We start from the raw sequence: 144,179 nt of genomic DNA, 5'->3' as shown, positions 1-144,179 counted from the left end.
AAGGTCTTCTTGCAAGTTAGTACGTTAAGCAGAAAATTAAGATTCTTCTGTTATGTACTCAAAGATAAATAGGGACAACGTGACAGCAGGTGCTTACATAAATAAGGCAAAGACCTCGATTTCACATTTCCAATTTATCTAAGTTGTGCAAAAATGGTCATTTTTTTATCATATTCTGGAAATTAGTAGAGATTTTAAAATATTGTCAGACATCAAAATATGCTGCTATATCCTTGAGGTGCCCGTTTTATATTCTTACCTTTCCTAGTATCTAAATTTAGTCTCCTCCAGCTCAGAAGGGTCAAAAACTGATGACATCTAATGCAACATTCAACTGTCAACAACTTGTTATAAAGGAGTGACACTAGTCTCAGAAGATTTTCTTTACTTTCAGGTACCTATCCTACCTGGCCATGACATTGATTCAGCATAATCTTTTATTAAAAAGTTCTTTTTAAAGTATTTCTTTCTACCCAAAAGTCTATTTTACATACAATAGTTCAAGAACTTGATGTTTCTTTTCCTTCATATTAGCTCCTTTCTAAAATACTTTAAATACCACCAATTCATAAACAATAATTTTACATGTCGCCAGCAATGTAGTAAAAATGTCTTGTAATTTTAAAAAAACCCCAAACTATCTGAAAGGCTTCAGAGCTATAGCTTATTTCCAGAGAATAAATTTGAATGAGGCAATCAATTTTAAATTGTTACTTCTGAGCAAAGCTAAAAAGAAAATTAAAATGTGTACAGTGTTTTCATTCACAGTCTGTTAGTAATAAAATGGGCTCGCATTTGGGCAACTTCATGCGAGCTACAAATAAAGAGTAGAAGGAACAGATTTAATTAATCAATAGGAAGTTATTACCATGACATTACCAAGCGGATGTTCAGTAGAAAATTAAATTTAGCTTATAAATGATGTCACAAACAGTAAACTGCAATTGCTCATCTTGTTTCCTGTCAAGCAAAATAGCCAAAACTCTGTGGGTGGTACTTAATGAATTTGTGAAAAATCCTTACACATAACCTTATCACCTCTGCCTGTTCCCAAATGTTTTCCCGTGAAACATTCACAGATCAGATAGAAACAAACATTGCATCCCAGCCTCTCTTTGCTTCATGATGTATGAGAACAGAATCTGAGAAAAATGCATCCATATATAAAACTGTCTGAGCAGTTTCATTTTTAGAAAAAAAAAAAAAAATCCTCCAGGAAAATATATGAAAAAAATTGTGTCTTTGTCACTCAGTTGAAAATCATTAATCTCCAGTCTTCTCGGAGCTTCAGATTCAGAAAATACAGACAACAGCTTCCAAAGGAATATCTTAATGATCTTATAATTAAGATGAGCTTATATGAAAAAGTGGCATTGGTAAGCTTCCTAATGAATCACAAAAATTGGCATGGTCTGCTTTTTAAAAATAATCCTTTAAATTTTTAAACACATGTTACATTTGCCTACTAATACTAAAACATTTCTGATACTGTGATTAAAACAACTACAAATAATTAGTCATAAGTAGGGCGTTAAGCTCAAACAGACCAAAGTGCAAAGGCATAACAGAATAGTCTCTCACCTTAACAGACCTTGATTTCCTGTGTTTTTTGGTTATTTGAAATTATGGGAAGTTTCTCAGGAGAAGTAACAGTAATACCATTATCACTGCTTTTTCCTCCATCTTGTGAGTCTACCCTTGAATGACAATGATTCACTATAGATAGGCTAAATGGAACTGTTCAGGAGATGGTTTTTTTCTCCATTTTTTTTTTCGAAGGCTCTAATTATTTGCAGACCATTTCTAATGCTTTAAGGTTTTTTTTTTCAGTCAATAAGTGATCTGCATAAAACAGTCCTGTAATGTGTTAGACTAATACTGAGTGTGTTAAATCACAACCTGTTTTATCAGTTTCTACTGCAGAAAACTTCCCTGAAACTTTCAGATTATGACAGCACTATTCCCTCTCCTCTTGCAGGCACATGAATCAGCACAGTAAAGATCTGCTGCTTGCTATCTGATAAGGTAGTTCTGACAGAATCTATTTTCCACCTTTAATCAACATTTTGCATTCAAGCAGTAAAATACAGATAAACTGTGCAGCGCATCTAAAACAAAGTTCTACCGAGCATTTCTAGCCTGAGCAGATCTCTTTCAGAATAACTCCTAACATTAAATTTAACACAATTCAAAGTCTTTAATGGCTTTCAACACATCTCAGTCTTCTCTAGCTCTTAAAAGGATGTCCAGCTAGAAGTAAAAATTGAAAGCACATCATGGAAATGCACCTCATTCAATCTGCCTCTCTGGCACATGGATCATCGCTGAAGATAATAATGCACACTTCAGTTTAGAAGCTGCCAACAAGTAGTGATATTGAGATACAAGCTCAGGGCTAACAAATCAAGCCAGACTATCATATTGCATTCTAGTACAGACAACATTTTCTCCATATTCATTCATATCAAAAGAACACAGAAAAATAACCAAAAATAAGCGTTGTTTTCTCCAAAGAATATAACAACTAATTATCTTTTCCCAATAAAACATCCATCAAAGTCCACAAACATTTGAGTGCATCCAGTTATAAACAATATTTTGAAACATTTTTCTAAACTCTTAGATCATCAATGGACTCCACTGGATTTAGATCAGTTTAACCTTTAAATACAGTACCTAAAAAAAGTAGCTATACTGCTTATAAAGGAAGAAAAAGCCATAGCCCTCTCAAATATATTCTAAGCAAACCACTACATATTAAGCATTTAGATAAAACTGAGGATTTCTCTTCACAAAAGAAACAATACTGCTGAAAAGTGAATAAATTAAAAAGTCATGAACATCCCACACAACCTAGAGAGAAGTTATTAGAGGTTCAGTTTCCAAAGGTGAGAATTTCCCTGCCAGTAAGTCAATTCTAAATAGAACAGTTCACCTAGACCATATTCAAACACTTAATTAATTATATCATTATATTAATTATAAAAATATTTGCATCACAGGCACTAGAAATAATAGTATGTACCCTATGGGATAAAAGCAAAGGAAGGTAATAAATCATCTCCAATACATCTTCAGCTTCAGGAAGAAGCTTTGTAAAGTTGAGGAGAGATAATACAAAATCATAGAAACATTCTCACTATTCACAATTACAAAATAAAGTAACCAATTTTAATTTAAGCAAATTACTTTAGATGTGTGCACATCCAAGAGAACATCTCGTAGCTATAATCAATGCTGAAGTCCCATATAAAGTCCTAATGAAATCATGTTACATCCTCCACTTCAACTTCTTATTCATACTAGGGCAGGGAAAAGCTGAAGGATGGCAGAAGAAATACTTGCACCAGAAACCGGAAACATAATGAAACAAATAGTAGAAATGAAATAATAACAGCAAATGAATAAACCTATATAGACAAGGCCTCCTTTCTAATATTATAAATAGAATATTCTGCTATATTTGATACTATAAACACTAACAAATAAAATCTGAAGTAACCTAGGCCTTTCCCAGCTTGTGGGCAAACCCTCTAGAACATATCGCAGAGGTTCACAGAGGGTATCAAATACACTGAAGGATGGAGGCAGAGTTACCTCAGAGTGTGAAAGAGTGCACAGCATCCTCACCAGGGATGCATCTACTCAGAGAAATAACAACCATTCTTCTGCCTGCTCATGACTTTCTTCTGCCCTCTTCCCCCTACTTCAGAAACTGACTGAAAGTCTCTGTTTTAGACCAGTAACTAGTTAAGTAAGTCTGACTTAACTTTACAAAGAAACAATAGCTGATAAGTGCATGATTTATTGTGAAGAGTCTTAAAATATATAGAAGGGCCAGCACTTCATCCACCTCATTCAAATGGCTGGCAAGGTCATCTAGTATATTCATTGGTGTTGTTCAAAATGAATTTATGATGAAAAGAGATCATTCAAACACAAAGGAATTTCTTGAAGGCATATTTACTCCTAGGAAAACCAAATCAAAACCATTATTCTTAAGTTTAATTTTTCAAAATAAGTAGTACTCTACAATATGTGATTGGTTTATCTAGAATAAGCGTTTCAACCTGTTGGGGAAAAACTAATCTTTATTAAGTTACACTATATGCAAAGAAGAACTTCTGTAAATGTGAACACATCCCTGTCTTAACTCTCCTCCCCCCCACCAATAAGAATGAACAAAAAGTTACTGAAAACAACATTGAGAAAAGACAGACTTTGTCAGGACAAGGAGAAAAATCGAAGGAAGTGAGTCCCTCATAAAGCAGAAAGCTGAAAAGGGCCGCAGTCCCTGTGCTTGTCTCCACTGCCTATGGGGCTGATGCTTCCCAAGGTGGGGAGGCCGCAGCCCAGGAGAAGCTGCCTATGCTGCAGGGCCTCTCCCCATGCACATACCACATTAACAGAGCCTACTGCTGTAGAAAGAGCATGTAAGATCTATTTCCGGTCCATATGTGAGTACATACTTATCTACTCATACACTTCTACATGGTATCTTCTTTCAAAGTTACAGGCAACCGCAACAGAAGCTCCTTTCTGTGGCACAGCTGCACCTGTACCAATGGTCAGTACCAGTGTCACTGCTACAGTATGAATTTTTTTTCAGTCCTTCATACCAAGATAACTTGTGTCAACAAAACTCTGTTGCATAGGCAAATGTAGCTTGCCTCCTTAGGGGATGCTAGGAGGTGCAGAGTGTCCCCACAAAGATTTCACCCAGAAATCTCTGCATTAGCTGAGATCAGGCAGCTTTGACTTCCCTTGAGAGCAGGGGAAACAACAGGAGGGTACAGCACTTGACCAAGAGGCCATTGACAGTACCACTGGGTTTTCAGTCCTACTTCTATGGAGCAAACAACTTCCTCCAATTCAAATTATTTACAAGAAAATATCAAGGAGTAAAATGCACTAGAAATTCAGTTAAAATACAACATAGTAGAGTCCAAAATGAAATCCAATAGGCCAGCACAACTGCTTCAAGACTTTGCCAAAGAGCCAGATGCTACTACTAGGGAGAAAAAAAAAAAAACCACAACAAAAACCCAACTAAAAAGCAAGCATCATATTTCACAGCTTGGAACTGAAATCCCCTGATTATGGCCAGGCAAAAACATGTTTTGCTATGTAATAGAGGAACACTGTTTCAGCAGTTGACTTCTGTTACAAAAAGTTGCACCTAGAATTGATGGCGAGGAAAGGATTGACAAAGACATCAAACACTTTAATGAGTGTCACAGAAAATTCCCTTAAGGGTAAAACAAAGCTTCAAAGTTTTCCTTGAAAAGTCAAATTTATGTGTTTTTGTTAGATTTCATTTAATACCTGGAGAAAGAAGCAAAAGTCAACACTGAGCTGTTTCAGTGCTCAGCATTAGTAATATGTTGAAGGTTTGGACAAGCTGTCCAATTCACCCAGGTGCTGCTGAGCTTAGTTGAGAAATGGGATTTTGAATAATTGCTTTAGCACCACTAGCATCACTTTATACTTAAGTCGTTTGAGTTTTACAATTTACTGTGATAGGAAGCAAATTAGAGAATTGCAGAAACTGAGAAATTTGAGAACGGCATACGAATACCCAAGAAATGTTCACTATGGAGTGGTCTGACATGCCTCTTATACTCTTGAAAAATCATTTATTTTAATTAGTATCCTATTACAAACTTCTGTCAAAAAACACACTTTGTTTGGCACCAATTAAAATGCTAAATGTGTTGGCACATAAGATTGGTAGGTAGGTAAATTCTGCTTGGCTGTATTAAAAAAGGAATTAAACGATGATAAAAATTACACTTAAAGCAGTAAGGTTGCCAATAATAGCTTTATTTTGAAATGCTTCATAATTTTCTCCCACTGTCGAGCTGTGACAGTTGGAAGTTTGAGGAAACCAAAATAAACACCTTACTTATTTAAGAATATGTGTTGGAGTTCTGCCAGTTCATTAAAATCAGAATTCAATTTAAAAACAAAAAAAACCACCAAACCACAAACTCTGTCATAAGCAGAGAGAGTGGGTTTCGTTGCTCAAGCAATTTGTTAGCTACCAGGCTCTACAGATTTATCTTCTCCCTATTTGACACTTGCTATTTGTATTTTAGTCAATTTCTTCCTACCTAAAGTGACAAAAATTAACAAATCCTTAGAGGTGACTAACTGTCAGTATGGGATAAGTGGCAACATCACTCAGACTGAATTTGGGTGGTTGGGGCAGGGGGAAGGGTTGAGATGGTGGCTGACTCAGTGAGTTAGAATTCCAAGAACATGTGTTGTTCTTAAATTTCACAGGAATATAGAACTAGAAGAGATCTTGATCACTGAGTCTGGTCCTCAGGTATGAGTCTATATCTATACCATCCTTATTGAGCAAGCTCTTATTTTGGAAGTGATAACATCTTCCATGGTGAATGTCTTTTATTACTATTTTAATTTAGAAAAGCATAAATACAGATAAAACTTAAGTTTACCTAGATTAAGTTCTAAACAAATGTAAAACCTTGATGCTTCTGCCTCAATAGATGCTCTTAATGTCACAATGATCACATCTACAATCCGGTTGACTTTTGTTAAAATAAATACAAATAGATGTCAGCTAAAATTCCAAGGCTTGTTCTCCACCTCTGCAAATGATGCTGAGAGAAAGCCTCCTTTTCCTTAGTTCTGTGTGTCTTATGGATTAACATCCTCACTTGTATTAGTTGTCGTGTGACAATGCCGGCTACTTTGCAGTCAGCTTCTCCTCCTTGACAACACAAAAGAAGAGAGTGAGGGGGAAAAAAAAAAAAAAAAAAAAAAAAAGAAATCTAGTACAAAGTCCTGCCTCTCTCAGCAGCAAAATGCTGAAGCCAACAACTCAAGGAAGCTGTGCCTCACGATTCTTATAGGATTTCCTCTGCTGCTGACCTCCAGGGAGGCAGCTGGGGGAACATAGCAGAAGGGAAGCAATCTGGTCTAGTGTCCAAAACAATTTACGACTTTGTGTTCCAGATCCAATCACTGTCAAACCTTATTAGTCTTTCTTGGTAGAAGAGAAAACTCCACTTAAGAGTTTCTATTCTTTGTAGAGATGCTTATGTGACCAGAAAATGTAATGCTCATATGAGGTACACAACTCACAGGACACAAGACCAATGCTTACTCCTCCACTCGGCAAGGCACAGCATCTTCTGTGCAGAAGAGGTTCAAAGAACAGCCTCACAGTGGGTTAAGCACATCTCTCCATGTAATATACACAAGGAGAAAATAATAATTTTTCAAATATTATTTTTAAAAAGCATAACATTATACAGAGCAGTAAAACAAATACAAATTCTCCTTAGAATATAAGGATATATAAAAGGTTATATATATAAAATACATACATTAAGGTGTATGTCCCTTCCAGTCCTTGAAATTCTGTGTATGTATATATATATGAATATATTCTATGTACACACGCATACATATATGTGTCTAAAACACCTTACCAACTCCTATTACCTTAGAACAGAGATAAACTACAGCTCTTTCCCCTGTAACATGCAAAGCTTTAAAACTGTGTGTGTGTGGATATTAGGAAAATACACGGAAAACACTAAAAAAAAGGTTTATTATTTGAACTTAAACATTAAATTCCACTGGTCATGGTGTATTATTTACTTTGCACATAAATCCAAGTTTAAGTTACTTTGTCAAACATCCATGCGATTCTTCTGTACTAGCACCTGTAGTACATTTGAGGTTTTTATTTTAATAGACAAATCATTCTCCAAATAGGAAAAAAAAATGACAACACAATTATATGCACTAAGTCATTATTTAACTTGCTCACCTTCCCATGCTATAGCACACAAAAAGTGTCTTGGAATTATATTTCTATTGTTGACACTCAGATCAAAACGATAACAGTCTTTATATAGGTACAATTGTATATAAGTATACAACTCAGTATATGCTTGTATGAGTTCTGTAAAGTTTTGACAAAGAAAATAACACCTACATGGTCAACTGTTTCTTTTTGGTGTAAAGGAACATCCTTTTAATGTGACCAATCACACTGACAACCAGAACAGGAGCATCAGTGTGTTTCATAAGTAGGGTTGAAAGCTACAGTGCATACACAAGGGTAGAACTTGCTCCTGTCACTGTGTCTCAATAAATTATCACATGTCTGTTCTGGAAATCTGGTCCTCTGATTAGACCAGAACATAGAGAAACTGGAAACTTTTGCACTATTCCTGCTTGATGTTTCTTTGGTATTGAGGTCTGATGTTTTACAGAGTAGCAGAACAAAAATTTAGTTAAGAATCACCATTGATTCAAACTAATGCCTGCATGCTTTGCAATGATGACTAAGTTGCAGGTTCTCCACAATTTTTCTGTTTTTAGAGAAAGCTCTCTTATTTGTACTAATACTATGATCTTTTAAAACTTCTGAAAGGAAGATTACTTTGGTATTTTATTATCACTAGCAGCAGCCTGGTGATTACAAGAATTTACAGAACTGTGCATCCATGCAAGATATAAGAGGATAAGGTATCATTTCCCATACTCTACTGAAAACACAGCACCACTGGCATTCCTCGTCACCTATGTCCCTCCATCTTAAGGAAAATAATTTCTAATAATAGTAATGGACAACATTAACTCATTTTTTTTTCTAGAGATCAATCAAGGTAAGCACGTACCACACATATAGGATACTCATGGTAGCTCAGACCTTGAACTGTGCTTGTGTTCCCTTGTGCTCACACATGACACATTCCTTGAATGTAAAGCACTGTATAGGTTAGAGTTGGATTAGGGATATAACTAAATTGAAATAAAACTATGTATAAAGATATAAATAATATTTGAATACTCAACTAAATCAGCATTAACAAAAAACTGCATTAAATAATGTCCACTGGGCTAAGATAAAAACATAAACTTAAGGATGCTAAAAGGCATATAAACCAGAACACTATACAGTTATGTCTCCCTTATTAACTTCATTAGATTAAGGCTGACTGTGTGCTTGCTACTGCATAGAAGTACTAAACAATATGTAAGCTACTGTACAGTATCAGTTATGACAGACAGTGGTCTAGTCAAGATGTGGAGACACCACATTCAGTGGGGGATGGAAGAAGGCATATCCCTACTATGCACTACACTTCATATTTAATGTTAACAATAAAAACGGAAGCAGTTGGCACTGTAATCCCAGATCAACAGCTGGCATTCCAGTCCTAAATGCCAAATTCCTGTTGGGGATTTAGAGCCTTCACAGATAAAATATACTGTTGCTTTTTACAACTGTAAAAGGCAGAATAGTACAAATGACCATAAATTAGAAGTGATGAAACACAGTTGATCAGGATAATTGAAAGCATCAGCAAAAACTCTAAAGTCATTAGGAGGAACAAAAAGGAGATTTTAGCCCACTTTCCTAAGGAAACAATGCTGAGTACCACTTCTGTCTGATGTTCCCCTGCTTCACTTTTAAATTTTGAGCTTGCTGCAGGTTTAAGAGTCTCTGATCAAGGAAGATATATCTGATATATATCTGATTTCATGTAGGTTTCCCCCAAGAACAGCTTGCTAGCTAAAGGAGAGAAATCAGTAAGTACTCCCACTGGGAGAAAGGCTCTGGCGTAACTTTACACATTATTGGAGACCAGAGAATGCATATGAGAGAAACTGAACTTCTAATTACCTCAAAAGAAGGGAAAAGCTTCACATAAAGCCTTACAGTCAGCTATAAAACACACATTTGTTGGAAGCCAGGCTACATAATTTCTGTCACTCAAGGATTATTTGTACCTTACAAATATCAGGAATAAAAGCAGTCCCAGCAATGGCACACTTGTTAGCTAAAGGTGTTAAAAGAGATGCAGAGTTTTTTTTTCTGAAGTGGCTAATGAAGTATTTCAGAAGATAACAAACGCTGTAATTGCATTTCTGGCAAAATATTTTCTATTCCAACCATAGCAAAAAAGACTGTTGAACAATTTACACTGTGTGTAAATATTTTAAAATCCTGGGTTGCATGGTTTGAACTCAATGGTTTTGAAATAATAAGTAAGGTAATGGTGTTGATTTTTAATGTATCTTGGAATAATGGAGAAATACCAAGGGAATGGGGAAGCTGACATTCCATCAGTAGTTAGAAAGGATAAACAGGATAACTGTGTGGTCAAAGGTCACAGTCAGCTTGAGAACTGTGTTAGGGAAAAACACTGAAAAGTTGATTTAGAATATATAGAGCAAAGATTCAAGGCATAACATCAGGCAAATTGATACTGTTTGAGAAAGAAGTGACCTGACAAATTGAAGATCTCTCTAGTGAAATATTTAGTTGAACTGTTCTTGATAAAATATTGGGGGTTTTTTTGCAAATCCATAATATGCACTCTAGAATTTTAATTAACAAATTTTAGGTTGCGATGCAGTATGAACTCAATTATCTAGGTAATGTTTCTTCAAAAATAATTACAACAGAAAGTTATTACAGAATTATGCTAGGTTTAGTGATTCTACTGACATCCATTCTTGTTTCAGTCCCATGCAAAATGTATCACTGATATGAAAGATCAAGCTTACAGATGACACAAAATGGCATAATGGAAACTACTAAAGTACTCCAGGTTACTTGTCAATCTGACTTCATTCAGCTGTCCAAACACAACTTTATGTGCACATGTAAAATCTCAGAGATGAAGACATTCTAGAGTAATATACTATAGAAAGCAGAGGTATTGAAAAGTATTACAATAACATAACTGAGCAAAATTATAAAACTCTGATGTGATAAGGTTATGGAGTGAAGAATTACAGTAATTTCTTACATGTAGTTATAACTAGTTGAAAATACTGAGCCAGAGGTAGTATTGTACTGTTACACTACACTGTCAAAAACTGGAAGCATGGATGCAGAATTCCTGTCCTAAGAGATGTGTAAGAAATGAGCAAACACTTATAAGAATGAATCATGGCTTGGAAGAGTAATCTTTCCAGTGAGGAACATTTGATAGTGGTTTATCTAAGAGTAGGTTAAGGATGGAGGAGCATTGCAATGCCTGTACTTCAGATATCTGAACAGTGATGCCATATATCTCCACTTATGGTGTCAGACACACAGCTACTATTTTTCTGGGGGTTTTTTTGTTGTTTTGTTGCTTTTTCCCCAAATACTGTTCACTGTGAAATGCATAAGGGCAATAGAATCAGTGGTTCTTTTCCAGAAGAACATGTAATTACTAAACATGGACTGCTTCTCACTTTCTGCTGCTGCCATATACCTTCAGCTTTTACTTCGCAGTACTTCCAATTCAAGCATGAAGGATGGAGTTGCCTCCATTCAGTCTCTGTCTCCGTTACCTGCTGGTTAGGCTACAGCCATGCAGACCAAATCCTTTTACGCTGAAAAAGCCCCCAAACCTGAAGCCAACACACCTACTGCCTGAACAAAAGGAAGCCATTACTACCAACTCCTTTGCTTGTATTTTTCGACATGCTTGTTCAGATGTTATGTATGAAACACACTTGAACACTGCAGCACAATCACATTGGATACATGGCTCCATCAACATCAGTCAGCTTCAGTTAGGTTACTGTCTGTTCTAATCTCTTACTTAATCTCCAAATAATTTTTCCTCATTTCCTTTGTGCTGGTATTAGTGTTTGGATAGCTGAGCAGATCAGGGAATTGACTTGGATGGGATTAATCAGACAAAACCAGTCACTCAGATAAAGTGACTCAAATCATCCTTTAGCATTGCTCTACCTAATTTTTTACCCCAAAGCTATTTTGGTGCAAGATACAAAAGATGCTTTCAGAGGTTTTCTGTATCAAACATCTATCTGATGAAGGAACATTTTTGCCCTTGGTGCTGAATTTTGTTTGAGAAGCCTCAGTCTCTCAAGTCTTGTTTCAACCAACCTATGTAATTTTTGGATCTGACTCACTGCTTCCATTATCTCACATGAAGCAAGTAACTACATCTCTTATAGCAAACTAGACAGTAATGCAGCAAGGTTTGCAAGGAGAGGTGTGTTGTATTAGAACAATTGATATATTTGGAAACCGCTCAAGCTTTTAAACAGAAAGCACTCTTAGGGTTTAGATATCACAATAAGTAGAATTTGTTAGCACTTCTGCAAACACTGTCTAGGAAAAATAAGAAAATATTTAAACAGTATTAAAGTGTCAGCTTTTGTAACAAACTTGCATTAACCATTTAAAATATTGGTTACATATCTACATATCTGTATTTCATTTTATATTCAAGGTTCTACCACTAAACTTACGACTGCAGTAGTATTTAAGAACAAAGGATAATTCAAAGGCAGTATTTTAGCTTTAGTATCTTGGTTTCTGACATGCTGGATCTGTAGCTCAGCTTTGCTGTCTAGTTTAAGATAAAGGAGGCTGTAAGGTTTTATTTTTGTTTGAGTCATGCACTACGAACTATTTAAAACATTCCCTTATTTCTCAGGCCCACAAAATAGGCAATCTCAGAATTATTAGTTCCTTGAATACTAAGAAGTTCAAAACTTAACATGTGCTTTTGCAAGACGAAAATTAAAACAGGTGTTTACAGAGCTACTGAATGCTAACTTCATTAACTTCCATTAAGCTAAATGACTCACAAATGGCATTTAGATCAGTTGTAAATCATCATCTAGGTCAGCAGGAAGCTCATTACAGACTGACAATCCAAGTGACAGAAACACTTTTCTACAAGTGCTATAGTAGTGATTTCCTGTGTGAAAGGTTTGCTGCTGTTCCTGCATTCCTCAGGGGACACTTCTTCTCAGAGGATGTTACTCTTCCCCAGGAAGAGGAAGGAACCAGTTGTTATTGAATGTGTGGGCTGATAGCTGTCGGGCATTTTCTGCATGCCACAGAATCAGCTGTGAGAACTGCAAATACCACTTAGATTCCCAGCCAAAGCAGGGGAAAACACTCTTGGGCAGACAAGGTCAGAGTGTACATGTACAGTATCTCAGGAAGTTGAAACAGAAATAATACCTGGAACTTCCACTCCTCTGGTTCCCAGAAATGTGGTGAGTTGCTAAAGGAACAATATACAGACATGGATCAGCTTGAAAAGCCTTCCTGAAGCATCCCACCATTACCACAAGAAAGACCTCACATGAAGTAAAAGACTACCAGTTCTAAAAGTCACCTACAGCAAGCCAGTTACAGTACAAAACAGCACCAATGGTCCAGCAACAGCATCTGTTAATGGGAAAGGCAACACAATTAAACTGCCTTGAAGAAACCAAATATTGACACTTAATCTTTTATATAGTGATAGATATTTTCTTGTCAAGTCCCTCTCCTGAGCTTCCTGTTCTACAGTAACTCAAGCTCCCTCCATGTGTGCTGTGACACCCTTACAGGGTAGGTTGCCAGTAATTAGTCCGTGCTTAGTGTAGTATCAGTGAACTCAGTGTTACATCCCACTGGCTTTTTTCTTAGTGGCAGTACTAATATATTTCCTTATTCTACTACTTACTTCCATGCTTGCTTAAAAAACATAAAACACCAACTATTTCATTCAAAAACTATTAGGGAAACAGGACAGAGACAGACAAATAAACAGTACCATTTCATAAGGTACATTTACAGGCTAAAAATAGTATAGGAAATATTATATTCTTGCATTCTCTAGTGCCCAAATTCAGAATTCTGTCTCCAATGAAAACTTTACTTTCAAGCTCCAGTTCACTCAAAGAATATAATGAAGCTCATTAAGGAACATCAAGACATGTATTATTACCTAATTATGTAGCGACATAACACATTTCCTGTTCTCTTCTTGTAAACCAGCAGTTACACGCTGTGTTAGAATAGCATCACTGCAAAAGGCAAGGGCCATTTGGATCATATTCTTTTATTACAAATGTTGAGTTCACCTTCATGTATCTGATGCTTAGGCATTATTTGATGTTAGTGTTGTCAAAGCATATTGCTTTTAAGATTAAGTACACAAATCTTTTTAAGTGTGCCTGCACCTTTGCAGAGGCTAAAAATGCAAGTTTAGAAATTCACTGTTCAATATGCCAAATGCTTCAGCCTTTTGGTACTTTTAACAGAAAATGAGACATTTTGTTCATGTACGCTATACTTTCTTTGGAAGGCTCCTAGCTAGGCAACAGAAAAGGCTTTCTCTACCGTATAACAACATGGTGGATACAGATGGATAGGTGTAGCCTTTGGAAGGGATGAGAGACTTTCCTTCCCTGAGAGCAGCTGCACATGTTTAGCTGCGGAACTCTGGGGAGAAGGCTGCTTATCCTCTTCATCCAGCCCTACGCAGTATGGCAGCATAGCATTCAAGGAGTGGAAAGCTTTGTCTGGAGTGTGCTGTAAGCCAAGATAACGTTAAAATTTGCTTGGCTAAGAGTAAGATTGGACAGAGAAGGATTCATTTGCAAACACAAGCACAGTTTATACATTCTTATTTTCATTTTGGTGCACTGAACACTTCAGAGTTCCTTTATTTACAGCATTCATTCTATACTTTTATAACACCTAGTGTCCACGACTCAGAGCCTGTTTGAGAGTCTTTGGTATGTTCATCTACAGAAAAGAGTTTTATCTCAAAAATTTGGAGTAGTAGAATCTCATAACATTATACTCAAATTTCACTCAATGGAGTGGCCTTTCTAATTTCTCTGTCTGGAAGCAAGGAAGGTAAGGTGACAGGAGAGGCTAGGAACTGCCAATTTTTATGAATGCCCATCTACAAGTAGGATCACTCCTCAGTGCAGAGCTCAGTCCAAATGGCAACTAAGTTTTGGACAAAAAACACAAGCAGGACATTTTTCTCAGATGACAATGATTTTTAGACTTCCTTTTAAAGAGATAATGCCAGAGTTTTCCTTTAGTAGAGAAAAATGCATGCATATCATGCAACAACAATCAGTTTAAGAGAAAGGCTAAATGTCCAAGGTACCAAGAAAGCTCTACATCTATGAACTATAGAAAGTTGTTGTGCTTTCAGATGTACTATAACTATGTGCACAGTGAAGTACCATAAGTTTTTCTCTCATGGGTTTTTGTTTTGTGTTTTGTTTTGGTTGTACTCTAAGTAAAGAAAATGGTGTAAAAAAACACCTACATCCTAAAATACATATTGGGGAAGCAATACTTCTTGCATCAAAACACCTACTAGAAATGCAGTACAGATAAACTTACAGTGTCTTGAGGAATAAAAGTTGCACATGCCCTTATTTGCTTTCAAATATTTTACAAGTTGAAAGGTTAAGGGATTTATTTGGTAACTTACTATTTTAAACCACTGTATGTTCCTTTTTCTCCAAACAGAAACAATCCTTATCTTTGCCCTTCCAATAATTAAATCAGTCTTAACTTTGTAGAAATCGTACTGTAAATGAACAATAAGCATGTCATCTTGTTTTCAGTGTTAACTAGCACTAGAAGGGAAACAACAGCAAACATGTCCCAGCCAGCACAGACATTCTGACTTCCAGATTACAGTACATTGCTTTGTTTCCTCCAAATCCTGTTTACATGAGCAAGGTCAGAGGAGGGAACATTTGAGAGCCTCTACAGTGATTTCCTGCTGCTGTCAGTAAAAACTACCGAAACATCATCAACTTTCCCTTGTTCCCAACAGCTTATCAGGCACTGGAGGTTACCAACCTATTGCCTAACAGACTTGAAAACACCCAACCTCCCACAACACTAAAAGTAAAATCAGAGGATAACACAGGAAGAAATAGTTCCAAAGGGAAACATTTCTAATTTTCATTTTTCAATAGTTCAGAAAACAAAGGCAATATTAAGCTGCATGACACATGGAGAAGAAAGAGCGGGAGCAAGGCAATAATGCTTTCAGGTTTTAATGTGATAGAAAAAAGAAACACCGCTCCCAGCCCCAAAACCTTGGCCCCAATTCAGTGAACATCTTCAGAGTGTAAAAGGCTATAACTCACCTTATTTTTAATAACTGCAACATATGAAGGCTCTTAACATTGGAAAAGACAGGGCATTACACAAATACCAGTTAGTTAGGCATATATAGCTTGATTTTATATTGGTTTCAGTAACACAAAGGAGAACTGATTAAATTAATCAAATTCAAAGCTATTTTCCTGTACAATAATACACAGACAAGAACTCTTAATGTTTTTGTAATTGTAAGTCTAAAAGAAAGTAGCTCCATACTGAATATTACACTGAATTTTTTCCACTGTCACAATGACTGCATTCCCCTCACAAAATTTACAATGAAAGTTGCATCAGTTTGAATCTTTGGTGAAAAACCTATTTTCATCTTGTTCAAAAAGAACTGCTCTTGCTGTTTTAAGTTAGAACAGAAGCTGAAAAGATGTTTAGAATTCAGAAAGTGTTTCTCTAGTGAAATCCCTACAAGAATATTCATACCTGCATATATTGACTTAATCTCTAAAGCAAGAAAATACAAGTAAATTCAAAAACCCACAAATACCTCACAGTTTAGTAGGCATTTTAAGTGTGGAAGTTGTCATAGATTGTTCGTTTTGATGAAGCAACAAATTAAAATTCCTTGAAAGGAGGAGGAAGAGTGGGAAAAAGAGATAATACCAAGTATTTCCTCATACAGATAGATCTCAAAATACAAATGAACTGCTAAGAAAATATCTTATATTTAAAATTCACAATAAAGAATCATAAGTGTTAAAATTCTAAACATTTGTTTTTCAAATCTTCTCCAGGCAGACTGTTGTCTAGAATAGATGACAGTGACATCTGTTTATAGTGTGAGGGAGCCCTGGCACAGGCTGCCCAGAGAGAGGCTGTGGAGTCTCCTTCTCTGGAGGTTTTCAAAACTTGCCTGGATGCATTCCTGTGTGACCTGATTTGGGTGAACCTGCTTTGGCAGGGGGATTGGACTAGATGATCTTTAGAGGTCCTTTCCAACCTCTACCATTCTGTGATTCTATGACACTTAGCTGCACCTTAATCACCTGAGGTTCTGTGTTCTGTTTTGGGCTTGTCAATATAAGACAGATATTGCCATCCTGAAGCAAGTCAAGCACAGGATGAGCAAGATGGTCAGTGGGTTGGAATACATGATATATACAGAAAGGCGGAGAACAAGGCTTGTTCAGCCTTAGGAAGGATACAGGGAGATCTTACTGCCATCTCAAATATCAAATGGGTGGATAGAGAGAAGACAGAGATAGACACTTCTTAGAGGGCCACTGTTAATAGTATTAGAAGCAATAAATACAGTGGAACATAGGAAATTCTACCTAAGTATTATTGAAAAAAAAAAAAAAAGATTTTGACCAGCCAATCACTAGAGTCAGCTGCCCAGAGAGGTGGTATCGCCATCATTACACATTAACAAATTAACTGCTCAAGGCCTTTAGGAACCTGATCCAAATTGGCCTTGCTTTAAAGGGGAGGTTAGATGACTGAAAAAAAAATCTCTCAAACTATACTGCTCTGTTATTTTTATTAATAATTTCTTACAGAAGAAAAGAAATCTCTTTGCTCTGCCACAAGTCATCTTAGGGGCAGTAATAACATATTTTCTATGACCAGTAGGACAGGATACAGTTCCAATTGCTGAAGAGAAGATGCTCAGTAGTGAGAGCACTTTCTGCTATTTCTTGGAGTAGCTTGATATCTACAGGAGCTTGCCTGCTTTTTGTTAAGAATTTCCACAGCCATTCAACAGAAAATTATGAGGTTTTGTGCAGACTACCAGTCAGCCTGAAGATCCTTCACAAAGCTATACAGATTTCATTACAGATCCTGTAAAAGCTTCAATGTTGTTACTTGCCTCAGAGAAGACAGCGCTCTGAGAAAGGCCACATCTCTCTTCTTCAGTAGAAAAATGTAAGTAAATATGTTGACTGGCTACTTCCAATGGTCCAGGGACTTGCCAAGGTGTTTTGTAAGCCACTGTCAGGGACCTGCCTTATTACATGTGTGATAAAGACGTTGAACAAGAACTCCTGAAGACGTGCAAGTGCAGAGTATATTTTCCTCTCTACACAAAAGAACAGCTTAAGCTAGAGGAAAAAAATTCAGAAAGAATAAGTAGGTATACACAGAGCATCTGTAAATTAACCTGGCAACCTGATTAAAGTTTTTTTGTCATTTGAACAGCATTCTTCCAGTAGAAATAAGATCAAAAAGCCATAAGCAGCTTAAAGATAGGTCTTCACCAGTCTTCAGGAAAAAACAGAAAGGTGTACAGTGATACTGTCTTTGATAACTAGTAGAAAAAGAGTAACTCAGAGGAGTATGACTCAGAAGAGGGACAGAGAAGGAAGATGAATTAGAGGTTGGTAGCCTCAAATTAGAGGAGCATTTAAAAAAAACAAAACAAAACAACAAAAAACCCCAACAAACTAGACACAAACAATGCACAAATACAGTATAATTCAACATAGGAAATCTGGCATTGATGGTGGGTCAGAAAGAAATACAGTATCTGTCCTTCCTCCTTTGATTTTTATTTGTGTTATTAAGAACATATGAAACTTCATGACAAGGCCTCTATACATTAGGGAAATTAACCTTTTAATCTGAAGCTGGCTTGGAGTCACCAAGATCCAGAACCCTTTGGAAACAAGACACAAAGAGACTGGATGGCTGGCTGGATTAAAAAGCAGATAATAATTCCACAAAGAACAGAAGCAGGTAATGTGGCAGATGAACACTGGACAGGATGGTGACACTAAAAGAGTAGTTGACATTAGAAGGTAGGGAAGACCAAATAGGTTGACGAAGTTGGGGAAAGTGTTACTTACTATAGGGAAGGATGGTAGTGGCAGAGGAAATATGCAATTGGTTTCTGGATTTCTGTCAATAGTAAATATGTTGGACAGAGTAGTTGTCCTCAAGGCTGTAGTCCAAGTAACAAAGACCTTAAAATATTGCTAGATGGAAAAAAACGATGCAGATGGTGAATGCCGAGGTACAGAAAGGCGAGAATCAAAGGTGAAACAAGAGATGAAGATAATGGAAAAAAATAGTGATTACTGACATAGTTAAAAGGCATGAATTTTGAAGTAACCTTTTTTTGTAATAAAGAAGACTTCATTACAAATGTAAAGCCAGCCAGCCAGTAACCAAAAGGATGTTATCAGTAGTGGGTCAACTTATTCCTGCCGTGAGTTCAGGGCATGTAGTTTTATAAATTACTATCATAAAAATATATAATGATTTCCAGATTTATGGATATGTAAAAGAGAATTACAGTATAACTATACATTGAATTTTGTGATCAGGAAGTAATGAACACTAAGTATTTTAAAGTGATTGGTAGCCAATAAATTATATCCACCACAATCCAGTATCTGTTAGGCCTACCAAAGAGATTACTGTAAGTCTGCAAATTACTTCTGACAGGAGTTTTATCTGAGAGAACCATATTTTCATTGTGAAAACAGAACATGACAACCACTAAACCTTAAAATATGAAATTATTATCCCTCAAAGACATTATATGATTATTTGTTTTGAATAAAAGGTTTATTTAGACATCCATCTCCGTATGATGACATCTTCAATAATGATCTTAATGAATTTTGTAAAATACCAGCACAACACACATCATAACAAAATATAACAGCAGAAACCACACCTTCTGTCTATTCATCCATATTAGTCCTTCAGCCACACAAATTCTTGTTATGGTAACTGAAATTGTTTAAGATAACATTTATGCCTTCATGGGAACAGATTCAGAGCTAAAAGAGAAATTCTCATTTTAACCTAATTCTAGAACAGTACGTCTTTTAGATTTCATACCAGGAGAGCATATTTTTCCTCCTACGAAACTACCGTTAAAACATTGCCTTCCTTTCCTCCCACATGCCATACCAATGTCATGCAAAAAGCTAACACTAGAAGGATCTCATCCTATGATTCTGTCTTAAAATGTGAGTTTTGTTCTCTTAGGGGACATCTAGATACCTTAAAAGGAGAAAAATTAACACACCACTTTTGGAATTTTATCAATAAGGTAACCATTTTTTAGGTTTCCCATTATTTGCAGATAGAGTTAGAAAAAGTGTTTGAGAATAAGCCACAAATTTTAACAGTAACGGTTAGATATAATTAGTATCAGCTTATAATTAGAATTTCTGCTTAGTATATGGGTAAAATTACTAGTGTAACATGAAGGCTTTGCTATGACACCATCTTCTGGTTAGCCTTGGGAACTGTGAAAGAAAGCTTAAGTTGAAAAGTTAGGATATTGAACTTTCAGCAGTTGACAACTGTTTTAAAATATATTTCATTCATACAGATGAAAGATATCAGTTTAATCTGTACCCTGTCTTCCCATTCCCCTTCAGAAGGAAACTTACCGGAATACTGAAAGATGAACTAATCTCTATGACAGGTGGGTCAAGTGTTTGTGTATTAGTCAAATCAAAGGTAGGGTTGACCTGTTGAAAATGAATAATCTTATTTCATCACCAGTAAAAGGAAAAAAACCAATTGAAATGAAAAGGATCACTTGCTACATTAAGGCAACACTATTCATTAAGGACTGGAAATAGGCTTTGAAAGTCATAAAAGTACTCTCCAACCGTGTAAAATGCAATCATATACTGCAGAAAGAGACCTCAGATACACATTTATTACAGAAATATAATTTATACCTCAAACATCCATCACTCAAAACTAATATTGGGGATTCCTACCACAGGAAGTACAAGTATTCAGAAGTTCATTTATATGACAAAAATCAAGCAAATTGAAGTTTGAAATGTACTAGGACAGCTAACTCAGGATCTATCCAAAGCTGAAGTCATGCAATTAATGGAATGGACAACGATGCTGCTGAATTATGGTACAGCAGAAGGTATTCAACCAACTTCCCAACTCTGTAATTGTCACTTGAAGGTACTTTTGCAAGTTTTTGCATGTGTACAACAGCAATAAGGGCTCCTCAAAGTCATCTTTGAGTTTTACTATCCAGTATCAGTTACTTGTGGATGCAGTTGTACATTGTCTTTCCTATTCTTCCTTCCCCTGGGAGAACCATCTCCAGCACAAGAGGTGCACTGCCCTGGACAACTCTGGACTTGAGAGGTGCTTTCTAGCAATGACATCCAATTAGTTTGTTACAGTTCAAAGGCAGCAGTAGCTCTAGACTTGTGGTGGTTTCCATATACAACTATGCAGCACTGTGTTTATGTTATGCTGCTCCCCCTGCTTAGGACTCATCTTTACTCACTCCCATTTTGCAGCCAGTTAAGTCCTACAATCAGCCAGTGCTAGGATCAGCATGGCTGCAGCCACTCTGGCTCAGCAATGTATAGGAAGCTGAGCATCAAGCTGATCCCTAAGCCTGAACTGCCCTTACTGATGGGGTTACATCATTAGCACTGATGATGAAAATAAGCACACTCTTAGCAGACCAGATCTCTCTGCATCCAGCTCACACTCAAGTTCAAGTCACCTATCACAACCAGACAGACAGACCGTTGATATGCTTGCTTCTTACATGACAGCTCTGATTGTCAAAACAACTTAACCCTTTGTGGAAAACAGGTAGGAGGTAACACTGACACCTGGGATAAGTTAACCAGCCAAACACAGCTCATGTTATTTGTAAAAACATAGTAAAAACTGATTTGTACTAGGATAATATCAGAGGCTAATTGATCAGATATGTCATCACAACATCTGTGATTTTGACATCTTAATATCATAGTTGGACTACTCTCTTATTGTTGGTTTTAGAAATTAACCTATAACTGCAATATTTTGCTAATGTTCTTTTCTGAAAGTGAAGCATTAACAAAACATAGGAGAATATAAAGTTTGTGAAAGTTGCTGCTTTTGTTTATCTTACAATTTCACTTAAGGATCAGAATATCCTCTCTACAAAAAACTTTTTGTGCACTTTCCCTATTACTGTTTAAGTAGGTGTATCACAGCCTAATACATTTGCCCTCTCAATGTGAAGTATAGAAGTACTTGTCTTCTTATTTTATGAAGTCACAATATTTACAGAAAGATTAGATGACTTTCAAATCATCAAGAAGCCCAATGGAGTGAACAGAAAAAGAACTTTTATCTTTTCAAGTTTATCAGTAATCCAACAGCAGCCTTCTCAGAGACAGTATTAATGGCAACCATCTTACTTGAAAGTGTAAAAAAATGCAGAAAAATCCCAAAACACACACTTAGTGACAAGGTTATATTTTAGTTATTGGAAGTTTATTAGATAGAAGAGTAGTTTGTCTTTTGAAGGTCAAATAGCCTACCATTTCACCTGAAGACTGTCAAAACTCTGTCTCAGTTGGATCTGCTCATTCAGTAACATGCATCATTTGGGCAGTGAAGAGGACAATGTACTGTCAGGACACTGCAGAATAGGGACAGCAGGTGCCTATCACCTATCAGTACTCTAATATAGAGGAGCTACTGTAGTAACATTGCTAATAGCTCTTGAAACATCTTCGAGATAATATCCCATTATATACATCAGAGATATTGTAGAATGAGTTTAATGCTTTTCTTGACATCGGATTGCTAAATATATGGTATGATGAAGTTCACAAAAGGTGCTCTTTACATGTAAGTGCCACATCCTACAGCTGAAATTAAAAGTCTCCTCTGCATATAGGTCTGCTAACTGCTTTGTAAGAGATAAAGGGAGGATGAAGTGCAGGAACTGTATAGGCTATATTAAAAGATATCTATATAAAAATATATTAAATTGTTAAGCAACAAGTTGGAAACAGCAAAGTGAAAAGAGTACAAAACCTTTAAAGGTTGTAGCTAAGTGCCTCTTGAAAATATTCATGTTTAATTTTGCACCAAAAATTAATGAAGCAATGGGATGAAGCCAAGTGTAAAAGTCTCAAATTAGTTGACATTTCAGACAAGATGATGTAGTTAGCTTTCAAATATATTCAAACATGTTTAGTTAAGTTTTCTAAATAAGGAAGAATAGCAAAAAGCAAGGTAGAGAGAACTGTCATGAATTAAAGGTTTCAAAAACACTCCCAAAGCTTTCCTTTAATTATCCAGTAAGTTTATATATATATATATGTATTTTCTTTATTTTTTTTCCAATACAGTGATACAATTATCACATTTTGATCCATAGTTGAAGAAAATACATTTGAAGGAAGGTTTCTACAGAACCTTTCATGTAATGAATTACAGATTTCTAAAGACTCAAGTGGAATAAAACCAAAATATCTACAGAAATTGAGAGGCAGGAAATGGGACCACTGCTCAGGACAAAGAACTAAAAGAATAAAAGAAGCAGGCTCAACTAAGTACGTGATTCACAGCCACATGCTTTAAGTAAATGATTATGCCCCTACAGTTATTCCTCTGTCAATTTTTTAAAGTATACTCAGTCTCAAAAAGAAAAGATCCACACAATCCTTCATTTTTATAATGCATTTGGTAAGACACTAGTGTTATATTAAAAAAAAAAAAAGAAAATTAAAAGAAACTGTGAATAATTCAAAACGTTTCCCAGGAAACTCCCATAGCTGAGAAATAGTCTCTCCAAAAATATTGAGAGAAACATAGCTTCCCCTGTGATGAAACAGTTTCACCCTGCCAGACCCGAGCCATCAGGCCAAACCAGACGTATCCTCTCATCTTTACTGACACCTAGTGCACACTTGCATTTCCTTCATCTGAGACAATATTTACAACTGAAATCACACTCAAAATTTTAAGATGAAACTAAATCAAAAGTAGCTTTTCAGGGTCAAGACATAATTCTACTCATCTTACTACATTCAAATCTCAATGCTAAAACCTCCCATCTGCTTTAAAGAGGTCTCTAATATATGAAAAAATAATTATGTACACAGGAAATTCAGAAATATAACTGTTACCAAGTAGAAAGCATTTCCTTTTAGCATATTTCACTAAAACTACATTACTGATTAAATGTAATATTTTCAAATGTCTCCAAAAGCTTGCTGTTTCAAAGGGAGACAATGACTGGGGTTTATTTCAGCTAAATTTATACATACTGCTAGACAGCTGTATTTGAGCTAGTCACCCAAGACTGCCTCTATGGTCAATGGAAAAAAAAAAGAGGCATAAGGCATTTACTTATATTTCCAAATTGTCTGAATAATTGGAATGATTATAAGCTTTAAATCTCTACTTACTTGAATATTCAAGAATCGCATTGACTAGTGCAGTTGGAGAACAGTTGTAAAGATTTAAGTCAAAGACATGAAATCCAACACTGTACTAGAACTCAGGTTACTGCTGGTCTGAAGAAGACATAAATATGGGATTTCTTATAAAATTTAATTATGTTTCAAAAACTACGCAGGGAAAGAGAAAAAAAATAGAGAAGGTATATTCAGTATTGCTGGCTCAGTGAAAAGTGAATAAGGAAAAGTTCTGAGAAAAGGTGAATGTACACTCAAGCTCCACATTTCAGTCACTATACTGAAGACAAAATACCAGATGGTGTTTGCAATTCTTAATGCCTTTGTGCAAACTGTTTTGTTCAAAACTGCATTTCTAAGTGGTGATGTGAGAGACACTTCAACTGTTTCTCTGAACACAGCTGAATAGATTCTGAGCAAAGTTAGCTCAATTTTGTGCATATTGTTTTCCCAGAATCAAGTTCTGGAATAGCGGGAACTTTGTCACACTGAAGCAAGCAAAGACAGAGAAGCAACAACTACCCAAAAGCAGTAAGAAACCTGGAGATACATGAAACCTTAGGAATTACAAGACAAAGTTGGACAGAATTACTTCCCCCAAGTTCTACCTGTGCATGTTGAACTTCTACTTGTTCTAGCACTTTGAATTTTATCCTAAAGCAGCTCAACATAACTTAATGTATGGTAACACATCTCAAGTGTCTAGATGACATTCCAGTGGCTTGTAGCAAACCTTAAAAGGTCATCTAAGCTTTCAAATAGCCTGTATTTGAACTGCCTCCTTTGCCTGCCTGTAACTCTTGCATATGTTATTAGGTCTCTTACAATACTGTTACTTCAGTTTAGTTAAGATCAATCGTCTGTCTGTTCCTCATGAAAAAGACAATAAACAGAAAGCAATCAGCTCTGCAATTTATCTGAGGTACAGATGAAATACTAGAAAAAACACATGTTGTTACAGTCACTGCACTGTAGTGGAACAGATCACCCAGAGAGATTGGGGAATCTCCATCCCTCTTCAAGGGCCCCTAACTAGACACAGCCACAGCTGACTTGATGTACTCTTGGCAATAAAACCAGATGACTTCCAAAAGTTCTCTCTGATATGTCTGTGATTCAATTCCTCCTTTCCCCAATATATTAGAAATATGATGAATCACAGAAAGATGAGGGTGGTGTTGCAGTGGGACTGTCTAGTGCTAAAATTCCCTCTTCCATTGCCTGTTGCTTAGAAAGAGATTGAGATGTTTTAAAAAAAGAAAAGTGTTTGTTTTAACTCAAGACAAGCAATTTTTTTTTTTCCCTCGAGTACAGCATAGCAATTGAGGCTAGAAAAGCTGCTTTTTCCAGTTACAGGGGGAAATACTTAAGAAGATGGAACACTTTTAAAATTCGTTAGTGACACTAAAGCATGTTATAGCTGTTAGCAATCTGATACTAGTCTTGTCCAAATAAATTATATCTGTGTCCAGATGGTGAGGTCCATTCTTCCTTCACACAACAAAAACCCCATATTTTTTGTTCAGATAGGAGGAGCAGTGAAAAAAAAAGTATGGAGCAACAAAATTTGGTTAACTCCACTTTAGCACTGATTAAACTGTTAATCTGAAAATAAGCTGCAGAAAAGATCCCAATAGTTATTATTACATTATTTAGCTTTCAAATATAGAGATACAGCAAATTACACTATTAGTTTTATTGAAACTACTACTAGTTTTTATTGAAACTTTCTGTCACAAAGAATACAATATACTTCACATTCAATAGAGAACAAGATATGCAACAGATAACGTGACATTAACAGAAAACTAATCACAGCAACCTTGTTCCTAAAATCCTGAAATCAGGTCAGAAAACATACCACAAGTGTCCAAAACTTTGCTATGACAAGTGACAAAGTTATGAAGTCCTTTCATTACTACAGAACAGCTAACCCAGAAGTCTATAAGCTGCTACAAATACTACAGCCATGAAGAAATGCAGATATTAGGTTAAGTGAAATCTGTTAAAGCTAACTGATGAATTATTTCTTGACATTCAATTATCAAATTGCCTTCAAGTGCCCTTTCAGTATTGGTAATGAAGTTCTTCTAGCCTTGGTTAACTTTAGCCTAAACTCATTAATGCTTTTCCAGAGCTTCTCAGTTACCTGGGTCCAGGGATGAAAAAAAGAAAAATCTGCAAGATTGCTTTAGAGAAAATGAATATCTTTGCCAGTCATTTGAGCAGCAGAAGTCTGGAAAAGCTGACCCGAAAAGAAAGCAGCTGAACCCAGCAGCTATAAGCGGCTGTGTTTCGTTTAGTGTACTCTATAAACAAGTATAATTCTGAAGCAAATTGTTGATGCAGCAAGAGTGGTTTAAATCTGCTGGCAAATGCTGTGATTACGTTTGTTCCAGCACTGATCACCTATACTGAAGGCTGCTACCAGTAAACTTAATTCATTAATCTCACATTGAGTATGACAGGCCTGCACAGAAGCTTGTTTGTGAAGCTTGTCGTACATGCAGTTGACCAAAATGCTAACCATCAGAAAGCTTCACATCCAACATGAAAATACTCAGTAATGAACTCTATCGGGATTCTGCTTCTCCAACAAAATATTTTCAATCTTTATACTACTCATATTGCATATATATTGCATATACATACAATATCCTCAAATCTCAATGTTTTAAGAGTGTGAGCAGGAGACAAATACCATAGCAGTAGTACCTCCATTTTATATGAACAAAGCCATAATGGTGAATTTCTGTAGTACTCTATTAGCATATGATAGCAACCAAAAAGTTCCTAGATTTAGATCAGATATAAGTCTTTGACACTAGATACACCTGGAGAATATCAAAGTATGGCTAACCACCAAACAGAAGCTAGCCAGAACTACGAAGGACAGTCACAAATAAATCCCTGGGCTTTTAGCATAAACAATGACCTTCTCTAAGGCATAGTATTGTTTACCTATTTAGCATAGCTTTCAAACAGTCTGACAAACACAGGACTTTCCAAGTACAGACACCGAATATTTGACATTTCACTTTGGTTCCCTAGTTCCCAGTACTTTCAAGGGTTGCTGGCAGAAAGTTTGACAGTGAAGTGGATGAAGAATGAAATTACCAGGAAACTACACTGACATAAAACATACTACTAGCTTAGAAAAGCACTCTAAACTTTTAGATAGATATCAAGATATTCTCACAATATCTCAAGGTCTTGGAAAGAGGGGTAACTTGTAATAATCAAGTACTTGATTTTAGTAATAATGCCACCTTATCCTGCTGATAATGATGTATTTTGAGTAGTACCCTAAAGCTCACTGAAGATTTAAGATATCTTCAACAACAGTTGCCATGTTAGTTAAGAAATTAGAGTACCATCTATGTTTTGTTTAAATCAGGTGCAGAATACAGACTTACACAAGAAATGCGAAAAGAATATAAATTAAACAGTGCCCAAGGACTGGAGAATGGCCAATGTCATTCCAGTCTTCAAAAAAAGACAAGAAGGGAGGACCTGGGAAATTACAAGTCAATAAGCCTCACATTCATGCTGGAAAAGTGATAGTTCTAGATGTCATCTGTAAGCATATGAAGAAAAAAAAAAAGGTTATCAAGAGTAGTCAACATGAGTTCACCAAAGGGAAATCATGTTTGATCAATCTGATGGACTTCTGTGATGGCATGACTGACTAGGTAGATGAGACGACAGCAGTATATGTCTACTTCAACAAGGCTTTTGGCACTGTCTCTCATAACATCCTCAGAGAAAAGCCTAAGAAATGTGGGTTAGATGAGTAAACAGTGAGGTGGATCAGGAACTGGCTGAATGACAGACCCCAGAGGGTAATGATTAATTATCATGAGTCTCATTGGAGGCCTGTGGCCAGTGAGGTTCCACAGGTGTCAGTTCTGGGTCTTGTTCAACACCTTCATCAATGACCTGGATGAGGGGACAGAGTGTACCCTCAGAAAGTTTGCTGATGACAAACTGGATGACAGAAGACTTGAGCAGCTTGAGAGCTGGGCAGAGAGGAACCTCATGAGGTTCAACAAGTGCAAGTGCAGAGTCCTGCACTTTGGAAGGAACAACCCCATGCACAAGTACAGGCTGGGGATTGACCCGCTCGAGAGTAGCTCTGTAGAGAGGGACCTGGGAGTTCTGGTTGATAATAAATTAACTATGAGCCAGTAATATGCCCTCATGGCCAAGGCAGTCAATGGCATCCTGGGGTGTATTAAGAAGTGTGGCCAGCAGACTGATGGTCCTCCTCTACCCTGCCCTGGTAAGGCTACATCTGGAGTGCTGTGTCAAGTTCCGGGCTCCACTTTTCAAGCTTTCACAAGCTTTTCACTTTTTCAAGAGACAGGGAACTTCTGGAGAGAGTCAAGCAGAGGACTACCAACATGATCAGGTGACAGGAATATCTCTTTTAGGAGGAAAGGCTGCATTTGCTTTCACAGGGGGGCTGGACTAGATGATCTCTAGAGGTCTTTTCCAACCTCTACCATTCTGTTATTCTGTGTATCCCCCATCTGACAGCATCAGCTAGCTTAGTAACCTTAGCATGGATTCCTAAGCTATAGTTGCTTTCAAAGTAATATACATAAAGTTCTCTGGTATACATAGAACTCATTTAGCCATAAATGCTAGACAGATTATGTTTACAAAAGCTTCTGGCTTCATATATTAAAGTACTTTCCTTACTCACCTCAACTGACTGAAGTTTTTCATCATGGAGATGAGGTGACTTCGGGTAAATATCAAGAAGATGAGGAGGATCATCAATATGTGTTCTTCTAATATGATGTTCAAGAATTTCTTTATAATCAAATGAATCAAAGTTGGTTTTCCATAGTAATACCTGTAAGAAGCCATCATATCAGCAAGTGCTTGAAGCCTATTCAGTGCCCAAAACATAACTATTCAGTGAAACCTGTTAACACCAATAGATCATCACATCAGAACAAGCCTCTTGTACTCTACAATGCAGGCACTTTGCCAGCATATCTTGTATTTCAACTCTAACAGATATGGTTCATTCTATTAAAAAAAATCTCCAAAAGATGTCTTAATAGTCATTAACAAAGAAAACCTCTGTCCCACTGAGCTGTACTGAGTTATTTTTCTGCCAAACCAGGAGGTCATACACTATCAAATTTCTGTCCTTTACAAAGGCTAGCAGGTCAAACGAGAAAGTTTGAGGGTATGACAGAAATTCCACAAAAGCACCTGTTTCCAGTGTTTTAGCAGCAGGAATCAGTTTCCTGAACCTTGTCCAATTACATTCAAGATAGAAAACACATTCAACAGCCACATCATGGCCAAATGCAGAAAGTAGTAGTATGTGGAGGTAAGATAGCAGAAGGTAGTCTATCCAGTCTTATGGAGAGACCAAAAAAAAAATCAAATCATAACAGATACTGTTGCTCTCATGTCAATTGTGTATACAAGTAATTTAGTTCAGTTTAACAGACGTTTACATGATTTGTGGCATCTTTGTTACTTTAAGTGCTACAAGAAAAAAAGAAAACAAAAAAGAAAGCTCGTAATATTTAGAAGATGTCAGTTTCCCAAAGTCCACTGTTGATTTTTATAGATGCTCTCTAAATTAGAGGAAATAAAACGGGACTGGTGGGACAGACTTAAAATTACTTGCCTGTCTAGTCAAAAGTAGTTTTGACAGTCATTAAAAGTATTTTTCAGAAGTTAATAAACTATACATAAGCATCACAAATCACAGATTCACAGGAATTCCAAGCAGATTAAATCACATTTTTAATATATTCCTAAGTAGCTGCATTGTTACCAGTTCATTTCAGGTCCAGCGTCTTCCATGACTGTTGGAGTGGAAGACCCTAAATATGTGCTGGGAGACAGAGTGCACCAGCAAAGATGGACCCAAACTAACTCAGATATTAGTAACTGTGAAAGTGGGATGTATGTATCTTGGTACAAATTGTATAAACCTGCATCAGAACCTGGCACTTGCACAACAGTTAGGTTAGATTAGTTAATTTACAACAGCTTACTAAGCTGTAAGAGAGAGATCTTGCTCTCTTCTCACAGAATCTCAAGGGCAGGAAGGGACCTTGAAAGATCATCTAGTCCAATTCCTCTGCCAGAGTAGGACCACCTAGAGTAGGTCACACAGGAACTCATCCTCAGTTGTGCAGTTCCAGTACCTCCATCATACAACTCAGTATAAAAAGTTAGTCATATTTTTTATGTGTCTTTTCCTCATTTTTTCAGACTAATTTTCTGATGGTTTAGCAAATTGAACTGACTCAGCAGTGAGGATAAACAAGTGTACAGGCAGGAGAAGTAGGACCTTTCATCAGTGGTAAGCATTTGAGCTGTTCTAGCTCTAAATATGTTTCATTTTCTGAAGTAGGCGGCCATGCAACTTGCAGCTTCATCACTACCGATAACAAAATTAGTAAAACTAGCATAGAAACATTCACATGTGATTTGACTATCTCAACTGCAATGGGAACAGTGCAACTATGCACAACCCTAGAAAAATAGTTATTCCATAAGGAAGTATTTCCCTTTACATCAAGGCAGTCATCAGACACAACGAGTTGTCTCTCCAATAAAGTAAGAACAACATAGGCTACTGTCTTCCAAAGCAATAGGTATAACTTTGCTCTTTTACTAAAGAGTGAAAGGTCTTCTGTCTTCCGCGTAAGCAGGTAAATGAAAGTCACATGCACATAAAAAGTGTGAAGAACATAAGCTTCAGAACTCTACATGTGCAGGTTTTTTTGATTACAGAAAGCGAACAGGGAAAAAGAAAAAAAGTATCTGGTCTTTGTTTTAAATACTTCACATGCTTCTAAACAAAGGTTTAAGCTGGCTCTGCAACAACCAGAAACAAACTTGAAACTAGAAGCAGAGATACTGGTTTTCCCTCTTTGATGAAGGAAAATATTTTATTTGTTGTTTGAAAAGGTAATAGCCTTGAAATAATATGTGTATAGAGCAAGCAATCTGTGGTAAACTTACAATGAATCGTCTGTTTCCAACTCATGCTGTGGACAGACAGTAACAGACAGTATCTTTGGACACTTCAAGGGACAGAAGATAGCATTTACGGCCAGGTTCTGCTCATCAGCTTGATGTTGTTGATCTGTCAGAACAACTTTCCTACATTTACAGTCAACCAACTTAATTCTATCAGTGATTTGAGAAGAAGTTCCACAACTATTCTCCTGGCAGACATGTAAGAAGACTGTGGACAAGTCAGTAAAAAGGATGTTTGTGGAGTATATATATGTATACATCAATAGAAAATGGGAACTCAGGTACAGTTAATGTTTACTATAGATTAAGAGATGTACATAAGCAGTTACCACACAATGGTTAGCACTGCATAGCTTAAAATACAAAAGTGAAAGTTATATCAAAAGTCATCTCCAACCAGAGCATTCACAAAGGAAAAACTTCAACAGATAAAAATAAGCCCTTCTGTAAGGTAAATAAAAGCAAGATTCATTCCTAGATCTACCATGAGAACTTTTTCTAAATTCAACATTCACCCAAGAAGCATTTCCTGATGAAAATGGATCTTGCTTCTCATGCATTTGGCATGAAACCACTGTACCAACCTGCTGAGAAACATGAGTCATCTTACAGATTTTTTTTTTCTGCACTAATACCTACTCATTCCATGATCCCACCTGTCACGAGCTCTACAGCATTAAGTCAAGAGTAGGAGAAAGGCGATGGCATGACTGTATTAAATATGCATGTAGTTCGAGGAGCCCCAGATTCAAAAGGAACTGTGCATTAACCCAGGCTTTCCCAGGGTATGACAACATTGATCTGGGAAGTTGAGTTAGGTATAGTATTCTAGGTCTTATCTATTACCATAGCTTCTCAGATTAACCTTCTATCATGTGATCTGGGTTTAATACATGCACTTCAAGTCAAATATAATATACCAATTGTTATAAAACTCAAAGAAAATGCTATTAGTAAATATTAATAAGATCCCCCCTCAGTCTTCTCTTCTCTAGACTAAACAGCCCCAGTTCCCGCCACCTTTCCTTGTATGAAAGCTGTTCCAGTCCCCTGACCACCTTGCTGGCCCTGTGCTGAACAATCCAGAAGTTCTCTGTCCCTCTTGAGCTAAGAAGCCCAGTACTAGACACAGTACTCCAGATGAGGCCTCACCAGGGCAGAGTAGAGGGGCAGTTTGATGGTGTTTTTGTAATACAACAATTTATCACAGCAGATAAAAATAAATTGCATGATTTGCTGTTTAATTGAAAATATTTTATGTTTTAAATGCTTGAACTACTCTTCCCTGTATGAGATCCAGTTCTGCTGTTTCACCAATGTAAATGCAAGGTTAGCCAAAGTTTTACTGGTAGTACAATTCAATTCTTATGGTTAAAAGAAGTGAAAACCTAAAGGAGCATTGTAAGCACTAATACTAGTTACAAAACAATTACTTTCTTGTCACTGAACTGCAACACTTAAATTTTTCCTATTTAAAAATAATTCCTTTATTTTAGTAAGTAAACCAGAAGTAGGTAGTATTGTAGTGGTCTTCTTGTAACATCCAATACAAAGTAGTTAAGCTCAAGTTTTTAAATAATGTATTTATCATTTTTCTCTTAAAATTTAACTTTAGGCTAAACAAAGTCTATATAACACACTACTAGACAGAATGCATGTCAGCATACTGTAATTAGCATGTTTCTGTGACATACACTGGATGGGAGTTAAATATTGTAACAAACATTAAAATATTTAAAGAGACAATACCACAAACCTGAGCATCTGCTCCACCTGAGGCAAATTTTTCACCACCTTTTGAAAAAGCCACAGAAAGCACAGGTCCCTAAAAGGAAAAAATTAGCATACAGTAAAACTGCACTGTTACTATAATCATGTTTTTTTAATAGATAGAGAAAACCACTTAAGCTGCTAATATAAATAGATTTTCATTTTAATAAAATAAGGAACAATTAACTGTAATGAAATTCTTCCAAGAGTTAATATTGCATATCTTTGTAAGATGTTGCATTACAAATACTACATTCAATGATAGGAATGTAGAGGTATTTTCCTTAGATTTTATGCTTTAACTCTGCAATGAAAAATATTAAATATATATTACATTACTCAAGATAATAATACCTTGAGTACTTCATTATCAGAAGTAAGGCATGTTTTGCACCAAGAGGAAAGAGATAAAGTTTCTTCCACTCATCAGAAAAGTTATTTTCCATAAGCTCCCTCCTTAGAAAGCACTATTTTTCAATAGAAAAAAAGACTAATGTGACAAAAGATAATTCACTCTTTTGTAAAAATTATTTCAGAAGACAATATTACTTAATATTAATCTATCAATATTGTATTAATACTTAAGATTGACAATATTGATAGATAAAATGGATGCATTTCCTAACGTATTTGTGACAAGATGTATTAATACAACACTTGACCATAAAGTTTAACTGCAAGTTGCAAGAAATGAGACACAATGGCATGAACATTACTTTCCCTTTGAAAAGACACTGAATAATCTATTAAAATCTCCATTTAAATGGGATAATTGTGTATACCTTGTGTCCATGAAGAGTGTAAATAAGTCTTCCTTCTAACAGGTCCAAAATCTTAAGGGTACTGTCAGTGGAAGCAGTGATGAGGTAATTACCAGAAGGATGGAATGATATACAATTAACACCTGCTCTGTGAACTGATTTACAGAAGACAATATTCAAAAACTGTAGATATCTGTTAACAGGAAACATACACTTCATTTCTTTGCTCTTTTCTACTTCTCAAAGAACAATCTACTTGATTTAAGAGAAAAAACAACAAAGTGCTGGGGCATAGATTACTCTCCAAGGTATTTGCTTAGCTCTATTCTAAAAATTAAGAGAAGAATTCCAAAGGAACAATCATAATTCGGACTGTAAATAATCGTTTTGTAGTCTAGCAACCCTAAAAATCCAAAATGTCAACATGATCTGTTTGTTCACTTTCCCCAGTAAGGAGTTAACTCCTATAATCTAAATAAACCACCTTTTGTTGCAAAGTGCTCTATTTTGAAGAAATTGAACCGAGTACATTGGTTTTACCTTTGTAGTGCTGCAGCAGCTTCTTCATTCGAATATCCCACAGTTTCACCACATGATTGGAACCTGCAGAAGCTATACATGTACCAGTTGGGTTGAAATCCACATAGTTTGCAAATCTAAATATAATTAATGAAAATAAATTAGTTACACACTTCCACAGAAATATTTACTTGTGTATATATATATATAAAACACAGTATTAACATGGAGCTGCCATAAGCTTGTGCAGAATCCATATATATGGAAACTCAAATAAGGTATTTCAAGTAACTGACATAAGAAAAACAAGGTGTGCATGATGAATTAGACTGTATAATCTGGCTTTAGTTAAAGAGATAGTAGAATCATCCTGACTCAAGCTTTCACATTTTCTGTTGGAGTTCAAAGTTACTAGAAGAAAGTGCTGCAAAGACCTTCAAAGCAGGAAATGAAATAATTTTGTCTAAGAACAGAATATCTAGCTATAACAACCTTTTAGCTTGGAAAAAATGATAGAGAAGGCATCCAGTTAGCAAGGCACACATACAAGATTAATACTCTATTGCATTTGTTAAATTAAAACTCTGCTTCCAAGAGGTTTAAGAAAACTGAAGACAAATAAAAGCAAGTATTTTTTAAATCTAAATAAGACAGGTCACTGAAACTAACAATAATGTTTTCACTAAGTGGAGAATTTTTAAAATTTCTCTTCTTGTTGAAGGATCTTGTTCAAAAACCCAAGAACAACCTGTTTTTTCTTTGGCTTATTTCTTGACTGTTGGAAAACAGATAAGTGCAGACAGTTAACCTCTTGAGAAAAACGGGAAATTAATTCTTTTACTTTACATGGGTGGTAGAAGTTTTATCTATTTTCAGATATAACTCAGACTTTAATACCACAAACCACAAATTTAATCTCATTAAAATGACACACTTACATTTTTTCCTTTTTTATAGTTACACTTACCCTCCATAATCTAAGAAGCTGTCAATACAAGTTTTATTTCTCGTATCCCAGATCTTAACAGATTTATCCTCACTGCAAGATACTATTAGTCTTCCATCAGTTGAAAATCTGGAACATGCAAGTGTATTCATTACTAAACAACCAATGCCACCTAGATTAACGTTACAGACAAAAGCAGCAAAACACCAGAACTGTGAAAGTCTTTTTGAAATTCAAATCTGTAACATAATAAAACTGAAAAGCTTCTCTCTTCCTCCTCCTCTCTATCTCTAAATCAACTACAACTAAAACCAGAGCCATAAGCAAGAGAAGGAGGAAAAGTAACAGCAGCCCAAGGTTGTCACTTCAGATGCCAAGAGATTATTACAGAGGCAAAAAGACAAAAAGGACACAGTAGAACTTGTGTTCAATTTTAGCATATATATATAAATAATCTCCTGTGAGCCTTCTCCAGACATAAAATGTCAGCAAAAAACAATTATTCCTAGACTGACAGGCTAGGTTTTTAAATAGGAAAAGTGATCTCTCTATGATTTCACCAATCATTATTATTTCTCACATTACGCAACTCCACCAAGACATCAGAATAGCATTCAAAAAACTTCACATACAATTCCTTGGAGCTTTTACTTCTTTTTTAAATTGTCAGATACTTTGGAACTTTGTAGGGCTCTGCACTTTACCAATGCTAAATTTCCTTCTCAAGAAGTTTAAATCAGGCCTCTCTTAGCTGCAGATTTTTCATTAATATGTAGGAAAGAAAAAAAAAAAATCAGCAAAGAACAAGCTTTTCTTGTCTTTGAAGAGCTGCCCTGCCTTTAAATAGAGTGCAAATCTAAACTTGCAGTAAAACAAGGTCAGTCCTTTTACCTTTTCCAATTATATAAGCTTAACTCATTTTGACTCATGACCACTCTTTTATGTCACTGCTGTTCCAAGAATAGTTGAGAAAATCCCTACTGTGCATAATAAATCTAGAAACAAGTGAATGCTGTGAAATAAGTTAATGTAGCACAAAAGCATAAAAGACTGGAGAAAGACAGGACATTGACTGAAATAAATACAAAAGACTCTATTTGTCCTTTAAAGAATTAACATTCTGCTATAGATTTAACATATATATAGAGTAACAGAGCAAACTTTCAGACTTCAACTAAGAGACAGATATAAAATGTTTATATGTAAGAATGATTTATTAAAAAAATCTTTATTAGATCATCATTTCTCATTCACAGTTTTTTCTTCTCTTAGCTCTGCCCTGGGAAATAAAAACCCTTTTACAGGAGTTTTGCTTCACTACAAAGAGAATAAAAACAACACTTACTTGGCACAGCGAACCCAATGAGTGTGCTGGAACAGGGAAAACAAAAGGCGCTGGTGGCGAACACTCCATATTTTTACTGATTTATCATTGGATGCTGAAACTAGAGACTGGCCATCATGAGAGAAGCTCACGCTACGAACAGATGCTGTATGACCTTTCAGTACTGATGATTCCCCGTGACTAGGGAAAAAAAAGAAAAAACAAAACACACCCACAGAAAACCTCAATATATAAACCACAATTAAACAAGTTAAACACTCAACAAGTTGAAAACATCATAAAACTCAAAAGTTTAAATATTTATCCAAATGAAAAAGCAACATATACAGGCTAAATCTTATCACTGCAAATATTTTTTTGCTTTATTTAAATACTGATTGTTAGAGTGACAGATTTAAAGTAATTGTATTTAATGTAACCAGTTTTAGAGAAGTGTCATTAACTAGCAGCATTAACACCTATATGGTATTTCAAGGAGAATAACACTTTTTTAAACAGTAACCTATGAAATGTTTTAAAGTTGAAGTAACACTAGTGTAAGATCATTCTTAATAGCTTATAATCAGTACTACTTGAGAATGTTCTAAAAAAAAAATCAAGTCAATTAAAAACTATTTTTTTCCAAAAATGCATTTTTTTTTCTTTCCTTCAGCATTTGTCTCTGCAAAATAAAGTACATTTATGCAATTCTTATTAAAAAGGAACATATCCTTTAAGTCAGACAAATATTACCACAGTCCTAAACACACTGAACCCCTGAATTGCTAATATTATTTTGAAACTACAAAATATTTAATAAAGAGGTAACACAGTAAAGAACAATGTTGCCTGTGCTCCCCAATCTCATTTCTTTCAAAAGCCCGGGTTTCAAAGCCCAGGGACACAGGAAGGAAAGCAAAACTTTTCTTGTGCAAAGACTCAAACTTTATGTTGCACATTAACAAAAAACAGAGCATCATCCAGTTATACTCACATGCAAGGAATCCATAGTCTGATAGTACGATCTTGAGAAGCAGAAGCAAGTAGCTGCCCATCTGGTGAGAACTGTATGCTGGTCACTGCTTCTGCATGGCCTACAAATCTGTAAGCTCTGCATTGTGCCTTCAGCTTCCACACCATAAGACATCTATCCAAAGAGGAGGTAGCTGGCAAGAAATAAAAGATATTATGAGTCTGTTCATTGTTATCAGAGAAAAAAAAAATAATCGGGGTAGTGATTATGGATTTACTACCAAACTTACTGAAAGGGAGAAGGAACAGTTACTGGGCTTTAATGGCTATTGGGCCTAAGCAGGAGCCTTGCAGCCAGCAACACCAACACTAGGCTTTTGGAAGGACAGAAGATTGGGAAAAGGAGAGGAACAGGTAGCTCCCCCGTGGTATTAAGCAAACAAGATTACATCTACTTAAAGGATTTAGAATAGAAAGTGTAAAGTCAAACATCATGCACATGTTGTTAAGTATGAATTCAGATTTGGCATTACCAAATACTGACCTCTGAGTCAGAATTTGTTTTAAGCATCTAGTGTTTAACTTCAAAAAGACAGACCAATTTAAACTTCAAATATAATATCTAACACTTCAGATATCTACACTACAGTGAATATGCATATATGATAATTCTATACATCTTAATTTAAGTACTAATTTTTAAAATATGAAGTGATGTAGTTCAAATCATAATGTGAAGTTTTTTCCTGATAATAGAAAGAACATGGTCTTTCTGTTTTTTTGCCAGTTATTTTTCAGGTGGACTATGCATATATTTGAGAAGACAGACAGTTTTATCAGAACATGATCATTTTCAGGAAATAAACAGCAACCGTAATAAGCAGTTAAATTAAACTGACAACTGTTATATTCCTATGCAACTATTATCTTCATCTCTGCTAAATGCTAGCATACAGGTCAAATAAAAGCAAAGGATTTACACTCCCATCCTTCAGTTATAAAATTTCTATCCCTATTTGGTGGTTTGACCCTGATTGGATGCCAGGTGCCCACCATGCCACCCTATCACCCCTCTCCTCAGTCAAATCAGGGAAGGGAGAAAATAAGATGGAAAACTCGTGGGTTGAGATATAAGCAATTTAATAAAGAAATAGAAAAGCCACACACATTAGAAGTGAAAGCACAGCAGATAAAGATGTTATTCTCTACTTCCCATCAGCAGAGGTGTCTGGCCACTTTCCGAGGAAGGCTTCAGTATGTGTAATGGTTACTTTGGAAGGCAAAGGTGAATCACACAAACACCTCCCCCTTAGTTTATCTTGCTGAGCTGATGTCATATGGTATAGGAATATCTCCTTGGTCAGCCTGGGTCAGCTATCCTGGCCATGGCCTCTCCCAGGATCTTGCCCACTCACAGCCTACTGGTGAAGGTGGGGGAAGGAATGCTGGAGGGACAGCTCTGATGCTGCGCAAGCAGTAGCCAAAACACTGATGTACTATCAACACACCAGTTTAGCCACCAACAGAAGGCACAGCACTACAAGGGCTGCTGTGGAAAATCATCATCACCCCAGACCCAATACACCCTACTATAGAAACAGAGAGAGGAAAAACAGGAATCTCCTGGAAATTGAAGAGGGCATAAAAAGGACTGCTCTTCCTTTCCTAACAAGTTTCATGTAACAACATAAGACAAAGGAAAGAAGTTTATTATCATATGTGTCAAGGCAAGCCTCAAACAAAAAATTAAGTTCTCTTTAGGGATTTGGCATAGAGATATTATTTTGTTCTCAAAAGACTAGCTTCTGCTAAAAGATACGGGTCCAGACTATCCCTATACCCATATCAACAGGCCTAAATTCCACACAGAAGCATAGGATATTCTTCTCCTTCCAGTTTTTCAGAACTCTTTTTTACAGCAGGCTCCAATTGTATTTGAATGATTCATTTTTTTTCCCCCTCTGTTTCAGAAAAACACAATCTAGAGTGGCATAAAACAGAAAGGAAAAAAGTGAAATGGAAGCTAAAATGGATTTTGAAGGCATCAAGTTGGAAACATGCAACAGACAAAAATTATGGTTTCTAGGAGAGATAATGCACAAAGTATCTGTGGTACCTCATGAACTACATGAGCAACACCAGCCTTCTTTGCTTTCAGTTCCAAAATCTGAAGGAAATGTTTTAATAGATGATGATACAATAAATTCAAAGCCTGGTTTCTTGTAGTTCACCCTCTCACAGATGGACGATGACAAGGTTAATGAGACACAGCAGTGATCTGAATATTCTCCTTTCCCTGAGACATCCACAAGGATCTTCTTTGTTCTCCCTCTGGACTCCCTGTTGCCTACACTCACACAGCATCCTCTCTCCATCCTTAGGTAGCTTTCTCTCTTGATGCCACCACCTATTTTCCATGACACTCAAAGGCTATTATTATCTCTGATACTGCAGTTCCAGCCCAGATGACACTACCCCTGAGGTGATAGAGAAGAGAGGTTCAGGACCTGCACAGAAGAGGAACAACTGACAGTCCCGCTGCAGAATTTTTTTCCTAAGGCACATAGGCTGTTGTGACTCTATATCTGAACAGCACGAGAGAGGCATAAACACAAAGAAAGGAACTAGGCCAAAACTCTGAATCCATACTCAACTTTGACCTCTATTCTGCCAAGGAAACCAGGTCCCTTTACCATTAACAAGCCTCAGCCAAGCAATGCTATTCTTCGTTGAAGCAGGCTGAAATCAGTTTTGGTGCACACAGCTAGCACCTAAGGATTTTGCTTTAGCAGTAAACATTTTATTTTAGCTAACCACAGGGACTAAACATCAAAGTCTATAGGGCAACAACATTGTCAGCAACAATTTCCACTACCAATACTAATTTTTTTTTTTTGCATGACAAGCATATTATTACTATTATCAGTTAACTCCTCTATATGTCTTTTTAATCAAATTTAAGGAATTTTTCCTGCTTTATAACAATGCTTCTGGAATTTACTCAAGCACAGTATCTTAACAACTGCTTTGTCATCTGTTGCAGATACACAATTATTTTAGTTAACAGCTTATCATCATAATAAGTAGTTAAGCACTTGTTAATCACCTAGTAATAGTTCAATCAGCTAAGCATTGGCAAATAACTCAAATACCTATTGATTAAATAAGTATTCACTTGAATCACATAAGGATCAAACTGCAAGAGTTACATACCACACCTGATAGGGACCTGTTACCTTAGCCAGGAGACCCTGGTAAACGTATTTGTTAGGTTACCTTAGTTGTTACCTTAACCACAAGACCCTGGTATATGTATTTGTTAGGTTACCTTGACTGTTACCTCAGTTGTTACTAAAACAAAAGGATTGATATCTCATGTGTTTTTCCCCCTTCAAGTTCATGTTATCAATGTATTTAAATGTTCAAAAGGAGGGGAGCAAGAGCCTTCCAGGGCAGAGGTGCTGACACAATGCAAACCAGACCCAGCTGGTGAACTTCTGTCAGCACTTTCTAAGTATGCCAGCACCCTACAGTTTAACTGGTTACCAGACCAGGAGTAAATAGTTCACAATAGATCTCCGGGGCTATTTTTTGTTTCAGTTATAATACTTTGAGAAACACAGAAGGACCAGAAGGATTTTTCAGGATGGGTCATACCAAAAACAAGTCTGTTGCACGATCGCCTCAGAGAAAACGCGACACGACCAGAACTATGATTAAAGGTGAAAGACAAAATCTGTCCTTGCTGCAGCAATTACAATATTTTATTACCTGCAAATTATAACTAGAAAAAAGAAAGTTGAAAATTCACACTGAGTCAACTCCAATGTGCAACTTAGTCCAGTTTATAACCTCTGTGCCTCTTTATTTCTTTTTAACATCAGTGCTTTCTGCACATGAGCAAATATATCTGATGTATGTATAGGCATTTTGCTTTTCCGGTGATGAGTAATATGAGAACTGAACATCAAAGAATAAAGACTTGGTTTTATGCAGAGGTCACAAGACTTGGGTGTAAAATTCAAACACTGTCACCATAACCTGCAATTTTAAAGGAGCCTTGGAAATCTGTATGATATGGTGCAGCTTCAGAACACAAACACGTTTAACAGTGATTTGAAAGAATTCCTGTTTTAAGGAAAACAATTGTTAATTGAACCTCTGTCAAGACAGCCACTCTGGAATTTGAAGCACAATGGATAGGTTACAAGGAACTTCTAACAACTACCTTAAGTTCAAGACAGTTTTTATGGTATATTGTTTGTACTTACTCAAGTAGAAGAGAATTGAAAAGAGTCAGCACTCTAGCCAACATTTAATTATCATTCTGGAATTTATTTTTTCCAAAAGAAAACCCAAAGCCCTTCCACATTTATTCAGTGTTAAGTTTACATTCAATTTCTTTTAAGACACTTAAAATCAGTAGTTTAAAATACATACAAGCATTCTTCAAATTTTCAAAGTCTAAGTTAGAAAATATTTCAGAGTTTCAGATTTTCCAGAAATCTGTACATACTGAAAACCAACTGGACAGGAGTATTTCTGCAGAACTGCTGCAACTCAGTTCAAAACTAGTGGAACTTGAAATGACAAGGATTTTTTCACACCCCCCCCTCCCCCACCCCGTGGCCCCTCTTTCCACCACCCACCCAATCTTTTAATTCCTAGTAGGAAGAAATTTTAAGGCCATATGTTTTACTTTTGCCCTTCTATTTTTTCCTTTTTATTTTTTTAAATAACCACAAAAATAGAATAGGACATGGTGGAGAGAAAGGAAGTATCCAGATACATATAGAGAGAACATCTTTTCAAGAGGCAGATTCATTTTGACTTATTGCTTAAAGAGATAAGGAACACTTTGAATGTCAGTTGAACATGAAGGTAGTTTGTTATATGAAATGCAGTTTTTTACCAAGTCCCAAAAAAGTTAATAATATAAAAGTTGCATAGTCTATATTCACATCATTTAATTACTTTCTTCTGAGGAAACATGCATTGCACATACAACTTATGCTCTGCCATGTAGGAGAACCTGGGCCTTTTTCCTGTCATTTCTACTGAACATAACAGTCTATAGCAAGCTTTTCATAAAAGCACATATTTTATATAATTTATTGCCCCAGTACATAATGACTGGCTGTCTTTTAGGATTTGATAAACAGTTAATAACTTGTAGGTCCACAAAAGAATTCCTTGCTGCAGAGTGGAGTGGAATTTTTCAGGAATGTCACCCTTATATAGTAAAGAAGCTCCCTTTCTTTAAAAAAAAATCAGCTTAGGGAAAAAGAAAAAAATAAATTGCAAGTAATCTCCTAAAAAGTTAGAATTAAAACAACTGATGCCACACAGTGGCAAGCATTTTTAGCATTATTCTGAATGACATCCACAGCTCCAAGTCCTCTTACTCTGTTCCACTTCTTAGTCTGCTTCCACTCAAATCTCAGTTCTTTAAAACCAGTAATATTCAAGATCATGTCTTAACTCTTGCTTTATTTTTTGCAAATCTTTACTTATTTCAGGTCCCACTTGCTCCCTTTTAATCGTTCTACCTATTAACATCTGCAGCAAATGCACATCTACTACATTCCTCAGGTATCCAGATTCTTATTGCTCACTAGTTCAAGTTCCTACTGACTAGCTCCATGACAAGAATTAACACACTATGACTACTGAAGAATATTTATCACTTCAGTGAAAGCAATTCAAAAGGCTGGAATGCCTGAAATATTAATTTAAACCATATGAAGTTAATAACACGCAGACACTAAACACAAGATTTCAAGTACACAATATACCTATCACATCTACTGTCTAGAATCACACTCAAACCAGATTAGTGACACAATTCAAGAATCAATATTCTTCAAAACTCAGGACAACAAGATACAGGAAACATTCCAAATAAGTTGTTTTGTGAACCACTTAAGCCAAAGGACAGCTTGGAGGAAAACAAGATTTGGTTAACTCCCCACACTTCAGGAACTCAGTTTTTCTCAGCCTTAATAAAGGTCTCCCCATGATAGATTCGGAACATGAAAGAGGTAGTGTATGCTGCATTATTTAAAAACTCTAGCTAGGGCTGATGCATACCAGATGTTGCTAATACACATAACACAAAATGAAACAACCCAAGATTTCCTCTGTATCTTCTAACTCCACACTACTGATTGGAAAAAAAAAAAAAAAAAACAACCAACCAACCAACAAAAAAACATGGTATAGTTACAAAAGCTGTGTGCCCCTAGTATGCCAGGCTTAACATTGAAAAGCTGACACAGGAGTAACAAAAGTATTACATATATAGCTAAGAAACAGCACTAGCTAACGCAGCTCTGTGCCTTCTTTCCCTCTTAGTTACCTTTAAATTGAATTCTTACTTGTAGCCAACAGTATTTCTTATCATTTGTGGCATTAACAGCATGTTCTTGGTTCCACTGCTACCACACTCTTTCTCTAAACACAAGAGCTCCTGACTCACTCTCATGAGGTAAGTCTTCCAGAATAGGCACAAGACTGCAAAGCAGTGCCAAAGCCCACCGACTGAAAATACTTCCTCCTCTTCAATGTAATATAGTTCGTTGTCATCCTGAAACCCCTAAGAGCTTGTAAATTCCCAGAAAACTGGAGAATGTTAAAAGGCTTAAGATACAGTTTTCCACATCCATGGCAATGCAATCATATGCTACTGTAGCATTACTTAGTGTTAGATACATATATGATAATGTATCTGCAACACAGGTCAGTTAATTTCACTGCAAGATTCTTTAGCTTTTACTTCTGGTAAGCAAAGATTCTTTTATGTAACATTATCTTGCAGGTTTAATGTGTACTTTTTTTTTTTTTTAAGAAAAAAGAACCCATCCTCAGTCCACCCAAAAACCCTGTTTTACCATAATCAAGACAGACCAAAGTAAGAAAATAGCTGATCAAAATTTTACAAAAATAAAAGGCACTAGATCTGTATTCAATACTTTATAAACTAAACCCTAGCATTTAGTTCTTCTTTCCATACAGTTCACCACAGCAGATATAGTTTCTATGCCACTACAGACACATCTGAAGATATTCCAAGGTATACAACCAAATGTCTCTATCCGCTCATACATATAAAAACCTTGGGGATCACTGTCCACTCAATTCACAGTACCAGCAGAGACTATTTCTCAAATTTCCAAACCTGATTTTTATCTGCAGGATTACAAGTCCCCATTCGCACATCGGCACGCCCCTCAGTTGTACGATAAGCACTAAGGCACTTTCCTGAATGAGGATGATAAATAGTCCCATCTTCTTTGAAATGCCATATAATAATTTCTGGGATGGGAGATCCATCTTTTGGGCAGTTCCTCATACCTATGAAGTCTTCATGCTCAGGGACTTCAGCACACAGCTCAGTTACAGAGTTAAATCTAATCTCCTTATTTGATGTGTATTCAAAGAATTGATTGCCTCCCTGACCATGACATCCGAAAAGAGAAAGGTGAGCCCCAGTAGGATTATGTTCTGGTAAGACATAGTCGAGGCATTCTGAAGTTATTCCTGCACTGCGGATAGCACCATGCCAGCCAGGACGATCTTCTGGTACATGTAACTCAGAAAATATGTTTTTTAAATACCAGTTAAAACTCTTGCATTTCAAACGCTCTCTTAGTACCTTTCTTTCGGAAATATCTCCATAGTTTTCTTTTCTTGCTGAAGGATTTCTGTTGTAAAAATGCTCTTTGTACTCATCCATCCACACCTCAGCAGCACGTGCCGTGTTCTGAAGGAAATTTGGTCTGGCATAGGGCGCACGCTTTGGAAACACATGGCCTACGTGGGAGCACGGATGAATTTCCAACATGCCTCCACACTGCCAAACCCTGAATGATAATTCTAAGTTCTCCCCGCCCCAAACATCCATTCCAGTATCGTAGGTACCTAGGTACTCAAAATACTTTTTGCTGACAGCAAACAAGCCACCAGCCATAGTTGGGGATCTGATGGGATCCGTTTCAGATTTGCGCCTGAGACGTTCATGTTTTGGCACAGAGTGCCACTGGAACGTCAGCCGCCAGTCAAACCCCCCAATCATGGGCTCTGCTGTTTGCATGTAGTATTCAAATGTTTTCCAGTCAATGGTGTCAATGACAGGGCAGACAATAACAGTCTCATTCTCAGCAATCCGCTCGAGCAGCGGTTCTAGCCAGCCAGAAACACATTCACAGTGACAGTCAAGAAATGTGAGGACATCACCAGTAGCAAAAGTAGCACCGATTAAGCGTGCACGAACCAATCCTTCCCGCTTGTTTGTCCTTATCAAACGAACTCTTTTCAAACTACTTATGTATTTTTCAAGTTCAGCCTTCAGATACACCTTATCGCTCAAGTCATCCACCAGTATAATTTCTTTTAGAAGCACGGAAGGCGACGTTTCAAGAACACTATGTATTGTTCGCAGTAACGTTGACCAGGCTTCATTGTAAAAGGCGATTATAACAGATGTCGTGGGAAGTCTTCTGTAGTCGTAAGGTTTAGTTTTACAGCCACTCAGTCGATTATCTTCAATGTGCCGGTGAAGAGAGATTTTATCACTCAAAAAAATATTGATCGCATACTTCTCAATCAGCTCTTCTTCCTGTTTCTTCTCCTCGGGACTCAACTGCAAGTGAGCAGCCTTACCCCATTCTCCTGGGGCATAAGAATCAGGCGGAGATTTGTCATAAACTGGATGAGCCAAATCCACAGCCTCTTCTGCTCTGTCAGAAAAGCGCCTCTCCCATTTCCCTTTGGTGATGCTCTCCCCAGTGAGGGAGGCACCGAAAGAAGAAACGGAGAGCTCGACCACGAAGTAAGCGATCATCAAGAAGCCGAGAAAAATGCAACTTTTGCGGACCCACGTCCACCTTCTCGCCAAACGGATCCTCATCGTCGGCGACTGAAAGCAGCAACCAGTAGAGAGGAGCTCCGTGAACGACTGTCGGCTGCCCCTGGACGAAAGGAGCTGCAGCCACTCCCCGCTTCGGGCTCAGGCCGCCGGCGGAGTTCGCAGCCCGTCCCTCCGTGCCCGGCCCAGAGCTTTCCAGGGGACTGCGGCGCGGAGCGGCCCCCCCAGCCCTCCGGCCTCGGCGCTCCCCTCACTTACTTCCTCCTCCTCCTCCTCTCTCTCCGCGGGACAAACCCCTCCTCCCGCCTTGTGGTTTGCTCAAAAAGTTGTCGCTTAAGGAAGGGGCAGAGACTCCTCGGCCCGCCCGGCCGGCGCGGTAGTCCGCTCCGCCTCCGCACGCGGACCTGCGCCCGGAACCGCCCGGCAGCTCCGCTGGCTGCAACGGGACAGGAAGGAGCGAGCTGTCCCGCCCGGAAAGCAAACGGTGCCCGGCCCTGTCGTGGCCTCCGCACTCACCCAGCCCCGCGGCATCCGCGTTGAAGGCGACGCCCGTCACCGCCGCGCTATGGCCGCGGAAAGGCTGGATCAAGACGGGGTCTTCCTGGGGAAGAGGTTGCACACCGTCAGGTCCCGGGCAGGCGACCCCCGCACTCGCCGCTTCCCCCCACCCCAGAGCCGATAACGTCTCGCGCGCGGGAGAGAGCGGCCCCTGTGCCCTCAGCGCTCCCACCGGCGGTGCAGCGGCCGCACTGCCCTCGCCGGCCGGCAGCCGCGGCGCCGCGCTGTCTGCCCCTGCCCGGGGCTAGGACCGAGCCCTTACCAGCGCGGAGGCCATGGGCGGAGCGGGACGCCGCACAAACTGCAGCTGCTGGAGCGGAGGCCCGTTAAACCCCCCGCGCTCTAGGCACGACCGGCCGAGCCCAGAATTCATCCGCGGCGCCAACCGCGAGTCTTCCCACCCACCCATTCGCCGGCCGCCCTGCGGGGGGCGGGGCCGCACAGCCGCCTATCGGACGTGTAGGTGCTCGATTCCCTCTTAAAGGCATAGCGCCGGTCGCGTTGCGTGGCAACCGCGCGAGCCGGCGGCGGCATCTCTGCGGTGCTCGGTATTGGAGCCGGAGGCGGGGCCGGCGTGAGGCTGAGGCCTCGGCTGAGGCTGCTGCCGGGCCACCTCCCCGGTCAGGCTGAGCGTATTAACGTCTGTTGTCTCCGATTTCGCCCGTTGGTTATGAGAACGACGGCTCGCGGTTGTTTGGGGCTGAACCGCCTCCGGGGCGGCGACGTTCGGTGGGTGCCGGGGCAGAGGGTGGGAAACGCGGGCTGGCGATTGTTGACTGCGGGGTTTCAGCCCAAACTGCCGTTTTCCTGCAGTCTGTGAGGGAGGCCCGCGGTGCTAGGCTGACACTCCCCGGCCTGGCTGCCAGCAGAGCACGCTCTCGCGTGCCTCTGCTTGGCAACCTTTTCCCCAGGTTACCCACAAGTAAATCTGGAGAAGCGAAACCTTCAAAGCTAGTGGGAGATGTAGGCCAGGCTGTCGCGTTTCTCTTAACATAAATTGGTGCAGGATAGCACCGTGTAACACCTCAGACGATTTGTATTGAGCCACCTTTGGTAGTTTGGCCTCTTTGCCTTTGCCCCAGTTATTCTCAGGTAAGCCAGGTAAGATTTCAAAACAAATCCTCATGGAATTTGTCTCAAAGCATATGAAAGATGTGGAAGTGATTAGAGATGGCCAACCTAGTTTCACCAAAGGCAGGTCATGCCTGACTGCTCATCTGGCCTTCCATAATGGAGTGTAAAGAGAAGAGTGACTGTCATCTACTGAACTTCTGTAGAGTTGTTAATATGATCCGTCATGACATTCTTCTAAATTGGAGTGATATGGATCTGATGGATGGACTATTAGATAGACGGGGATTGGATAGATAGCCACATCCAAAGAGACTGTAACTCAACTTTATAGACTCTCAAGTCAGCACTCAAATTTGTGTTGTATGGAGCTGTCTTTGAACAGTCCTTTGATGCTCTAAAAACTACAACTACCTTCTTAAAAATGAAGATTAACAGAACAGCACAGAATTATTTGTGTTGGTAATGCTGTGAATGTTTACACAGCTTCAAGGTCAGCTAAATAAGGGAACCAATCCCCCTGGAAAAATACTGCCTCAATAGCTACACTAGTAAGAAGAGAGTTGACATCAATTAGCAAAAGGGAGGGCTGTGATAGCAAAACTGTCATTTGATATGCAAGTGTTTGTGAAAAGGCAACCTAAAGTGCAGTTACCCTTTTTTTTAAAAAAAACCCAATCTGTATTTCATGGAGTTTCATCTGACTTTAAACTCTTAGCTCTACAGAACCAGGTCAGTAATTAGGCCATCATGTGAGATCTGTCAGTTATAGGAACGTTCCAAATCAATTGTGTTTAACCATGAAATGTAGATTTAAGGTAATATTTTTAAAGATGATGAAGAAGGGTTTATCACAACAAGCATATAAGAAGGTCTCCATTAAAATATGCTAGCCATTCCTTACATAGATGTTATGATAACATGCCTTTACAGTTTCAGGATATAAACTGCTTTTTTGAAAGATAAGTGGTGAGACAGGACACATGGACTTTAATTCAGAGCTAAGGTACAGTTTTATGTCATCATTTGTTATTGGCTTAGTTTAGTTTGTTGGGGTTTTTTTCTACACTTCTCATTCAGCCATCCCTTTTTGTTAGCTCCGATGATTTAGCTATCACAAAGTAAAATGGAACACTAAGAACAGTTTGTAATATAGCATGTGGGACATTTAAGTCTTATCATGTTGCAGGAAAGGTGAGTTAACTGGCTAAAGTTAAATTAATCTGGCCTCTTCATCACTCTTCAAGTCTTCCAGCCATTTCTCAACTGGTTTTCCAGCTATCCTCTTTCTCCTGGGTTTTATCATCTGTGAATGATGCCTCTCAGCAGGAGACAGCCAAGCTATATTTATCTCTCTGAGAAGCAGGTTCAGTACCAAACTTTGAGTGATCTTAAGTTATTCTGTCCTTTTCTCTTTTTCTTTTCTCTTGAATGAGAGAAACTACCCTTTGTGCTGCTGTAATTGTGTATTATCGTATCTCAGTATTTCTGGTATCTTATGCTCTGAGGTTCAAATGTGCCCTGGAAGCTCCTTAAAACCCAGTGGACAGAAGCATGTGTCTATTTTATTTATTAGCAAGTCAAGCTAAATGACAATTCCCTGAATCTTTTTTCTTTTGCTCTGTTCACAACTGCTACACTTCCAGCAGCTCAGCATCCTTTACTCATTTTGGGGTACTAGCAATAAACTGGAATCTGTACCTACCCACAAAATTCCTGAATTATAAAGCACCAGGTGCTAGACATAAAGCAAAGGAAGGTCTGCAATCACTGAGAGAAAGAGAGTGCAATCCTTTTTTCTCTTTTTTTAACAAATTGATGGAAGATTTAGTCTGTTCCTTGCCGCTTCTCCTCACCTGAGAGTGTTTTGAAGACTCCCAAATGCTTGTGGGAAGCAAAGTATTCCCTTATTGCAGACATATAATTAACTATAATCACTGTGGTTACAAAGCTGGCAGATAATAGTTTTTATGCTGATTATTTTTTCACATTAGCATGCCTAGGTTTTACTTTTAGAACGTTTTAAAGAGTAATATAGCTCCTAGTAATTTAGTACAATCAAGTTGGCATTGTCTTTTTAAGGTTGAGGATAACTGTTCTGAGATACACAAGTGCAGTCTGCTGTAATAAGTTGTTGTGCACTGTGGTGACAGTGATAAATGGTACATCAGAAAATCTCTCCCAAGCGTCACGTACTTGGTAGGCTGTCGTTTCAGAGGCTGTCAAGTTTTTCTCTCAGGCACTAAGTTAAGGTGGAATGTGTCCAAACAGAAACTGCATGTGTGGAGAAACACTTTAATGTTGTAACTCAAGGCTGTCACAGGCTGCACGGTCACTGTAGGAAGGGGCCTAATGAATGTACAGATGGAGTTCAAGAACACATAGGCAAACTTGGTCTCCTCTGTGCATGTATGTTGTGATGCACACATAAATTGCACCAATGACATTAAGAGTTCATAATAATCAAGGCAATGAAAAGCATGTGTGCGCAAGGGGCACATGTCGCCATATCTGTAATGAGGACTTTTAACTTAATGATAATCCTACTTTAAAATAAAACTGAGAATTTAGGTGGGATCATGATGGAAGCAGCTGTGCATGCAGCAGAGCTGTCCAGGGCACCAGCAAGGCCTTTGCCACCCAGGCTGTTGGCAGGGGGGACATGAGGAGGTGGTCACATGCCACAGGATTATGAGATATAATTTGCCAGAACAGCATCGGTTATTCATCCACCTACACTAAGGGAAGAATGTGGGCTTAGGGCACAAAGATTTAATTATAAGCTGTCCTGCAGTTTTAAGACCATTACACCTTGTGCCTCCAGCATCTTTCCAACCACTGATCCTACCTTTTTTTCCCTTACATCAAAATCGTTACGAAAATAAATATTAAGATTGTAAAGTAACTTGTGGAGTACTGTTGTTTTTTGATTTTGTTGAAGCTTTCTTTTCAAAATCCTAATAAACTCTGCCAACATCAGCAAGAAAAGGATGTCAAGTATGTACACATAGACTTGAAATGCAAGGATTATTTTGGAATATATATGATATTACTTTTAGTCTCTGAAAGATATAGTCTAAGAAGTACCCTGAGGTCCTGAGGGAATTTGCAGATGTAGTTGCTAAGCCATTCTCCATCATATTTGAGAAGTCATGGTGATCAGGCAAAGTCCTCAGCAACTGGAGAAAAGGGAGTATCACATCCAGACCCTGGGAACTACTGACCAGTCAGGCTCACCTCTGTGCCTGGTAAGATGACAAATTTGTGTCGAAGCATATGAAAGATGTGGAGGTGATTAGAGACAGCCAACATGGTGTCACCAAAGGCAGGTCACGCCTGACTACTCTTATGGCCTTCTATAATGGAGTGGAAAGAAAAGAGTGACTGTCATCTACCTGAACTTCTGTAAAGTCTTTAATATGATCTGTGACAATATTCTTACTTCTAAATTGGAATTATATGGATTTGATGGATGGACTATTAGATGGATAAGGGACTGGATAGATAGCCACATCTAAAGAGTTACAGTCAATGGCTCAGTGTCCAAAAGGAAACTAGTAATGAGTGGTGTCTCTCAAGGGTCTGTTTTGGGACCAGTACTACTTAATATCTTCATTACTGACATAAGACAGTGGGACTGAGTGCACCTTCAGCAAGTTTGTGGATGACAGCAAGCTTAGTGGTACAACTGATACAGCAGAGGGAAGGAGTGTCATCATGGAGACTTTGCCAGGCTGGAGGAGTGGACCCATGCAAAAACTCATGAAGTGCATTCCGCAAGGCTACGTGCAAGATCCCTGGCTTGAGGCAGTCCCCAGTACCAATATAAACAAGTAAGTGAATGCGTTGAGAGCAGCCTTTTGGAGAAGGACTTGGGGGTACTGGTGGGTGAAAAGCTGGACATGAGATGGCAGCATGCTCTTGCAGCCCAGAAGAGTCCTGAGTCATGTGGTCAGAAGGTTGAGGGGGGAAATTCTCCTCTTCTACTCCACTGTCATGAGACCTCCACGTGGAGTACTATATCCAGCTCTGGGGCACTCAATACAAGAAAGATATGGGCCTGTTGGAGCAGATCTAAAGCAGGGTCATGAAAATGGTCAGAGGGCTGTTGTAGCTGATAGATATTTGAGATTTTTCCTTGTATTTTTCCTATAGATTGGTTTTGTTCTGAAGGACAAATAAGAGAACTTCAAGTGCCTGAAGGGAAACACCTGTAAAGGAAAACAGCATAATTTAAAAACAGCACTTTAAACCAAATAACCATCTGGATTAGAAGCTGAGAGTGACAATTACTCTGTCAAAGAACTTGTCTTAAAATCATTAATTTGTATAAAAGTGTGTGTTACCCAAAGGAGGTGGGCTTTTTTTTTTGGTTTGTGTTAGATGATTTGGTGTAACAGATACATAGTTTTCTAATGACTACAGGGATTAAAGTCTTCAATGTTTCTCCCTAAGTATCTGAACAGCATAGTAGAAGTATTGACATAGTCATATGCAGCTGAAGCACTCACTGAGCTGCATGTAAACCTCTCTTTAGTGTTACCTTCAATGCCAGATTATAACTCATACTCTCTATAATGTATGTCATATATAATGTTTGCAGCCACTGGTTGTTTTCTGATAACAAGACTGCTTTGTCTATGGATTTTTCTGGGATAACACCATTATAGAGTTTTATATCAGTGGCATCCCTAACTGGCTGGATATTCACATGCAATTCCAAATTTAAAGAACATATTTCTCTTTCATCTTTTTTTTTTTTTTAATTATTTTGGTAATGTTTTAATGGATAATCAATAACAGTAATGTTTGCTGTGTTACCAGTAATGTGGGTATGTTGGTGAATATACTTTTTTTTCAATGCAGTTGCATCTAGCTCTTCTAAAAAGAAGTAAAGCAGTTGTTCTCTAAATAGATGTGTGGCATAATGTCTGTTTGGCATTCATCGTGTACAATACCTGAGAAACTGTCACATTGCAAAATTCAATGCGTTGGGATGAAATTACTTTAGCAAATTGTTTGGTAGTGTGGGTTTAAAATCAAGAACTATTCATGTGTCTTACCAAGTTCAAGAGGGTTAGAACAAGTTTTAGAAGAATTTAGTATAATGTAGCAAAGGTTACAACAAATTTATGAATGCTTCATCAGATATCATATAGAATAATGTTTACAGAATATTTTCCATTTAGTACTGCTTAACAACAGCATCCTCTAGTCTAAAGTGGGTATTAACTGTGAGAGTGAATCAAAAAGTGATGAACAGTGAAGTGTTGCATGGAAATACCCATCTTGGTGAAGTATTTGTTTAGATATGAATCATAAGGTGATCGCTGCACCTAAAGAATCCGGTAAGGTGAAGGAACTAGGGAATGGAACAAACAGGAGCAAGGGAAACTGAAATAAGAAATTTAACTAGAAAAATGAGCTTTTGATATCAGAGCTCTCTTAATTTTAGAAAAAAATGTAGCTTTTATTGAAGTCCTAACAATGTGAAACCAAATTCTGTATTAGCTCACAAATTTAGGAATAAAAGGTGGCAGTAAATCTATTTGCTGGGTGTTAACGAGCAACTTGGTATTTGCACATAGCAAAATTCTTACTAGTAGGAGTTTTAAAAGTTCATGTGGTTTGTTTTAAATCATAGTATATTAAAACTGCATGGGTGAGGTCTTCAGCCATTAACTAAAGATATGGAGAATATAAGGCATGATAAAACCTCAATGCATTATGCTTGACTCAGCTTTTCAAAAGGAGAATAGCTATATGCATCAGCTTTAAAGAGAAAATATAGAGAAGCACCTGGTTTTACCACCTCCAATTACAGTGGATCAGTATATTCCAGGATCCTAAAAAGCTATTAGAAACACTCAGAAAAATGCACAATTTTTTCTTTGTACAAACAGACAAACAGGGCATGAGACAGAAACATGAACTGAAGGCTATGTAATAATCCAGAGTCTATCAGTGCATTCAGGTAGTTGATAATACACCAGTGAAGACCAAAGAGCAGAATGTGTGTTTTTTTCTGTACTTCAAGGAACAAAGCAGAAAAGGATGCCTAGATATTACTATGAGCCTTTGGGGAACTAGGGGGATTGAATGAGAAATTACAAGATGTGCATATTACAGCAAAAACCCCTAAACAGATACATTAATATGGTGCTTTTTATTCAGAGATTTTTCTAGTTCTATTAGTTGGTGGGAAGCTGCTTGCTTTCACACTCTTACAGAAATGTACGTGGTGGTAAAGGCTATTACAAGACTGCTGTTGAAAATGTATGCTCCAAAGAAGCTAATTTTATGGGGGATTATAGCAAAATCAGAAACAATTAATGGCTGATTCTCAATTCTGATTTCAAGGCTCCAAGAAGTTACAAGTGTGCCTCCAGGAAATACTCCCCCCTCCCCCTCCAGTTATGTAGAAACAAAATTCAGAGTTCTAAGAGTTGTTTTTAAGTAAGGCCACTTGCTAAAATGACTTATAAATGAGCATAACCCTGTCCCACTTGGCTAATGACATTTTCTGTTCAATAATCCTGACATTATTACAGATTCAACCAATGTTTTATGTCGTGCCTTGTCCAGATCCCACTTATTGTACTTTATATTAAGTTTAAGACAGAAGTATTAACTTTTGTCATCCTATCTGCTTAAATTCATGCCAAGAGTTTTGTATTTGAGTACATCTGTAACTTTTGTTTTCCACTAGTTATTTGCCAGGGATTTTTTTATGGTGTCAGTGTCATTATGGAAGAACAGGGGAAGGACTGTTTCTGTGTTTCTTGCTCTGCCTTTGACATAGCTTACAGCAAGATGTGTATAGGTATGTAGGCAGAATCTGGATTCACAGTATGGTTTAGGCCTGAGCCAGAACTCAAGGGTTTTTTTTTAAATAGTTCTTTTTTACCTTGGTAAATTCCATGTTTGTTTTAAGTGCCTCCTAACTCAGGCTGAAGCTAAATGGGCAGAATAGTATTGTCAAGGTACATCAAAGTTTGTGCACCAATGGTATATCTTTAATAAGCTAGTTTAAGACTAGCTCATTTCAGATGCTTTTAAAATCAAACTACTGTGTTAATTTTTATTTTCTTGCACCCCTGCACCATATTTATATTTAGTTGTAGCATCCAAACATAAATAAGCCCAGTCAGCTGCTGCCAAAAGGGTCATCATCACTCCTCTTTTTAATGTTGGCATTAGTGGCCATCTGTCCTAGGTGGGAAGTGGCTTGTAAAGCTAAACCAACATGAGCAGTAGTGTCATCGTTGCTTATTTATTGTTGGTTTAGGTGGTTCTACCAGCTTTGTGCATTGAATTGGTTCACCTCAGGATCAGATCAATGGTTACTGGCACACATTAAGTGGCTGGAGTTTTCTGCTCATTGCAGGACTGTTCCTTTTGTCAATATTTAGCCAATATGTTGTCTTGGAGAAACTGTCAAACTACACCCTTATACAATTTGTTTTCCTAGTTTCATCAGCATGCAGCTGCTAAATTATGCTCAAACAGTAACAACCATCACGATTCCTATTATAATTTCTTTTTTCTGCTGCAGATAGGAGAGGAAACTCGAAATTACCTTACCTTCTGTCTTTCATAAGCTAGCTTGTCTGCCCTTATCCAAGGAGGACTGGGGGAAAACAAACATAAAGATGTCAAATATGAGTGAACAGCAAACGTACAACAGAAAAGCTAAAGCAGATTCTTGAAACCAATGACCAGAACTGACAGGTACAAAGTATGAGACATTGTAACAATTGATTTTTACAGAAACAAGTGAAAAAACCCCAATGTTGCACTATTACTGGAAAACATGTAACCTAATGGTGCCTAAACTCCTTCATCTACAAGTGGGGGAAGGTGATCACTAGGTGATCAGGAGACCAATTGATCTTCTGGGTTCTCTGCCATGACTTCTGGTCTGCTTATAATGGCAAAGAAAAGGGAATATGATGAGATGGAGAGATGGAAAAGGAAGCAGAAAAGTGCACTCAGTAGAGCAGTGAAGTTTCCAGTCTTCAACTGTACAGCCTGGTGTGACATTAATTTCTTCTGCCAACTGCTTGCTGAAGGCCAGGGTCTGACCCATCAGAGGTTTCAGGTACTTAGCACAGGACTGTGCTATATGCGTTTGTTTAGCAATGCCATAATGTTAAGTCTCCCAGTGCCTCACCCCCTACACACCCTCTAAAAAGGATCCTTGACTCTGTATGTCATGACTGATCCAAAGATGACTTGGACACTGAATTAGAAATGTCATTCTCCTGTGCTGCCCCTTTGTGGCACATATCTAAGGTCTGAAACACCAGTTTATTTTATCAGGGCTGAATTAGATTTTTGTTAGTACAGTTAACTAGGTGAACTTGATTGCACTCCTCCCTTAGGTTAGTCTCCAGAGGGACAGGAGTAAGGCAAGATGTGTCTGACCAGAAATGGCAGTTGCTTCAGAGTCAGGATTGATACAGAGAAGACCAGGTCACATGAGAGGGAAAAAAACCTTACAGATAACATTTTTGTCAGTTCACAGGCAACCCTCAATGCTGATCGATCTGCATTAATCATTGCTATAACAAAACTGGTAGGGACTTCTTTGTCTGCAGAAGGAAACCCCAAACCCTGTTCATTTTTTTTCTTTGTTTTTTTAGTTTGGTTGGGGTTTTATTTTTGGCTGTTACACCAGTGGCTGCTTGGACAAGGACAGCATGCTGGCATGATAGCTGGCAAACCCACAACAGGACAGAGTACCATAGAAGCTTTCTGCTGCCACCATTTAGATTTTCTCTTGAATATTACTTGTGTGGCTGACACATATAGAAAGATGATGGGGGTACAAGTAGTTTCAGACTCTCAGAACTTTTATTAAGTGTACTGTTTTGTTTGTGTGCCTTCAAGTAGAAAACCTGGAACCTGTCACCATAAATGAGACAGACACACACTGGTCTGACTTAAAGTGTTAAGCAGACTTAGTTCTATCTTGTCGAATGCTACTTATAAAATGATAAATCTAAGCAACAGGCCCCATTCCACTGATGCAAGTATAGCGAGTCATTTGGGTGTAGAAAGTCCAAACTACAAATAACTTCCTCCCTTCACGCTTTTTAAAGGCCATTTCTTCTTCTGCAGGAAGACTGTATACATATCTAGCTGGAGTTCTTCCAAGAGCTCTAATATTATGAAACTTTTTGCTTATCTCAACATTATGACTGGTTGTGTTTCAGACAGGGATAACTTCTGAATGGCTGAACAACACAGGTACTACACAGTGGAGGGGAGCAGAAGGTGGCATCTGCTTAATATTACAAAGTAGAGCAGGGAAGAAAACGTCCCACATTTTTTTGTCAAAACAAGTTGGCCACAGCACTGCTTAGGCTCTTTGAGCACTGCAGAAAAGAAAGCAGAAGTCAAAGTGCCTTCCCCTTCAAAGTTCAAAAGGATATCTGGGTGCTGCATCTTTTGCTGATGCAGTAGCAGGCACAGGAAGCACACTGACGGCTTCTGCCTGTTCAGAACTAATCCAGGCAGTTTTCTTTCAGCGTGACGTGAGGCCGCAACCTAACTATTTTGAAATCACACAATCTTTCCATTGGAGACAAAATAGTAAATTTATGCTAAAATGATCATAAGGCAGCTTGTCAGAGATGTTAGCACATAACTTACTGTGTGTGCTGCTTGTTTTGAGGGGGTGGGTTTTGCACTAACTATTAACATTTTTTTGCTTGCTGCCTTCCCTCTAGGTAAAGAATATTCATCCTTAACTAGTTTTTTGAAGAACACAGCATTGATAAACAGGATAAACAGCTTGTTCTTGCATCCACAGAACAAAACATGGTGTGCTTTGAATTTCAATTCACAGAAGAGAATCTTACAAGAACTGCCTTCAAAATCACTCCTGCTGCAAGTAAGATTTCCTGCCATAGTACTGAATATGATCGTGCTTTTGGTGCAGACATAAGTTTCATGATCAAAGAATCATAGAATGGTAGGGGTTGGAAGGGACCTTTAGAGATCATCTAGTCCAACCCCCCTGCAGAAGCAGGTTCACCTAGATCAGGTCGCATAGGAACATGTCCACGCGAGTCTTTAAGACCTCCAAGGAGGGAGACTCCACAACCCCTCTGGGCAGCCTGTGCCAGGGCTCCCTCACCCTCACAGTGAAATAGTTATTTCTTAAATATAAGTGGAACTTTTTGTGTTCCAGCTTCATCCCATTGTCCTGTTGCTAGCTACTACAGAAAAAAGGAATGTCCTAACTTCCTGATACCCACCCTTTAGATATTTATAAATGTTAATAAGATCTCCCCTCAATCTCCTCTTCTCCAGACTAAACAGCCCCAGTTCCCGTAACCTTTCCTCATATGAAAGATGTTCCAAATGTTTACTATCATCATATTCAGTACTTTGGCAGGAAATCTTGAATTTGAATACTTGCAGATAGATATGCCACTTTATTAGCAACATTTCATTTCAGTATTTTAAATGAAAACAAGTAGCTTAAGTTTCTTACATGAATTTACTTAGAACATTTGATATCCTAATTCTTGTTACACTCCTTCCAACCTATCATCACTTAAGTGAAATCATACAATGACCCGTAAAGGTTGTCAAATTTTGCACAGATCATAGTAGGTTCTCCTCCAAACCAAAACAAGAGGTAAAGATGACTGAAATGCTGAAGCAAAAGTATGAACTGACAGAGGGCACAGTTTGTAGCATACCTGACGTTAGTGCCTTGAGCTGAAGCAGTGTGCTTTAACACACACACATACACTCTTTGCAACTTGTATACTCATTCTTTTTTGCTTCTCTCATTCCCATCCTGTTCTGCTTTGTTTTGCTTGAAGCTTTCATCAACCTCCTCGCTGCTCCCCTCTCAGTTCCCACTTAACTTCCTTCATATACAGTACTTTCGCTGTTGCTTCCTCCACCTCTAGTTACCAGGGCACTAGGAGTCACAGAGGGAAGCTCCTTTCTACTTGAGTTTTGCTGCCCAGAGAACAGCCCATGCAGCCAATAGGATCCAACAGGCATCTTGTTGCAGCAGCAGTTTACCGAGGAGCAGTTTTGGTGTGGTTCACCATGCTGTCACAGAGATGTTGAGATGACACAACTGAGGGGACACTTCAGGAAGAGGTAACCTAAACCAGCATCAAGGACTACAGTCCTGCCATGTGAAAGACTGTTGCAACCTGATCACACCCTCCTGCAACCAGGCAGAACAGTTTGCTTAGAACAGGTATAATTTTCAGAGAATGCTGCTGAACAGCAGACAGAGCTGACAATACAGATATTGAACAGGTTGCAACATGTCCATTCTTTCCCTTGGAATAGCAAAACAGAGCCCCAGCACCAGGAGATCCTTTGACAAGTGTCAAAGCTTGTTCAAAAGCTTGGAGATGATTGAGTAGCAGCAGCAACAAGCATTAACAGAAAAATAACACTTTGCCCTCAAGTGCCATTCTTTGAAATGGCTAAGCCCTTTTATTTAATAATATTACTCTTCTCCCCTCAAAACCAATCCTCTTGAGCTTTATAACTTTATTAAGAGTGGTTAGTGGTTAAGTGTATTTCACCATGAAGTTTCCTCAAAAGCTTGACTTCTGAGGTATAGTAAAATCATCAAGCCTCACAAGACTGAAACAAGCCAAGAAAGCCACAGGAGCACTTGTCTTGTATTTGGATATATCCCAAATGTAGTCAGTTTATAAATAAATATCTATGACTTAACTGTCGAATTGATTCAAAGTGCAACTTCTCAAACCAGGTTTATGATAGCATTCAGGGGTATGCTTCAGTATTTCTGTTGTTTTGACAATGATTTTCAGAAAACAAACACTTAGGGGGTCTATTGGTTGTGCTGATTGCCTTTGGGGACACTAATGAAGCAAACTGACATTAAGCAATATTCTCAGGTGGTATTTTATCAGCTTACACTCCTCATCCAGTGACCAAAAAGCCTGCAGCACTTTTTCATTTAAACATAAAATGCTGATGGTGTTGATTGGTATCAAGCTGACACATGATCATTTAGTTGATATTCGGATGTGGATTGTTTGTGGCCCTTTTGAAAAAGAATGAAGTCAGTGAGATTTAAAGCTTTAATAATTGCATTCAAGTATTGACATGCCTGTGGACCCCTGCCATCCCAAGCTCTTTACAAATGCCATTCAGAATGCTTTTAACCTCCTGCTGTAGAGTTAGTCCATCTTTTAATTGAAATATTAAAACCTTTGACACGAAACACACTGCAATATACTGGCCCTACTAGAGAAAATTCAAATGATTTCTACACTTTACGTTAGAGATACAGAATGCAGAAATATTAAGATTTAATGGTGAAGGCACTACCCCACACCTTCTAACCATACTTATTTAAAATTTGTTTTAGTTTCAAAAGTAATGTGTTATTTATAACAAAAAAGGTTAGGACAACTGTTTTGCAGAAACCCAGCTTTTTTTTTTTTTCTATACTTAGAATGTCAAATTTCTATTTGAATCATCTTGTATTACTTTACCATTTGGTCAGCCAGCCAGCTAGTTTTAAATATAGCTTATACACAGGATATTCATCAGACCTTTTTCCTATTACATCCTTTTAAAACCAAAATGGTAGTTTTGTAATGTCAAGTTTCCTACATTAGTATTTGAAGTTTCATACGTAATTATTTGAGAACCAGTAAAAAGAGACTCTAAATCCAATACAACATGAAGTTCTCCTAGCGTAACAAAGTATTTTTGTAACTCAAGGCAAAAGAAGGAGCATTTGTGTGCAACAGCAGAATCAATACTGCATTGAATATAGCTTCACTGATACTTCCCTTAATTAGATAAAAGCCTTTAACACCACCACTGCATGAACTAAAGGTATGGAGAGAAGACAGCTTCTCCATTTCATTTAAATTATAGGTTTTTAAGACTGATATCTTTTTCAGTACTCTTTATTTTTCATCAGTTATAATGACAGATGTTAACTTTATATGCCTCAGAAACTGATCTTAAACACATAAAACCAGAAAACCTCACAATAGCTTTGAGAAAAAGGAGCAGCAGATCCTTGCAAGAGTCCTAAGTCTAGAGCAGAGCAGTGGAACCAGACAAATCTGCAAATAATTGAGCTTTTAATTTTCCTTAGAAACAGCTATTTCTACAATTTTTATACACCTGAAAGATTTGAAAAAGCCAAACAAGAGTAAGAAATCCTCTTGTTCCACAAGAATCAGCTGCTTTCCATAGGATAAATCAAGTTGGAAGGGGCCTTGGAAAGTCATATAATGCAACCCCTTGCTGAAAGCAGTAGAACTTCATTAAGTTTCATTCAGATTATTTCATGAAGCATAATTCCTTTAATGCCTGCAGACAAAAAGGCTCTGAAGTTTCTCACTAAAGAGTTATTTTCTACTGAGTAGTCTCCCATTTCCACAAAAGAATAACTGAATAAGCTGTTATTTTGCACATTTGAATACTGATTTAACCCAGTATCCCTCTTCACAGCTCAGAATATCTTCCCAGACAGCTGTCTGCAGATCTGCACTGTGATGGGATAAAAACTCAGGAAGTAGGGGAAGGGACAGGGATTTGAAGACAGACAAAATCTATTCAGTTTATCACTGAACAGTAAAAACTAAGCTCTGCATTAGTTCTCCTTCAGTTTTCTCTCCTAATTGAAGACAGAAAAAGCTCAAGTCTAGTTTATGCTTCACTGACCTCTACTGAGATTCACTAGGAGGAAAGGCAAAAAAAAATAAAGCCAAGGTACCTGAAGCCTCCTACAAGGAGCTTTTCTTTCACAACTAGTAACTTAATTCCTGAAATTTGAAAATATTACCACTGAAGACTTCTAGATTAGATATTAGCTCAAGTTCAGCTCACTAGAGGACATCACCAAGATCTGTAGTAACACCCAAGTAGCATGATATGTACCAAGCTTCCTGTTACTTACATCAGCCATAGGACAAACTTGTAATTCTTTCTATTCCACTTTCAACTTGTAAGAAGACAATACGAGAAAGGGAGGCTAGAAGAGAGAAAAATGCATGCTCTATTTACTAAAAGAGGAATGGGAAATGCAAATTTTCTTCAATGCACATATGCTATCTCTTTTCCTCTGCCTCTAATAGCCTCACCTTTCAAAAAAAGATCAAAGCCATTGGTGAAATTTCAGACAACTGGAGTCCCTCTCTTCTAAAATGTCCTCGGGGATACCTAAAAGACCAACAAGCACAGGATGTCATCTTGCATGCAGTAACATAAGGCCTGAAAACTGTAACATTTTAGGTAAAAAACAAGCAAGACAGAGTTGCTTAAGCTTAATTATATAATTTTGAGAGTACCTTTTGAGTGATAGTGTCTTTCAGTGCTGTCACCTAGAGCAACTCATAAGAGAGCTTTTTTGACAAGATGCATAGAAAGAAATAGCTTTGAAATATATATATATATATATATATATATATAAAGATAGAAGGCCACCTTTTTTACCTATTAGAAAAACAACAGTGAGAGTTTTGTTTTGAAACCCAAAGAGCAATTACCAGAATAGACTAGGTATTGCACCAGGATTCCAGAAAGCCCTTCATGTCTTTATAAAACATAGCCAAAGTTGATGTCATTTTAAGACATTAATTTTTTTACTTCCCAATCAATCGATTTAAGAAGCGTTGCCCATTGGTCATATCAGTTTAAGATAAAGTTCCATTCTTGCTTTGGCTCAGATTTGCTCACTCCAGTGACTGATTTCTTTGTTGAATTCCACCTATTAATACAAATAATATCCCTGAGACTGATGGGGAAACTCTGTAGAATTACATCTCCTGATGAAGAATTTTGGAATCATACAATGTCTGAAGTTGGAAAGGAGCTCTGCGGATCATCTAGTCCAACCTCCTGCTCAAAGCAGCGTCAGCTACAGCAGACTGCTCAGGGCTGTGTTTAGTTGGGGTTTAAGTGTCTCCAGTGATGAAGACTCCATAACCTCTCTGGGCAACCTTGTTCAGTATTTGACCACCAGCACAGTAAAATAAGTGTGCTCTTCTGTTCAGGCTAAATTTTACATGTTATAACTTGTGCGCATTGCCTCTTGTCCTGTCAGTGGGCACCACTGCGAAGAGTCTGACTCCATCCTTTGATTTTACCCATCATGCATGCACAATTGTGGCACATTAGACCTTTATAGAGCTGAAGAGCTTAATGCTTGTTTTTAGGGTTGAGTGGACGGGAGAAAAAAGGGCTGTTAAGCAGGTGTTTCCTTTCAGGCTACCTGCAGCCAAGGAATCCCTGCAGCACAACACAATCTGCTTATGTTGTGTTATGGATTGATCACTCTTACATGTAGAGAGGTCTGCAGGTCAGGATCACCATGCTTTTTCAGGTAAGTAGAAGTTGTGTAATATCACTACCTTACACTGCCTTTGCATGTGTTTTCTCTATCAAGTCCCCCTATGCCTTCTATGCATATTTGCAAAGCCCTGCCCTTTAGACTTTTTACTAGATGGGGATCTTCAAGATACACCTGTCAGAAGTCTACTGTAAAGCATGATGCTTTTTTCCTACAGGCTTAAAAGTGCTATCCTGTTTTTCAGCACCAGTATATCTGCAAGCATAAAATAAGTTTCACTAAGTGTACAGCTGGAACCTTGTCTACATACTAAGGTGCTTTCACATAAGCAGGCACAGAGGTTCAAATGAACATCAAGGGCTCAGCTAAGTAGGGGATTTTATGAACTACCTGACAGAAATGTTTGTTCTTAAAATGTTCATTCTTAATCTAAAACCTAATTAATAAGTGGAAGGAACATATTAAAGACCCTTCCCTGGAAACACCAACAGTAGAACTGCATAGCAGTTTTTCAGTGGCTTCGCTGATAGTGAATGAGATCTTGGAAGTAGAAGGTAGGTAAGATCATAAGGCAGGGTAGAAGGATGATAAAGGAGGCAGATCCATAATTGTACCTCTTACTCCATTCTGTCCTTCACTGACCCCTACAATAGTCCTTGGCAGACTGCAAGAGAGAAGGGAGAATATACTGAGTTTTATGTCATGTCCATACTACTGCTAGATTTATTAGAGCAAAGCTTAGTTGATTTAGTAAATGAAAAGAAACCTAAGAATGACTCATCTTTCAGGGAATTAAAATATGACAGAAAGTACCTTTTCCAGGGTACTTTAAAAAAATTTAGAAACGGTAGCTTAGAGTGCTTTTAGGATGATGGTCCTCAATGGATTAGACTATGACACTGTTCAGAATATGAAGGACCAATATATTGCAAGTGAGTAAAGACACACCTTCCCATCATTAGAAGTATTTTCAGAAAGCAAATCCTATTGCTTCTTACCAAAATGTCAATTCCAGGAGCTCCTTGTTTCACGTAATCTATGCGTGACCTGTGTATTCTTTGATCGTTCTTATGACAAGGACCTGAATGTTCAAGACTGATAGTTTTGCAGATTGTCTCCTAAAACACATAGCACAAACCACTATGCAGTAGCTGCCAGCACACCATTCAAAATCAGTTCTGCGTTTTCCCATAAACATCAGCCAAATAGAGCCTTACTTTCAGTACATCGTGAGACTAACTTAGGTCATTAACTGAAGATGCTTTGTACCATCAGAACAATCAGCTTATGGGAAGAGGGGAAAATGTCAACTTGAATCCTGTGTTTGCAAAACTGAAGTTATGCTGATTCTTTTAGAGTTCATTTCTTGATTGTTTTCTTGTTTTTATTGTAGTACCTTAAAGTAGAAGTTTTGGAAGGCTATTCACACAGTTTAGAAGCATTTAAGTACACTTGGCTTCGGTACAAGACATTCTGAAAGCTTTCAAACCGGAAAAGCTAGTGTTTACTTTGTGCCTTAGCAATTGACAGATCAACACCAAGACTGTGCCTTTGCTATGGAGAGAGCCATAGAAAGTTTTCTGTATCATTGTACTTACGGTCTTCCAGCATACTTCAGCTTCATACCCTGCAAGGGAGGCAGCCTAGGAAAGCAGACGAAGATGTTCAGAATACTGTTAAGATACTGTGAGCTTTGCAATGAATCAAAGGGATACAGAATGCATATTTGCATTTCAGCAAGCAACTGCTGCTTTGTATTTGGATTGACATTTGTCATTGCAACAGAATCTGAGATGCCAGGTGACATTCCATCAACCAAAAGCTGTTAATTCCCAGAAATCCTCTTGCTCATTACTTTTCCAAGCTTGAATACCCCCATTCCAGTAGGAGAAAGCCAAGTAATTATTTTCAGCCTCACAGTTTTACAGATTTTTAGAAAACTGGATGTTAGGTGCACATATCAGTAGAAAAGAGTTACAAAGGAATTCACTAAATCTCGAAGATCACATATGGCTGAAGACTGACCAACTTCTACAATGCTAAGCATTCTTATCCATCTTTTACTAGACCAGTAACAAGATCTGGAAAGGTCATAAAATTGCACGTGAGCAAAGTCCTCTGCCTGCTCCATACGGGGCAGGAGAAACCAGCTTGCTTCCTTGCAGGTGTTTATGTTTTGGGCATAAACTATATCAATCTCTTATTTTATATTTAATCTCCTAATAATGCTGCTGAGTTACTATGAAAGCATGAGCCATGTGCAATTTGTTTCCCCTACCGAGGAATACTTGTTTTGTCAGATTTGCAGTGTATGCACCAACTCTCTTTGTGCTCTGCAACTAGAATGGTGCTGCTACTGCCTAGTGAGATATCTTTTTCATGCTGTCTTCTTTCAGGTGTTTAAGCCCATCCCATAGTTTTCTAAGCAAATCATCATCCTAGACCTCACTTTGAACAGAAAGGACAAGTAGTACCTGTAGAATCTAGACACCGTGTAAGTAATATCTCCTTGATGGATGCTGCAGTTTCTTGAAGAAGGTGGTTAGGTAGTTCTGTGTATAGTCCAAGGGAGACGATAAGCAGGAACAGCTCTAAGGCTCTTGATTCTGGCCTTAGATTTCTCATGACACGGCCCTGAATAAGCAGGCCAGTTCAGCCTGGAGATGAGTTGGAGCTGGACCCTTCATGCTGGCCAAGCTCATCCAACAAAGTTAAAGTATTTCAGAGAGGGCTTGAAATCTGTAAGACCAGAAGATACACACTGTGTGGGGAGAGGGTGGGAGTCAAAAATAGAGATAGGAGCTCTTTAGAACCAAGTATTTGCATCTGAAAAGCACTATGGACATGATGACATTCTACTTTAATTTATGCAAGATCTGGATTATTCTAGGGCTCTGCAAAGGCTTGTGCTACTGGTCGTAGAAACTGAACTTATCAGGCTTTTGGAATTAGTTCCCAATACAGTCAGCTATACATGAATTATCCTTCCACAAATATCACATTTTCTTGTTTTTTCAAAACAAATTGGAAACCTTCCTGTTATTCTTAGAAAGTCTCAGAAAGTGTTAGTTCATATTTTTTATCTACTTAACACTTGCTACAGACTCCTGCATTTACCCATTGGTTTGGCTTTAAGGCATTTGTTTCCAACATTCTCTCCAGATTACTCCATGATGCAGCATTTTCATCTTCCTGTTAAGACTGATACAGAAAAAAATAAGTCCTTTTATAGTAATACTTTCCACCTCTCTCTCAAAGCCAAGATTAGGGGTCTTAACATTTGTCTTATACGCAAATATAGTACACATCCTACACAGAATACTAAATTTAAACCAAATAGTAGTCAGTCTAGAACTGCATTTATATTACTATTGTTTGATCATAATATGATGCACACCATGACCTCTTGAAAGGGAATGAGCTTAGTTGTGGCAGGAGATATTTTATAGACTTGTTATGCATTTCAAGTTTAAATCAGTACTGTACTGACATTCAAGAATTTCAGTCCCCATACAGACTGAGATGAACAGCACTTTTATTTATTTCAGTTACAAGAAGAAAGACAAGTAATCCTTACAACCAGAAAGGCAACAAAGGCCTCATGAGCTCAGTGATAACCATTTCATAATCTAATCAATGTTATCATTTCTTGAGATCACAATGAAAGCATACTCCCCTCTTAAACAAATTTTCCTTATTTCTGTAAGGAAATTTCCTGTAAGACCAGCACACTGATGTTAACAGAATCAAGAGGGACCACCAATGTACAAAGCCTACATTCACCCTCCCACTCATCCTCAAAAGGCTTAAGTGTAGACTTTATTGCAAAAAAGATAACATGCAGTCATGATTACAGCTAGGAGAGAGGGAAAAAATAAGGTCTTTTTTTCAAATGAAGTCAAATTACGATGCATTAATGTAGTTAAATGAAGATACTTTCTCACATGGCAGTGTATTTCATGGGTAAAGAAACTCTCCTCATTTTAAGCTAATGCTTATCTGACTTTTCCAGTATAGAGAAAACAGCTTACATAAACAGCTTAACACTCCCCTACCGAGCACCTAGTAATGGAAGTGCTAGAAACACCTTTGAGAAATTACTATACAAAGTGTCAAGTGCAAACCCCCCTTGCCTAGAATTCAGTGAATTTACTCAAGTACAATAGAAAAGACTGAATTCAGAAGTGGTTGACAATGAGATACAGTGCTACAAAGTTGAACATTAGCCACTAAAGGACAAACCCAGGCATGCAGGTATCCTACCACAAGGGAAAGATACGCTTGAGCTTCCTAACCTGCTCATTTCTGCAGTCTACTTCAGTATTATCTCCTCTCTCATTACCAATTTAATTCCTGCACTCTACTGAAGGGAGCCCTTTTAAAAATCTCAGAAATTCTGAATTATTTGGCAAAAAGTATCAGTTGCTATTTTAAAGAACAGAGCTGGAAAAAGAAAAGAAAAAAAAAGTGTACAACTCATCTCTTCAATTGGCCTTCTATACAGTATTTGAACTAGAAAACATGAGGAAATACCAGATCAAGTACTGCTCTTAAACAGCAGCTGAGACAGACCAGAACTTCTTCAGTCCATTGCTAGCAGGTCAGTTTTGGTGCATAAGATATTAATAAACTGAAAAAAAGTATTTTCACCCATGCTATATATCAGTTCTCAGTTTCCCCTCACTTAAGCGGTCAGGGATACATTTATTACACAATACTCACAGTAAGTCTTGGAATTTCAGGCAGATCTATTCATAGAATCATTCATTCCCCAAGAGTATCCTTTTGGCTCATTGAAGACTTTTGAGTATCTTAGCTTACATTCACTCTGTAGGCAGCCACCATGATTCCATTTACTCAAAACACTAGTTTTAGTGGGGCTGTTACCATCTTGAAAATGCATTTTAAAAGTTAACCATAATACAAAAGAGTACTTTTCAGTGTTTCCAGTGAAGGAGCTGAGAAAAAATAATCTGTAAGAAACCATTGCTGCAATTTTATTTTAACAAAAGGGCAGATTTATTCATGTTTACAAACAAGTTTCAAAAACAAAAAGGAGAACATGTATGCTACCCACTAACAACCTTTCAAAATGCCAACAGCCCTCATGCTGCATGAAGGATTCTATAGATTAGAAAAAAAATAAAAGAAAAATCACAGTTCCACTCACAGTTCACCAAGACAGCACTAAACTAACATGTTTAGACAAAAACAAAGGACTAAGATTCTGATGTATTTTGATTTAATCCATTTTGCCCGAGATAACAGAAATATTTCAAGCAAGTTCCATCACATATTGATGTCCTGCATTAAACAATCCTACTAAGTTCTGAACAAAAGTTATTCAGTAAGTTTCTCAAAATTTTTAAAAATTAAACAGTTGTTTCAAAACCATTAAGTAGTAAATGTATTTAAGAAACTAATTAGGACAGAGGCCATAACTTCATTAGAACACCACTGCTCATGTTTTTACAAAGCATTAGTGTTATCTATTTGGCTATTAGTATTAGCAATTTATCTACAATATTTAACAAGGTAAATTGCAGGCAAAATTTAGTACAGTTTCAATAGAAACACCCTTTTCCTGAAAATACAGCAGTATTTGAAGGACTAGTTTTTTTTGTTTGGTTTTTTTTCTTTTTTTTCTCTGCATCATTTATAAGGAAGCTTCCCATCTATGAACAGGAACAAAAAAAAGTATCTACAAACCTTGTAAACAGATCTGTATCATTTATAAACATAAATAATCCAAATTATTAACAGCCAACAGCAGAAATTAAAGTATCAATTCAATGATCCCGGGCCTCCTTGCCCTTCCCAGCCTTCCCCTCAGAAAAGGATCATGATAAACTAAAGCTCTGCTAACACACTGTTCAGGACCATTCGTAAGTACAACTGATGATCCACAGGTCACTTACGCCGAGTTACTGTTTATCTGTCAGAGTTCATTATTACTCCCACCCCCAGAAAAGCACCCTCCAGTCTGGCAGAAAGCTTTTTTGTTTTAAAAAAATAAATCTACATTCGTACAAGTGTGTCTTCTGTTGAAGTCCAAGACAAGAATATCATCTTGTCCATCATAATGTGTGAAGAGACCCAGTTTCAATTTCTTTACAATGCAGCTAGTGTGTTAACATTCAGCTTACAATCAGAGTGATGTTTCCAAACTATGTAGTGGGCTCCCTGGGGATGAAGAGGTAGCAGACTTGTTCATGTCTGTTGTAAGGTGAATTCCACTGTCAACCGCATTGTTATTTTTATTGGGAGAGGGTGGGGGAGTAGAGTTGCGTTTTGTTGGAGCGTCATCTTCAGCATCAGTATCATCGATAAGGGGAATATGAGGCTCGGAGTCTTCTATTCTAAACTCAGGATGCGTCATAAAGTTGTGAATTGAACTTCGTGTCTCAGGTTTCTCCAGCCCCTCGTACAAGGAGCTACGAAATGCATTCACCACTCGGATCTGCAAACAAAGGAAAAGGGTTGTTAAAATGATGCAGGTGTGCTGCCAAGGGCATGGTTCTTATGAGTTTGAATCCACACACAGCTAGACATGAGTGAATCGGATTTGTATGTGATGCAGTGGAACTTGCAATAAACTGTAAAAAATGAAGAGCATTTCAGTAGAGCACTGCCAGTCTATACAGTAGGAATAAAAATTGTACAAGTACTGCAAAAAGCTGAAGGGCCTAAAAATTCAGACATGGCACTAGAATTGTTCAATTATTTAACAAGGGCTAAGCATTTTTTTCAGAAGTGAGGCCAACAATTACTTGCTTATTCACAAATTAAATAAATCCTAATGAGTTTTTTACTGAGTGCTTGGGGGAGATGGGGGGGCGGAGGGGTGGGGAGTGGCAGAGAGGCTGAAAATAAGTTAGAGGATAAAAGGGTTACTAATTCGCATGCTAGGAATTAGGATGTCAACTGACCATGAAAAAGCCAAGCAAGTGTAAGCCAATGTCACAATGACTGGACATTTACGACGAGTCATGCAAAAAAAAAGGATCCCACTGTAACAGCTGTAAATATTCGAGTATATACCCATTTACCACACTAGAGAAAGTTCCTTGCTGAATAGCACTTCGGAAATTTAAGACCAGAGGTGGAAACCTGAATACTGTGTTGTACAACGAAGTAGCCACAACAAAGGGACTTCAAGTGGCACAAAGTATGAGAGAAGCAGGTGATCAGCCTTTGCTCGTCTTCAATTTACATTGAATTAATGGACAAATTTCCCAAGCTGAGCATCATTTCAAGTGTTTTCACTGTTTAACTAACATTTTTCATTTCAGAAAGCAAAGTTTATAGAATAAATAAATAGACATTTCAAGAGTGAAATTAAAATAAAGTACAGCTTCATTTTGCAAACTGTGCATGTCCAAGTTGAGTTGAATTTAAGCTTTCCGAGTTGTAATCTGAATGATTACCTGTCCACATTTCCCTTCTGCTTCCACACCCCACAGATTTCCCTGAGCAACTATGGGAATTCAGGATTCATTCTTGAACTGATAAATAAGGTTAAGCAGAAGTCAGTAAGCCCAACACTTTTGTCACAGTAGTTTTCCCCTTCTGTTAGCTCCCTATTGAATTCTCTACTCTTAACCTATATCTCCAGCATAGCATAGCTTCAATCCCAGAACTCCTCTATAGTATAACAAGCAGCAGAGAAACTCTGTAGTTAAAAAAAAAAAACAGAAACAAAATCCCACAACAAAACCCCTACTATTATAACCAGTAACTCCAATTTAAAGGTATTTTTTAGTACATCCAAGATGACTTATTTCAAGTTAGGAAATACGTCATGACTAGTGCTTCCGTGGAGTTCCTTGATAGTAAAAGTAAAGTGACTTTCAGGTGAAGGAACCCTGCTGGAAAGTCAAGCAGATCAAGAGCATGGACTTCCAAAACAGCTAAGATATACCAAACAACCTCACTATATACACAAAGAAGGGCTCCCCAAAAGTAAGGCATTATCAAATTTGTTGCTACAGAATCACTGCCCATGATAGTCTTAGGTCTTGACCATGTTCTTTGACCGCTAGAAATAAGTGTTCTTCCAGCCTTAACCACTGAGAGTACCTGCATAAAGAATTTTAATCAAAAGCTATCATGTCCCTCCCCTGCAACAGAGAGAATTTGACTGCCAATAGAGGACAGGGAATAGCATGAATGTGCTTCAAAAGTAAAAGCAGCTTGTACTTTATTGTGCATCAAATGAAAAAACTGAGCATGCCGTTAAGGAGTTAGCGCGTTACATGAGCTTTAAACAAGTCCATCAAGCTGCATAAAACGTCTTGGCATTTGGCACAAAAACCAGCAGTGACAATGCCAGACTGAAAGTTTGCAATGCCTTTATTTGGCATATTGCATCCCATCGTGCCACTGATTTATGTGGCAAAACAAAATATGACTGCCTCATGAGACTGGTTTTTCATTGCTTACAGATGGTAAGTTTGATGGTAAGCAATAATGGAAAGCACTTTTTGGCTTAACAGGACAGCCACAATTATCATAGGAATATAAGCATTCCCATATCAAAAGTTTGATTCCCATGCAGAATGCATACTAAACAAATGTTCTAGATGCTCCTATGAACCTAGGACCCCTAAAGAGTCCAGCCATGAGGGCAGAAATAAAGGGAAAATCTATTGTTTTGAAGGCTTTATTTACAACTCCAAGATAATAAGACAAGTGAGGTAACTATAAATAAATACCATAAATGAGGAGTAAACAAGACAATTTGTTATCTGTAATTTATACTGTCATCAGGCCTTCCTCATATTAGTACCAGAATAGCAAGGAATGCAGTAAGCACTCCAAATCCTCCTAGCCAGATGGCTGCTTAAGAGTTGCAGCCTCACTGCATAGGAACAGCTGAACTATTTTCCAACAGCTCTGAAAGAGCGACACAATTAAATTACACATCTGCTTCCCATTAGTATATGTTAGCTATCAAAAGTTAATTCTCCTGGAGGGTGTAGCAAAAGGCTGTACTGCTTAGTGAGGATCAACAAACTAGTTCACAGCTATTACACCTCCGTATCTGCCTTGGTCATTTGATGCAATGAAATGCTGCGGTGCCCGTTAGATTCTGCTCAAATGGCAGCATGGAATGAAGTTGCTCTCCAGAGAATTCTGAATGTCTAATTAATGGTCTTGAGTATAGTTACGGATACAGGTAACTAATCAGCATTTTAACTAGGAGATGCAATCCTGTGCATCCTTACTGTTAAATCTACTTTTCATTTTGTGTTCTTGATGCATGCAAATTCATGAGCTGAGCTTCTCATCAATACTACCGCAAGGTAGGGAAATACCTATCTCACAAATGGAGAACAAGTACAGGAGGGAAATACTTGTGGAAGCTCACATAGGAATTCTGGCCAAAATAAAACAAAGAAATCAGAAGAGAAGATTTCATTTGAGACAGCTCCTGAAATTAAGAGTCTTCATCCATCTGGTAATCTGAAAGTTTAAAAAGCAAATAGGGGAAAAAAGCCCTCTCAGAGTTATTTTAAAAACCAATTATGTAACCAGTCTATAGGAAGTTAGAGAAAGAAGCTAAACAAGTACTATGAAACTAAGATGCAAAACTCTTTAACAATAGATATTAACTATCAGTATTCTACTACAACTGTTATACATCTTCAGGCTCCAGAGTTTAAGCCTACATACACCAGCACTTAAATCTCTAGCCTCTAGAAAGAGGAAGGCTGAAACTGAAATGCCACTTGGAGCACAATATAAAGAGGGCAGAATTAAGGCGAGACAAACTTTACTTTCACTGATGACTTGCGAACAGCTTGCCAGAAGAACCTAGAGAGGAAAAAACCCTTCAGATTTTAAATGTTTCACCATTCAATGCTTAAACCATTTTATTCTATTATCTAATTGTTTCTTCTGACTTGTACGCATTTTAGAAGTCTTGTTTCACCACCTGAATCCTGATGTCGAGAAAATTGTGTTATTCAGTATAAAAGGTCCATCAAAAGCAGAGATTCAGAAGTTCCTTACAGGCTACAAAGAAAATGAATGTAATGCTCCGTGTTCTAACTACATTCATATTTTTAACACATCATTTGCTTTCCCATCAGCTTGTTTACCTTAAGTATCATTTGTGCTGCAGTGCAAAGACATCTCTTTGTGTTGACCTGCATCCATGATTACATGGAATAAGTAAATTAACTGTATAAGTCATCCTAAGAGGCATATACTCGAAAATTTACAACAGTTTTCCCAGGTTATCCTAAAATTCCCCTCTGTACGTGAATGAAGGCACAGGATGTGCAGGCTCACAGCTTTCGCATTAAAGTCTTTTGTTGAAACTGTTCCACCTGTTCTCAGCCCTCTAAGAAAAAAAAGTCTTGAGGACTCCACTTTGTGGAAGAGCTCTCTATAAAAGCCTGAACGATGATTTTTAAGTACTAAGGAGAAAATGAGAAACGTTAGGTACGTGAATCAGGAAATGTTAATTTCATGCACTTTAGGAACACACACTCACACCCCACAGTAGTAGAAGCAGTAGTAGAGGAAAACACTACATGTGTAGGGGTAGAAATATTTGTTACATCATGGTGCTGGCTGGCGATGGAAGGTTGCCGCCTTAGAGCCCCCTGAATGGTACTTCCACTCTGGAAAGCATTCACTACATCCATCTGCAAGGAATCAGAGATTGTGACAGCTTGCTCAGCAAGAGAGAGAGAGAACAAGAGAAAGGACCATCCCATCTATAACACACAAAAAGTAAAGAAAAAAGGCACTTTTAAAATAGAGCAGATATACAGGCAAGAGTTGCATTTAGAGTTGAAGAAAACAGGGCCCTCAAGAATTACACATCCATTCATTCCCCCTTTTCACAGTCTCAGTCACATCAGTTAGAACTGCCACCTTAGTAAAAGGACTGGAGAGAGATTTCCCTTTTAAAACCCACTGTGTCCTACCTTTTTCAAGACCATACCTGAGTTTGTATCCTGTTTAGGCCCCTAAACCACAAGATCTGACCACGACGTAATTCTCTCTCAGCATGATCGATCTCTTCTACATCTTCTGCTAGTTCTTCTTCAGGAATCTCTTCCTTTTGTGTTCCATGACCAGCTTCTTTAAGGAATTTCAGGCGGCTGGTTGGAATTGTTGAAATCAACTAACAGTGAATGAAAAAAACTAATCAGGAGAGTTTTGGGTTTGTTTTTTTTAAACGTAATACCAAACTTGAGGCTTAACATAACATCCTGCATACAGTTACCAAGTTAAAAAAAACAAATTATGTAAATGGGATGAGTGCATCAACGCAAAGCAATCACTCCAGCTGAATACCTGCAAAGCTGTGAATATCCTTACCAACCCAACTGAAGTGTGAGATTAAACTTGGACTACAAACCTAGAAAATAAAACATCCTTGCTAGGGACAAAGTATTCCATTTTAACATTGCTTGACTATGCCAGCCAGGAAGGAGCAGTTCTGAAGTTACAAGAATCACTAATTCTGTAGATTGTGCTTATATCTAGGGCTTTCAGAGCTCCATCAGTCGATGAGCATGATGTATTACCTCAAGTGAAAAATACATCATTTAACTAAAGTAGCCACAGTTAATCAGAAATATAGAACAGACATGCATTCATTCTGACCTGAAGGATTATCAATCCTTTTGCAAAGTGAGTGATGTTCTTTCAAAAATCCTTATACCGGAGTGTTACTTTACTACTTGGTGTACACTAGCTCATCTATCTCAAACTAAACAAAAGCTACATATGGCTGTTCCAGCTTTCCTTTTCATCCCCACCTTCAGGGCTATTCTGGTGAACTATGTAGTTAAGGGGAGTCATCTTTTGATACGTCTCATCTAGCAGATCCAGACCAGTTCCAAGACTGCTTTCCTTGATCATCACAAACCTAGAAGACCATTTCAGCAGCTGCAGAGGAAAAAGACTGCTCCAAAAGCAAGATAAATAGCCTCTTATGCTGAAATTGCTAACACGAATGCTCCCACATCACATTTCAGTTCCTATTATTCTCAAAGTAAACGTTCTTTGACTTTAATGAGATGCTAGAGCAGTGTGAACTGCAGCAGGGAAGCTTTGCCCTTGTAAGACACTGAGTCAAAGATATTCTCAAGCCATCTCGATTCTCTTCTAGGCTGCTTTTAAACCTCAGAGTGATCCTACTTGATTTTGAAAAATAATTAATTTTCCAGAGAATCTCATTAAAAATCTTATACCCACTTTTAAAATAGCCTTCTACATATGTACTTACAATTAAAATTCACTTTGCCAACTTTATACTGAAACCTGAAGTGTCCTTTACAAAACAGAAGAAATTATAATGGAAAACTCTTCATGTGGTATGAAAAGTTTAGACAATTATGTCAACTAATAGTAGAAAACTATATAGCAATAGTTTCTTGCAAATAAGCTTGCTCCTTACAGTCCCTGTTGTGTGTGGAATAGTAATGAAACCCAGGCAGCGGGAAATATAAATCAAAATGAAATAGCTTAATAGGTGGAAGAACTTCCCAAGTACTTCATAACATGTAAGTAAATATTAAAGAGAAGGTTGTTCTGAGATTTGCTGTATTTCTTGCTACTCCAGAAAGGTTTTAAATCAAGAATACACTAGTAAGTTGTAAACTCAGATTTTTTTTCAAGAAAATCGTTCCGCATTAAACTAAATAAACTTCAACATTAACAGTCATTAACAATATTAATATGTTCATTGCATCTGTATTTTTATGAAACTTCTCTTGCATTTATCTGACTAAAGATATAATTTCAGGTTACAAGGTATCTACAGCTGCTTCTAGTTAAGTTACTAAACACAAATCAGCCATACCATCTAGTTATGAAATGTAACTAATTGACAAAGTCTGAGTAAGCAATAACCAACTAACAACTTTCTAATTATTGAACTAGTCAATTATAATAAGTGGTATATTCATAGTCCACTTGAAAGATCTGAATGCTAAAGACTGTGTATTTGTATTTTCCATGTAAAGTATTCTAATGCAAATAGAATTTGCTCATTTACCTGGCCCCAGAGTAGTGTTCCCATGCCCAGGAAAATGGACCACAGCCACTGTTCAACTGAGAGTTCTGAGCAACTGAAAGGCTTCCCACCAAACTGCACAATAATTATCTGTAAGAAGAAACATCATTAGCAAGCATGTATCAGTGACCGGGTACTAGAAATTTCCTTAAGGCTTCAAGATCACTACAGACAACTCTGCACTAGAACACAGGATTTCTCATCTTAATAGGCATACACACTTCTATTGTCTCAGCAGTTCGAACAAGGGCCCAAACCTAAGCCATCTTCTTATGCTTCTCAATATTTCAAGGACTACCCATTTATTCTTCAAATGTCACACAAAAACCTGTTGACTACTTTATTTTTGCTTGCAGTTCTTCCCCTTCATTTCACAATTACAGCATGTATTTGATGCTGTAAATTTGCAGTGGTTATTTATCAAGTTGATTAATGAACTTGTATTATTAGAAGTCACAAATCCATGAGACATGAAACATTTCAGAAATCGTAACACAGAATATTACTTTGTATCCTGTCAGTGTTAAATATCAATTTTAAAGCATCATGGTGTGATATCTACGTAGTAAGTCTTAGGGGAAGGAGCAGAGATCTCAAAAGCTAGATTAAACGAGCTCCTACTGACTTACCTATTGCAGCAAGCTGTACAGGCCCTAATGAGTAAGGTATCTCTCTGCATAGGAATGATATGCATGAAAGTCTGCCCTGGAGAATCAACAATTCAAGTAGGAGGGCAGGCATGAAAAGGAGACAGCATTGACCATTAAGTAGGACACCTGGCAGCTGAAAAGCCCAAGAGTACCTTATTTTATTAACACAGAATAAAAGACTGAGACAACAACTCAGCAGTTATTTATCAGGGAAAGCATTCAGTCCACCAAGCTTATAAAGGGAACACAGTTGCAGTCGGAAGTTATTTCTACATATCTGGCTTTGTTGCACAACAGTTAGTCTGCTGCATATGCAACCCTAAAAATAAGATTAGCTTCTGAAGAAGTGTCAAGTAAAGAAACCTAAACCTGGGAGAATAAGTGAACTAACTTTAAAAGAAGCAGAGGTGCACACATCTTCATTGCTTGAACCATTATGAATTTGGTCAACCTAATGGAATCTCAAGTCTAAAGAGGATATTAAGGTGTAGGTTATATCTCAAATCTGAAATAATTCAAGTAAAAATGAAAAAAAGAGTTCTGAAGAGAAGCAGTATACTGATTTGTTGGGGTTTTTTTCTGATGAAGTAAAAGCTAAAGTTATTTAAAAGATGAAACTACTTCTTGAACTATTTTCTTTAGATTCAATTTTGACTTGGTGTTTCAACACCCATGTTAACCCAGTCAATTCCAATAATTTCATATAATTTCCTTTCCTCTGTTAGCATATACTGAGTTAGCCAATTACCTGTTTCAAATCTGCCTACATGCACCAACGGATGTCCCTAGATATCAGTGTTTTTCACCTAAAACAGCAGTATATATACAGATAACTTCAAAATAGTAACAATATAGATAACTGATATCTGCATTAGAAAGAGAAAAATTGATACTGTAGTTTCTAAAGTTTCTTAAAGAGGTTAGGACATGAATAAGATAAGAGAGCTTGTAACTTTTCTCTAATTGTTATAAAAGGCTCTGAATCAGACCCATGGGCAGATAACACGAGGAACAGTTCGGGTGAGGCAGGGGAGGGGCCATGCATACCACTTCTTCCAATTTTGTCAAAAGACTAGAACATTAGTATGTGTTTGGTTGGAAAAAGACCGTTAACATCGTCAAGTCCAACCCATGACCTCACGCTGACAAGCCAATCACTAAACCATGTCCCGCAGCACCTCATCTACATGTCTACATCACCTCCCCGGGCAGGCTGTTCCAGTGTCAAACTGAAGGATCATAAAATTGAAAAAATAAAACATGAGCACTTCTACATTCCAATTTTAGCAATGTTAAGGAGGTCTTACCTGAAAACCTTGTCAAGCATCACTTCAAAATGGTAATACTGTCTGACACTGAAGGTTTTTCACATTGCAGAAGTGAAGTGCCTGGCACTAGTTGATTAGCAGTTTCAAGATAAGCAAGTACATCAGTATACTAAGGGCGTTCCCCCCACCCTCTAAGAATTTACTTACCTGTACAACAAATGTCCCGAGAACAATAGAACAGAAGATTGCGTTGTTAAAGATTCCTTCAAAAACGTTTCTTTCACCATGAATTTTTCGGGCATTTATTTCATTAAAAAGCTGCATCATCACAAATGTATTAAACACGATAGTATAATGTTCTGAAGGAGGAGCATGCAGAGGTGCATTTCTTCCACTATCAATATCGAAAATTTTCTCACCTGTGTATAAAAGGCATTTATCAGCTTAATCAGTGTCACACTACAAGAAAAATCTAGTTTTAAAATCCCTTCCCTGTTAAACTTAGAATAATTTTGTAAAGCCTCAGTATTCTTACCAGCAAACAGAAGAGTGAAGACCACTACGAGTTGGTAAAATGCGTGACCCAAGATGTTCTTCATCATTGTACGAGAAATCAAAGGTTTGTTTCTACCATAAGGCTTTCTCAACAAGAGAGCTTCAGTGGGTGGTTCTGTTGCCAGGGCAAGAGAAGCTAATGTGTCCATTATGAGATTTACCCACAGCATCTGCACAGCTTTAAGTGGAGAATCCTATAAAGATAGATACATAAGCCCTCCAATACAAGTGAACAAATTGCAACTGTTAAAAAGTTTTAAATCAAGAATGACTAAATCATGATATTTTCAATCTTTATTAGCTGAAACAATCCACCACCAATACGTACTTGTGTTATGCATGCTCCTGTAAAAGCAACAATTACTGCTACTACATTGACAGTAAGCTGGAACTGAAGAAATTTGGAGATGCTGTCATACACATTTCGTCCCCACATAACCGCTTTAACAATACTTGTGAAGTTGTCATCTGTAAGGATAATATCAGAAGCTTCTTTAGCTACGTCTGTTCCAGCAATACCCTGGTAAGAAAAGGAAAAATGTTATGAAATATATGAGGATTTATTGGCTTATGTAGTAGAATCTACTACTATTTCCCTTGGTCAGCATTCACATTGACACACCACGTCTGAAAGACTATTTTAATGTAAGGATCTAACTGATAATATATCAGTTCTTGCTAGTTCTACTCAAGCATGTGAAAAATTAAACAACAAAAGAGGTAATATTGTCTTTAGTTTAAAGAATTTAATTAAAATCCTCAATATAGGATAACCGATGATAAAGACACTGTGTAAGTTCTCCCAGAGAAACGTCACTGAACCTTGCTCAAATTCAAGGCCACCAGATGGTGCACTACTACAGTCAAGTACGTGTCCCAGCGAGAGCGCCAAACCGATTCCAGCAGTAGGGCAATGCATGTGCTCCTAACACACCAAAATAATATGTACCCCCAAAAACCTTTTGCAGAAGAGCACTGGCATTAAACAGGAGAACATGCAATGTCATTGCACGTGACACTAATGAATGCCATCTTTAATCACCTGTAGTCTCTTTCAGCATCAAACCAGTTATTGTGAGTTGTGTAATACTTACTTTGAGGGTATTTATTTTGCTTTTGGCATTACAAAAACTCTAACTCAATAGTGAATCTAAATAACCCTATTTTTGATACATTGTTTTGCCAAGGAAATAGTCACCTGCACAGCTATGTGTATATCTTAAAAGGTACTTTTAAATATCATACAGTAGACTGTAAATTTAAAGTCCTACTTATATAAGCAATTAGAGAAATTAGTTTCTTACATAGATGAACATAAACAGTAAATGTAGGAAACAAATTCTGGAAGATGAAAATAAATCTGCCCCAACAGTACCAACTACAGTAGCTATACAATAGTAGAAAACAGATGCTCATTACAATAAGACTGTTACAATCTAGAGAAAATTTCATACATAGCTGTCAAATTTGTGCATTACATTTTTGAAAAATACTTCTGAGAACAAAAGCTCTTCCTCTTACTTTTTTCTTCAGGATTAGCATTTGAGTCAGTGCATCTGTATGCAGTGGAGGAGTGTGGCCCCTTTTTTTTCCTTTCAAATGCTTAACAAGTTCTCAAAGACTAATAAAGTGACCTACTAGCAATAAACTGTACCTTTTCAGCTTAAAACTGAGGAAGAATCTTGAGGCAAGAGGAAGCTTGAGAAACCCATCTTACAGTATCTTGAAAGTCAGAAGGAAGCTGAAGCCTACGTACTTAGGGCATGAGTCTACGTAGTAGTAGCAGCACTTAAGGCCACACTTGGTTTAGCTACCATTTGAAAGAATTTAAATTGACAAAGTCAAGTAATCTAGGTAACTATCCATAAAACTGGAGATCCTAGATTGTCATAAAATGCTGTTACTTCAGTTGTACTAGAGCTATCTTGTTATAGCCTCCAAATCCATTTCTAACATCAACTGTCAGTCCCTCTCATTACAGTCTCTCTGTTCCCATGCATTATTTCATGGAAAACACAAACAAACTCACTCCATAATGCATATGGGCTTTACTCAAAGTCAACATAGCATGCTATTTACCACCTAAAGTAATTTTGGCCTTATATTGAACTGATCTCATTTCAGAAATCTTCAGTACCACTAATTCTGCTCCTATACTTTGCAACAAGACTTTGTGTAAAAAGACTTTGATTTGGAAGTGACTTTCGCATTTTGTATTTGCATTTTGTAACTTTAATTCAATGGCAAATGCCACAAGGACATTTTCCATCAAGTAAAAACTTGGATAAGTTGGAAGATTGAGGAAGAAGAAAAAAGTAATGAAAAGTATTGAGTGTGAGAGATGTTTATCCCATGAACAAGGAAAGTTGTTTAATCTCTAAGTGACTTGATAAGTTAGTTTGTTAAAAGACGTCTTCAAAATACTGAAGATAAAAAAACCCCATACCATAGCAAATCCAACATCCGCTTTCTTCAAAGCTGGACCATCATTGGTACCATCACCAGTTACTGCTACAACTTGCCGCTGTTCAAAGACGGTGCTGTCAATTATACCTAACATAAAATGACATCTCAGTGTTATAGTTCAAAATTGACAACACAAATTAAATATTAAAGAGAAATTCAGGAGTTTTTATCTTTTTCCTCCTCAGAGTTGTTAAAAAAAGAGGAAAAAAACCAACCACATATTTCCCAAGTAAAGAAAAAAACCCAAAAGAGTTGGGAAATGAAGACATCCATATGGGCATTTCACACTACTCTGATTTTTTTTTTTCAGAAGTAAAAAAATAAATTTCTAGCTTTAGTTAGAAGTTCAGATAGTTCTCACTTACCTTTTACTAGAGTATGTTTGTCAGTGGGAGAAGATCTTGCAAGAACACGAAGCTTTGGCCAAATTTTATCTATTCGTTCTTGCTCTATCTGCAAAAAGAACACTGGTTCTATTTTACAGTTATGAGACTTGGAATATCTGCTGAGCTACTTTGCAAAGTTGATGTGCTTACCTCTCCCTTTTCATTGCGTATTCTCCTGTTAAAGTCTTTGCCTTCTAAACACAGGAAATCTTCACCAGGATTCAGAATACCGCATTTTAACGCAATAGCACGAGCAGTGTTAATGTTATCACCAGTGACCATACGCACAGTTATGCCTGCACGTTGACACTTCTTTATTGCATCAGGTACCTATAAGCAAAAAAACACCAAAACAAACCACAAAACACCAACCCCACAGGCTCAGAGACTGCGCATTAACTGAATAAATCTAGATATGTAAATGAAAGAAGTCTTTTTGGCACAATCCAGGATAAATCTTATTTTAAAATCAAAACTGTTGTTATGGAACATTTAAAAAAATTTTAAAAAAGTAGCTTACCATAATTCTTTGCCAGAAAAACACTCAGATGGCAACTCTGGCAAAGGGGCTTTGTTGTAATGTCACGTCCATGTCTGTCATCCCCTTTTATTTTTTTTCTAATATTTCAGTATTCAAAAATATTACAAAAAACTTCACTATGTATCAAGCTGTACCATTCAAAGGTACTGAATACTGGCTTTTCATTTCTGATTATGTGAAATAAACTACAGCTCACATTCTACTCCTTCACCTGTGACTTTTAGTGTGAAGTGATTACAGTACCGATCAGATTGGATTTCCACTTACAGGTGGCATAAAAGCTCCCACTACTGAAAAATAGTACCCTCCTTAGCCCTCATCCACAAGCGGGACTCCTTACTTCAGTTCTCAGATGAAAAAACCATCCTTTCCATTTTCCATGAGAAGTGGGCAACAAGTACAGTGGCAAATATTGCACTAAACAACACTCCTAACATTCCAAGAGGCAAAAAAATGACAAGTTGTTCGCTCTGCTGAGACCCTGCACAATAAGCGCCTTAAGTCATTAGTTTGTACAGAGCTTCAGTAACACAGCATGAGTGACATTAAGAAGTTTTAATCTGCTTTTATAGCACCATTAACTTTCCCCCCCAAGAAATTAGATTTTCATTTATCAACTATGCTTAAGGCATACAGTAGCAATTCAGTTTCTTGTATACTCTGCATGATGAACAACAACATGAATCAGGATTTGTTGCGATGGAATCACTGCAGTTCAGTCAGTAACCCTACCTCGGGTCTCACAGGATCTTCAATCCCAACAACAGCAATGCACGTCAGACCAGTAACAATATCATTTTCATTGTCCCATTCTGGCTCAGGTTCCCCCGCTGGGAAGTCTCTGAATGCCAGGCAGATGGTTCTGAGCCCTTCAGAAGCCATTGGCTCAATTACAGTTTTCACAATATCATCACGGTCCCTAGGTCTAAATACTTTTGGTTCTCCATTAGCACTCAGTATTTTGAAGCACCTGAAAAGGAAGATTTAAAAAGTTACCAGATTTTATCTGGAAGTTCTGCCTATTCAATGGCTTATTAGTCAGCTTCAGTAATTTTTTCCACTAGTCTCACACACAAACCCAAAACAGAGCCAGTAGGAACATCTCTAAGATAATCTTGCCATAAGCACTTAAACTCCTCCCAACTGCAAAACACACTAGCTGTAGAAAGTTAACTGAGACGGTCATCCTACGGTGAAAATAATGCCCAATTAACTTCAGACACAAACATTAGTTACTTTCCAGAAATATCCATTTCTCCACTGTATGTAAACACACCGGTATCTGCTCTGGTTGAGTCAGTCAATCCAGTTTCAAGTTCAAGAAAATAATCTGTGTTAACAGTTATGTAAGTCTCAGAAGTATAGAATGTTTCCAGGACATGCATGGGGTGCATGAACAGCTCTACACATTACACTTTGAGCACTAAAAGCAAACTCAGTTACTGCTATCCTAAAGCATAGTAAGGTTTGCCTCCCGCATCCCATTAAGTGCAGAAAACTCAGTGAGGGTCTGGCATAGAGTTCTTAACATGAAGTATTAAATTAAGAACAAATACTTGATTCTGATTTAAATATTTTCATAAGAGACTAGACCCAACATTATGTACTCTATCATTTTTACACACACTCTTTTAGTTGTTTCTTCATGCCAAAGATGCCATTGCTTTCATAGACAGCATACCAGTATTGATTTCAAGAGTTTTCTACTACCAAATATTTTGAACAATAAGTTTAGTCTTATTCATCTGTGTTGGTAAAGTTTTGTCTTAAAGCAATACCATACGGTTTTCGAGGTTTTTACAAATTAGTACTAATGTGGCACTGAAAAAACATTACAAGAATTTATAGCTTGCTTAAAAATACCAAGTTCAGACCTGGCAGATCTGCTGGCTACTGTTAACATTTAAGTATTTGGTCCAAAAGTTTAGGGAATTCCCAAGTGTAATACATATAAAAGTTGCCACCTCAGCCCGGAAAATAAAAGTTATGCAGATACTTCAAGTTCACGTGTCAGTGCTAAGGATATCTTGTGTTACCTGCAACCATAGGGCTTGTGACAAATTTAAAGCATACCAAGACGACTAACTGGAAGCCAATCAGCTTTATATAAAGATTTCATTGAAAACCACTTCAGATATTTGACTTGACGGTAAGGAAAGATGAATAAAACTATCTTGCTTGAAAAAATCTGCTGCATTTCTTCTACACTTACTAGTGACTCATTTTTGTCTCAGAAATATTTATGTTTAACTAGCACTCAAGAACAGTTATACATGTTATACTGAAGATTAAGCAGTACAAATTGACAAAGCAGGTTACAAGTCCTGAGATTAATTTCTGGCACTGCAGAGGTAGCATATAAACAAAGTGGCTTATGATGCCAAAACTTTTTCCTAGTTGGTGCATACTCTAAAATAGTTTTGGATTTACAACTTAAAATCAGACTAGATTTTGTTATTCCTTGCTAAATGTCCTATTATTTATTTTCTTATCTTAGTTATGAAGTCAAGTGGATCACATGAGTCTGGGCCAAAAGAGCAGCTTCTACAGTTCAATTGCTCAGTAAGATAATAAGGTACAAAGTATTTCTGAAGGTAGAAGTAATGCAAATATAGACATACTTATTCACTTCTCAGACTTGGCTTAAAATCTAGATATGAAAAATTGCACAACTAAGTTCCATATCAAAAGGAACAACAGTCCTTTAAAGATTGACCTTTTGTTGCCAGCATTAAGCTGAGGAGAAGGAAGACTTCATCTTTTTTCTTTAGTGTATTAGTAGATAGAGTTGTGAGGCTAATAGCAAACAAAAAATGCAAACTGAACTGGTGAATCTATAAGCTATTTAAGACTAGAAATACTCTAATCTTAGAACCAGAATTGCACTGGCTACAACTGCTGTTCTTAGAGAACGTGATGCATACATGTTTGACCTGTCTCCTCATCTAGTTATGAATGACCACAGCCTTTTTTATATCTAAAGGTTTGTCCCAGCTGTGACTAATCTCTCACTAACAGTCTAATCTCATTCTAATAAATCCTATATAGATAGGTAGATGGATAAGGAAGCAATTTGCTTTGTCACATTAAAAGCCCTCAAATTTCTCCATTGTCCAAGTTCAAGCTCCTGTTAAAATGATTTAACTTGGGCACCAACTTGCACAGTCTATCGAAGCTGAAAGAAATCACTATACACAGGCACAAGTCCTTCCTGGAACTTAGGCATATCAGTTGTCGAAGGCTTTCTGGAAGATGGGAGAGATCAATTTGTGGATGCTTTGCTGTATCTGAGCAGAGTTCACAAGAAAAAATGAAAGCTTGAGGGGAAGCAGGTGTGAGGGTGTGTGTCTGTCTGTGTATTTAAGTAACTGACATGCTAATTGTCCAGAAAATTACCAGAAATATTTCACAGACTGTTGTTTAGCACTTCTGTCTCATCACAACATTTAGCCAAATTTAAGCACAGAATTATAACATGTAGTTCTTACTTTTTAAGAACTATCTCGGAGGCACCTTTACTGAATATCCGGAAACTACCATCAGAGTTCTTTAACACAGTACTCATAGATTTTCTAACAGAGTTGAAGGTGTACACTTTGTACAAATCTTCTTCTGGTATCTCATTTCTTACATCCTGATAATCACGTTTTAAATCCAAAAGCAATCCCAGCAAGGCACATTCAGTTTTATTTCCAACATGACGTGGTAGGCCACCTTCTTTTTCAGGAGGCTGCAAGAAGAACAAGAACCTTCGCTGATTAGGAGGTTAACTTTATGAACCACTGAAGTACAGCATTTAGACGGCAAGGAAGCTAAGGCCAAACTTAGCTCTGGGGATGTGGGAGTTTCACTTTTGTAATGATTATATTTTCCTATGAGACATGAGCTAAAGTCATACTGATGCCTTTTGTAAGTTACTGCTTCTGGAACTGAAAGATTCTAAACAGGTATTTCTCGGACTTTAAAAAAAAAAAAATCAACTCATTAGTTTTGTATCAAAACCCAACATGACCTTTCTAAAGAGACATTTTCCATTGCTTGAAACATCTATCTGATCAATTGAGTGCAGTCCCTGAATTATAATTTTGCATTATAAAAGTACAAGTAAGTTTCCTTAAGCTGATTTAAGCAAGCTAAATAGTGTAATTTCTGCTAAATTAAAGTATTCTCTCCTGTAATAACTCTTCTTCAATGACTTAAACTATGATCACATCACCTGTTAGCTGAACAAACTAAGTCTTTAAGCTTCTTAAGTCTCGCTACAAGTTCCGTTTTCCAGGCCATGGCCTATTTAACTGGAAAGAGTTCAGACACCAGTTTCCAATCCCTTAATAGCAGAACAAGTTTCTTATTTCAGAAATGTGGAATATGCATGTACTAGTGGTATAAGTAAAGGACTACTTCTCTCAAGATATTTCTGAGCTTATACAGCTATAACACTGCAATGTAGTTTCTAGCAATAAAGACAGAAGCACTTACTCTGCTTGATAAACCTCAAGCAGCTAGAGCCGAACTATGTTAATAATAAGTCAGTGATCCATTTTCATTGTTCAGAGATGCAAGACCTTGGATTTGGCTATACTGAATATTCAAACTTTCAAAATATTCACTTAAGTGTGCAGATTAAGATGACTAATTCTGGGGTTCTCAGCAAGAGAGATGTGGGTATTGAGAAGCAAGTCCAGACACAAGTGATAAATATACTAAAGGGACTAGAACACCTGACATATAAGGGGAGGCTAAGAGAACTGGGACTGCTCAGCTCAGGGAAGAGAAGCTTGGGGCAGAAACTTGTATGTATTATGTCAAGAGGATGGAGTGGCACTTTTTTTCTGTAGTTTTCCATGATAGAACAATGGGTAGGAGACAAAAGCTGGAACACAAAAAGTTCCACTTAAACTTACGGAAAAACTACTTTAAAATAAGGGTGATGAAGCCCTGGCACAGGCTGCCCAGGGAGGATGTGAAGTCTCCTTCTCTGGAGGTTTTCAGAACCCACCTGGACATGTTCCTGTGCAACCTGATCAAGGTGAATCTGCCTTAGCAGATGAGTTGGACTGGATGATCTCTAGGTCTCTTCCAAGCCTGACTGTTCTATGATTCTGTGATCTTGATGTGCTGCCTCAACTACTGATATTGCGGAAATTCTTGAAGAGACACCGTCTTTATTGGCTGGTATCTTTAGTAACTTTTGGACTGAAGTTTTACTGCTATTTCTGTACAAAGAATTCCTAGTGGAGGCTTCTACTAAATCTTGAAGTGCCAATTTATTTAATTTCTGAAATAAAAATCCATCAAAATCCTCATCTATACTTTCATTTTCTCATGACATTCTAGCAAATGTTGTGCTACTCTTACATGTTTACTTTGAAATAGCACTCAAATTGAGCCAATATACTCTTCAAGTAAAGCAGTTGCACGTATAAAAAGCAATTTAGACATAACTGTGAACTTAAAGGAAGTTATCTTCCTGAGATTACATCTTTAAATTAAAAACCTAAATTATCAGTTCTAACTGAAATAACCCAATTTCGAAGTTTAGTCTCAAATGAATGGTTGAGAAATTTACAGCAGGTACAAAGTATCTCACCCTACATTCTGTCACACACACTTAACTGCCTACCACGTGGCCACCAGACAATTTGCATCTTTTAAGGAAGTTGTTCAGTTATCTTGATTAGAGTGAAGAAATCCACTTACCAATATTTTGGAAGTATAAGCACAATTAACTGAAATTCCTGTCACAAGGTAAGCCATAGTTTTCTCTGGAATAGCTTCTGGTTCTGGAATTTTTTTATAATGTTTTTCATTGATGTAGGCTTGGACCACTGTCATTCTGTTCATGGTCAATGTTCCCGTTTTATCTGAGCAAATAGCTGTTGCATTGCCCATTGTTTCACATGCGTCCAGATGTCTCACCAAGTTATTATCTTTCATCATTTTCTAAGGAAACAAAAGCAGTTAACAGATATCCAGGACCGTTAGTTCACATTTCAGAAATTCTCATTTTGGGTGTCTAGTTTTACACAGCAGTTTCAGAAGGCACGCAATCTTTAAGTTTCCTGGCATCTTACAGAGAAAGAATTTGTAGCTGCCACATTCTGTAAGGATTCTCTTCAGTCTATTACATCATAAACTTTATTTTGAACAAGGTTCATATTCTTCTGTATCTGAACATCACAGTGACTACCGATACTATTGAGGCTGTCACAAGCATAGTTTCTGATATTTAGAAACAGAGGAGATTCTGACTGAGCTTTACCAGATACAGTATTTTTTAAAAGTCTGTTTATAGGAAAGATCAAGTAAGCCATGTTACAGACTTATCCAAACATTACATGCTAAATATTTCACAGATGATAAGAGTCAGACTTAAGAATACAAACTGGTAGCCTAATGTTTCAGCTAAGATAGTGAGGAACTCACAAGTTTCATAGGTCAAATATCACTTTAAATTCTTTAGAGCAAGCTGAAGCAATAAGCAGAGAACAAAAAGCATGTGTTAAAAAAACCTGAGGTGTAATAAAAGGAAGCTTTGTGTTCTATAAAATTCAGTTCTCGGGGAGAATCCATCTGGAAACTCTGTAGTAGTTGCTTAACACACCAGTTAAGCAGAAGTTCAGGTTTACAGAAGAGTTTATTATTTACAAACTCTAACACAGTCATTCATTATAAGCAGATGCTACAATGTTACGAGCTAAACCCCATTCAACTTCAGTTGGTGACAACTGTTCATGTTAGCATGTATTCATAGGAAAAGAAAAATATTGTAGTGGATTTCTTATGCAGATCAGGGAAACCAGAAAACTTCTCCCCAGTCTGTTATGTATATATGATGTAGCATACCTCAACTGAGATTTTACAGCTGAAAAGTACATTCAACTTACTTCAAAATCTGTTCCCCATCTACCCACTTACCTTAACAGAGTAAGCCAGAGATATAGTCACTGCAAGTGGAAGACCTTCTGGTACTGCCACCACCAAGACTGTAACTCCAATAATGAAGAACTTCACAAAATACTGAATATAAATTGGTGTACATTCAGCAAGCCAAGGTCTCTTCTGAACCCAGAAGGTATCAATTACAAAATATAACACAAGGATAATGACTGTGATTGCAGACATCAACAAACCTTGTTAAAAAGAGAATAAAGAGTTTTCAGAAGTTGTCTCAACTATTTAGTAACACAGACTTTGGATAAGTCAAGTGCAAATAGTTTTATCTTCATTGAAATTAAATTATAACTATGATTTTTAAACACACAAGTCAGGAAACATTCAGATAGTTTTCAAAGGTGTTTTAACTTCCAATGCAAGTATTTTGTCTTGGATTTGACCTAGAAATTTCCTTAATCATTTTTTTCTTCACATTTAATTGAAAACTGTAGATTAAATTATGATCAAAAAAGACAAATAAGTAAAGTCAATTGACTAAGCAGAGTAAGAACTGAAATAATTTAGCAGGTCTTCAGTGATTGTATTGCTGACTTATTCAGTACAAAAAGCTGCTTACAGTTTGTACTCTCTCTGCTGAAGGTGTGATTAAATATGGCAGCTAAGCACAGGGTTTAGTGAACCAGGACTAACTGGTAAGACAAATTAGAACTGCTGTTAGGAAGCTGAGCTGCACACTTAAGACACCACATGAAAACAGTGAAGGAAAATGGACCTGGCTGGAACAACTCTTTCTATAAAGATGCTTCAGTGTGTGCACTGTCCCAAAGCAGCAGGACAGAAAAATGCATTGTGTAAAGGAGATAAGTGTTAATTAAGGGTGCATGGGGAATTAAAATGGGTCAAAAGGTAGATAAAGGAAAACAAGAGCTCTTACTTACAAAAGATGTGAAAAAATTGTTTGATAAGAATAGCACTTAACACTAAATATACCATGGAAGTTTCATTCTACATTTGTTAGTTTAAGTCTCTTTGAAAAATTAAATACAGAACAATGGAGTTCTAAACCTAAAAGTTGAATTGATTTGTCCTCACATTGTAATTGTCTCATGATAGAAGCTGAAGTCAAACCTTTGAGCCGTGTGTTGGACCACAAGACTTCCAAAAGTTTCTTCTAGCTTAAATCTTTCAACAACTCTACATGGACCAAACTAAATCCTGAATATTAAACTTCTTCATACTAGAAAATATATCCTAAAATTTACACTCAGCATCATTGTTGGTTTAGACTGCTTTCAAGAAGCAACAGTTTAATGAATGTTTTGACAAGACAGCCTGAATATTAACTAACCAAAGAGTAAATAGAAGCTAAAAAAAAAAAACCAGAAAGTCAATAAAAATATTACATTACAGCAAGACGTGTTAAGTAGAAATTCCTACACCTGTTGAAGTGTACCAGAGAACCTGGTCGATTCCACCACGTTTTCCAGACTTCACGCAGTTTATATTTCTCTAGGTACATCACTAAACGCCATAGCTTATCCAAAACCATCTTTCTCAACAGTTCTCCAATGTTACAAAACTGGAATTTTCTCTCCCAGAAGCTTATACGCTAAAGCATGAATCTATTTAAATCAAGGAAAAATAAAAGTCACCCACGTGACAGTCTGAAAAGCCATCAGCACCCTCAGGTGCAATGGCATACTTGCACGCATTGGAATTTTGCACTTAAAGTAATCAAACCAGTGAAGGGAGGCTACTTAAGCTATCTCTGCACAAACTATGCATGTTCCAACGTTATTCAAACACGTCTTAGCAACATGAGAAGGGTATTGATACATCATACCTGCTTTGCCAATCTGAACTGCGAGCTTTGTAAGTTTGCCTTGAAGAACTGACTTCTCCTTCTTTGGCAAATTTGCTCTCTTCTTGTCTTTCTCATCTCCATCCCCACCATCCTCACTCTTCAGTGGTTGCATTTCCATGGCTGCACCATCCTGAGCTTTAGCTAGAAGTTAAGATAAAATAAAGTTTAGCCACAGGGGAGTCCCCAGAATCAATGGTACTTAAAAAGCTTAATAACACCAGGCTCCACTAAACACCGGTACTGTGTACTACTTTGTATCCAGAGATGCCACACTACACATGAATGTTTAAACAGGTGTATTGGGTGTAGGTGCTCAGTTGCTGGCAGCAAGGGAGCTGCAGCCTGTGGTTAAGACCGTAGTGGGACAGGCTGGGCTCTGAAGCCCATGGAGGACCCCATGACACAGCCGGTAGAAGGAAGAAGCTGCATCCTGTGAAGTGCCCATGACAGAGCAGGCTCATGGCAGGAGCTGTGGCCTATGAAAATCCCACGCTTGTGCATTCTCTTCATGAAAGACTGAACTGTGGGAATGACCCACACTGGAGAAACTTATAAACAACACATGAAACAGGACCCCATGATTGAACAGAGGAAGAGTGTGAGGATGAAGGAGCAGCAGAGAAAAATGCTATGAATTGACCAAAAAACCCTATTCCCTATCTCCCTGTGCTCCTCAGAGGGAGGAGGTAGGAGTCAGGAGCAAAGATGAGACTGGAAGGAAGGCAGGGTGGGGGGGAAGTATTTTTAGATGTTCGTTTCTCACCATCCTACTCTTTTTAATTGACAATAAATGAATCTTCCTCAAGTCAAGTCTGTTTTGACCATGAAGATAATTAGTAAGTGATCTTCCCACCTTTGTCTCAACCCACAAGCTTTTTATCCTATTTTCTGCCTCATCCTGCTGAGGAGGGTGAATGAAAGAGCAGCTGGGTGACCAGCTGGCAGCCAGCCAAGGTTAACTCACTTCAACAAGTCAGCTTGAAAATAAGTAAAGTTTACTTTTGCAGTACCTACCTATGTGGAGACGAGCAAGTTCATTTAAGCATCTGCTCTGGGCAGATTCACTTACTCCACTTTTAGCATAAGCACTTTGGATAAGTATTCAATATGAATGCATACTTTCTTATGAAAATGCATTACATATGCTGTCAGAAAACAGCAACTTGTAAAAAAAAAAGATCAGAAAACCTGCATTTACCTTTGTTACGGTTTTCAACAGCTCCATCTTGCTTTTTACCTGTCAGAGAGGGGAAAGTTGTGTTTTACATTGGCTATGTAGAGTTAATTTTGGTGTTTATGGTTATATGTAATGCAACATCACTATATGGTGAAACAAGCAACTGCATTTATAAAACACATCCCAACAAACTGGAGATAGAGGGCTGACATAACTGTGGCATTAAAAGTACATCAACACACAGAAATAGCTCATATCAGTTTTTTTAACTTTTCCCATAAAAGACTGCTGCAGAGTTACGCTACAGGAGTTAAGTTTGCACAAAGTACCAATTCAGCTGTTTATTACTTGTGAAGAAAGCTTTTAAAAGGCTTGCCTAAACATTTTTCCAAGAAAAAAACAACTGTGACATAAAAGTGATTCTGGTGCCCTCTCTGTTCTTCTAGCACTTAGCAACTGTATCTGACTACTACTGTAAATGAACTGTAGGATCTCACTTCCAGAATCAGTGCTTTAGTACAACATTGCAGAAGCTACTGTAGTATAAAATATTTATAAATCCACACAAAAGCTTAATGGAGGTACAGTGCTGGATTACTGGATCTATGCTAACCCTGTTTACGCAAGCATGAACATAATCTCTTGGCAACACACCAATACTGCACCACTAAGAGAACAGTTCAAGTTAATAATAAAATATCATTCCTGCTTCCGCTCAGAAATGGAGTTCAACAAGAGATCATAAAGAAAGCGAAATAAGGATGGAAATTAATGCGTGAAACATTAAAGGGAACTAGAAAATCGACATATCACGTGTGGCTTACTGGGGCAGGGGTAGGGGCACTACTGATTTTGTTTGTGTTTTCAGGTAAAAAGGTTTAGATACTACCTTGATAAGTGATAAACTTTTCTCCTAAGAAGAAAGCAAGGGTTATAGCTACTATTTCAAATAACCTGAAAGCACAAAATTTATGAATTTAGAACAAAAACACAGAACTTCTCAGAATCAACAGTAATTCATAAAGTTTTTAGCCTTAGGTTATGTAGACTAAAATGTATAAGAAAAAGAAGAAAATCAAATTATCACGCAGCCTGTCTATCATGACATTTAATATCACAACAACATTATTACTGTAGATAATAGTCTGATTTTCACACCTAAGATTTCCCCCTTGAGCATCCTCAGAATAGCTGAGAAGGCAAAACAAACAACAACAAAAAAAACCCCTAAAAGAAAAAAAAAACTACTTAAAGCATTTTTTCACCTTCTCCAGAAGGTACCACTTCAGACTTCTTAATAACTCATCATTGTCTCCTAATTTAATATCTGTTCTTTACTAACTCCCCTTCTCCTCTTACAAGAGCAAAATTCTATGCTTCAGTTACTTCTAACTCCTGATATACACATTTGGCTTCCTTTAGAGTGAAAGCATACACAGACAACTAAAAATAGCCACTTTAATCTCCTTAACATTCATAAAGAAGCTAATTTAGTTTAACCTGATTTTTACCAAGGAGAATCTTATAAGGCACCTAACATAGGGGAAAGAGGAAGCTTGTCTTGAGAGACAAAAACAACCCCATTAAGTGTTCAAGTCCTAGGATACAGCAAGAGCTGAATCAAAAAGAATTCTGCTTATAGAATAATTAAACACTGGCAGAATATTAAATAAAAGCTATAATCTTGTCCATATCTCCTGTACCAGTTGGTACTGTTTCTTGCTTCCTCCTCCTTCCTCTGAATCAGAAAGAGTAAATGATTGAAACTGTTCCACACTAATCCCTGGAAGTGTTGCAGGTCAACTTTTACCCTCTCTACCAGGCCTGAGCTTGAAACTGATTTGGAACTTTCAATTCTTCTTGTGATAATTCTTGTAACTTCCTTCTGAAGAAATCTTCTACTTCCATTTCCAAGAAGAGTCACAATTGCAAAGTATTTGTGGATTAGGACAGGACAAAAAAGCACAGTTCAATCCTAATTCCTGTACAGAGCATACATTTCAACAAATGCCTCTAGTTTGAAAGCCACTGAGATTCCTAAGTACGTTTCTGTACGGCTTCCCATTCATTTAATATGTCTCTGCTGAAAAAGTATATTTTTCTGCCAAAAATCTCCTGACTCAGTCCCATACAGCAGATATTGCAATAGTTTCTATAAAAAGTTTTGCTGTGGTGAAGCTCAGTCCTGAGCATACCTCAGGAGACCTACCTAATATCAAAACATTACTGGTTAAAATCTCTAAGCTTAGATTCTCAGGATTAAGGATATGACTTAGCTAAGTGAGTCTTTAGTTTCAGTTACTGAGAAAGTCTTTCAGAATCATATCTTTCATACTTCATAGAAGGGCTCCAAAATGCTCTAGGTTACAAGTCTCTCATCTTCATAAAAATAAAGTTTAAAGAGAAGTACTGCTAGGGATTTGCCTTGTGTATACCTCTGAGCATTCAAAGTTTCAGCTCTGGAAAAGAAAACAAGTGGCAAAAGCAGCTGTGAACTTTTTATCAAAATCAGCTTAAGATACCCACTAACTCAGCAGGGTCAATGACACATGCTTCTCCTCTTCAAGTGTCATAAAAGAACTCCCTATGCAGGATATTTTCTATCTGTCAAAAGCAGAAGTGGATACTTACTAGGTTAAGTTATTGATAATAACTTGTCGACCACAATCAGATGTTGCTATAGGACACTTTAAATTTACACGAGATGGAAATTTGACAATTTATACATGGTATTGCTGGTTAGGAGTTGTAAGCTTTCCCATCTTTAATTGTTCTGACATTTAATTAAAAATCCACATGACAGTTATCAGTAGTGGTGTACTCTCAGGTCACTGGACCTGAAAGGTTTTTTTGTGAAACTTAACGAAAAATATGAGGTTTAAAAACATGTTTCAGGTGACCAGAACATGTTTTTATCTAGTAATGCTCAGGAGTTCACCTCTCCCTCCCAAAGGGTTTAAGGTTATTATGCTTACTTTTCTTGTCCTTCTTCTCTTTTTCCTTCTCCTTCTCCTCTTCATCCCCTCCAGCTCCAAGTAAGGTAAAGATGATTCCAGTCTGAGAGTTCACACCTACAGCAGTAACTACCATTCTTCCAGAGCCTTCCATCACATGTGTACCTGAAAGATTGAATCAGGTTTTTCACTGAGGCTTGAGCACAAAGGAAATGAATCCTCAAACTTCATGTTGACAAAATCATAAGATGTCTACAGATATACCACTGTGTTCCCCCACAATTTTTAATTGCCAAAACTATCTGGAAAATAAAATCATAAGCAACTACACAGTGTCTATCAGTTTTAAAAATCTGCTCACTTTGACAAAGTTTTGTACCAGTTGCACCAGTTTTGGATACTTTTAGGAGTCAGACTAGATAAAAGTCCTGTTTGTCAAATATAACCTCAAAATTTTGAATAGCCAGTTTACCCTCGGAAATAAACCACTTTCTCCAAGAACTGTGAAATATCACACACCTGACAGCAGCATAGGATCTCTGTCCAGAGACTTCTTAACATGATCAGATTCTCCAGTCAGTGAGCTTTCATCAATTTTGAGGTCATTTCCTTGAATGAGTACACCATCAGCCGGTAAAAGATCACCTACAAGAGATCACTGGGTATGTAGACTGCAGTTCCTTTTTTAAAAATAAAGGAAAATTCAACTTTAAAAATATGTTTACCGTATTTCACTTGAGCAATATCTCCAACAATTATGTCAGCTACTGGTATTTGGATGACTTGGCCACCTCTGATGACTGTGAATTTCTGTTCCTGTTCAATACGGCTCTGCAATCCCCGAAACTGTTTCTCTTTACTCCAGTCATTGAAAGCTGTTACTAATACCACACAAACTACAGACAGGAGGATTGCTGCTCCTTCAATCCAACCTGCTTCAGATTCCTCCTCTTCTTCACCAATATTTACTGATCCACATACTGTAGAAAATAGGTTTTAGATTTAAGAAAATTCTCACAGATAGTCATTTCAACAACAAGAATGTTTGGCAAGACAGAAGAAACTACTCATAGCTGCTAAAAATTTTCTGTGATAGCCCTTTTGCAATTCTATATTTATTTTCAAAAAAGGTAAAAAAGAAGCCAAAGAACCTGAAATCTAGAGCAGCACAAGGAAGTGAAACCATACAGAATTTACATCCCTGCTTATCTGAACATAAGAGTTGATACAGAAAGTTACCTGCCCTAATTATCTTGTTAAATGATGGCATAAGAATGTCAGATCAGACAATTAGTTAACCATCATTTGCTTTCTCAACATTTTTCACTTTGCTTTTATCTTAACAAGTCAGATATCACTGCAAAAATTCAGTTCAATGAAGGCCAGATCCACTCATCTTCCGTTTAGAAGTATAAATATAACTTCATTTCTTAAATTAGAAAGTTACCAGTGTTGTATTGCAAATCAAGGAAAATTCAAGACTTGCTGACTCCCCAAAGAAAGCACATGACTGCAGACTACAAATTGCTTTAATATTTGAGGCAAAGCTAAAAAAAAAAAAAAACACAAAAAAAAAAACACCAAAAAAATCCCCAAAAAACCAAACCAACAACAAAAAAAAATATTGCACAGAAACATAACCAGAACTAAAGACAAGTTCTTGTTCCTGCTGCTTGCACTTCATCTTTGGCATTATTTCGGTCAGAGTGATACCAGATTGTAATGAGGGAATTGTCATGCTGCCCTTTCAAGGCAAGGTAAGAGTTTTAGCAGTGTTTTCTCAACAAGGAACAATAACCTGCTTTTCCACTGGCTTACTATCTTGCATCAGATTTACAGTATAGGCATGCTGGACCAGGAAAGCAGTAGTATAAAATACAGGTAGATACCTACTTTTTAAAAAGTTTACTTACATGATTCATTTCCTCCCGGAGGCTGGTAAAAAGAAAGGCCCAAGGATACTACGGCTGCAATTTCTAATATAATTAGTGTAACATCCTGTAGTGCTTCCCATACTAACTGAAGAAATGTTTTTGGCTTTTTAGGAGGTATAAAGTTCTTCCCAAAAACTGCTTCTCTCCTTTCTATATCTGCTGGATTTCCACTTAAACCTATTTAACAATAAGACAAAGTTAGTGACGCTTATTCACATTTTACCCTTCCTCACATTAGAAATTATCGAGGTTTCCCATCCAGAAATCATAGAATCACAAAGTCAAGTCCTACTCCATATTTCAGTAAGAATACTGAAAAGACATCTCAAATATAACCATATAATTATCCTAAATCAGAGTCACTATAAAAAGCCATCTATACTTTATAATTCATACTTTGTCAATATAAAGTAAGCTGATGGTCTGTCACTTGCACTTAATACAACAGAGTAACAGAGTAATAGTAACAGACAGGCCTTCATACAAAGTAATCAAGTTTGCAAGACAATATCATTAGCATAGTTACCAGTACTGAGACTGAACAGCACATCATGCAGCTTTGGTAAGATCACACACTGAGTGATTCTACATTCAGAGACAATATGCAAGGATCCTATGATTAACGTAGGATTTACAAGGAAATGTTTAATATCATGAGTAATATAAAATGCTGGAATTATATTTGTGTGTTGTTTGTGATATATGACAAAAAGCTGGTGAAGCTGTCTAGGCATCATGTGGAGAGAGGCAGACACTTAATGATGCTGCTTCCACCTGGACAGCAGTTGTTTGCTCTTTTGAGGTTTCACTTTTTATCTCCTTCACATAAAGAGTGCTCATATCTAGCACTGTGCAGGGTCTGTCATCTCAATTTTGTGCTTATCTTCTTTCTTGTATGGGATATTTCTTTCAGTCCTCTTGTTTCCCTTAAGTCTTGCACCATTCTTAACAGACACTAGCAGGCATGAGGGGCCTTCACCAAAAAGCAATGAATGCTTCTAGAGTTAGCCAAGTGAAAGGATATCAAGTATATTCAGCACAAGGTTGTGCACTCAAGGTCTTCTGTAAGCGCATCTCCTTTAACAGTTTCCAGCTGCTTTAGGTTCTGAGGGGTAGGTTAGGCCACTAGTTCATTTTTCAAAGCAAAATGGCCAAATGCTCAGCCATGTTCAGAGTAAAGGTCTGGATAATTCATCCGTATTACCCACAAGGTTTGTGATTGACATCTGCTCAGACACAACAACTTTCCTAGTAGTAGTTTTTTTTAGTAGTTGACCCAACTGCCTAGCAACAAAGGCATTGGAAACACACTTAGGTAATCAATAAGAACACTGAGCACTGCAACTGGCTTTCATAATAAGTGGGGTATTTAACACCTGTAACAGACATTTCCTAGAACCTAGTCACATGATATTTCAAGACACTTTGCAAAGACCAGTGAATTTCAAAGCTATGTAATCATTCAACTAAAAAGCAAAATATTACATGCAGATCTGTTCAAAAGTGTAATTAATTAAACACTTTTAGTGTATACAATAGATAGATTTATTCTAACATTCTTAGATTAACCTTGAATTTACAGCTTGGAGGTTAAATACAAAGGACTAATTTTACTGATTGAATCATGACACCAGGCTTCTTGAAGGTCAAGCTTTGAGGTGCTTATTATCATTCAACTCAAAGACCACTGCTTTGGAAAAATCAGGATACACAAGAGGATCTAGAGAAATTCAGAGCAGCTTAGCCATTCTAAAAGACTGGATCATATTTCTATTTTGCAAGAGATATCATTTTCTCGCTTCCTTTTAGCAAGGTGGAGTTTGGGAAGTTATTCACATAATGTCAGTGGCACCCCTTTACTAGGTTCTGGAATAGAGTACCAGACAGCAACAGTCTTTGAAGACACAAAACCCTTTTCCAACAAGACTATATAAAGCCAAGCTACCATGAGAACCACTTAATGAAGATTAGTAAATAAGCCTAGCAAAGTATTTTTAGTATTCACCATAATACACTAAGGATCATTACTGAACTTGCTACATTTGTCACAGAAATTCCAAGTTCATAGTTCTCAATTTGTTGTCCCAAGATTGAAACTATGGCTCTCATACTGTTAATTATGTACCTTAAGTAGGACAATTTATGTAATTTAGAGTTAAATTTGAAAAATATTAATCAAGGGACAAGTTAAAGCTTCATATGCAAATGTTATTAGAAATCTAGGAGTAGAAGTTACTAGATAATCAAAATTATGGATACTCGTGGAAATACTGACAGGTGATCCACTTCTCCAGAATATATGAAGGATATTTGCCACTACAGATATGTCAAACATATACATATGTACACACATAAAGGATGTAATAAACATTAGCTACTAAGCAGTAAATTCTGCTCCGTGTCTTTTCTTAGTAGTGCTGGTAAAGGCTAGTTCCCACTCCTCATTTCAAATCAGGTAGGTCTGATTCACATTTCACCTAAAAACAGACATTGCCTTACATTGTCAACAACTTCAAAGTACAAAATTATATAAGCTGAACTCATCTACTGTGTAGCATTTTGGAACTAGCTGTGCTTTTGCTGTCAAGCTACTGGTAACTATGAAAGCCAGCATTCCATATCATAATGAAGGCTTCTGAATAAGAAGTGTCACAGGAACTTGAAAGTGTACACATGAGAGTTAGAGGTATAACTAGTGTAACGCATCAGTTTTCTGCATAGATCCCATCTAGATTTTCTCCATTTTCATCCATGTCTTGATTCCTATACTTACAACTTGAATTTGACAAAAGAAGAGATCCAGTTCTACTTTTACAAGAGCACTATGACACTACCTTCAGGAAATTTATAGCAGCTTACTTGACAGAGAGACTGATTCTCAATTATGTAGTGATTTAGAGCCCAAATGACACCTTTGTAGAGGACATGGCTCTAACTCATCTTACTTAACCTTTTCAGAGCTAATTATCACATGTGACTGTCAAGATCTTGCTGTGTTTATGAGCTGCTCTCACACACATCCAAAAACGGTACCTTTTTTATCAAGTTAGTGATAGTATTTAACTGATTGCAGGACCATACCTCAAAATACCAAATCCTCTATATAAACGAAAGGGCCATGATCACACAACCCTTCAGTACAGTAGAATTAACCTGCAGGAAAGGGCATTTAACTGTTTCTAGTTTAAGTATGCTGACACTTATTCCCACATGTTAACCTGCTTGTTACACTATGGAACACAAAGTGAATCCTGCAGTACAGCAGGTGTTCAGTGCTCAGTGCATCATGGTCATCTACACTTGTACACTCACTTAGCTTGCAGTGACAATGGGCCTTCAACCTTGAAGATTACCGTAAAACAAGATTCAACTTTCAGTTCAGTTCCTGATTAGTAGTAATTTACAGCCCTTCTCACTAAGAAGGGAAGCTGCCTTTCAATACTCTACAAGTTAACAAGAGACTGGTACTCCTAAGAGGTGCCTCACTACTTATACCAAGTAGTACATTTACATGTACGCACTAAACTTTGCAATTCTGTTGATGCCAAAGAACAGAAGTTTGCATTCCTCATGTTTTACAAGTTTCTGGTCTACAGGTACTGCAATTAGACCAACCGAAAAAACTCTCGCTTGCTTATTGCCATTGAATATCTCTGTCTTAGAGAACTAAAAAGCAATATTTTATTATAGTAACTGAAATACTTTTATAAACCTTGTTATATTAAAAAAGTGGTTTGCTTGACTAAAGTTTTTCATGAATGGAGTTTCCTCAATAATGGTGTTAAAATGGACTTACCTTCATTTGGTGAAGTTTTCAATTTTGTACAGATGCCATGTACATCTCCATAGCATTCCTGTATTTTATGCAGTGCATCTGTAGCTCTAAGTTCCATAAGAGCGCGGAGCTCTGCAAGAGTAACTCCAAAATCTCCATGATTAGCTTCTTTTACAGCATTTTTTACACCACTATATGCAACCGAGTTGTTTGCCATATCACCCATGATGTGTGCAGTCTTTCGTGTAGACAGTTTCCAGTAAGGAACAAGATTTCAACTTAAAATATTTCCAAAAGGAAAATAAATCCTTTGGGTACAAAGACAGTCACGAGAGCAGACACGTCACTCAAGTAAGAGACCCCGTCTGGAGAGATATCTTTGAGGTTGTCCCATGGCGCGTTCTGTTCCCCAAGCCAAATTGCATGTACAGTCTAGGGAAAGAATAAAATATACACTGAGTTACATAACAGTTACATTGAAATACATTGTGAGACAACCCCACTCTTTGTATTGAGATTACAGAACAAATTTCTGCTTGAGGACAATTCCTTCACATTTTCTACAATGATTTTAGTTAGCATTGGTCTGGCACGAGTGACAAGGCATAAAATGCATGTTTCCCCATCTCAAAATAGCTTTTCATTATTACACTTTCTTAAATCATTAACTTCTTGGAACTGCTGTTGTCTCTAAGTCTTGCATTTTACTTGAAATATCCATATGGTTCACGATCAAGAGGAAACTTTTAAAAACACCTGGAAGTAACTCTGTTTCAGGGAAATGGAGTTTGGAGTATCTATCACCGACATCACATGGGGTTAGAAGCTCACGTTAAAAATCCTGACTTTTCATTGAAGCTTTCATCTCAGAGTTTGAGCTGAGCAAGTTTTGGTATATTCCCATGATGTCCCTCAAGGAAAACAGTTTCAACACTAAGTCAGCCCACACATGATGTACTTTTACAGTGTAAGTAGGAGTATGTCTTCAGACAGAACTAAGTCAAAAAGCATTTTCATGTCCAAATAGCTTTAGCCTCCCTCCAGCCAATTTCATCACAATTTAAGCCTCCTACAGTATCTGCATTTAATTATTTGAACAGAGGGGAAAAAAAAAAATCACACAATATCACCTTCCAGCAGAGGGAATCAGGAGACTAAGAGCAGCTCGCTCTCGCTCTGGTTATCAGAGCACTGTAGTTGAGAAATTAACATTTACCCACAGGATTCTCAACCCGGAGAGGCATTCTATATTTAATTTCTGCTCAGCTGACATGTCTTGCATGTACACACATATCTACATAATAGTATAGTGGATGCATGAACACTTCATGCCTATATAAAGATCTGCTGTGTACAGAAGAGAGAGGTCTGATCAGGTAAGTCAGCTTTATTAACATAATAGGGCCCAGTGAGCACAATTAACAATATATTTACTCATAAAACGCTATGACTGCCAGGCTCAGATGAACAACAACTTGTACACTTCTGGATCAACAAAACCCTCAGTTGTCATATGCCTAGTAAGGGCAAGCAGTCACTCACTACTGACTGCATTGCTTTACAAAGGCAGAGTCAAACAGCAAAGAAAAAATTTCTGGCTATTGGCCTGTGAGGTTAGAGGACTGTTTGGCTGAACCATTGTGTCTATGTCGACCTCCAGGTATAAGCACCTAGTTAGCAGAAATCTATGGTCTTGGTTCCACGAAAATCTCACTTCTCTGCTCTGGAAACAATCAGCTTCAGCTACTCCATCCACCATTTTAAGTATCGTGCCACAGTACTGCACCTGCACTGAAGGCAAACACTGACCACCCTGAAATGATGACACCCGAACACAAGCAACAGTCTTATCCTCTAGCAGAACTATAACTGCTCTTCTCAACCTATCACTAGCAGAGGCAGTTCTGAGAAAAGCACTGTCTATGGTTGTTTTCTAGAGGGTGATAAAAAGCAAAAAGCAATCAATATTAATGTGCATAAAACTTCAATATTCTAGAACATCAAGACGTTACCTAATTTAAAATTAATTTTAAATCTATGTTCTGTTATTTGCAAGAATATAGTACAACAGTTGAAGAGTCTGTGACAATGATGTTGACTTGCACACTAGGATGCAGTTTTGATTAACACACATTCTTCAGCTGACTATAAAATGTTTTGCCACAATACCCTGTAAATGAGCAAATTAGTGCAAATCATGTACGAAAGAGTGCTTTTTAAAGCCACATCATACCTTTATCTAATATCCAAAAGCTGGATGCTGTTGGCCAACCCCTATCCTACAATGATTTATCAATTAGCATCTGATCATAAAGTTATGACAGTATAAAAAGAAATAGATCAGCTAAATGACTTTGTATAATTATGGACAAGATCCTGCAGCTGCTAATGAAGCACAAACTGAACAAGTACAGTGCCCCACAACCAGTTGCATCAAACTTGATTCAATATTAGAAAGCTCCGTTCAGTCTTCTAGCCCGGCACTAGATGCTTGAATACACCCAAATCCCAAGTAGAAACATGAGATTAAAAAAAGGTACAGCTCTGGTCAGTACTCACTCAGCATTGAGCTTTTGAGACTGAATACTGGGCCAGTGCAAGACTTGCTTTCATGTGCAAGTAATCTTAAGAGCAGTAACACTGCTTAATCATAGCTCATGCTGTGCATTGCACTCTCCAACATTTCTATGCACCTAGATCCATGTTTATTAAGACATAATAGTCCAGACATTACTAGCTTTTTTATTACTAACAGTTTATACTGAAAGCGGTTCTCAGATGTTTTGAAGGACCTCTACAGTGTCCTAACCTACCAACAGACCTTTGGGACTCATGGACAAGTTCAATAAGTTTATATTAAAGACTAGAAAAGCAGTGTAGTTCTGCAGATCAGCCCTCATAGTGTTACAGGCTATTTGGCACATCCATGTTAGGAAAAAGTTGTGTAAAACTGAGAGGAACAACACAAAGACTCTTCAAATTTTGAATACTGAGCAAGAGTAGTTTTGCATCAAATCATTAAAATTTAGTTAAACATTACAAATAGTTATACCAAATTAGAACAGAAAAAAATCTCCTCCAGAAGCCCATTTTTACCAGGCATTTGAATGGACAGTACAAAAACCTCTCCACACACTAGGAAATTAGATAAATTTACTAGTGTTAGAAGTTCAATGATCTTATAAGCCTCTGTAGTTGGACTGGAAAAAGGACAAGCTCTAAACAGAAGTCCACATGTAGAGATGTACAGGTATAGAATGGACTTAGCAGTTTCTTTGCCAATTCCTACTGAAAAATCTTGCTACAAATTTCTTAAAGAAGTATCCTTAATGCAGTTTTGATGTCAAACCTTCCAAACTGTTTCCTGTTACAGTAAGTTCCATCAGTCTACTTTTGTAACAAAGTAGCAACGTATCATGCAACTATAAACAGTGAAATTCAAGTATCATAAAAAGAAATGCTTCAGTTACATACATCATCTAATAATATATTTTCAATTAGTGGAATATTGTGTTTGTTTTGATGAGCGTTTTAGTTCTCAATTTGATTCTTGCAGCAACCATTTGAGATGTTAAATATTTGAGTAGCATGAGTTCTCAAGCACTATAGTTAAAATCAATTCATCTCAAACTTCCAGTTTGCTAATATCTCAAGTTTTAAATTCAAGAAAGTTAAACTAGAAGTCACTGATACGCTATTGCTAAAGTTCTATCTTATTTAATGCTTAATTTAGTTAAGTTATGTTAGTGTCCAGCTTAAGCTGCACACAAAATGATTAAGAGAAGTCTGTCTTTCATTAGGCACACCAACTTTTAGACAATCCTTTGTTTACATATCACTGAGACTAACTAGGAACAACTCTAAAGCTATTGTATGTCGCATTCTGACTACAAATCCTGTACTGCAGAGGCACCTTACACTAGCAACAGGTGCTTTCATTGGCAGGATTCAGACATTTGGGAAAATCTCTCTGATAAGACCCTGCTGTTCCACAACTAACAGCTTCACTGACACATCCAGTCATCACAGATGCCTATAAGGACTAATGAATCTTAAAATTCTTTACTTAAACTAATATTTGTCACTAAGTGAGTCTGCTTTGTTACTAAAGACAATAACTCAAAACCATAACCCATGAAACAAAGGTTAGATAAATTTACTAGTGTTAGAAGTTTGATGACCTCACAAGCCTATGTAGTTAGACAGTGAAAAGGACAAGCTCTAAACAGAAGTCTACCTGTAGAGATGTTTACCAAAGCATAAAGAAACTATAGACTATAACTCTGTTTAGTGCTACTGTGTTGACCAAGCTAGAAGCTGTAAGGTGTATCTTGAAGAGTTTTTGTAACAACACTTCAAACATAAACACATGTTAATCTCCCAGCAGTAACTGGAGGCAGCCCTGAACATTAAGCAGCCTTCAAAAAGGACTCAAGAAATAGTCCTTCATAGGTAAAACTATTTAGTAATTAGTAAATTAGTATTTAGTAATTGCCTCTATTTGGAAGAAAGCTGTAATCCATGTTTTACATTCACTAAAGTTAAGACTACCTTGAAGGAATAGTTTGCAGCAGCCATGAACTGACAGTCAAATGTGAACAGCAGAATTTAAGAGTGGTATAACTACCATTACCCAGATGCACAGGACCTAGCATACCTTATACTTCTATTGAAACCTTTCCTATTATTGAATTTGATTAAATAATTGTTTCACCATCCTACAGCAAATATATTTTAATAGGGATTAAGGAAATTAAAGCTTGAAACACTTAAGCAAACTCATACCTCAAGGGTCAAAGCTCTGGGAATTAAAAATCCTTTGTCATTCAACCTAATTTAAACATATACTTGAAGACTGCATTCAGATATTAAGCATTAGCTGGTACTAGCATTTGACCTTCAACAACACTCTAAAGCTGGTTGCTGCAACATAGAAAAAGGCTTGCAAAGTGCTTATCCCAGGAAAGCCTTTGTTTAATCTAATTAGCTCAATGAAGACTGGACAGATCTACATACCAAGAGTTTGCAGTGATAAAAACTGTACCCATGTGTTTCAGTTGTCAGGCCATTTTAATACATTCTAAAAACTAGCTTTTAAGATACTGAAAAATATAAAATGCCTTTGCATACTTTAGTTTGAAACCTACAGTACTGCACATACTTCAGTGCCTCAAGCCATGACATGACATTTTTCTTTAGGGGGAAAAATAATTATCTGTAATATTACTATGGAAAGTAATTGTAAAAAGTAATTGTAACTGAGAAAGTGACCTGTAACTGAAAATGAGGTTTTCTGTTCTGAAAGGTTAGTTTTCTTATTTTAAGAGATAGACACTCATACCTACTTGACAGGCTACAGAAACTCATCAGCTGTTTCATAAGAAATACTAATGAACGATAATAAAACAAATGTTGATACAGAACAGTATGCACTTAGAGGTCACTCTTCTGTATGTTAAAATGTGCCTAAGAGAACAGCTAGGAGTTAAATGATTTCAGCGGCATGCTGGTTTATTGCAAGTACATAAGTCAGCCTGACTTATGAAGAGACAATTACAAGTAGACTGAACAGCTAAGAGGGAAGGGACACAATGATGGAAAACACTGCACCAGAAAGTTTTTAATACATCACCTTCAGTCTTAAATCTGTCAGTGTTGTCATGACAAGTTTCTCCTATTAAAACTCCTGTATTATAAACAGTAAATTCAAAGATCATGAGAGTTTCACTGAGTTTTCAAAAAGAAACCTGACTGCATTCTGAAGCTTAAACTCTTAGGAGGCAGATGTACTTGCCTAACCGAAATTAAAATTGGGTTCCATTCCTAGACATTCCAGTGGATGTAAACACTGGTATTTATAGTACTTAATCTAAAGGATTGCTTCTCCCTGCTGTGATTGACACTTCTGTAGTAGCAGTCTCATCCAATGTCAGTCTTTTAGCTCAAGATCTCCAATTATTTCTTATTGAAATGATGGCTAACACTTTAGGACTTCAGTAGTCTGAAGTCAATTGGGTAGTACAAATTAGCAACGGTCACAGCAAGGATTCCTGCATAATTTTCCTCCTATTTCAAGAGCAGAGAGTGCAAATTGCAAGAATCTTGAAGTCAAGTTATTATGGCATGAAGAACATGACCTTCTTTTATAAGCAGCTTGCTCCACAGCTTCTGCAGCAAGCAAGTAGACATTTTCTTATGCCATCAACCAACCATGCAGGCCTATACTGCCCTGTATTTTCCCAGCTATGGCCTTTCCACATCAAGTCAAATCCAATGGAAGTGACACCTGGATTAAGAAATAAGAACAGAAAGTGCTGCATAAAATAGCCAGAGTAGAAAAACTATTTATCAAAAATATAATAATATAATATATATATAATTATATCTAGTATAATCAAAAGTTAAACTTAATCATTAGCTTTCAGAATTTAATTTATTTTAACTTGAATATGAGAGAATTAAATAGATAAAGAGACTGATCCAACAAGTAGGGCTTCAGAAAAATCTACACTTTCAAGGAACATCAGACTTTGAAACATACTAGAAAATCCTAGAGAATAAAACCAATGCACATCATCGTTACAGATTGAATCAAGGGTCCCACATATTTCAAATACTAGGCTTTCATATGCTCCTCTTTCATATTACAATGCTGAGTTGTCCGCAAGAAGTCAAACACATCGAGACACAAAATCATGCAGAAGAGTTGAGTTATTAACTACCTAAAACACTTTTCTGGAAGGAGGAGTTACTCACTCCAGATATCCATTAATGAAGCAATGTCTTGAAGGATTTCCTAGAGTCCACGGCTCTGACCAACACTTAGATAGCTTCTCCAATTTCTACCCACAGGCCCCAAAGCTTCCTTCTCAGCACTTCCTTCTACTAGGCACATGTACTTTTTGCTCTGCAATGACATTTTAAACTAAAACCAAAATGCCAAATTTGCCAAGACTGCTTATAATACCAGGTAATTCCAAGATAAGACTATAATCCCAGAGGAAAAAAAAAAATAATCTCTAGACACAACTGTTTCTAGTCTGTTCAAGTACCTAAAATGCATTTACTGTCTACATCAGCTTCCTCAGTTAACTTGAAATGAATGGAGCTGCCAAAATTTGGACTAAAGAAGCTGATGGTTGAAGGCAAACCTGGAATATTGTGAAATTCCACAACTTACTGTTGTTTAAAATGAAAAAAAAAAAAAAAAAATTGCCCAATACCCATTAATATTTCCCCCTACTTCAGATTCATCAAGTCCTAAATAAGACAATTGAGTATTTAAGGCTCTTAATTTTGCACAGTTCAGGCTAAAAACGTTTACTTAGGATAATTATGTTGTAAAGTAAGTTCTATTAACAAGTTATAAATAAATCTTAGGAGTAGATTCTCTCTCTTTTTTGGTGCAGATTATGCATCCATTGACAAATATTCACAGTAATAAGTTCAGTACCAACTTAACCACACTTTTCCCATCAATATTTATCAAAACCAGATCAGCAACAATTAAAATACAAAAACATTAATTTTTTTCAAAAACAATATAGTAACATGGAATTTTACTTACTAAAATTATGCATAAGACTACAACAGTTTACTTGCATTTCCATATTACAAAATGCATTCCAGTCACATTCCAGTCACAAAGCCTGACAGGCATATGTTAAAGGAGGCAGATGACATCCTTATACGCAGCTAAGGTTCAAGTAAAGGTAAAGTGGGGTGGTACAAAAAAATTTCATCCAATACAGTTGAAATTGGATTCCTGGATTTCAGTCAGTTGTGCCATTTAAAGATCAGTGCATGCCTGTAAGCAATGCATCCAGCTGGTCAGTTCTGACAATAATTATGACTTACAGCAATACAGCAGCAGACTTCCTTGTAACAGTTTATTACTTGTCTTGAGAACTTTTGTTTTTTTCCTTTGCCACAAAATCTTTAATTTTTGCTACCTCTCCTTAACCTGTCTTCCAATACCTTTTGGGCTAAACACACATTTCAGATGTTACATCTATTTTTAACTCTATCTTTCAGTTCCCACAACAGCAATCATGCATACCACTGAAATTGCTTTAGTCAGTTTGAGCAATGATTTTCTTCCCTTTCTATGACATTAAATAGTAAGTAACATTAGCAGAGTTGTTTTTATTCGGGAGCTCCAAGTCAACTTCAGGAGTTCCTAATACGAGAATCCTCATATCAGAACATATTGCACCCATTTATATTAAAACATGTTGAAGTTAAATTGTATATAACACTAAGCCAAAAACAGACATTTACTATGTCATCCAGATTTTAATACACCACTCCCCCTTTTCTTCTTCTAGAAAGTATTCTTTCATATTAATATCCATTCAAGTAGAGTGGTATGCTTTTGACTGTAACCATGCCTCCTGATATCAGAGGTGTCAAAAGCTCTTTAGAGCTACAAGCCTTCAGGCAAAAGGAAAAAGCCCATCCCTACCCTACTCTTTTTGTATTCAGGAAACTTCAAGATAATTTTTAAATCTGACTTTAAACTACTAGGAAATATTTATGTCTAATTAGATTAAGCCTAATTACTTTCATGAAGTCACTCTGCATATGACTGACTCCTCTCTATTAGAGCAGTAAAATTGACTCAGAAGTGTAAGTTTTACAGAGTTTTACTCTACTTTTCACTACTTTACTGCTATATAGAAACAGTACTGCAAAATGTTCTATATGGTCACTAAACTGTAAACATGATATAAAAATAGTAATATTTATGTTGTAAACCATCCATTTATGATCCTCAAAATTATCATCCCCACTAAGCAATGCCTTGAAAAGTAGAAAAATTTTAATTTGAAAGCTATGCGAACTTCTCCTGCATTTCACACCAATGCCTGCCTGCTAGAAACAGATCAAGGCTAAAGACTCATTCTGAGAAAATCCCTTCCAAAAACTGTAGTTTCATTTGCCATCTTATGTTTCTGAGGAGCCAGAGGTTTTTTATTTTGGTTGTTTTTTTTTAAATTCAATGCCATAACTAGTCTACACATAAGTAGCTCCTTCAGAACTATTGCACAAGTTTGCTGCTCCTGCTGGTGATGGCAAGAGGAAGTTCAGGTTTTAGTTGTTGTTGCTTTTGTATGTTTGTTTAACCTCTCTATATTTGAATTTGAGAATCCACTGCATGGCTTTGCAGGAACAGGTGTGTAATCTCTTGTAAACTTCTTCATTATTTTTATACTGTTTATTATTTTAGATTTTTTTTGTTGTTGTTGTATTTCTTTTCTGGGCTCCTCAGCTCAAGAGGGACAGGGAATTTCTGGAGAAAGTCCAGCACAGGGCCACCAAGATGATCAGGGGAATGGAACATCTTTTATATGAGGAAAGGCTGTGGGAACTGGGGCTGTTTAGTCTGGAGGAGATTGAGGGGAGATCTTATTAACATTTATAAATATCTAAAGGGTGAGTGTCAGGAGGTTGAGACATCCCTTTTTTCTATAGCAGCTAGCAACAGGACGAGGAGTAATGGGATGAAGCTGGAACACAAAAAGTTCCACTTATATTTAAGAAAAAACTATTTCACTTTGAGGGTGACGGAGCCCTGGCACAGGCTGCCCAGAGGGGTTGTGGAGTCTCCTTCCTTGGAGATCTTCAAGACCCGCCTGGACATGTTCCTATGCAACCTGATTTAGGTGAACCTGCTTCTGCAGGTGGGTTTGACTAGATGATCTCTAAAGGTTCCTTCCAACCCCTACCATTCTATGATTCTATATATGAGACATTTTGAGAGTTTAGCTCATTAATCCATTCTACAGGATCTCCTTTCTCTGATACAGTAAAAGATGTACCTTCAGTGAGTTGAAGCTCATGGTATTCTCTGATATGTTTTACCATTTACTGAGACTACATTCTGCTTTATCTTTCAGTCATATCTCCAGTTTCAAAACTGACCCTTCTTCATTATTACACTTTTTGATCTTTCTGAAGTGTGATGCTCACTTAAAGGCTAAGTTCTCATACTGCTTGCATTGTCCTGCTCTTTTAGCTACTCATTTTACAGAACTTTCTCATTTATGCAGGGTTGGTTGCAGGGTGGAGGCAGGGAGGGGGCATATATTCAAGCATTATTGCAATACAGCTATTGGTTCCTGTCCACAGAATAACATTTAATTAAATGTTGTGTAATCAGTATGAGTTATATGACAATCCCTGTCTGCAATTCAATGTAAGGTAATAGATCCTCTTGGCAGTTTGTTTCTTTAACATAGGGAATATGTAAGCACTGCTAGCACACAGGGTGCACTAAGACGAATTCCTATTGCAGCATTTTTTATGTCTAACATGCAAGCATGTCTAACAATGCAAGTAGCAAGTCTGTCACATACCCAGGTGACCAAAAAGTATTGCTGTGCCACAGCATCAAAGGCATTAAGACTTCCACTCACAGAGGTGCTGAAGCATTTCATTATTTGAAGCTAACAACACTGCAAATCCCACTAGCCACCCCCATCCTTTTGCAACAGGCTACATGAAAGCCTGCTGTAGCAACAGTCACACAAGAAACCCTGGGCTCAGAGTAGTAACTTCTTGTGTGTCTTTTTTTACTCCTCTTTCACAGTACTTCAGTCACCGAGAGAGCACACGTCATTTTGGGTCCTGCTCTAAATCCATCTCTCATAGGACACGTGGCACTCCAATCAATTTTAGCACTCCTTCCTTTACTAATCTTTTTTTTTTTTTCCCCACTGCTCTTGCTTTCTCCTTGCATTTCCATGATCTTTAAGAACAAACAGTCTTTTCTGGCAGATTCCTTTGGATCCAAAGAGCTAAAAAGCACGATGCATTTTCCCAGGCTTCCACCCTCCCACTAGCTGTGATCATAGCCATGCATTTTACTTCTCTACAGTCGAAGAGCGAGCTTGGTGCAGAAAGTAGTCATTCAAAAAGCATCCTCCCCCAGGTGCAAGATAAAGTCAAAAGATTTAAATATCATGGTTTCTACTGTCTGAGTAAATATTACCACAACAGATTCCCCAGATTTTTTTTCCACAGGATGCAAGAATAGATGATTTATTTATAGAAGTCATAAAGGCAATGTGGATATGTCAACTTGAGACACATATTCAGCTAATGCTAGGAGCATCATCATGGTACCATGTAACCGCCACCTTTAAGACAACATTAATCTCCATTCAAGGAAAGGTTCATTTTCTCTGTTATTTCAGGTAAAGGGACACATCACCAAGCAAATCGCATGATACATAACTTTACTGTCAAGGCCAGACACTATTTGAACTGAATAGCAAACTCACCAGACCATGAAACAGCAGTTCAAGCAGATTTAGCAAACTTAATTTCTCAATTTTTTGATAGGCTATTTAATAATTACTGTGCAAACTGGCTATGTGCAATTATCACTTGCAGTTTCATTTCAAAAATCTTCAGGTGTGAAGATCTGTAGTGTGCATAACTCTGTAGGTTTCTCAAAGACATCAGTTGTGTGATTAATTCATTAGAAAAAAGTGGCTAGGAAAAAGAATGCAATTATCATGGAGTCATATACCCTGATAATATTTAAAAGTCCTATTCCATCCAATAAAAGAAATCTTTTCCCCAGTTTCTCGTAAACCAAAGGTCTTAACACCTCACTAGCATCAGTGGATCCTAAAGCAATTTATAGATGGTTATATTTCCAATCTAAACAAGAAGCATTCAAATTAGCAAGTGAACTAGGTGTATATTTAGCTCTGTCACAATGCTTATTCCTCCAAGCAGAGAAAGTCCATGCTTTTTTTAAAGTGCATAGCAAACAGCTGGACCTATTCAGCATTGAGCATCAGATATTTGTTTCCCTCATTCCTGCCCAATCAAAGAAAAAGGCTATCAGAAATAACGTGGTAAGACAGCAGGCACTCAGGTGTCAGTTTCCTGCTAAGGCAGCTCTGAATTCTCAGCAGTAATTCCTAGTGGCTAGTTCAATTAGGACAATACTCCTCCTTCCAAAAGATAGCATCTGAATTGGGAGCCTACTGCCATTGGTTCATCTGCAGCTGACCCTCAGAGACAAGACCCTACACATCCATGAAGAGTACAGATTATCATTCTGACTCAGCTATGTCATCCCGATTCAGCTACATTAGACCTATTTTGTGCCTTCTACATATACAAACACCTGTGCTAAGTGGCTTTATTTTAAAGTGGCACATAATAATGTTCTGCAGCTTCTGCAATCAAGTTGTTTTTTGCAATAGCATATAGTATCTCTGAAAAAGGGGAATTGGGAAGGGCAGTATCAGCTCCTCCACTCAAGTTACAACCTTCAAGCAATCTGCTAAACCGTTGAATTTGTGCTTGGACTAATTTCAACTAGCCACTGCTGAAGGCACAAACTCTTAAGAACAAAGATTTGTATGTCCAGCTCATAAATTCCAATGAACTTCCTCAAAGGGCCACGGCAATTACACATCTGACTGCAGCACACCTCACTTCAATGTAAGTTTGTTTTCCCATACAGCCAAGTAGGGGCTCAACAACCAGCCTCTATGAGTCAGAGGCTGATTACATTTCTAACCTTAACCCCTAGAGCTCACAAGTTTCCCTTACTACAGCTAACAGGTAAAGCAGAGAAGAGAAGACAAGAGACTATTCTAGCCTGAGGTTAGCAAGACTCAAAGAAATGACTGTTTCCCCATAGGAGACAAGTGATTGTGAAAAGCATCAGAAGATCATGAAAAAAACGTGACACAGTACCATCAACCAAGTGAATATGAATTACCCAGACTCTCACAGTTAAGAGGTAAACCTGCAACAGTTAGAGGTAATTTTGTAAGATGCATAGAAGTCTTCTGCTCTATGCTCTAGTGCTCCAGTTTCCTAAGTATCTTTGTGTATCTCTGTCTTCCTCCCAGGATACTATCACCTGGTTTCTCAGCACCTTGGATATATGCTTTAGCTTGAAGCTCACCTGGCAATTTGTCTCTTTTCCTAACAGAAAAGAGAAAGTAGACTGCTAGGAAGCAGCTATGCTAAAACTCTTCTCCAAAACCTGCTTCGGATTTCAGTCCCACTAACCATGGCTTTTTTCAATTAGTTTGTCAAGGGAAGAGCGGGGAAAAAAATCATCTGAAAACCTTTATAATTAAGGATGACTTTAGTAGTGCTTCCAAGAAAAACCCCACCTGAGGTAGGCAAGACTTAGAAAACACTGGTGCAAGTATGAAGTCTGCTAGTAACAAGTAGCAAGCTTTTTTTTTTCTTCACACTTTCAGACTTCATAAGCTCTCCCTAGGCAGGCTACCAAACACTGGTTAGGAAAAACTGAAACTTCTTACTGAGGAGTCCAACACATTGAAAAACAAACATACACTTCATTTCAAAATTGTGTTATGAATTTGGCTCATTTAAGTTATATGCATATTCATGTTTGTACATCATGTCAAGCAGGTTGACAGCCAAGTTTTACCATAGTCTGTAATGCATGCTTAGTTAAATTTTTAGTTTGATCCTACTTCCAATATTTTACAACAATGTTTTCCATTTCCTCCTTTGCTGGACAAAAGAGAAGCTTTAAAACAGACACTAACTTATACCAACAGAAGCCTGAATATCCTTCTTACATTTAACATTCTCATAGATATAGCAGCACAGCTTCTAAACAGTACTTCCAGTTCACCTTCAGAACAAACATCAAAAATTTGTGTAGTTTTGTATTTTGCACCCAGACTCTATTCCAGAATTTCGTATCTTTCTCTAGGCTATTAATTACAAGCTGATTCCTGGGTGTTATACTCCTGCTCCAAGAGAGACTTCTGCACATGTATCTCTTTCTATTGAAATCTTTACCTCTAACTGAAATAGTATGAAACTGAGGTGGCAGTTACTTTGTGGTTTGGGGCTTTTTTGGGAGGTGGAATATTTTATTTTACTTGTATTTAAACACAGTTTAGAGCAGTTATTCAATTGTGATCAAACAGTATATGGTTGGAATCCAGAATCAAACTAAGTGTGAAGGAACAAACAATTCTAGCCAGTTACACAGCTACCTGTCAAAATGACAATCTAGTCTGAGGCCTTTATGCCTTGTGCATGTAGTTAGGACTAAAAAGCTTTTGAGACAGCTTTAAAATTCAAAAAGTAGGTGCTTACTAAAATATTACCTTGTTGTTCAGCAATCATTAAAATAAGCCATTAGCTGTCAAACTATTTCTTCACTAAGCATTTAAACAGTTGCCTCACAGCAAAATTGCTCTAAAGAAAGCCAAGCCCAAACTATTTTAAGATATTTATAAGCTATTTTTAAGATTCTTTGACTCTTCACCTTGGAGGTTTATAAAGTACTCTAGGCTTTCCTACAAAACGGAAGCATTTTCCTGTGCATTGAGGATCCTCAGTTGTTCTTGCCTGACAAGATTAGGGTTCAAGTCACACATTGCTAAGCTAAATCTTACAGACTATACCATGCAGGTCTGCAAGTGCTGGTTTACTTGTCAACTAATGTGAACATTACGAAAATACAACTTAGGACATTAAAATAAAAAATATTGAACATGGCAGCAAAATTGTAAATTCTGATGATAAGTGAGGGACATCCAAGCCATAGGATTAAACTTCAAGAATTTGATCCACAACAGCATGCCCAAAGGGAAAATCTGCAAAGGCGGGATATTTGGTAGGGGGAACATACTCGCTATGAGAGGAAGACTTGTTCTAACATTAATGTGAATGCTTGGGCAACTGCCCATTTTTAAACAGTCAAGCAGTCCCTTCTAAATATAGCAATGCCTAAGGACATCTACAGACAGACACAGGTATACTCAAAGAGAAATCTAACAGGAGGAACCAAAGAGTTTTTGGCTGCACTAAATTCTTAAATCAAGTTTGTATGGTAGCCTTGCTGTTTCAAAATATTTGACAGTCATGAATTACACAAGCAAATGTCTAGACAAAAGACTGCACTCTCCAGGAAATGCAGCTTGCAGGCATGAAAAGCCAGAGAACATCCTCAGACTTATCCAGGCTCTACATATCACAAGGCTCAGGGGTTCTTATTCAGAGATATCCTGAACCAGCAAATGCTAAAAAGGCAGTTTGGCTTCTTGTTCCACTTATCCAGCTTCAGAACAGTACAACAGGGGAGGTTATTATCTCAGTCCTCCAAAAATGTTAAATTATTCCTAAATTCCAGAAAGCAAAAATAATTGGAATAGTAGTAATAGTAGTAGTAGCAGAAGATAAGAAGGCAGAATGAACAGCATTGGTATGTAAAGGTGTCTGCTGACTTCCAAGAGCAATTCTTTGCATTATGGACATTACACCTATCTATAACAAGACCTCATTCAAGGTCTCAATTTCTTATAATCTAGCTGAGAATCTTTACATCCATTATCTCTTCACACAGGAAGAAACCAGTAATCTCATGATAAGCAAATAAAAGTACAGGGCATTGTAAATTATGGAATAAGTTCTTCTCTCTCATGACAGGCTTCCAGGTATCATACCTCTTTATGTACATATAACACACAATATCTATAAAAATAGGGCTCAGATGTATGACTAGATATACAAATAGTTGTTATCTTAACGCGGTATGCCCCTTCCAGTTGTTACACAAAAACAGACCAGACTACAATTACAAAGGTATATACAACACCAGTGTTTACCATTGTACCAGGAGATAGCATCTGAGACATCTGATTAGCTTTCAGTAACTATTTGTTGACCCATATTTCAGGAAAATCCCTCTTCCATTCATCAAGCTGTTCTTAACTCACAATTTCACAAAGGCATATTTGCAAGACACACTACTTCACTATTTAAGCTCATGGAAGCTATTTTTGCAGAGCCAGCAGAGGGAGTGCAGACATCATTTTACTTATCAGCTGTGGAAAAGACACCTTATAAGAAAGCACTAAAGGGCTGCCTGTAAACCTAATGTGGTTAGTTTAAAGCACGCCAAGAACTTCCTCAGGCTTTCATACACACAGGTATGCCAATGGCCAGTAGAGTTGGGTTTTTTTGATCCCCAACCAGCAGACACAGATTAAAAGTCTCATATCTGACAACCTGGCAGGATCAACTCTAAGAATACTAAGTACCATAAACCTGATGCTTCACATGTCAAAAAAACCTGAACATTATATAGCTACAATTCAAGCTAGTCTTTTATTCCTATGGATTTTGCTGTTTCTCAGTTTCAGAAAAGCTAAACCCTTTGGGTTGTTCATTTCTTAATGGAAGGAGAAGTTGAGAAACACAGTTCAAGATGACCCACTAACAAAGGAGCCAGCCAGGGAGGCACAGCTTGGTATTAGACTGGAAGGTAACAAACAGCCAACCTTTCTGCTGGCATTCAGAGGCACGCACCTACTGCCAAACCTGGTTTACACATCCTCTGAGGGAAGAGCTCTGCTGCTTTATTTAACATTTCCATTGATCAGGCTACTTTGGAGTTGGCAATTAAGACTGAACAGTGTTGACACAGTGGTGGCTGTGAAAATAGTTTGTAAAGAGGAACAGGCTTTCAGTTGACAGATTGATAGCTTTTTGCCATCTCCTGAAGGTGAATACTAAGCTCTAAGCCAACACAACATACCTTTGTGGCAAAAACTGCAGAAACAGACACTCCTTGCTTGTTTAGATTGCAAAATTTTGACAAGGTGGTTTTTTTTCTTAGATAAAGTCAGTATTTACCAACTTGTAGCTTCTTACTAAAACTTATTGTCTATCTTAAGCATTTACCAAATTATTTTATTGGGTGGCTATTTCTAAACTTCACTATTTAAAAGCTTGTGTATGAAAAACTCACACAAATGTGCCAAGCTTCTTAGTCTCAAAATTTCCTCTAGAAGAGCAGCAAAACACTATTCCTTCCAAAGATGAGATAACTTTCCATCATCTTAAACTTCACATGAACTTTAAAAAGCTTTGACAGCTTGAATCACTAGATTTTGATGACTACCTACCCAAGAAGAATGTGCCTGTAGCTATGGAATTTAGCCTTCACATGTTTTAAGTATTGAAAATAGAACCATCGCCCTTAGGCAAGGTAGATGGCTGCTTCTGCTCCCTGCTTCCTACAGTAAAGTGGCATTCATTTCTCATCCTCATTTTCATGTAGTAGCTTCACTAAAAGAATAAGTCAACTGGTTCTTATCTTACAGAGCTTATCGTTGAGTATTATATAGCCGACTAAACCTTCTTCCCTACCATGGGAAACCATCTCACAGTTTTGCTATTGAAATTCAGGGCTACAGTAGCATTCCCTATTCACATGCTGTGCCTAATTAGCTCCCAGGACTCAGGACAAGCACAGCAGGAAAAGCACTGCCTTTTCCACCATAAACATGGTGATGCCAAAGAGTCAAGATGTATCCCAGCCACACTGATCATCCTACTGTTGCCTAAGTTATTGCTATCTCTTGTGACAACTGTGAAGTTTCTGCAGACGGAAGCTGATCCACATAGGAAAAATGCTGCTTTTTGGGCAGGCTGGTTATGTAATCAGACTCACTATACAGATAATCCAACACCAGTGCCAATTCAAAACAGGACACAAAACTAATGTGCACCTGCTTGAGTCAAGTAAAGGTGAAACTATACTTGCGGGAAGCATTTTTCAGAAGATGTTACTGAATTTATGACTAAGAAGTCATAAACAGGTGGCATATGCAAGGTGAGCACCAAAAATCATAGAGTAGTTTATTTGTTGAGGACAATACCACAATTCTAATTCATCCTGCAACTGGAGCTTCATTAAGCTACCAAATCATTATGTTTATAATACCCTTTACATATGACATAGGCTTCTAATCACGAAGTTAAAATGTGATCCATTTATATGCAATAGGTAGGATAGCAGAATATCACTAAAAAGTCACATGAGTATGTTTGGAGTACTTTTAGGAAGTTTCTACAGCAAATTCCACAGAATTTCACACTTTAAAATTTCTACTACTGCCTTTAAGGATCTATGGAGGTTTATTATCTGAATTTTTAACCTGAAAAGCTGAAGACCTTGCATTTAGTACAGAGCGAAACAACTACTGATTCAAGTATTAATCACTCCACTAGATTTAGTATTTCAATAATTATTAACAGACAGTATAAGGCAGATGCAAGAGCTTTTTTTTAGAAGCCAGTGCTGAAGTTGTTGTCTTCCTCATCCCTTTCTCTCACTACCTTGAGATCCAATTTGAACTTCTGAAGTTTGTTTGCATTCCACAGATTAAAAGCTTACATTCCTCCCCAACACCTGACCAAATGGTTAACATCTATATTTAAGGTAAGCACTTCTGGTAGTTTTTTGTGGGTTTGTTTTTCTTAAACTTGCAATGGATAAATTTTAACTTCTTTGCCAAAAGATTAAGTTTAGCCACACAGGACACCATCCAAAATAGTCACATGAATCCCATCTTAGATGCACTTGTGTCTCTCAATAGGAGAGGCCCGGAGTGACTACTTTCAGTGTTTTAAGATGCTTACGTAAGTGGCCAGGATTGCTCTGCTGAAGTTAAGTGCAGTCACTGGGCTGAACTCACAGACCAAGCAGCTGCACTACCGTGTCAGAGCAGGCACATGCAAGAGGAAGGATGTGGTTTCACAGTCAGTTGAGGAATATCCAAGCATATGCCACTATCATAAGGTACAGTACTGCAGCCTGGCTTGCACCAGCACCAATGCTCACCTGACCTCAACATCAGTTGCCAGCCCTACAATGAGAGCAGTATCAGTGGTTAATCCTGAAGGTGTTGGTGACTGCCCCCTTCCAGCACAACACAGGCCTCACTAGCTCAAAAAATGGAAGGTCTTTTCCTCAGCCCCACATTCATACTTGCAAAAAGAAGAACCTGGCTGCATCTCCTCTGTGAGGCCCCACTGAAGACCACCACCAAGGCCCATCCTTACCTTTCTCCCTTCCCAGCAAAGCTACGTCATTCAACCTCTCCCTACAAACCACAGGGTGGCCCCTAACCAGTGTAGTGACTGACTGCCAGCCTCTCTGTCAAGAGAGGGGCGAAACAGGACACCATTATTGATGTGGCATCACAAACACAATAGACAGCAATAACTCACTCTTGCTAATGCAGCCCAGTATTGGCTAGTCCTTTTCAACCACAGGAGAATCCTATTGCTGGCTCAGACTCCCCCATCCAGCAAGGTGGCCAAGACCTTTCCTGCAGACCTCCTCCAGTCTCATTGCAGGTGAAGAGGTGCCAGGCAAACCAAGGTAGCTTCAACTCCTCTGTCCACCCAGATCCCCCAGGGATCTAGACCACCCAGCAGCCCTACCACCACAATCCACCACCTAATACACATCACCAGTTCTAGCTACTCCCAAATGTTGCAGCAAAAAAGAAAGCTCTTCAGAAGTTTTTACTTTGCCAGCTCAGTAATGCTCAGGAGGAGTCTCTGGCAACTCCCATCAGCAGCTTGAAACAAGCCCGTTTCACGATCACTGACTCAAACTAACATTTATTTATTTTGTCCAGCTCAAAGCATTTTACCCATGGTTACAAACATATATACACACACAAACACCTTTATTCTCCATATCCATAACATACAGCTTTGAGTCTATGCAAATTCAAGGTTTCAGTTTTGGTGTGAGTAGTCTACTTAACTAAAAATGGTACTGAAGTATCTTCCCAGAAAATATTAAGTACCCCTCTCAAGCATCCACCGCTTGTATTTTTCCATCTGGTAAACTGATTTGCTACACTTTGAGGTAGTTTAAGTTCACACCACAGCTTTAAAGTGTCAAGACTTTACATAACCAAGACAACCTTTTCTGAACAGCTTTAGTGATATGGTTTGAGAGGCTGCTGTCCAGTGCCCCACAATGCCAGGATCAACAAGGAAAAAAATAAAGCCACGTATTAATGTGAACAATATCCTTAGTATGTACCACTGCATTATATGCTGATAATTCATTTTTAGAAGTGCTTGTTTATGCTAATGCTCTCACAAAAGGTTCCTACAATGCACCCTGAGCAGCCATATCCATAGCTCCACTATGACTGCCTATGCTAACACACACAAAAAGATCAAATCCTAGGAAGTTTAGTGCTTTATTACCAAATCTTTTAACTCACTTTAGAAATATAACTCCAGTTTAGAAACAAACCAAAGCTATGCAAAACAAGCTCATTAAAGAAAAATCGTTATCACTGTTAACTACATGCATTTCAGAGGTGAAGTAGGTGAAGAGAAGCTGGCATTATCTGCATTGTTAATAAAGCAGAAGTAAAGCAATGTGCTAGATAGAAGTGGCAGAGTACTTTCCTTACCCTCCCCAGCTGTCAGTCTCAACTACTATATTTGAAAGCCACAGATCCTGTCTGCTGGTTTAAATCGTTTCACATCTCATACAACCTTGCCAAAGTGAGATTGTTAATTTAATTGTTGATTTGCATTGTATTCCATAGGCTTTATGAGGCTTTGCACCAGCTTCACTTCTGAGTGAAGAAAAATTAGCAGGCCCAAGCGATGTAAAGCAATCTAAAGTACAATATCAACAGCAATAGCAGCAGCACCAAGAGGGAAGTGAAAAAACTTGTGATTAATATGCTTTTTACAATCCTGCTTTAGTCTCTTCTATATCTAAATAGTCAGGAGTGGTTCAGAAATACCACCCCTTTCTTGGATAATATAAGGGCTAACCATAACTGTAATCTTTTCTATCCATTTCTTGTTACTACCTCCTCAGTCTTATCTAAGTAAAAACCTCAGAATGCAAGTCTGGACACACAATATGACAAGCACTTTTTCATTTCCTCCACCAGTGTCAGAAACCACCTAGGCATACAGCTAATGTGTTGCAATATTCTTTAATATTTTACTTAGTGCAAAGATGTTTATGGACAGATCCAAATAACCTTTTCTGAAATGCTATTAGTTGAAGGCAGGCACTCAAAGTACTCCCTACTGTCAGAACAATGACTTCAAGTTCTTCTACATGACAATGTTAATACCCTGTTTGGAATGGTTTCATGTTCCCATACTACTGATTCAGAGACTCTTCATGCTTCCCTTGTGCGTGTCTCACCTCTCACCTTGGAGAGCCCAGTCTGTGCACAAGGATTGCTTAACACAAATTGTCTACTAGTGCAGTGAGTAGATGGAACGGAGTTGTTGAGCAGCTTCCAGGCCACCTCAGCCACCCCATGAAACTTTCTACTCACACCAAAAACTTGTAAAGTAGGAGTGAAGCTGTCTAGCCATCCCTGCAGTCTCTTGGATTATGCTGATCAACATAGCAGCTTCAGAAGGCCACGATAAAAGTGTTCTTCTTCTTCAGAATATATTTTTTTTAAAAAAAGGTCAAATGTCCCATATTAACAGAACTGACTAGCAAATCTTTTTTATTAGGACTCAAAAGATGCATCTCTTGAAGTACCTACCATACAAAACCAAATCTCTTCCAAGCCTTTTAAGAGTTATGGTGACGATCCTCCTAACATTTTTACACAACAAATGCCATAAAAAGTTTGTAGTAGCTACAAGACTTCTTTACTGCTCATGGATAAGCTCTTATTTCAAAGAGTATAGCACTACAGCCCTTCCTTTCTCTGGTGGAAAAATCTCCAAACTTTGTCTCGTCTTCCTCTTTTCCTCATATGGAGCTACGTTTTTGACTTTTGATTTGTTAGAATATCTATCTGGATTTAAAAATCTGATTTGAAGATGAAGCAATATATATGGCAATAGATATGTTTTTTAATGATCTTTTAAATAAATTGGTTATTATACAAGATCCAAGAACTTGATTTCATTAGAAATACTGTAGGTTCAGGAAGCCAAAGCACACGCTGCCAGCATCACAGCCTTGTATTTGCATAGACAAAGAAACAATACTGAAAGAGCCACGTGGACAAACCACCAGTCACCTGTCAAATAAGTACAAAAAAAGAGAGGTTGTGCCATCTCTATGCAAGAGCACATATATAACACTCCAGTGAAAAAAGCACTTGGATTTTAATTCTTCTGGTGCGTGTACTGTATGTAATTGTGACATAGGATCATCTCAGATGAAAAAAATTCTTGAAATGAATACCACAGTTTGAGTTTCAGTGAAGACATAAAACAAGTAGAAAGAGCATGCCACCATGAACCCTGGGTTGAGTCCCAGGAAGATAGATCATTGCTTAAAGTACAAGCAGCTGAATCATCTTTTCTGCCTTGAGATGGGGTTTGTCGCTATTGATTCTGCAGAGTATGGTACATCCTTGGCCTCTTCTTCGTAGACCAGACACTGTACACCAAGTGGTCAGAACCCAACAGTGTTGTATTCCCTACTGCCACCTTATCTTTCTGTGAATATAAGGGCACAAGTAAGGGTAGCAGATTACAAGTGATAGGATCTGCAGAAGTGTGTTTCAAGAACATGGTGTTTCCTGTGCTCACAGGGAATTAAGGTGGCATCCAGCTCATAAGTGGTCTAAAAAAAACTGAGACATGCAGACCACCAAAGTTCACCATACACAGGAGGCCATGCAAGAACTTACCTATCTCTCTCCTCCAAAGCAGTATCAGAATATAGCCAGCAATACACCAATAACACTCCTAGTGCTGATGGTCAAATTTTCAGTGGCAAAACCAGCCAGGCTTAGTGGCCAGCACCAAAGCTTATCAACCCTGCCATGCTCAAAATGCATTCATGCACTCCTTAACTGCACAGTAGAGTAAGAAACAGCAGGAAGGGGAGGGTATACCCCCTTCCTCAGTCCATTCCCCTCCCAAAGCAAGGCAGATGTAATTTGTCTGTCTGGTAACAGCATGCTACATTTTATCTCTTACTGGACAAAAAGAATTTTGGTGTGTTTTTTTTTTTTTTTTTTTAAACACCTCCTACATTTTCTTTACATTTCTTCTCCCACCAGAATTTTGAAATATCAACTGAGAAAACCTCATGCCTACTTTGCAATTCACCAAAATTAAACTAATAACACCTCCTGCTGTCATCTGTCAGTTAGAATAAGACTTATAAGTGGCAGCAGAAATCACTTTCATAATGTTTACTGGAATATGAAAAGCCTGAATAGGCAGATCTCTCAAATTTACTGTTCATATTAAGTGAAACCTGTCATGAAAACTAGAAACTCATTTTTCTAAACTGTGTTTGAAAGCCTAATAATTTAAAATAAAAGGCTAACTGGACAATAACATGAACTTGTGTTACAATTACATTCAGTATGAAAAGGTGCAACTGTTCCAAGATTTATTAGTCTAATATTTTGCCTGTTGATTTCAGTGTAACGTTCCTTCCCAGATATCCTCCATCTGTACTCTGTTATCATTGCTTCCATCTTCTGTAACCAACTGCGCTGTCTCAAGAGATGCTGAACAAATTGTGAATTTTTACATACAAATATTTGGGGAGGCTTCATGAACTAAAAAAAAAAAAAAATCTTATTTCTCACCACTCTGCTGGGCAATTATTGAACACGATCTTTGCAACTATTTGAAACCAAAGCTAGGGGAAAACTAACAATAGCAACGGCAATTTAAAAGTGAAGAAACCAAAACCTAAAGACATTTTGAGTTACATTAGTAATTCTTAAATTAGTAATTCTTATGAGAAATATCCGTCCTCTACATAAATCATTATAGGTTCACTTTTTTTAAACAGGCAACAGTATCATCTCATGTCCATTGCCCTCCTTGTTCTTCAGTTAACTTTGTAAGGAGAAATACAAATTATGTCAAGAGAAAATGTATCAGGTTTGACAAAAAAATCCAACAAATCTACTTGAGACCATTGCACAGCACATACTATAGCAAGCCAGTAGGCAGAGTTAATTTTAGCTTTTTAGACACAATGCTGCAACCTCTAGATTTTATCTACTTTTTAATTAAAATACTCTGCAGAGAAAGATCACTATCTCCTGAACAGCAGCTTTTAACAAGTTTTATTATTATTATTCATTTTAAGACAAGCTGACAATATTAAAGGGTACAAATTTAAGAATAATATTGCAATTTTATTGATTCTTTGGGAGGAAAGTAAGCATGCATTTCTTGTAACAAAATCTGCTATGGATTCAAGTAGTCTTCCTTATTTCTCATAAGATACATACATTTAAATTCCCTGGGCTAATCATGGCTGTTCATTATTCTGCACTAAACTAAATTTTGCTAACTGAAAGCTGACTCCAATGCAGAGTAAAACACATATCCTTGTTGCATTAGGTTTATTTTCCCTTTAAAAACAGAAGAGAACATATATTAAAATAAACAGTTCAAACACTGAAAGACACCACTGAGGTCACATTTCAGAGGTAAAGAATGCTCAGTGCCATTAATATTTAGTTTACCTTAATGGAAGAAATTTGAGTTAGAAGATACTTCAGGTTATCTTGTCCACCCTTATGTCAAGGGAAACTTGCTTGCTATGGCATGTTATTGATTGCTTTGCCGAGTCCATTCTGAACTTGTCATTTAAATTGAATTCCCATTTCTAAAATATTACATGTTGGTAAAGTTAAATCTTCCAAACATCTGGTTTTAAGGTGGCTTCAGCAGATCTAGCCTATTTTGTTTCTGATATTTTCATCTTATGACTGTCTCCAGTTTGTCATATTCTTCTTTTGGAACAAACACCAAGAATTTAACAAAAAGGTAATTACTAGATCTTCATGACTGAGCTGCAAGACATTTATGAATCTGCTTCCTGTTAAGCTTCCACAACACGGTTTACAGAGAGGTTCTCAATTTTAACAGCTGACATAAGTTCTCTATATTGTGGTCTGTCAAAGAGTCGCTTTCTAAATGAGATTCTAACGTTAGATTGCAAAGCACTTCAATTGGTAAAGATCACTCTCAGATCTTTGGCTGATTGCATATTACACAAGTGGGGATTCCTTAGTTATACTGTTATCTGTATGGAATGCAACTTTGTAAGAAACCCATACACAGTTTACCAATGCTAATGTGACACTAGTTGTTTTCTGCTTTAAGTTCCTAAACACGCCTGCTTAATATGCAATAGTGAGCACCTACCCAGAGTATAACCACAATTCCCCTTAAAATCAGCTTTGACTTGTATCATTTCAGTTACCCACATAAGTAAGGAGCGCTCTCTTTGAATGAACTGAGATAGCTATGTTACAATTCAGCATCAAGATAGCAACGTTGATTGTGAAAACCTGCAAGTATCCGCACATAACACAGGATTCCCGTTTTCTTCAACCTGAGTGGGTTACCATAGTGAACGGAGAGAGTAGCAATACACCCAACAACCAACTGGTGCTGTTAAAGAACAAAAAATTCACATTGAAGCCTACAAGGTTTTTTTCCCCCTCACTGAATTCAGTGACCGCTTTTTCCACTGACACTGAGACTTTCCATTCATTATGCCATAAGTATTAAAGTCCTAGTACATTGGAAGCTATTGTTGCCAGAAGAGCCAATAGTTTAAAGATATCCAAGTTTACTTCTGTTGGAATTCACAATTTGTAGTATTTGGAATAAATCCTTACAAGCTCCAAAAAATGGGGTAATAAAACAAATTGCTATAGCTACCACCTTCTGAATATGGTGCATGAAGAACCAAGGAGTCAACAAGTCATCTAGCAGAGATCTTCTCAACCACCTAAAAAATAGTTTCAACTCAAATACATTAGGATCCACGGGTGTTTTAAAGATGCAGGAGCTTTTGGATTGGTGGTGGTTTTCAAAAGGCATGCTCTACTTGTCCCCTCAGCAAGTCTAGACTGTTAATGGCTAATAATACAAGACATGTTTCATAGGTATGTTCAGCTTGAGACTTCACTTCCAAGAAGCGACATGATTCTCATATTCACCTAGCTAATCACACTTTAAACACTGCTACCAGTACAAACACATTCTCAAAATGAGGGTTCAAGGCAAGACTTATAGCATTATTACCAATTCCCTTTAAACAAACCTCGAGAAGAAAGTCTCAGCATCTGAAGTTACAAATTTAAAAATGCTGTAGGTAATAGACACTTAAGGATTTCTGTGATGGGGATCTTAAGAAAAACGTCCCTGAAATTTCGTTACTTTGCATAATTCTTCCCTTTAGCGTAAAAAGTGAAAGGGCAAAAAAACCCCACCACATTTAAATATTACTAAGGATTTATGCCGAGTGAAACACACAGACTCCTACCAAACTTGTGTAAATAAGTTGCCTTTCAGGTTGAAAAACCTGGGACAGATTCACCCACAGCTCCCGACTTGCTAACGCTTCTCCGGGCCTGTGCTGACGACCATCACCCTTCCACAAGCACTCGGGCAGCCACCCCTCGCACCGCAGGACGCCGCGCTGAACGAAACGCTCCCGATGACCACGCGACCACCTCTACCCCTCACCTTCGACCTTCCTCCCGAAATCCAAAATCCTTTCGACCTCAGAGCTTTCCCAAAGCCCGGGGACCTCAGCAGGAAACCCGGGCAGGCGGCGGCGGCACGAACACCCGCTCTCCCACTCTGCTCCACCGTGACCGGCGAGAGTTGCCTCCCGCGCCTGGCAGCGGCCGGCCATCCCCCGGCGGCTGCTGCGGCTCCGGCCCGCTCCCAAACTCACGTGGTGCGACATCCAAAGGTTACACGCTTCGCCGGGACGAGGATGACACCGCCAATACCACCGTTAGAGGCGCTTCCCACCGCGGAGCGGACTGGCGCTGGCCCACGCTCACCCGCGGCGCGACGCCCGCGAGGGCTTCGCCGTCCCGTCTCCCGAAGGGTCGTCGCATCCCTTCCCCTCCCGCGCCGGTCGATGAGCAGCCTGGCCAGGCATCAATAAATCAAAACAGCCCGCCCGCTCCGACTGCGAGCGGCGTGCGACTCAGCCACGGCCGAAAACACCGCCCCGGGGGCGCGGCGGGCGGGGGGAGGGAGGGAAGGAGGCGTAGGAGGCTGCGCGGGTGCGGGGCTCCCAGCCCCCGCGAGGCGGAGGACAGGCGCCCGTGATGTCGGTATCGTGCAGCTGCAGCGGGCTAATCCTAGCTACTTAACCCGGCGGGCGGCAGGGGCTGAGCACCACCTTAATCCGCGACGTGTGTGCGCCCGCCAGCCGGGGGCTGCGGCGTACTGGCCCAGCCCGGAGTCCGCGACAGCGGCGCGCCTGGCGGCTGCGCTCCCGTGGAAGCTCAGCCCCGCATCCGCTGCCCTCAAGGTCACGCCGCGCCCCGGCTGCACGGCGGCGGCCAGGTGCGCGCTCCGGTTACCTGCGAGGAAAACCGGCGAAAGCCTGGGAGTGCGGTGCCCAGCCGCAGTGGCTGCCCCGCTGCCGCGGCCACCCCGCTACGCTGGCCGCGCCGCTCGCCGCTTCCCCGGGCGAGCCCGGCCACGGCCCGCAGCCCCACGGCAGGAGCGGAGCAACGCTGCCTGCACCTGCCGTCGCGCCGCTGCCCGCTCCAGCCAGCCGTAAGGAGATGAGCCCAAAGCCGCCACCGCCGTGCTTACCTCGGCGCCGCGGGGCTGACCCTGCCGCCGCCCAGCCACTAGCGGGCGGCCGGGACGAGGGACCCGTGAACCTGCCGCCGCCCGCTCGTCAAGCGCACAAGGTCCCCGCGCTCCCCGCCCTGCCCACGGCCGGCCGGCCTCGCCGCGCCGCCCCCGCCCTGCGGCCACAGGAGGAGGGCGGGAGAGGGGGCGGAGGGGAAGCGGCGACCGAATTGGGGAGGGAGGGAAAGAGGGAGGGGGCACCGGCGCGGAGAGAGCCGGGGGGAGGGGGGGGATGGGGGCACGGACCGCCCGCCCCGCCCCCGTCGCCTCACCGGCAGTAATCAACGACTCGCCCTCGTCGCGGGCGCTTCGGCCGCGGCCGCTGCTCCCCGGGGACCTGCCCGCCTCCTTTTCCCCGCAGGCACCGGGTAGCGCCGAGCGCGTCGCCGAACCTCAGCACCGCAGAGCAACCGCTACAGGAGCCGGGCGCCACCGGGCAGGGTGGGGCGGAGCACAGCACAGCGATCCGCCCGCCTCCCTCCTCCGCTCGCTCGCTCGCCGCAGTCGCTCGCTCGCTCGCTCACGCCGCCGCCCCCTCCCCTCCCGTCGCCGCAGCCGCCGGTCCCCGCCGCCCCCCTCACCGCCTGCGGAGCGCCGGTCACGTGACTGGGCCCCTTGCGCGGACGGAGCAGGGGGTCCCGACGTGCGGCGTCTTCAATGGGGGAGAAGGAGGGGCTGCGATAGGCACAGCGCCTGCGGGGGCGGGTCCCCGCGCCTCGCACCGCCCCCCCGCCGCCGCCACTGGCGGGCGGGAGCCTGACGCGCTTGTTTCCATGACGTCGGCGGGCGGGGCTGCGGCGTTTGATAGAGCCCGGCGGGCTTCGGGGGTCGGTGACTTTGCCGCGAGCGGCTCCCGCTGGGTAGGGGCGGGACGGGACGGGACGGTGTGTCTCCCCGCCCGGGGGCTGCCGTCAGCGGCGCCAGGGACTGCCTCGGGGGAGCGGGAATCCCCCGGCGGCGGGAGCGGCCGCGGTCCCGCGAGGGAGGGGCGGGCAAGAACCGCTCCGCTGGGCCGGGGCGCGTCTGTTGCCCCGGTGGGCGGGACCACGCGCGGGGCCGGGGCCGTCTCGGAGGCGGTGGCAACGCCGTGAGGGGAGGTGTGACCGCGCGGGGCCGCCCTAACGGTCCGCCGGGGCGCCCGGGGCGCGGTCCTCCCCTGCCCCAGGGGGCGCGGGACGCCGCGGCGCGCCGTGTCGTGCCCGCCGCGGCCTGGGGCGGTGTCGCCTCACAGTCGCCCCCCTCCCGCGGGCAGCCGGGCGGTGCCGAACTCTGGGTCAGTGCCCGTGGGAGCACGAGTGACTGACCGGTGGGCGCGTGGAGCTCGGCTGCGGCCGCAGGGAGGAACTGGGCGCCTCGAGGTGCGTCGCGGCCCGAGGCGTCTGGTCCTCTCGTTGCGCGGGGCTCTGTGGTCCGCAGCGGCAGCAGCGAGTGCTGCCGGCGGTGGGCCCCGGGAACACTTGAGTCCGGTCTCCCGTTAGGCGTGCTCCGCCTCTCGGGGAGCCCTGACAGCTCCCGCGGGAGGACGGGAAACGTATAGGGACCGAAGATGGTCGGCACCTCCCTGTCTCCAGTCATGGGCTCTTCAGCCGGAGAAAGAAAAATAAATGGGGTTACGAACGTTTGAGCCCAAGTGAGTTGTCCGGGGAGACGCTGGAAGTGAATAGCAGGGCTGGAAACGAAAGTCCCCGTTTTCAGTTCTCTTCCAATGCAGTAGATCACACCCCACCCCCGCGCGAAAAATCCCCGTCTATAAACCATACGTAATTCTATAACCTCTTTGTGTGTTTCTTCGAATCTTGTTTTGACATCGTACCCACCCCTCCGCTGAACGTCTCGTTGGAATGACTGGCCAGCTGTGCCACAGGCTGTCAGGTTCTTTGAGCCTGCCATAAATCCCCTGCGTCTCCTTTGTTACCCCACTGCTGCCAGAGCCAGTGCTGCAGAAGAAATGAAACGGGGAAGCTCATATACCACCAATGCTGCAGAACCGAGATGGTGTAGAGCCTAAAGGGTTAAGGCAATAGAATGAAGTCAGCACAAAACATCACCCAAGGACTAGCAAATAAATAAATCATCCTAACTACATTATCATGGCTTGCCTGAGCTTCATTGTCTTTCTTACCTGAATGCCTGTTACGTTTTTCTCCTTGTTCGAAAGAGGCAATCAAAGGAGACTGAGCAGTAAATGGCTCCTGCCCATTTTGGATGTTGCTAAAAATACTACCCTACCTCTCCATATCTAGAGGTCAATTGACTGAGGTAAGCAATCCTGCAAACTGCTCTATTGAGGAGATTTCTTGCATTTTTTTTTTATTCCCAGAAGGAGAATATAAAACTATTTGAACACGTATAAAACATTCTCTTACATGCTGTCTGCAGTTCAGCACCCACTGATCGCTGTAGCTCACACTCTGTGCCTCGCGCTTCCCAAAGGCACTTGGAAAATGCGTTTCTCAGCTTTGTAAGACTGGCAGATGTGTTCTGCATAGTTCTGCCATATCTCCCAGCTCTCAAGCAGACAAAATTAGCTTTGGTACAGTTAAGAAGGAGACGATGTGTTTAACACATTGCAGTTTGGGTACATGTCTGTACCTGCTTCCTTTCGTCTTGAGGGAAGGTAGGTAGGTTATATTTCAGTTCTTTGTCTATAAAATGAGAATAATATCCTATTTTCTTCTCAGGAAGGAAGCAAAGGTGGAAGGGGTATATATCAACGTTCATTTTTTGAGACATTGTTATAGTAGAATTCTCCAAATGAATACATTTCTCAAGGCACGAAATATATTTTACTCTTTCTCTTGCTTTAATAGGTGAGGATAGCATAAAACCATGCAACACCATGACTGAAAGTAAGAAGAAATTTATTCTGTCTCTACAGAGTCTTCTCCTTGAGGATTTCAAAATGTCTTCCAAATTAATCCTCGAGCTGCAACACTTTTCATGATTTTTGTGAGAAAATAGGCACTCCTCTTATGTCTAAAGGTTTGAACTTGTAGTTGACTAACAGAAAACATTCCATGTAATGTAGGTCACCACTCCTATAAAGCACACAAAACCAAGATGCTCAGAGGAATATTTCTGTAGATCTTTCAATTAACTTTTGAGGAAACATTACCATTTCAGGAAAATTCAGTGTGGTTTACAGACAACTTGGAAAGGCCAGACTTGAGAAATCAGTAACAATAGCTCAAGTCAGTCTGTGACCAACATTCTAACAGCAGAAGTATCAAACGTTTAACAGAGGTAGCAAAGATGTCACAGAGAATTTAAGTGGATTGATTGAATCTGATCTACTTACTATAAGCCTTGTAAAGAGTATGAATCAGAGTACTGGGATCATTACAGTATTTGGTAAAATATGAGTAAGATGACCAAGGTCTGAGTGACCATCTCACAATCCTGTATACATTAAGGACCTTTTGGCAAAATCGCATGATGGGCTTAACCTGAGAAGAAAATGAGAAAACAGACTTTTAATAGTTTGTGCATAGAACTAAACTTTAATTTTGAAAGTGGTGTCTTGACTTGCTAGTGCTGGTCCTGTTCAAACTCAGTTAATTAAATTTGATGAAATAGGCAAGCATAAAAACAGTGTGAGAAGTTGGGAGGATATTTGTGTGTAAGAATGGAGAGATGAATGATGAAAGCTTCCACAGGGCTTGCAGAACCAAACATTTTCCATACCAGCTTTACCTCTCCCAATCGGCTTTCTCAGCCTGATACTACTGCTTGACCACTTTCCTCAGACCACTGGGGGGAAGATTGCTCCTCACTGTGGCCCTGCCCTAGTTCCTGCTGGGGTTTCCAGACTACATCTTGTGATGGTTCCAGTTCCCACATCCTAACAGATCATTTGGTTGCCTAAAAGACTGGACAGCCATCTAGATAAGCAAAGAATTTACTTCTCTACATCTTGTAGGTGTCACAATGACCTAATCACTCTGCCATCAATCCATTCACCCCAGCAATGACCTTGTGAAACAAAACATTATCAGACAATTCATCCTGAAATCATCCACCACTCCCTTAGGGAAGAGGCCTGTCTGTAAGCATTTGCATTTTTATCAGCTCAGAATTCTTTCTCTTCACTGTTAGGAGCTTAAGATTTGTGCAAAATTTATTTCCTATTATGAATGCATATGATAATTTAAAATACTTGTGGGCTGGGGTTTTCTTTCTCTGTTCCACTTAGAACATTTTTTTGTTTCATGGTTTTTTTTCTTATGTTTTATGTTCTTTCACACAGATACTACAGGATCAGAAGGGTGAAAGAGAAAAAAAATGAAACAAGCATATGAGAAACAACACACACAAATATTTTTTAAATATATATTACATATATCGGGAAAAAATTACACTGGACTTCATATGATAACTATTTCTTCCTTACACATTCTTTTCAGGTGCCACCACAGCACAGCAGCATTATAATTCTGCACCAGATGAGAGTGGAAAGATATTTCATGAGCAAAAGCAAAAAACATTTACATGCTAAAAAAAATAAATAAAAAAGCATAAAATCTTGGAATTGGTGGAGAATCTGACTGATTAAAGGATTTTTATCAGACATAAGAGGGCAAAAGAAAAAAGAATGGGGTAGGATACCCATACTTCACACTGTTATAAAGAGTAGGAAAAAAACATGTTTGCGAAGCTTTTCATGATAAAACATAAAAGATCTAAACCCAAATACAGATTTGATGAGACAACATGACCATGTCTGCCTCTTAGAAAGTGAGAAATGACTAATGAATGGATGTGGGCTAATAGCAAATAGCATGGAAGGGAGCACTCAGATACTTCCACTGCAGTGGCTTTTCCTACACAGCACTTCCCCACTTCAGAGCTTTTACTTTGTTCCCCATGGTCAGACCATTGCTGCTTCATTGTTGAATTCCTAAAGGATGGCCAAAATGACGCTAGACTGTCCTGGAGGCACTTTGATCCAGCTTACTAGGAGGGTTAAAAATGGCAACTGCCGTCTCCCTGGAGCTGTTGATAGTCATCATGTCTTGGTGCCTATCCTAGATATGGATACATGTTAGTCAGGCTCATACCACCCCAAGACTCAAAACGTGGGAGTATCCTGTATACTTAACAAGGTATAAATGTGCTTTAAGAGCTCATGATGTGTATAATCCTGCACTGAATTAAAAAGTGTTAGTTCATTTGCTACTGTGGGTGCTTTTAGATATGTTGCTTCTTAATGCTTCACTACCGAACTTTTCTGATTAAGTTATGGTCTTATCTTTGAGAGTTTCTTGTCAGCTACTTTAGCTTGTGGAGCTTCACTGATTTCACTCTTTTTGTGGACCTGTTCCAATTCATGCTGACTAGTATCTGTTTCAGAGATTGTAATGTTGTGATCCTCCTCTCTGTGATCCAGTGACAAGGATTTTGTTTATTTTTCCTCCCCTCTCCAGGATAAGGAGCAAAGTGGGTGACAAAGTTATCTCTCTCTCAGGCTAACGGCAAGATCACTGACCAATCCGAGTCAGGCTTGTGACTCACAAAAAATCAGTTTTATAAAGAGTGAATGTAGCCCTTCCTCTCTTTAATCAGTAATTGTTTGGGTAACTGTCTTGAGGAGAACAATAAATTGTCTCGTAGCAATGCTACTTCAAGGTCCTTTGGATAAGAAAATAGATCATTCATTTAAGCCTTAGATTCCTTCTTCAAACATTATCATTTCTGCTCCTTGGTGATTGTTCAACATGGTTTTGAAACATTCAAGAGTCATTAGAGCTAACAGTTCCCATTCCAAGAATCTTTCAAGGAAGGGTACCTCAAAAAAAAAAAACCCAACAACCCAGCACTACCTTACTCCTGCTAACTTAAACAATAATTAATCATTCAAATGATAAACAATGCCCAGAACATACTTGAATAAATTGTTTTCTTTTCTTAATCAGATACAGCTAGCTCTAAATAATATTGTCTGTTTTTAAGATACTAAGAAAAATATCATACCTACCTAAAATTGTGTTTAAGAATATTAATAATGACCTATTTTACATATATATTTTGGAAGTCAGGACTCAGCCTTGCAAACTTTTTTTCAGGAATAATCATTTCCAGATTACAAATAACAGATCTGAAGATGATCAATATAAAAATTAGGATATCTATGAAAAGGTGTGTATATAAAATATCTAGTATCAGACCCTGCAAATAAATCACTCTTCATAGTAGTATAAACTATAGTGAATGTATTACACAAAATATTTAGTTTTATATATATATATATGATCAATTATGCTTAGAGTGCTTAAACAAGATTAAGGGCAGTTTGGGCAGTCAAAAGAGGAAAGTCTTGACTAGGACATTGTTTCTGTTACCAGATAATAATACAACTATAAATATTAAGGTGAGTAGAAACAAACATTTAAAAATAATGTAGAATGTTACTTCTTAGCTCATAAAACTGAGGAAGATTAACTGAATTCTCATGATGTCAGCTATATATCTATTATGTACTAGTAGAAAAGATCAATAGAATTTTCCTTTGCCTAAATTTCCTTTTATCGGTTGGTTAACATGGCAGCCTTGTATTGAACCGTCAGTGTTTAAATATATCATTTTATGTGCACATTTAGTGATAGGACTGCTGTAGGTTATTTTCAGGCTGTAGCATGTTATGCAGCACTAAAGGCAGATTTGTTTAGGACAGAAGTGGATTAAAAGATAGGAAAAGATTTAGTACGTGACAGCAATCCAAACATTGACAGGTTTTTTTATGTTCTGACTGGATTCAGTGAGAGCTGCAAGCACTTAATAATTACTACAGCTGACACCTATGTTACTAGAAATACCTTAGATTATTAAAAGATATTTAAAAATTAATCCCCATTAAAGGCTTTTAGATCAATTAAATTTTAGATTTACAGTACAACTGAAATTTGTGTATCTTTTTCTTTTGTTTCACTCAGCTTGATGTAAAAAACAACCAGGTCCATTTCACCTTTCAGCCAGTTCTAAGTGCCTTACTTGTTCGAGCCCCTGAGCCTCAACTGCAAGCCACACACTGAGAATGGTTCACCAAGATATCAGAAAGACCCCACAGATGGTCTGTGAGACTGTACTTAAGAGTAAATGTAGGAGATGTACTTGACAGTGTAATGGTCTTTGGAAATGATAAGGGCTAGTGATCCAGTGGCCGAAAGCATCTGAGAATCACTGTCCTAGTACATTTGTTTAGTTTTTGGCTGTATACACTGAACACACATATTTACTTACTATTAATAAATCAATCTTCACACGAATAATTGCTCTACAGGTCATTACAGAAGGACTTGCAATGGCACTGGAGTATGAAGTGGTTTAAATCAAGCTCAGCCAGAATTACCTCTCCCATCATCTGCTCTGGACTAAGAATAATAGAAAGGAGACTTTTGTTTTATAATGGGAATTACCCAAAGATTCATATTTCTCATCTGTACGCAGGGAAGTGCAGAGGTGAAACAATCAAGAATGGAGTTTCAGAGGCAGATGAGATAGGCATTATGGATCTCCTGGAGATCTTTCTTTAGGACTTTCCCAGCCCTGTGCCAGAGTGCTGAGCCACAGTCTTCCACCTGCTTTGTTCCTTGGCATAAGTTCCCTTGTCTCTTTTCCTTTTATATATTCTCTCCTTCACTTTTATTTTTTTTTTCTTCACTGAGTTACATCTTTCCTACATTTCCTGCCAAACAAACCAAACAAAACCCTAAGAACATCCTGTGGAATTAATGCCTCTGATGATGAATTTGCAGCTTGTGCTGCTGATATGTGGTATTCCTGCCCTTAACAGTAGGATGGGATTAAGTTGTCTTTATATATCTTCTAAAAGAGACACATCGAGACCTGTACTAGTAACCATAGGCCCCTTTTACAGGCAATGATGAGAAGCTGCAGCCTCCAGAAGGCAATGTATGCTATTCTAAGTTCAATATTTAGGATAATTCTGTATTTGTCTCTTTTTCTTCTTTAATTCTGGAGACAAACAAGGGTAAGCCACTTAAATTTAAATGTTCAACTCTTAGAAAGTTAATAATAGGTATGTGAGATGAATTTCTCTTTCAGACTGCACAATTTTCTGGATTCTCTTAATCTAACAGACATTATTTTTAAGTGGCCACTGAACTGGAGAATGTATGCTAAGAAGCCAAAAGGAGAAAAATACTCTAGGAGAATCAGATTATAAACTATTTAATTGCTAGTGATTTTTAATTACCTCAACTTTTAAAATTAGTGTAGCTTTTGCTAATAACTTCGAGTAATTAAAGCACAGAAACTTGACGTGGATAATCTTGATGGGGTAAATGACAAGATCTTAAGTAATGACACGAGTTTAGTATATCTGAGTCCAGTGGAGCTATTTGTAAGGAAAGCGATATTGGTGAGCTACAGGCTTGCAGGGCACAGCTTCTGTCTTGAAATTCACTGAGCTGGTTGGTTGTGGCCCTGATAGGCTCGATTTAGACCACACTACCCTAAGATTGTATTCCTTGTTGCTAGACCAGCTAGTTATAGGAAAAAAATCAGTGTAGGTCTCATACTGGAGTTTCATAAGAATAATATTTGAGATGCTATGTCAAATTGCCAGTACTATCATAGCCTATTTTGAAAATGACACTATGACTTGAGTGACACTGAGACTTAAGATTTGATCTTTCTCATCACTTTATGTTTGTCTACCTCCAAACTTTATGTGGTTTTGTGGAAGGCCAAGATGCTCTGCCAAAGTACAAGAAAATGTTAGTACTGGGAAAAATGTTGAGAATCACCCTCAAAAATATTGTGTTGATGAGTATAAATAAAAATATACATAAAGAGAACTTGCTTTAGAAGGCAACTGTAATCTAAAAATATATCCACCTAAAACTGTAAGCTAGTATTACATTTTCAAAAATAATACAAACTTTAAAATGATAAACCCTCAGTAAAATGACCGTGAATTCTGTTGACATTAGAAAATTCAGTTCATTACCTAAACCAAAATTATTCCTGTCTTTATGACTGATCTTTTCCTCATGCACACTCCTATCTGTTTTAATTTTTCTGAGAAGGCAAGCAAAAATATCCATTGTAGAAAAAAAAATAGGAGCCAGAAACAGGTATTATTTTCGGGTTTTTCATCTCATATTTTCCTCTTTTCTAAATTAGATTTTAAAAATACATGAAACATTAAATTGGCAGACAAGTAAAGTTAAGATAAAGTACTTCTCTTAAACCCATAATACCAGGAAATTCAGACATTACTACAATATTACTTTTATGCTATATTTTACTACTTCTGGTGTATGAGATTTCTCAATAGTGACATAATACAGAGATAGGTAAGATGACAGATAACTTTTTGCCTTCCATCAACATTTTTTTTTTTGTTTTGAAGTTGAGGGGTAAAGTTTTTTTAATAGCTTACTACAACATTTCTGTTTTCTTCTTCAATGTGTTCTGCACATAGGAATGTATTCTTATTTTACTTTTGGTTTTATGGTTGACAAAGATAAATAAAATTATATGAGAGAAAGCAACAAATACAATATAAATCTCATACCTGTATTCGATGAGGGCTTTTTATTGTTCTTTTGCAAACTCCAAACAGAAACATGTATGCAGATTAAATTAAACTTGTGCATGCCTTTGCAGGTTTAGGCCATAAATGGCCTAAAGGAACTCATGAAAATATATTACTTGCATTGTATCAGAGAGTTTCTGTATCTCTCTCAGTATAGTAATCATTTTTCTTCTGCTTTATTAAAAAGCATTTGCCAGAATTCTAGTCTGTTCCTATGAAAATTTGAACATGTGCACTTAATTTCCATTGTTATAAGAATAAGGAATGTGGGTTTATTTTCTTAATGTACTTCAACTTTATTGTACTCCTGAAATACATGAAAGAAGTATCTGATCTGAAGATTCATTGTATGTGTCACTTTTATTTTCAGAAGGGTTATAAAGATCAGGCAGATCCAATTTATTTAGTTGTTTGACTTTTCCAATTTTTACCTGTGTGGAAAGGATGAATGACTCTGCTGAGTGTTCATCTTTTTCAAGAAGTGGTAGAAGGGAGAGAGAAAGGAAGAATATTAATCAAAGAAGTCCTGCTTCCATATACCTCTACTCAGCTACCACTTTGTATATGTTGACCTATTATAGAAAAAGACATTTATTAATTCTTCAAGTAAGGAGAAATCAGAGGAGTAGCGGATCTCAAGCACGAGCCTCTGAGTCATTGTATGATAGATACTCATTTGCAGACTCGTGCAGTCTAGCCATCTCCTATTTTTTCAAGGCCATCTTTAGAGATATTCTAGAAGTCTTTAGGATTTAAAGCTTTTAGAGCAAAAAAATACTAAAAATTAATAATATAAAATGCATTCACCTGCATTCCAATTCCTTTAATCTGTATTTTGAACTGTAAGTGACATAAGAGATGTCATAAATCCAAATTTATCCAAATTATGTTTTAGAAATATATTTTTTTAGTGTTTAAGACAGATATTGCGTTTTTTTTACCATCATCTATATAAACACCAGTGGTGTGGTCTGCTTCCGCTTGGCTTTAGTCACATGAAGCTTTTTTGTTTGTTTTATTTTGTTTTTCAGTGTGACTCATGAAGTTTCTCTATGTTTCTTATACAATACTTCTTCCTTCCTGATAATGTCTGTTTGTTCTCTATTTCTGGCTTGCTTTTCCATTGTTATCTCTAAGTTATGTATTTTTAGCTGATTGAAGGACTGTTTTAATTAAGACAACATTTACAGAATAGTTACCATATTTTGCTATACAATAAATGTCTTTGGATAAATAGTTTATGGTACTTGGTGCTTTCATTTTATCCTTATATGGTATTCCTATACTATGATAAATTCTATGCATTAATCATGATTTATCTGAGTACAAAACTGAAAATATAAAATATAGTCAGGTTTCCCTGAAGAAGAAATTTCACATTATCAAAATCAAATGCAAGAAGCAGAGAAAGGTGATAATTGTATAAACTGTGAAAGACGTCATAGATTCATGAGAATTCAGCTAAAATAATGTTTGTGTACATTTATAAAAGAATATGCTAGCTTTTTATTGCAGTTAAAATAGCCTTCTGATGTACTACAAATGCTTTTGTCAACAGCTCCTAGAAAAATGAATACATTAAATTCCAGATAGTACCCACTTAGTTGTAAATAGTAGGTAAATAAATACAGCCCTATTCACTCAGAATGAGCTTGACAGAGTCAAGCTTCTAACAGTCTGAAGAATAGCTGGGGGAAAAGTATTCCCATTTTACTCTTGTCTTCTCTGATATTTGCTTTCCTCCATAGTTAATATTTATGCTAACAATGGGTTTGATATTGCTTCAAGAAACAGATGATACAGCAAAAGAAAATATGTATCAACAGTGTATAAGATCAGTTTGTTATCTACATTTTTGAAATTCTAATTTCCTTAATAAAGTTTAAAATTCTTATTTTTAGAGATAAAATCTACAAGACATCTAAAATCTACAAAGACATATTTGTTATCCTTCAGTATACTTTAAGTTTCACATCTTGTTCACTCATTAAATTTAATTTTACAAGATAATAACAGGGATATATTTTAATGAATGTAGTCTGATATAATTGCTACTCCCTGTTTAATGATAGTATTACCTTGCAATTAAACAATTTGCTTTACCTATAGAAAAGGTTTCCATTATAGATACTTTTCTTTTTGCTCACTGAATAGATGCCAATTCTTAGGTGAAACTATTTCCCTACTCTTTTCATCACATTCCTTTATCCTCTTATTTAATGCACACTTAAGTGTTCTCCTGAACTCTGAATGTTTGACGTCAGTCTTGCAAAGTTCAAAACAAGGAAGAAAAAATAGCGTTTCCTCTGAAGACTTGAACCAGGTATAAATTGTCTTCTATAGCCAGTATAAACATGAGGGCTGTGCTTCTGTGGGATAATGATGAGACACGTTACAGGAAAGGAATCCAAGTTTCTATTTGTGGTGGATTATTGTCTTACTTTAATCGTGCCCAACTTCTTAAATAAGTTATGTGGTCTTTTACTACTAAGTTATGTAATCATTCAATTCTGTCTGTAGTACAGTGTCCACTCATCAAATCTGTAACTGTCAGTAGGGAAAATAAGGCCAGAATTAACAAAGCATAAGGCCCAAAATCTTAGAAATGTAAATCTAATATCTATCTGAAATGAGGGAAACAAATCATATTCTGCTTCAGCCTCACCTCTTCTGAAAATGTTCTCTGCTAAAGGTGAAGGAAAACTCACCTCTAAATCTATTTGAACATAGCATTTCATTTATTTCCAAATTCATCACTCTTTTACTTGTACCTGTTCATATTTGTATTTCTTCAGTAGCTGTCAAGGAGTAACCAATATATACACGACAACACAGTTTACCTACCTCAGTTTGTAATCCTGGCTAATGGCTAACCCAGGTTCTTAACTAAGTTTTTCTGCCTTTTGTTCAATTTTTACATCAAATACTGCATATTGCATCCAAATTTTGATAATGTAAGGCACCACTTCAGCCAAATGTCCTCTATGAGTAAGGCAGAAACATTTTTTATTTTCTAGGGCAATTAATTAGACATCCACACTGTGACTCCCACACTTAAATTAATCTCCATATGTTCAGTTATCATAGGAAAAAAAATAAAGGAGCTGAAAATTCAAAACCACGCCTATGCAATGTTTTTTCAGACACATAAATTTCTGTCAGCATGTTGAGAATTCATAACCTCATTTTTACATCCTTAACTAATCAGCACACTTCATAATTTCCACACAAACAACAACCATGTCACTTTTTGTCATATATTTAAATAGAGAAGAAAATAATGAAGTCCCAAGCATGAGACTTTAGTAGTTTCCTTATATGCAGTTTAGGACAGTTACTATTTACCTGTGAAATGCTACTTCAAATTTAAATAACACTTCTCAAGTTATTTGTTTTGTGATATATTGTCTTCAGTTCATTTAATTTCTTTTTAAAAATCCTTGCTAATTAAAAAAAAAAAATCTGTGCTTTCTCAGTCATTTTTCTAAATTGCCAACATTCTAATCGGTCTTGTTGGAAAGTCTTTTAAGTCACTTTTTAAATTTAATGTCCTGTATGATAGGTGGTCTCAGTTGGAAAAAGAAATATGGAAAGAACATCTGAACTAGTAAAGCACTTAACACCAGAAGTGTTAAGAACTTGCAGCTAGGAAAATGTGGGAATATATCTTGTAACAGCTTATGTATCTCTGTCCTGATACAATTGTTTTCCCTATGAAATCTTCCTGTGTTTTAAAGCACTAAAATGTTCCCAGTCAAAAGTTTCTACTCTTGACCGAGCATTTCAGTTGCACAAGATGCAGCCTGACTGAATAGACTTTACCATTGCATTGGGTCTGACTGGGATAGATTTCATATGCCGCATAGCAGTCCTCACAGTGATGTACTTCGTAGCTAGAAGGATGCTGATAACACACCAGTGTTTTGACTGTTGCTGAGCAATGGTCACACAGCATCCAGACTGTCTGTCCAACATTCCCCCTTTACCAGCAGACTGAGGGTGGGCAAGATCCTGGGAGGGAACATAGCCAGGACGGCTGACCCAAACTGAGGGTTTTCATGTGATATTCCATACCATATGACATTTGCTCAGAAGTAAAAGCTAAGAAAGAAATGAAGAAGGTCCATTCATTATTACATTATCTGTCTTCTGGAGCAACTGCTATATATACTGAAGCTCTGCTTCCTGGGAAGTAGCTGAATGTTGCCTGCTGATCGGAAGAATAAATCTTTTGTTTTACTTTGCTTCCCCACATGGCCTTTGCTTTTGCTTTATTAAGCTATATTTATGTTGACTCATGAAGTTTTTTCCATCTTATTTCCCACTGTACCATCCTGCTGATGTTGGGAGGGATAGGGCAGCTTGGTGGGCACCTGGCATCCAGCCAAGGTCTACTCACCTAAGTCACACAGACATGGATCTTTCATGAGGGGCTGCATAGCTAGCAAGAGACAGATTGGTATCTTGGTGCACATCAGTGTTTGGGATATCTACCATACAGTTTTGGTCACGATAAGGAGTTTTCCTCTCTTAGCTTTCAAAAAGAAGTAGTCAAATGAATCTTAACCCTTTACTGAGGCTGTTGAACCATATCAGTACTGTCATTTGTTCTACAACATTTCAAGGCATAGCAGTTACTTGAAGCCCATAGTCTTCGCAAGTTGTCAGCCTGCAGGATTTTATAATTTCAGTAAACAAAAAAACCCTCCTCAATAAGGAGGAAAGGGTTCAAGCCTGTATGTAAAGATATGAGTGATATGTCTTATATTAGTTTCGTGATCTTTCTGTCATCTAGGCTTCACTTTTAATTTCTGCATTTTCTTACATCTCAGGATCTCATTGCTTAGTGGGATCAACCTTTTCTTCCAGCTACTGCCTACTTGAACTAGATGATTCTCTACGTATAGTTTTAGAACAGAGAAGAGCACTCAGTTACAGTCACACCTGTGGGGTTTAGTTTGGATTTTTGTTTGTTTTCTCTTGTCTGAGGAGATTGGAGAAGGGTTTTGGAGTTTAATACGTCAATTTTCAAAGCAGAAGGCCTCTCTCTCTCTCTCCTTCTTCTTCTGCTTTTTCTGCCTTTCTCACTTTCCTCCTATCCTTCCTCCCTTTTTCTTTTCTTTCTTCTCTCCCTCCCTGTCCATAGAACCACAAAGGAATTCAGTGAGATTTCTGAATTGATTGTAACTATACAACTAGACATGAAAAGTATTGTTATTCCGTGTAAGGGCAAATAAAACAAGAGTTTTAGCAAGAAAATTTCCATGGAAACAATAGTACAGTGACTATGAAAAATATTTCTCATCACAATGTGCTAAAAATAACTTCATAAATAACTTTATAAGAGTGATCATTTTTTTTTTTTAATTGATAGAATGGCATGAAAAATGATTGTATTTTTCATCTGGAGGACAATATAGCTCATTCTGAATTCTGCATCCCTAATTCTTGAACAGGGTAACTTTGCATTTACTGACCTACTTTTTTAAGCCTGGTCTGTTTTTAGGTATTCTTATTCATTTAGATACAGGGATTACAAAGCACAGTGGGCTACATTGTATGCTCTTTTGCTTGCTGCTTCCCAAATTCTTCTGCATTGTTTCTATTTCACAGCCACAGTAAGATCAGTTACCAAGGAAAAAAAGCAAGCAGCTTGGATCTGCACATTCTTCATTAACGCAAGAAAGCTATGACTTCTTTTACCTTTCCTACAATTTATGAAGAAAGAAAGGTTGATTGGCAGTTTCTCTACAAGGTACAATAGAACAGTTAAGCTGAATAAGCAATCCTCTTTTGTAAAAATTGTCACTGTACCACATATGCTGCTGCTTTTGTCATTAGGCTTACAAAATTCCCTTTAGGATCTCAGTTTTATGTTGATATCTCCAATAGTCATGTATGTCCTTGAAATTTTTTTATTCAGTTGTTTTTCAACTACAAATCTATAAGTAGATATCTGTGATGGTTTGCTTTTTAGCTATATCTGATCGATTAATACTAGTGGATGTTATAAGGTATACAGGCTGCAAACTACAACTCTATCTTGTCTGTAATAGCTGTATGGTCATACTTTGTTTTCCTATGGTTTTTAACTTTCTTAATGAACTAAAATTTCAGTAAAATTATATGTATCACTTGATCAACAGATTTGTCCAGTAGGGTTTTGCAGTCATCTGATGAGTCTTGCCTGACAGTCATGCTGGAAGGTTTACAACAGAGGCAGCTGAAGTAAATACATAACCTTTTTATTTTTTTGACAGCCTATTTAAGGAGAAATTGTCTGTAAGAGCAGTTTGAAGAAGAAATGTTCCTACCTTCTTGCTGACTTCTCAGCCTTTGGGACTTTCAAAATGAATGGGCTTAGAAGTCCTGTATTTAGACTTGCTACTTATAAAGCAATCTCTGACTATCTTTATTTTTTCCTTTGAGTGAA

The 144,179-nt window shown here is 38.1% G+C and overlaps 3 protein-coding genes across 13 annotated transcripts in view; all 3 read right to left on the bottom strand.

Moving 5' to 3' along the window:
• POC1B (POC1 centriolar protein B) overlaps window positions 1-47,217 on the bottom strand; it is a 54,254-nt gene extending 7,037 nt beyond the window's left edge. For 2 of the 6 annotated variants that reach the window (XM_062015911.1, XM_062015940.1), the window contains exons 1-10: window positions 47,107-47,217; window positions 46,803-46,887; window positions 37,443-37,614; window positions 36,470-36,649; window positions 35,146-35,253; window positions 34,200-34,315; window positions 33,681-33,814; window positions 32,885-32,953; window positions 28,814-28,966; window positions 20,305-20,385 (exon numbers count right to left, since the gene is read on the bottom strand). In XM_062015911.1, coding sequence (XP_061871895.1) covers window positions 20,305-20,385; window positions 28,814-28,966; window positions 32,885-32,953; window positions 33,681-33,814; window positions 34,200-34,315; window positions 35,146-35,253; window positions 36,470-36,649; window positions 37,443-37,614; window positions 46,803-46,887; window positions 47,107-47,217 — 1,209 coding nt within the window. Of the gene's footprint in view, window positions 1-18,741; window positions 18,871-20,304; window positions 20,386-28,813; window positions 28,967-32,884; window positions 32,954-33,680; window positions 33,815-34,199; window positions 34,316-35,145; window positions 35,254-36,469; window positions 36,650-37,442; window positions 37,615-46,802; window positions 46,888-47,106 lie in introns of all 6 variants that reach the window. The other 4 variants (XM_062015900.1, XM_062015915.1, XM_062015932.1 and 1 more) reach the window with 4 other exon arrangements.
• GALNT4 (polypeptide N-acetylgalactosaminyltransferase 4) lies at window positions 42,108-46,531 on the bottom strand. Its single transcript, XM_010205389.2, has one exon. It carries the CDS (start codon window positions 46,326-46,328, stop codon window positions 44,577-44,579), a length of 1,752 nt encoding a protein of 583 aa, XP_010203691.2. The 5' UTR covers window positions 46,329-46,531; the 3' UTR covers window positions 42,108-44,576.
• Window positions 47,218-68,238: 21,021 nt separating the features above from the next.
• On the bottom strand, window positions 68,239-128,855 carry ATP2B1 (ATPase plasma membrane Ca2+ transporting 1). Of its 6 annotated transcripts, XM_062015879.1 has the most exons (22): window positions 128,146-128,275; window positions 100,771-101,181; window positions 96,954-97,151; window positions 95,766-96,020; window positions 95,560-95,685; window positions 95,062-95,205; window positions 92,108-92,146; window positions 90,889-91,050; window positions 89,067-89,281; window positions 87,849-88,091; window positions 85,637-85,878; window positions 82,881-83,118; window positions 81,758-81,937; window positions 81,587-81,674; window positions 81,202-81,308; window positions 79,084-79,275; window positions 78,736-78,949; window positions 78,408-78,619; window positions 76,265-76,372; window positions 74,201-74,383; window positions 73,812-73,970; window positions 68,239-69,703 (listed from the first exon to the last, which is right to left on the bottom strand). In XM_062015879.1, exons 2-22 carry the CDS (start codon window positions 100,973-100,975, stop codon window positions 69,392-69,394), a joined length of 3,822 nt encoding a protein of 1,273 aa, XP_061871863.1. In that variant the 5' UTR covers window positions 100,976-101,181; window positions 128,146-128,275; the 3' UTR covers window positions 68,239-69,391. The 6 variants fall into 6 exon arrangements, with proteins under 6 accessions (XP_061871863.1, XP_061871841.1, XP_061871847.1 ...); XM_062015857.1 differs by lacking the exons at window positions 73,812-73,970; window positions 128,146-128,275 and adding an exon at window positions 128,769-128,855; XM_062015863.1 differs by lacking the exons at window positions 73,812-73,970; window positions 128,146-128,275 and adding an exon at window positions 128,460-128,602.
• Between the last annotated feature and the right edge of the window lie 15,324 nt (window positions 128,856-144,179).

The sequence above is a fragment of the Colius striatus genome, chromosome 1 (assembly GCF_028858725.1).
Source record: "Colius striatus isolate bColStr4 chromosome 1, bColStr4.1.hap1, whole genome shotgun sequence".
Taxonomy (NCBI): domain Eukaryota; kingdom Metazoa; phylum Chordata; class Aves; order Coliiformes; family Coliidae; genus Colius; species Colius striatus.
Note: the sequence above shows the minus strand (reverse complement) of the source record. Positions and strands in the feature narration are given on the sequence as shown.

Bases quoted from the DNA above. Each gene is read 5' to 3' on its own strand.
- GALNT4 (XM_010205389.2), bottom strand. From the start codon at position 46,328: ATGAGGATCCGTTTGGCGAGAAGGTGGACGTGGGTCCGCAAAAGTTGC.
- ATP2B1 (XM_062015879.1), bottom strand. From the start codon at position 100,975: ATGGGTGATATGGCAAACAACTCGGTTGCATATAGTGGTGTAAAAAAT. The intron at 97,152-100,770 runs GTAAGTCCATTT...ATTGTTAAATAG, and splicing joins GAAAACTTCACCAAATGAAG to GTTTAAGTGGAAATCCAGCA. The intron at 81,675-81,757 runs GTAAGCACATCA...TTCTTTTTGCAG, and splicing joins TACGCAATGAAAAGGGAGAG to ATAGAGCAAGAACGAATAGA.